The 144,179-nt window shown below is 32.8% G+C and overlaps 6 protein-coding genes across 8 annotated transcripts in view; 3 read left to right on the plus strand and 3 right to left on the minus strand.

Moving 5' to 3' along the window:
* Nucleotides 1–422: 422 nt before the first annotated feature.
* LOC110994441 (CTP synthase) lies at nucleotides 423–6,136 on the minus strand. The gene is made up of 10 exons (XM_022261068.2): nucleotides 5,782–6,136; nucleotides 5,524–5,694; nucleotides 5,203–5,420; nucleotides 4,759–4,923; nucleotides 4,463–4,584; nucleotides 3,742–3,996; nucleotides 3,266–3,558; nucleotides 2,930–3,158; nucleotides 2,240–2,328; nucleotides 423–1,935 (listed from the first exon to the last, which is right to left on the minus strand). Exons 1-10 carry the CDS (start codon nucleotides 5,954–5,956, stop codon nucleotides 1,838–1,840), a joined length of 1,815 nt encoding a protein of 604 aa, XP_022116760.1. The 5' UTR covers nucleotides 5,957–6,136; the 3' UTR covers nucleotides 423–1,837.
* A 740-nt stretch (nucleotides 6,137–6,876) lies between these two features.
* LOC110994583 (U1 small nuclear ribonucleoprotein C) lies at nucleotides 6,877–7,695 on the plus strand. Its single transcript, XM_022261315.2, has one exon. It carries the CDS (start codon nucleotides 7,038–7,040, stop codon nucleotides 7,533–7,535), a length of 498 nt encoding a protein of 165 aa, XP_022117007.1. The 5' UTR covers nucleotides 6,877–7,037; the 3' UTR covers nucleotides 7,536–7,695.
* A 1,741-nt stretch (nucleotides 7,696–9,436) lies between these two features.
* LOC110994465 lies at nucleotides 9,437–90,379 on the minus strand. The gene is made up of 7 exons (XM_045628845.1): nucleotides 89,774–90,379; nucleotides 19,190–19,280; nucleotides 18,335–18,509; nucleotides 17,683–17,885; nucleotides 16,843–17,046; nucleotides 13,808–16,383; nucleotides 9,437–11,299 (listed from the first exon to the last, which is right to left on the minus strand). Exons 1-7 carry the CDS (start codon nucleotides 90,060–90,062, stop codon nucleotides 9,798–9,800), a joined length of 5,040 nt encoding a protein of 1,679 aa, XP_045484801.1. The 5' UTR covers nucleotides 90,063–90,379; the 3' UTR covers nucleotides 9,437–9,797.
* Nucleotides 90,380–93,095: 2,716 nt separating this feature from the next.
* On the plus strand, nucleotides 93,096–110,810 carry LOC110999821 (uncharacterized transporter YutK). Of its 3 annotated transcripts, none has more exons than XM_045628865.1 (16): nucleotides 93,096–93,230; nucleotides 98,296–98,397; nucleotides 100,656–100,718; nucleotides 100,870–101,056; nucleotides 101,506–101,677; nucleotides 102,301–102,425; nucleotides 103,014–103,150; nucleotides 103,786–103,875; nucleotides 104,233–104,394; nucleotides 104,586–104,679; nucleotides 105,134–105,293; nucleotides 107,338–107,549; nucleotides 108,048–108,163; nucleotides 108,385–108,504; nucleotides 110,462–110,522; nucleotides 110,682–110,810. In XM_045628865.1, the coding sequence occupies exons 2-16, from the start codon at nucleotides 98,359–98,361 to the stop codon at nucleotides 110,711–110,713; spliced, it is 1,770 nt and encodes a 589-aa protein (XP_045484821.1). In that variant the 5' UTR covers nucleotides 93,096–93,230; nucleotides 98,296–98,358; the 3' UTR covers nucleotides 110,714–110,810. The 3 variants fall into 3 exon arrangements, with proteins under 3 accessions (XP_045484821.1, XP_045484820.1, XP_045484819.1); XM_045628864.1 differs by lacking the exon at nucleotides 93,096–93,230 and adding an exon at nucleotides 94,816–94,954; XM_045628863.1 differs by lacking the exon at nucleotides 93,096–93,230 and adding an exon at nucleotides 94,833–95,065.
* Nucleotides 110,811–113,340: 2,530 nt separating this feature from the next.
* On the plus strand, nucleotides 113,341–116,425 carry LOC111004153. The gene is made up of 4 exons (XM_022275030.2): nucleotides 113,341–114,209; nucleotides 114,572–114,737; nucleotides 115,199–115,528; nucleotides 116,086–116,425. The coding sequence occupies exons 1-4, from the start codon at nucleotides 113,444–113,446 to the stop codon at nucleotides 116,396–116,398; spliced, it is 1,575 nt and encodes a 524-aa protein (XP_022130722.2). The 5' UTR covers nucleotides 113,341–113,443; the 3' UTR covers nucleotides 116,399–116,425.
* Nucleotides 116,426–121,292: 4,867 nt separating this feature from the next.
* LOC111004173 overlaps nucleotides 121,293–144,179 on the minus strand; it is a 37,740-nt gene continuing 14,853 nt past the window's right edge. The window contains exons 2-6 of the mRNA XM_045629006.1: nucleotides 138,316–138,390; nucleotides 137,703–137,884; nucleotides 123,840–124,038; nucleotides 121,956–122,062; nucleotides 121,293–121,565 (exon numbers count right to left, since the gene is read on the minus strand). Coding sequence (XP_045484962.1) covers nucleotides 121,443–121,565; nucleotides 121,956–122,062; nucleotides 123,840–124,038; nucleotides 137,703–137,884; nucleotides 138,316–138,390 — 686 coding nt within the window. The 3' untranslated portion in view covers nucleotides 121,293–121,442. The remainder of the gene's footprint in view (nucleotides 121,566–121,955; nucleotides 122,063–123,839; nucleotides 124,039–137,702; nucleotides 137,885–138,315; nucleotides 138,391–144,179) is intronic.

Here is a 144,179-nt window from a genome sequence, read left to right on the forward strand (position 1 = left end):
ATACAATATTTCAAAAGTATTATGCTTATTACAACAGATAAGACAAAATATGTCCAGAACATTAGTAGTGGTAGTATTTTCAAATTTAATACCCAACATTTTAAACCATTATATATATCGATACATATTGTTATAGGAAACTAAACAAACATAGACATCGTAATAATAATATACTAGATGTAAAGGCTTAAGGGTTTAGTGTCCTTTACAATTAAAAATCCTTTGAAATAATCCATAAATTGGTTCTTGCGCGGACGACCGCGACGTTTTGGAATTACTACATTACATGTAAACGGTTCAGAGAGGAATAAGATTATAAAACGATTATGCGCATCCAATTTTGATTAGTGAAGAGTCAATACTCGTTGACACATGACATATAGCCTCGCATCTATCTACGATGTTAATAGTCATTTAATATGCAGTTTCAAACAGAGCAGGCAATGTATTAAGAGTTTGAAAGTGTTGTTACTATTATAGGCACGTAAGTCTAGCGCTGGCCGATACGTGGAGGTGATTACTTCCCATGTGTACTGTGGTGCGGGGGCCGGAATGCGACTGAAGATCCAATCGACGCTCTTCATTCCACTAGCCCCCCTCAAGTACCTTATTTTTTTCTTCTGCGCAATAACGGTCAGCGCTAGAGTTTCGTGCCGCTACTTGTACCACTATTAAGTATAAGATTTAATAATTACAAAAAGTAGCAATCATACTACTTTAATTATTAGTATAGATTTTTAAAGGTTACATACTATAACTCAATCACATTGAAGTCCTCAAAACTCCGATTAATAGGCATTTTAGTGTCGCGGGAGTTTTGAAGTTCAGATAAAAACTATATGTTGTTAGTATGTGTGTATTATTTTTATTCATGAAGTCTTGCGGATCCGCTAGAAGATTATATAATTTCTAGTAATCATTACGATTTATATGGATGTCTAGACGGATAATACATTTGAAAATACACCATTTAAGTTTTAAATGTGTTTATAAAAATACAATTAAATGTCAAAAAAAATTATTATTGGCAATACCGAATAGGAGATTCTGATAATTTTGTATAATGGTATGAATTATCATATCACTTTATCTTACAAACTACAGATGATAAAATAATTTTCACTAACCAATCCCATGGTATAACATCAATTATATTTATATACATAAATATAGTTTTCAAAAACTTTTGACATATATCGTCTATATGTTAATAATTCCAATATTATAGTTCAAATTCCATGTTTTACATGTTATTTTGCCTTTCGCCAACAATGGTGCTCTTTACTGAAAGCATTCTATATACGTTTACGAGCACTGCGGTGGGTATATGTAGAACAGTAAAACGCCCGATTCTCGGATTCGAATAGTATTTGTGTAGATATTTACGTGAAATGTATGAAAATCGTTCACCGCTTAATTCATGCTATTAACTAGCATAAGCATATTGTGTGCTATACAAAAACTTGACATAAAGGATGAATTCTTTTAATCATTACATAAGTTTGATAACCACATTAATATTACTTAGCAATAATAAAAAAACAGAATCACAATATTTGTGTTTTGAGTTTGTTTTGACAAACCTGAAATTGAACTGAAAAAAAATACTCATCAAATTGATAATCCACTAAGTCGGTGAAAATATCACTGGTATGTTACATTTGCACTGTTTTATTACAATTCAAGGAATTACTATATTAATATAGAACTGGTATGTTGAAAAGAGAGAAGAACTATAATATTTTTTTATATAATTTTAGGTATTTCAGCAATTAAGGTCAGAAATAATCTTATTATATGCACATAAGCAAGTTAATATTTGAACTTAAAATTATACTTAATGTATACCATTCACCTCCGGCTCAATAATCCCATTTTTGTGGTTACTAATGTTTAGTGTACCAAACGATATTTCTTCATCTAAGTCGCCTTCATCTGAAAAAAGAAACTTGTTATTAAAATCAAAATATATCATAATAACGGGTAACTTAATTATACTTATGAACATCAGTCAAAAAAATAATGCTTCTTAGTAACATTTACTGCCAGTTCTAAATAGAGGCGGTAGAACAGATGAGTCTCTTGACAAAATACAAAATAATAATAATCATATGTCTGACAGGAATACTCTCTTATTAAACAAATACAATTATGAACATTTGAGCACAGGTCATAGAAAATAATCACTTGTAAATAATCAAATTTAGATATTTGTTTATAACCATATTCAAGAACTTACCAGAACTAACATCAGATTGACTTCTTGGGCTAAATCTACATCCTTTTGATAAGTAGCTCTTTAGTTTACCCGTTGCTGCTAAGATGAGTCTGAAATTTCAAACAAAATTAATTAATAAAAAATTTCTATTATTTGTTAACATTTAAAGGGCATGACAGATTTGAAATAAATAATATATATAAGGTTAGGAAATATTACAATCAAAATTAACTTTAACACATACTTATGAACCTAAATTAACTGTATTTTATTGTTGATATTAAATTTGGATAGATGATATAAAAATTAATATCTAAAGATTCTACTGCCAAACTTAAAGAATTTGTGATAAATCTATTGTACAATGTTTGGACATTTCTCTCAATGGTTACAGTGGTTGCTTGATGTCAAGATCCTAACTCTTTTAAAAAATTGAGGATTTAATAAAGTTAAATTAATTTGTCTGTGATATCGTTGGAGGTACGAGTCTTTTAAAACGTCCTTTCTATTTCTTATGTGTATAAACAAATTTATTAGGGGAGCAAGTCAAATTGTAATATTGGTTTTGCGTTCCTTAAAGGAACAGCATAGTTGTATCAAAAATGCTTTTTTAGTATTTGAGGCAGGTTGATGCAATTCTGTACCTGGGCAAGCAATATAACAGGAATATAAAATTACTTGAATTTTTCTAATTTACTCCTACATACATACCCTAAGAAAGGTGGGCTGGGTGACAATGGCCTTGAGAGGTATTCAGGGTGGAACTGCACAGTTACATAGAATGGGTGTGTTTCTACTATAGCCACTTCCATACGAGTCTTGGTCTCATCTTTGCCAACAAACCGCAGACCAGCTGCCTCCAACCTATCTATATATTCCGGGTTCACTTCGTATCTGTGTCTGTGACGCTCTTCTATTTCATCCTTCTTGTACAATGAAGCTAACAAAAATTTCAGTTAAATTAATAGTAATTAAGGTACTATTGGAAACCAAGAGTCCTATTTGTAATTTAAATATGATTTTGATTTTATAATTAAAATAACTAACCTACAATACTCGGTTCCAAAATAGTTTTCCTTTTCCCCAATCTCATGGTGCCACCCAGTTTTCCTGGATGATGTTCTGGCATGTCTATAACTAATTTATCTGCACAGTTTGGGTCAACTTCTGTACTATTTGCTCCAGAAAGTCCTAATACATTCCTCGAAAATTCTATAACCGCTGCCTGTAGACCTAAACAAATACCAAGCATTGGCTTTTGTGTTTCTCTACACCAATTACAAGCTTCAATCTTTCCTTCCAGTCCTCTTTGCCCAAAACCTCCTGGTACTATAACACCACTGAAAAATTAAGAAAAACTATAAACGACTAATTAATTAGAGAAAATATAATCATAATAACGGATAAACTTGAAAGGACTTAAGTAAATGAAGATGAGAATTTATACAAATCTTAAGATATAATATCTTCCGATATCAGTTTGATACGTTTAAACATTCATAACTAGTGAAATCTATACTCACTCACTCTTACAAAGATCCTGCCATGCTTTATGATAGCCAACAGGATCATCAATTTTACTCTGTTTTTCAAGATTTACTGCCTCAATGTATGTCAAATTGAGTTTACAGCCAGCTGTTATACAAGCGTGCTGTAATGCCTTAGTAACACTTGCATAGCTGTCTTCCAATTTTGTGTATTTACCAACCAGAGAAATATTCACTTCTCTACGAAGGTTTTCTACTCGTTTGGCTAAATTGCGCCATTTTTTCATAAAACTGAAAATTTTAATTTTATATTTGTATATAAACAAACAATAATAAATCTTATATTTGTTTTCATCTATGACAAATTTTGTATATAAAAGTAAGTTTATACAAAGAGATGTATAATTTTTATGTTGTATACAAATAAATTTTTTTAATAATTTAACATATACAATAGTAATGTCCTTGATCTATATATTTACTTCCTATTAATAGTGATAAAAAATTAAGTTGATTATTCACGGTTATCTAATGGAATATAAAATAGGAAGTAGATTGAGATTAGTAATACGAAATAAGAACTTCAATGCATTACATATAAAATGTTTAACACATTTTATAAGTTATGTCTTACATTAACTATAATGTGTTCTTTCTTATTAATGTAATGGAGAAAATATTCCTATGAAAATATTAAAATTTTTTTTTTATTATAATTGCTTGTTGCTGATATAAGCCAACAAATTGTATTACATACCTGCCTGGGCGGGGCATAGATATATTTAATTGAAGTCTCTCATTTAAATATTGTACTACTCCTTGAGCTTCCATCAACATGGGTACATGATATACGGAGCTTAAGTCATGAATACATATAACCTGTAAATTTATTTTAATATTAATAACAAATATTAAAATAAAGCTATTTTAATAAATTAATTCAATACAATGTAGAAAAACATAAACATCAAAACAAAAAATATTATATATAATATAGTATTTAAATTTGCATTTATAAGTGTAAGTCTTTTTTTTTGTTAATATTATACATACTTGTTCTGGAGCTACATGGCAGAAGTTTGAAATCTTTTCTTTTACATTGTGGTTAATAGGTTTCTCAGAGCGGCACAGTATTAAATCGGGTGAGAGCCCAAGACCACGCAATTCTCTAACTGATGACTGTGTAGGCTTTGTCTTAGGTTCACCTGTAGCTTTTGGCTGAAAAAAATTATATTATTGATTTTGAATCATTTTTCTACAAATATTTGCCGATTTTATTAAGTTTCAACTTTCTTTAAATATCATGCTATATATGCTTAAATAGAATTATTATGAAATTCTTTATTTATATCTATAATTTAAAAACAAGATATCAAATTTCTGGTATTTCAGCATTTTATACATTAGCTTGCGACACAATTTTTCATACTAAATAAGCACTATATTTTCCTGTTCTTTTCTTTATAAGACAATGTAAAACTATGAGCTCTATCTTACCATTGGAACTAATGACACATGAGCACAGCAAAAATTTTCTCTTTTAACTCTAAATTGAAACTGTCGGAATGCTTCTACAAAGGACATGCCTTCAATGTCACCAATAGTTCCACCCAACTCTACTATGCATACTCTTGGTGGTGTGTTGTCAGCAGTCACTGGTATGCGAGCAACTCTCTGAACCCATTCCTGTACAGCATCAGTTATGTGTGGGATAACTAAAATAACACATGAAATATTTAATTTTATAAAAAAACTATGCAAAAGATGTGATATGATTGTATAGGAAATGCGATTAAAGACTAAAAATGAAATCACTACCTTGGACAGTTTTACCAAGATAGTCACCCCGACGTTCACGTTCAATCACTTGCTGATATATTTTACCAGTTGTTATATTATTATCTCTATGCAGAGTTATATCCAAGAAGCGCTCATAGTTTCCAAGATCAAGGTCAACTTCCCCGCCGTCGTCAAGAACGTAAACTTCGCCTAGAAAAGAAATAAAAATAGAATCACAGCGTAGTATTAACACAGCCCTTATTGAATAAGAAGCATAATTATTCCGGATTAACATACCATGTTCGTATGGAGAGAAAGTTCCAGCATCAATATTTATGTAGGGATCGATTTTTATTGATGTAACATCAATACCACAGCTTTTTAGAATCGTGCCAAAAGAACTAGCAATGACACCTTTTCCCACGCCACTGATCACACCTCCAGTCACTAAAATATATTTCATGTCTGGCATCTTGAAATAATTTATATTTTAATTCATAATATAAAGTAATCAATATATAATATATTCTATCTAAATAGAAAATTAAACTTTAACAAATATCAATTTATGTCGAATCTCAAAACGACATATTTGCAGTTTGCACGTGTTTTTAGATAATACCAACACAGTACTCCGTAGTAAAATAATGTCCATGTGCAACTGCAAATCCCAAAATTCTATCAACTTATGACATTTGACAGTCACATATTAGTCTGACATATTTGGTCAAATGTTAACATACAAATCGTAGATGGACTATGGTATAGACCAGGCATCAGCGTACAGCGTGTGGGAGTAATCCAACTATTTACAAAGGACACGAAGTGTGGCAACTACCTGACGTTGGTAACATGATTCGCAATTTACTCGGTTTGCACTGAAAAATATGTTTGGAACCACCAAGCTGACCAAGGGCTCGGTGGTAAACAAATAAAACCCGATATGCAAATAGAGACAGAAAAACTGATACTCTGTTTCGCTTGCACTTAAGTATTTCATGTTAATGTCTTCTCTCTTTAGTTATTATTGTTATTTTAGAAGCTTATCTAGTTCTATACTCTATCTACGATACAAATAGACTGTGAACCGCGTCGATCGAGCTGAAAGAATATTAAGAATACTTTTTCTTTCAGTGCCTCTCCATTACTTGAGTGTATGGCATACACTGTATGCCGTGAGATTTTTGAAGAGCGTCTTGTCCAGTGCCAGATGCTGCAACTCACTGCTTCTGCTCAAGCAAAACTCATCCAACATTTAGCACACAATGTACTACCCTATACTATATAGTCTGTGGACTGTGGTCGACGTTCTGGTACATTGTTAAATGTTTATCTGTGGGCATTGTTTAAACTTTATAGTTTTAATTTTGAGTTGAGTTTTGAGTCTCTTGTCTCGTGGTGTTATTACTTATTAGTTAAATTGTTTAATACTTTATTGTATTTTTCAGTTTACTTAATACTACTCAAAGCAGAAGTGCAAGTAATCCCTGTTTATTGAAAAACGAATATATCAATACAGCTTAAATAATACAGTAGTCTTATTATTTCCTAAGATGCCGAAGTATTATTGCGATTATTGTGATACATATTTGACACACGACTCCCCTAGCGTCCGAAAAACACATTGTACTGGGCGAAAGCATAAAGATAATGTTAAATTTTTCTATCAAAAGTGGATGGAGGAGCAAGCCCAACATCTGATTGATGCTACTACGGCTGCTTTTAAGGCAGGTAAAATTGCGCAAAATCCCTTTGGTGGTAAAGGTGCAGCTATTCCACCACCATGGGATCCTTCAGTAATGGGCCCTGGCGGACCAAGACAACCAGTACCAGCCCCGGGAGGACCACCTGGTATGATTCCACCACCTTCCATGGGCCCGGGTGGTCCAATGGCGCCTCCAATGATGATGGGCCCACATGGACCAATGCCACCTATGATGGGTATGAGACCTCCAATGATGGGGCCTATCATGGGCCACATGGGGCCTATGGGACCTATGGGTCAAATGAGACCTCCATTAATGAATGGACCTCCTGGTATGAACAAGTAGTGACTATTTACAAAAAATCAGGACAGACTGTTTAAGTGATGTATAATATTGTGTTGCTTTTAAATATATCTCAATAGATTTCTACATCTAATCTATTTGATACTTTTTTAATATTAGTTTATTGAAAATTGTGTAAATAAATATTACATAGTTTAATTTAGATGGTGGTTTTAATTCTTCTTAGTTTTGTTTTGTATTTGAAGCAGTGTAATTGAAAATAGGATTCTTCTTATAATTTGGTAGCGAAACACCCAAATGGAGTAGGTTAGGTTACAAATGTGAATGCCAACTTCACTTCCTAACTAAGCTAACTAAGCCATGGAGTCAACAGTAAAAATAAGTGCTATGTAGTAAAATAAAAGAACTAATTTCTTAACTGTGCCTTTGTAATTCAATATGAGACATTGGTCTAGAACTTAAGGAAGGTGAAGGCATTATTTCATTCCTGCTTGATAATGTAACAACTGTCAAATCAACAATAAGCAGCACTGTATTTATCATTGGCAGAACTCCATTCAATGCTAAGGCAGGATGCTTGTTTGCCATTTCCGAAGTTCTCAGTGCCTTAAAGACAGTAAATGATAATGTTGTCTGGACAATACAGCAAGTAACAAGGGTGTACACATGAAGAAACCATGAAGGATACTGTTGTTTAAGTGAGCCAATAATGAAAATAGTGACAACAATGTAGGTAACAACAATAGCAGTTGGTGCAATTAATGCATGTGACATGCCTAATGTTGGTGTGGCTCTCTCATTGATCATGTTTCCAGTATTGACAACCAATGTTAGAATTCTTAATTTCAAGGAGCAACCTTCAACGCTCATGGAAAATTCTGAGGAGGTGCTTCTATTACTCTTCATGAGTCACAGTTTTTTCATGTACATGAAGTTATAAAATATTTAGGTATGTGGCAGAAATTAAGGTATATTAATAACATCAGACAAGTTATGTCAGATATATTTATACTATAGTCTAAATAGTTTCTGCTTTTAGTATGCACAGATTCTATAAATTAGTTATCTATACTCTTGTAGTTTTCTAAACACTTCCAGGTTAACTGTTTTATAAATTAATTACATATTGTTTAAAGTTAAAAGTTCTAAAATTGTCACTTCTATCATTTCCAAGATGCGTTTAGGACATGTATGGAAACTCATCATTTAGTAAGGCTTCATATTGTTAATAGTAATATTTGTGAGAATGGAGAAGATATTGGTGACCTCAATAATATTTTCTTTTCTTGATCCTTTATTATATTATCTTCTTTCATAATCAATAAATACATTACGATTTAATGTTTTTGTAAATATTTTGTTTTATCTATCTTATCTATTTCCTTTTGAAACGTTTGATTATTTTTTCTCGCGTCTAGTTTGGCTACATTTTACTTGAAACTGGCATAAAGTTAAAACTATTGCCATAAAAGACGGACTTTGTCCTGCATGATATTTCAAGCAATTACGATATTAAACAACCAGTTGTTTAGTTGCAGTATATTAAATTAAAAATAAATAACCTAGATACAGACAGCAGCACCATCTGCCAAACTGATTTGTGAATTTAAACCACCCAAACGTGTACAAAGAAATCATTTGAATCGGTCCAGCCGTTTAAGAGAAGGCGTCCGTGATAGACACGTACAGTAGAACTATATATTTAAAGCATAAATTTGTTATCGTAACAAAAGCCAGGATTACTTAATATGATATTAACCATTACATATATGTTATACTAATCTTCAATTTTTGAATTTTCCGCGCAATTTTTTTTTCTTTCATAAACTTCTGACGATAACAAACGCAAAAAAGAAGTAGTGAAATCAGATCAGACGTTTATACGCGACCAAGGGAAATAGGGATCCATTTTTATATATTAAAACATATTTATTATTCAACACATTTAATTAAAATTGTCTTCCAAATAACTTAAAAACTGTTTAAAAGTTCAAAACATTACATCTTTCAATAAATACTTAAAAACTAATTTGTTACTAGGTATGGAATTTTTACAATATTACTAAGAATTAAAATTGGCCCCATAAGAGTGGCAATAAATTACAGGGAATATTTAAATCGTGCAGAGACGAATTGAACACTGGACTACATTACTACTGCTCATGCCGATATGAATGGCACTTTTAGCGAGAAAAGACTAGATAAAGCTTCTATGAATTTCCTTTTGCCATATTTACATATTATTTAAAGTTTATAAAAGACGCTTTAAGCACCGTTTTTAAAATTATCTTGTTTTATTTATTATCATAAAGCTGTTTCTAAAGTAGAAGGCGATGTATTGCCTCTTTCTGGAGAAGCTTTGCTTCTTGTTGCTTGTGTTGGTTTCTTAAATGAAGACAATGCTGGTTGAGACAATTCTGGAGGTGAATTGAAAAATTCTGCTCGCTTTGCTTGCAATATTTCAGTTCTAGAGAGACCTTGTGAAGGAGAGTATTCACTGTTAAGTGGAAAGACACCTTGATGAATAGTAATGTGTGCTTCTGGATCTGTGTTTTCTCTTATGGGGATGAGATTTCTTCGTGCACCAAAATGTTGATTAGTAACAATAGGAACTGTTTTCGACGGTGGGCTCACAGGAGAAACATCACGTTTTTCACCTGAACTATTAGAAGTTTCTTCATTTGCTTCTGGTATCGGCGTTGACAAGACGTCAGATCTTGGACTGGAGAAGCGCCACTGGGATTTTGGTGAAAGTAATATCTTTGGTGCGTTTTTATGATCTTTCAACAAAGCATTGGCTCTTCCGGGTGATGAGGGATGGTTGCCAATTTTTATAACTTTCCTCTGGTTGTATATTTTAGGTGATGAACTAAGATCAAGAATATTTATCTTGGATCTATTTCCTGGCGGTGTCATTGGGGCTTGAACTTTTTCCTTTGATATCTTTAGCTGCTCTACTGCTGATAGTTTATTGGATTTTTGTTGAGGTAGTGTATTTAATTTAACGCTGTGTTGTAGTAATAACTTTTTGAAATCTAGTCTTGAGGTTTGTTGTATAGGGCCATGACGGTCTGCGCAGGTGGTATCTTGCTTTTGCGCTCCATAATACCCAGCTGTTGGGGAGCCAGTAACTTTATCAGCAGGTGACCAAGACATTCTACTTCTAGGATCCCCCAAGTATCCTGTCTCTGGATGGCGTTGAGTACCTTTTCCATATAAACATGTCTCAGAACTAACAGGCGATAAACTAATTGTAGACAAAGCTGGAGACTCTGCTCTCTCCGGCATTTCTTTAATATTTAATTTCTTTTTGCTTTTATGTATCACTGCATATAGTTCCTCATTAGTCATTGTAGATTTTACTGGGGACAAAAGTTTGGAGGTAAGATCTACTACATTATCTTTACTAGTGGGAGTAGATGATTTAAATGATGTAGAAGTTCTGGGATCGATTGGGGATATTCTTATTGAGTCTTCGTGCTGAGTCGGCAATTGCCTCTGATATTCCGTTTTTTTCTGGTTATCTGTGACCCTTGGATAATTCTGACTTCTCTGATTATTAAAATTGGTATGGATGTCTTGTTGGTTTGTGCGTTTTGGTAGCGTCCAAAATTTCGGTGGTTGTTTTTCTATTCCACGTGGTACATTATTATAGTTTATGACACCATGTTTACCGCTATGTTGACCTACATTATTAGGTCGTAGAGTTGAAGAAAGAGTATTTAAATCGGCGGTAGGTCCATTATGCCTCGGTACTGTCTGCGTTCCGTTGAGCAGTGGTTTGTCAGCATTGGAATGTAGATATTCTGTAAGAGTAAAAAATATGAGGTTTTTACATTAATTTTGTTTGTCTTATTTGTAATAAAAAATATCTACTCATCTTGTAATGCGTAATACATGTAAAATAATATACGCTAAATGCCAAGCTTGCTCCACAGTACGGTGCATAATACAAAAATAACAAAAACTTTTATAGTTTCATAGATAGTATTTTATTGGTATTGTCATTTAAATGATGATTTTAACTACGAAGAACTTAATATAGATGAAGAATTTTAACTACAAATTGACGATGATTTTTTGATTCTAGTACTTTTTGTATTTATTAATATTCAAATTAACACGAAATTCAGCATCATCTGAAGTGCAGCCAGTTCGTTTACAAGAAATATTTAAAATTTCTTTACAAATCGGCATCAACATGTCATTTAAAAGTTTTTGTTATTTAATAATTTACTAAGGTACACTTTTAATATTAGAATTATAAAGTGTAGTAGAATTACTTAAACTCCCAAAGCTATTTTATATTCAAATATTAAAAAAAACATTAATTAAAATTAGAAACTTTTCTGACTGAGTTTGACACAAGTGCATGGTATTTTATTCTATATATATCAATAAAAAAAATTATACTAATTATTAGGAAATTTGTTAGAGTTTGAGTTATGATAATCGTATTAGTCATAAGCCGCAGCTTATAACAGAAAGTTAGTCCTGAACCCATGTTAAATCGTGCAATTTATTAAATGGCATGCCAAAAAGCAACAAAATTTTACCTTTGAAGTACTCGTAATATTCGTAATCATTTGAAGCGGTCTCGCTCACTGTGCAAAAGCGATATCAAAAATTTATAAAATCGGATCATTTCCCATCTCAAGGATTTGTTCAACTGTTAATTCACAATTAGTGGTGTTATGTTAATATTGAATTCGATTTTATATTCGCATTGTGTTATTTACAATCTCATTAGTCACATTTGAAAATGTATTTTCAATTCCGAAGTTATAGCGTGTAGATCAATTTTGTAGTGAAGTTCTATTAATTAATATACCTTTATCATCTTATATTAAAATGGTTTTGTAAAACCCCTATTGATAAAAATTAAATCAACTCCATATATTAACATTCTTTTTCTCAAATTGTGTTTGTATTCAGATGAAGAGATGATTATGTGTACTTTATTTGAGACGGTACAATCACACTGATTTACTTTTATGAATTATGGGCACACTTTTCCTATAATGATAAAGTATATCATAATAAAACTTCTCAAGATTTGTGCATTATGATAAATGAGGTGGGGTGAAGGAGTGAAAAATCAATGAAATGTGCAAAAATATTATATTTTCTTTTAAAACGTTATTTACAAAAACACAAAAAGATACAGAATATCACACCATGCACTTACAAATATATTGACACTTTAAAGCTGTGCACATTGCGACAAAAGTCCGCATGCAATATTTAAATATTCTATAAAAATGGCAAAATAAAATCTTTCACAAATTACCAACTTTAATTGACAAATATATTATAACTATGCAACATAATAATCACAGAACAAAGAAATACGCAGGCAAGGAAGACGGCTTAATTTTTAGTTTAACTACGGACGGAAAATATTATGAATATATTTTTACACTACTGTGTAACCTATTTACATATCAGTTCATTATTTACCTATAACTAACTTCTATCCAACCTTTAATTGAGGTTATATTACGGAAGAGCGTACTAAGAAGTAGGTAATTTACGATATTACTACCAAATTTCAGTGCCATAATCAGTCTCTGAAAGCGATAATATTCGTGCCCTATGTAAAGTTGAGTCGGTAGGTAGGGTGACTTTACTCGGTGAACGAGGACAGGTAGGAGGGGAATGTAGAACACAAATATTGTCAGGATCAGATTCTAATATAGCTGTTAGCATATCTAATGCCTTGTCTCTAGTATCAGGTACTAAAGCAACAGAATGCCTCTTAGCTAAGGGAGTAGTTAGCGGGCTAAAGGTCATTGCCGACAATTCAGTCTCAAAATTATTATTTTCGTACAACTTCGATATTTGTCTATGATTGGGTTTAGGGGACACCGTTGTTGGATAATTTATCTGTTCCCGAAGCAAATCGGCTGTAATTTCTGCCTGAATCATTTCAAAAGAGTTGACCTTTTTAGCACCATTACTGAAACTGTCTAGTTTGAATAATCTTTTGAGTGGCATTAAGGGGGAATTCGCTAATTTGTAACTATCACTGCGTTTTATTTTTGTAATTGATTTACAGGTATCATCAAGATCACTTTTATTCATAAGGTTATTGCTTTCATCGTGTGTTTTGTTAGTAAACAATCTCATAACTTCGGCTACTTTATTACTACCTAACCTTGGTAAATCGTGACCGCATTTAGCTCTAAGGATATTAGGTGTTTGAAAGTTGGGAACAAACGGTGTAATATCTTCATCTATACTGGGAGAACGTTCGTTGTATTCTAAATCAAGGCAAACAATGTTGTTTGATAAATCAAATTTATGATTCTTACCTGGATTATCATCTTTCGTCGGCGATAAGCTGACACCATCTGCATCGTGAATATTTACATAGGCTCCCGTTCTAGTTAATGCTTCGACAATTCGGGGAAGATCTGCATTCTTATTAGTGATGGTCGCGGAAGGGGTATTGGCGAGATTGGGTGTTTCTGTTACGGGTGTAGCGGTTATGATAGTGTTTGGTTTAGGCGGAGGTAATGTAACAAATTCTTTAGTGACAAGCCCATGAGGTTCTAATGGTGCTTTGATGATCATTTTCCCTAGTTGTGGAGATGTAGGTTTACTTGATGGTAATAATTGATCATATCCAAAGTCAGTTTCATCTGTTACAGTTATTATATCAGCTTTCTCTCGTTGAATAACTGCAGTAGTTGGGGATATTTCTTGTACAAATGGTCCAGGCTCAAATGTAGTATGGGCGCCTTTTCTTCTTTTTAGAGTATCAGATGAGTAAATTACTTGGCCATGGGAATCTAAAGTGACCTTCGCCCCCTTTTTCTTCATTTCCTCTAACGTTTCTAATGGTTTTTCTTCAAGACTATGGTCTAAATAATCCTTGCTGGTAGTTAAACAGTTGGGCAGTTCATTTAACGATACGTATTCAGTTTCAGGTTTTCCGGACAATACTGATTGCAAATTTTTGCCGATTACATCGTTATTAACATAATTACCCCTATTAAAGCTCATTTTTTTATTATTATTTTTTACGTCAGCTATAGTGACATAATCCCCAGTATCAAAAAAGTCCTCAATGTTTTCAGTTCCTTTCGCTATAGGTGACTTTTTATTGGATAATTTATTTGGGAGAACACCTTTAAGTTTACACATTAAATTATTAAATGGTTGCAAAGATGATTTTAATTGATAAGTTTTATTTGTTTTCCCAATATCGATATTTTTAGGATCTTTTAATTTTTCATCAGAGGGTATGTCCAATTTAGGTCTACTTTGAGACTTAACCATAATATTCTCATTGTGACGTTCTGTGTGTTGCTTTTTGACCGGAGCTGATTCGTTACGATTTGGTTCACCTTCATCGTCAGAATTAGTAGGAGTTATCACACACATAGATGGGATACGCGAGCTATTAATTGTAGTTTTGTATCGAATTCTCTCTATTCTATCTGTACCTTCAAGGTCTGAAGACTCAGAGTAATCTTGTTCAGAAAGGCTATTTTTACCGTGAGCACTCGAAACGGAATCCTCGATTGGAGAACTAGAAGTATTGTGACCAGAATCAGGTGAACTGGTTCCTGTGCTTTTCTTCGCGTATTCTATATCTGTTTCAGTATGTACTTCGGCTACTGCGGTAATTTCTCTATTATTACCTATACCTCTCGTTATTGTAACAGTAGAATTTGGCACATTATTAATTTCAGGCGTTGATTGGTTGTAAATATGTTTATCAGTGTATGACCTCATTGCATTGTAACGTAAACTGCTGAAAGGTGATTTAGTAAATGAGTTTGAACTCCGGTCTAAGCTTGCATTTGCACTGTGAACATTATTGCTTCTATTCCTATTCATCTTTGTTAAAGAACTTTTTCTTTCCGGCACAGTAGGCCCAACGGCCAAGGATCTATCACTCCCAGCTGCCATTAGAGTGGTACAAACAGTGCCAGCTGAGCTAGTAGTTGTACTTGTAGAGCCTTTACCAAATAATTCATATTCATTCTCGGCAGTTAAGTTTTGGCTAGTTGAAGAATTAGAGGATAAAGCGGTTGAGGTATGTAGGGGCGTGCTAGGAGATGTTTCTTCCTCTTTAAGAGTTTTAAGACCAGAATCCATATGAAAAGAAGTATAATAACCTTCTGTGTCACAGGAAAATTCAGAGCTTGTTTCCAAATCTTCATGTAAATCATGTATAATATCGGGAGTGAGAGTGCCTTCACTGGTAACGCTTCCAGAACCAGAAGTATTAAGAAATCTTCTTCTGCTGATAATGGAGCTTGGAGGACCATGGTGGCAGTTAAGTGAATTGTTGGAAGTCCCAGCCGACGTGGTACTTTTAGGCGGGACGGTTGTTGTCGTTATTTCCGAGCCAATACTCGTTCTGCCAGACTCGGAACTAGCAGACCAATTTCCACTAGATGAATGTGGTTCTTCTTTTCCCGTACCAGATCGTCTTAACCTTCTTTGGGTAGACGTTCCTCTTAATTTCACACCACAATTAATTGTCGCTGTCGTTGGAGCACTAGAGGGTACACCAATACTCTTTTCGGATGAAGAATAGGAAGCACATCTCTGGTGAGTGCGGCGGTCGTCATCTCCTGCTCGTTTTTTCCGTAGAGTAACAGTTGATTCTTTACTTGGTACTTCTTCCTGCGCAACTGGCGACATAGATTCTCTGCTTCTATCAGTTTTTGAGCTATCTTTAAAACTATCTCGACTGGCACTTGGTGATCGACCAATCATTTTTAGTCTATTTCTTCCCCACTGTTTTAGGCTATTAAAATGTCCCTTCTTAATAACTGGGTCAATTGGGCTCTTCTTAAGTAAATCACTTGATCGCGACCGCATGACAATGCTATCTTCAACTTCTTCAGAAGCCACGGCATTTGATGTATCGCTATGATAAAACAAACCAAGCAAAGCATTAGTCACACGCTAAAGGCAGTATAGTAATAAGGACTTTAAAGCACTCGGCTTGGTCTCGTAACAGCTGAATTCTTTAAAGATGTAATTAATTATGAAGCTAATGAATTTAGCACTATCCGTGTTACAGTGTATCATTGAGATATTATTAAACTTTCAAATTAAGGAGTGAACAATGACAACATTAAAAAATTATGTATTCACAAAAGCACAAATATATTATTAACAGGTTAAGGTGCTCACAATTGAAATTAATATTAAGCTCTCACACAATACTGTGCTTTAATGACAATTTTTATTAGATTTCATTGCGATTATAATATCTGGTTTTTATGAGTACTAAGTAACTGTATTAAAAGTATTACCCATCTATATGGGTAATAACTTAATAGATATTATAATCGTTAATGTTCTGTGCAAACTAAAAGCTTACCCAGCAATAGCCTCTCTAAGCTCTTTCTGATCAGTGCCGGAAATGGTGTTGCGTCTTTTACCCCGAGGTTTTCTGGTGCGAGTCCGTCTTTTCACGGTGTCCGTTTCACCGGTACCCAATTCAACGTGTAGAGATTTCCGTGAAGTGCACATTCTGTCGAAAAATCTCCCTGAGGTATCTATCGGCACCAGCTCTGGAGAGAATCTGAAATAGTTAGCATGAAACATTTAAGTACACAATTAAAATGTGTAATTTGTTTAACGTAGCTCATGTGCTTCTCTGCTACGATAAATGTGAAAGGTTATATTTATACTAAATTAATTTCATTTTCTTGAAAATCAAGTATAAAACTAAACTTCATATAATATATAGTTGAGAAATAGATTCCCTTATAGGTTTACGGCGACGACATTTATGGCTCCTGACAGTTTTTTCTTATATAGCCTACCTTTTGTGCCCTTTTCTGAGTAAAAAAAAAGCATATGAAGTGAAATATGCCAGTAATTATTTATTCTTAAGTTGAACCTATTTGACAGAACCAATAGAGAGGCTGGAAAAAAATACGTGAACATTCACGCTGTAAAGCACGCAAAACGTAGGAAAAAATAATTATAAATTTATAATTATTTTTATAAAGTTATGTAAACTAATTATAAATTTATAATACATAGCTTCAATCTGTTGAAAAAGTGTTGTCTTTACAAAGGACAGCTATATTATTAATTAATTGTACCTTTTCATTAAATTATGATTATAGTTTGGTATTAAAGGTATACTGTAGTTTTTTTTAAAACAGCTGAAAATCTGTTAAATGTCTCAAATCTAATAATGAAGACTTACTTAGACGCAATGATTCGTAGTTGCTCCTCCGGGCTCGGGAGTCGATGGTCAATGGGTTCATCGTCACCAGAACCACATTCTGACAGCTCATCCGGCGTCAACGTGACGCTGCTGATTATTCTCATTGAAGCATCCGGTAGAGCCGTCACGTCGCCTATCGCTTCGCGTGACGTCCATTTCCGAAGCTGTTCTACGACTGACGGCTGAAAGCATTGTGACGTCGGATATAGTTATCAATAATTAATATTAAAAAAAATTACGCCGGCTTTTTCTCTCGGCCGACACCCTCTGTCTTCTTTGACGATGAGAAGGGATGCTCATTCAAATTTAATGACGTAAAATAAGTGATACCTGTATCTTATATTCCAAAATAAACATATTTTATTTTTATCTTTATAATTAAAACTATCTTACTATTATCGAAATATGCACTTTGCAATTTTTTTTAACGCAATAGCCTAGACGAAGCCTACAAGCTAGTATTAGTAGATAAAACCAACTAGGCATATCAAGAACATGACAATTTTCAGTCAGAGGCAAGCACATCGTCAGCCTTCTGTACCTCAACTGCAGACAATTATTGTTTTCAGTACAAAGCTGTAACTACCAAATTTAACCAGATATACACATATTAAAATAGCAGAATACTCACAATACGCGTTTCGATATCATCAATCCTATGATTGTCACGCCTTCTCTTAGTACTAAGCACAGGAGTGCAAAGTAAAAAGGGCGAGTGCTGGGAGTCTTTTCGGAGCTGGTCAAGTATGGAAGCTGAGATGCGGTCGGTGGTTGCCTTCTCGTACAACTTGCGTAAGTTTGTAGGCCTGAGAATTTAAAGCAAATGCTAGTCTAAGCTCATAGGGGACTGGGTTTTCTAAAGCCAATAACGCATGGCATGTTATATCTTAGAGTTTCAAAAACATAGCGAGAACCATGTCTCCTGTAGGTCAAAAGCCAATAATTTTTTTACGGGAATTGAACTTAGCGCTGTTCGCACGTGTCGTTACTGAATCATTTTATGTACTAAACTAAGTGATGTTTAAGTAATCCAAAAGTATCTCCTTCGATTGAATAGCGTACGTCATACAGCAAAGTGGATTTCATACATTTGAGTATTGTTATAGTTTAGGAGCATTTAGATTACATTTATATAAAGCCTCCGAAATCTAACAAACATATTCGTTCTGTAACAGAGTTTTGGATTGCATAAACGATTTTATTACACGAGTTTTAAATCTAACAATAAAACTGGGAATCAGGTTATCATGATTTGTTACAGTGTAACGCAATACAACTACTTTCTCACAAGAAATACCACATTAGTTATGTTAGTTCTAGCCAGTTATTAGAAGTAGTCATTTATATTATAAGGTTCTGGAATCATTTATAATATTTGGTATATTTAATTATACAGGACCTGAAAACTTCCATAAACATAGAAGTTTTATCGAAAATCGATAAATAAAACTCCAACTATTTCTAAGATAGATAATAGGTTAAATACCTTGAATCCACTGTGAAGAGCTCTTTCTTGAGAGGGTTCTGCGCCGTGTAGTGAACTTTGCGTAACGCAAAATCTGACAGGCTTCCCTCGGCTGAAACAAACCAGAAAGTAATTAATTTATTTATTAACACTTCAATGAATAAGGTTTAAAAATTAATTATGTCGTAACATATTATATATCAAAACTTTGAAACGATATTTTGCTGTCCTTTGATAATAATTTAAAAATCGAATAGCATTTTTTTTGAACGAAGTGTGTTCAGCAAATTAGCCATAGACAACATACGAATATATTAATAGTCTGTGGTAGACAAAGGCGCTTTCAATAAAAACAATCGATCCTGTCATTAACAAAGTAGCTGAACGGCGGATTAGTAGTGCACGGCAAGTTGATACTGACAAATAATACGCTGTTATTCAACGCCAGCTTATCCACGTTTTCTACATTTAATACCAATTAAAAATAAAATAGGTTATTGATAGGGCATTCCGATGTGAATTAAACTATCCCTAGGCAAAATAAAATCAACTGAGATAAATTATACATATAAATCATAATTTAATTTAAAATCTTTTTTTTTAAATTTAAAACTGCTTATGTTTCACATTTGTCTCCCCGTCATCATGTAAATGTGTAATCGGCAAGTCTTTGAAAAATACTATCACTGGTTTTTTACTTACGTATTACCTTTTCACTATTATCTTTATGACTCATTTCGCAGTAGTCTGTTATATTAGCAATATTTAGATGTCTTGTTTATGACTATGCGATAAACGGGAAGTTAAAGAAGCTCGTCTACTACTAAAAATACGTAATAATTTAAATATATTATTATTGTATATAAAAGTGATAGATGTCTTACAGTATGCCCTAAAACAGAATTGGCAATAGGTGGGGCATATAGCAAGATACATAGATTAAAGATGGACTTTAAAGATAACTGTATGGAAAGGACCAAGACCAGGTGAATAAGAAGAAGAGGGCGCCCCAAGAAAAGGTGGATAGAAGAAATAGGATATAGATAATAGAAAGAAGCGGTAACAGGAAGCGAAAGGAGAAAGAAAGCCTTGGACAGAGTCAGTAGGAAAAGCTGGAGGAGGCCTTTACACGCGAAGGGGTATTCAGATCGACGGTACTAAATTTAGCTAAGGGATATATACCAAGATAAATAAAATAATGTATACAATGTAAAAAAATATAAGCTGTATATTATCTTTTTTGTCACGATTGGAAAAAACCGGCTTTTATTTTTGTATTATTATTAACATACGTAGAATAAAAAATTTAAGTCCTCATTAGATTAAATGATACGTACCCAAATTGGAAATAAGCTTTGATGTGGAAAATCGTGTTCAGAGATACCATTTCGTGACGGAATGTTCAAATTTGACACAGAGATCCAATTTAGGATTATTGAGACGGATGATATCAAAGGATATTTTTAACATCTCACATCAACTAATCGTTCATAAGTTAATAAATTATCCTGAGTCGTAACGGGTTGTGCGACGTAATGCTTATGTCGTAGACAGATAGTAGAATTGATCATTTCATGAATTGATTGCCGTCTCTAGCACCGTACATTTTTGCAACAATGAACAATTTCGACTGATGATGACGATATATATCTCGATATTATATATATTTCAAGATAAAATAGTTACATTAATCTCCGTTAAAGGCGCTGATACTGTTTCGATATACTGTCGCATATGTATACAAAACTCATATTTTTTGTTATAAATATTACAACTGAATTAGTCAATTTAAAAATATATTAGCTTTACATAAACGGAAGAACTAAACTTCGATTGAAGTAACGTTAATTTATGATTATACAATATGGCCAATTTTAACTGGCTATTTCATGATGCCACGAAACTTATAATATTGGTGCAGTATTTCGAGAACACTAATGACCAAGGTTGCGTCTAAATTTAAAATTCCGGGAAATGATTTATCGTTCCGTTTATGTACTGTTTCAACTCTTTATCTTAAGTGAGGAAATTCGAGGATAATCTTTTAAATCTTTGACTGGCGCCTGTCCTATAGTGTCCAATGTTGACGATGTATGAGTCGTAGATTCCCTGGTTACCATGACTGATAGATGACAATTAAATTAAAAGTCTTCTCTTTCGACGTAATACATATACAATTTTCTTTTTATTTTGTATTTCAACAAATTGAATGATGATTGATGTGTTATTTTATTTTAGATTAAGTTTGGTAACTTTATATCTTTTCAGTCTAATTATAATTTAATTTTTGTTAATTTAACTATCATTTTTTACTATTGCCTGAAATAGATTGCTTGTAAGCGATAAGGTCTTTTGCGTCCCTAATATTTTTTTTACTTATGTTACCTTTTTTTCTGTAATGTAACGAAGTAAATATAAAGGTTTTTAGAATAATGGTTCCCGGTCGTACTTCTACCTTAATATGGAATTTTTAAATAATTTCGCACATCAGTATTGAATAATATTTTTTTAACGGTTACATATCAGGTTAAACTAGTATTCAAATAACATTATGGACTGGTAAGGCAAGTGTTACACTACCGGCATTCCAAAGCACACAGACATGCATAAATTTACTTCGGTAACGTTTGTGTCGACTAACTTGGACTTGAAATAACTTCCGATACTGCTAGTTTGCTGTTGTAATTATTTTATTTGTGGAACTATTTATTTTGCGATTTTATTGTGAAATATAAAGTATAACAATCCACATGTCTTTAACAAGAATCAGGCACAGATAAAACATACCAAAATCTATCAAAGTTTATATACAGTAATACCCCGGACTTACGCGATAGGTGGGACTGAGCGCTATCCGCGTAAGTCGAATTCGCGTAAGTCGGGGTACAAATTTGCATATAAAGACATACAAAGTATGTTTAATTGGGACTGGAGACTAAATAAAACAATAGTTTAGGAAATAATTAGTATCTCATTCTAGATAATATGACAAACTATATTAATAGAGTGTATAAACGCAATCCGAAGTTAGTTTGATGTAGAAGGTTTGATAAATTGTAATTACAAAGTCGTTTTCCTCTCCCGTATATCTCCTCGAAGCATCCTACTAATTTTTTAATCCATGTTTTGTAACAAAAATGCGCTCTTAATTGGAGTCTATGCTTTCCAAAATTGTTAACCCTTTTTCAATCGAACTGAGGGCTTCTGTCAAGTTTCCAACTGTCATTTGATCTTCCAATTGATTCTCTTCAATCCAAAGAATCATGATTATCAATTTCTTTCTCTTGTTCACGCATTGATATGAGCTCATCATTTGTGACCTCCTCATTGTGTGAATCCACAAGCTCTTGAACATCATCACTATCTTACACAGTTTACATCACTACACGTCTGTGCTTGTTGTAAACTGAACGAATATCAATGCGGGCGGGGGGAGTCAGACACAAACGCCGCCGCTTGACTTTAACTGCGCGGCGTTCAAACAAAAAACGAATAGACGAGAAAATCGCGTAACTCCGAATTCGCGTAAGTCGAGGTAGCGTAAGTCGGGGTATTACTGTAATTAAGTACTGTAAATTTCCGAGTATTAACTTATCTCTATTTGTCAGTGTCTAGGTCTTCGTCAACCACTGTCTTCACCGTATTCTGGGTATCTACTAGCCATAGAAGATCGCCAACAAGCAACTTGGGATGACAAGAAATCGTAAGTCCCTAGCAGATCAAACGACCCAAGTGGAAATACTTAGGCCACAGACTCCGAAGGCGCTTGATGAAGACTTGCAGCAGATGAAATACGAGGCCGAACGCGAAAGGCTCATCATTGTGGACGCCCTCAGTCAGGATTAAAATATCATTTATATATACTTCGAGAACAAAATCTCGTGCCTTTTCTATTTGTAAACAATGAGATATTGAATTCTGGATGGCATGAATGCGGTCTCAGCCAGTTATATTGAGATCACAATAAGAAGGCATTGTAAGGTATTGGAGATTCAACGCGGGAGGCATACCTGCATCATTTATTAAACAGATCGAATGCGCGAGATTCTTCATGCTTAGCATTTCCAATCGTTATGCGGCTTGTGATATTAATCGTTTGATTAATGCATGGTTAAAGATGTCGCTTATGAAGGCAAAAATTGTGTTGTTTTTGATTCCTGTATATATTTGAGTTTATTTTTAGTTCTAACAAGACAAAGCCATCATATTATATTCCCCAGCCAAGAACAGTTTTAATTGGAAAATTCAAGTGTCTTTTCTATTATTTTTTTATTTATTAAAAATAATAAAATAAAATAAAAATTAAACCTTCCCTGGACTTCCACACTTTAAGATAATAATAATTCAATTCTCTCTTTTCTAGTTTTAGTAAATAAACGAACATCTATTTCTTTATTTACACGTAAGAAAACATTTTTATTATTTATATCTGTAATAATTCAATTGTCTTAAGAACGCATTCTTAGCGTTATATTAAAAATAACTAGGGTGTTAAAACAAAGGCTTACGATTAAAAATTATTTTGAATAGGTGACAATTGAAAATGTAGGTCGGATTTACATTGCTTTTGTCTTATTAATTACGTAGGGGTGTTCTATAAAACAAGATATTGATCGCTTTATAAATGTTGGGAATAGGGAATTCACTGAATCACGACTTTAAGGGCCTCGCAAGGACACATCAGAACTAGTTTCACAGGTTTGGGATTCCTAATAGGAATGCGTATTATGAAACGAAGCTCACGTTTCGATAAACGATTATGATTTGTTTTTTAATTTACCCCCTCAACCATTTAAAAAAGATGCATGTCATTTTTCTATAGAGGAAAGTAGATGAGCGTCTATGATCTGTACACGTAGTATGAGTCATTACTCTGTAATTACCACAATAATAAGTTTTTATTTATTTCGTAATCCTACAGCTAACATAATTTATATAAAAGAAAAACAACACAGATGGATTACATGATGTATATACAAAAAGGTTAACGAACAACATTTACGCAAGGAAAAACCTAAAAATTCAAAATGATTAAAAATATTTTACTCAGTATTACATAATTTAGCTGTGATCGTGTGAAAGGCTGATGTAGTTCTACTTTCGGTATGTACCTGTACATCCTCAGTATATATGTGAGGTTTTTCTTCCTAAGGTTGGGTTATTAATAGAAATACATCAGACTTGCATATCAAAACGTCGGAAATGATATATCTACGTATATAGGCTTACCGTTTTTCTCCAGATATTTTTAATTTATACATAAATAGTTATATACGATGTTCAAATCGCTGATAATTTTTAATACTAATGCTTGTAATTGTAATATAATTTTAAATTTGCGTGCTTCGAAAAATTTATCGTGAACATTGAGAAATATGATATATCCTGAACAATTCACTAGTGAGAGAGAAATAACGATAATTTTAAACCATTTAGAGCCTGCCAAGATTGCAGCCGCATTACGGTAGTAATCTCGATGGCTTCTTAAGGAGCTTTAGGTCCTTTAGTAACGGTACTTAAAGTTACATATATTGCTTACTATATCCGGTTTCAAGGATAAATGAATTCAGGCATATTTATTTAATCTGACAGCTGAAAGTTTGGCATCTATTTCCAAGGTTTTCAATATTTAAAAACCACTTTTTCATTGTATATTTCTGTGTCTGCTACATTAAATATTTTGAGGATATTTATTTATTTAATTATAAGTAATCTAACAGCTTATACTTAAACATATTATAATACCAAACACTAAGATAATACAGAAAACCAAAACAGATTACATAGATAAACAATTTATGTATATAGAAAAGAAAATGTATATAAACAACAAAGTGCATTAATAGATAAAGTAACATTAAAAAAAAAACAAAAAAATAAATACAACCAAGTAAACTAAAATTTAACATTTAAAACAACAAATAAAATACAGCTAATAATATTTGCAAGTATTCTCCCTGGGAACTTGAATAAACGCCTTGGACAAATATGCTAAGTACTATAACATTGTAGGACCTGACATGAATGCACGCGTTCATGAGTCATTCCTTAGTATATTTCGGGATCGTCTGCGCGTAAGTGTCTATGGAACGAGAACATTCAATTGAGTGGATTTCTTTAGATAGGGCAAATGGTGTACTGTTGGGATAATATATATAGAAGTCGTAATATTTTAGTTCGCTGCCTGTTGCCAACGAACAAAAAAGCTAAGCACTAGCATTTTCGCTAGTTGGCAGCACTTTAAGTAAAGAAGGTAAAGTATTTGATTTGTACGTAAATGAAATAGCATTGTAAATAAGTTTTATATTAGTTTGAGTAACTGCCATGCTTGATCTCTTTCCGAAGTATTCAATTCAAAACTGAACAGTGGTTTAAGGATTTTATCTCCGGAACTATTGGTTCGAAGACAAGACAAACGCAACTGAAACAGCGGGACGTAACATTAATCATTAAAACAGCCTAAATTGCGTAATACTTTGTAGATTTTTAATCTAAGTTACCATAATTCTTTTCCTGTTTTCAGAGTAAGACCGGCCAAAGTGAGGCTTCACAGGAAAGATAAAGCCATCCGTGTGCCAAGCTCAAACACAGCCTGTTAATTAAAACCGCATCTTTACACTTCATTTTGCAGATACTCGCAATGTTCCCTGCATTTATAATGTTTGAAAAGCTTCCAGCATATTGTGTATTTAAAAGATTTTAATCAAAGCTATTAGCTATTGTATTGTATAATAATTACGTGAAAAAAGTTGTATGATATTCTACGTTTTTCTTAAGGAACTAAATATTACACAGATTTTTGCTGGGTTACATTTTCGTCAGCTTGATAAAGGCCAGTGCAAATTATTGGCTAAAGGGTCGTTGGGTTTTGAACGGTTATATGCGGTCACATATGTGATATGTGTGAGACTTATCACTATTGCCTTTGGGTTAAAGTAATGGCAGTCCTTTCGATCAACGTTACCATAACCCATAAGCCCCTTTCGTTTTCATAATTTATTCTTGGTTACATTCAAAACAGATATATGATAGCTTGAAACTGGAACATGCATTTATTTACTCGTATAAGTAAAACAACATGTATGCAAGAAAGTATGTAAAATTTTAAATATGTACATAAATAATATTATTCATAAATAGTTTATTATAAATAATATAATTATATAATTTAAAAAAATCAAATTAGCAAGGAAAAACCCAAGCAAACAGTAAAAACTAAAACTAATATATAAGCTTAAAGTTCATTAAGAGATTGTTTTTAAATATAAATATTAGTAGTTAAATTGTAAGAGCGAGATATATTATAGAGTCTATTCACTGGTGCATAAATTATAGGTAAATAAATCAAAAGTTTACGGTCTGTGGTTTATCGATAAATTAATAAATATGTATATAGATTGAACTCACAACACTTGGACGTCAAGGCAGTATACAAAATACCATCCGTATCGTTGCTATTTTTCCACAACTGAGCGTTTCTTCATTAAGACACAGATTGGAAAAATCATAACACAAAAACCTCATTAGGTTTTAGCCGCGCACCATCACTATGAGTAATATGCTGAAGTATTTCCTAACCAATTCGACTTAGGGTGATTCAAGAAAAGAATGTGCCAGTTCTTAAGACGCAAACGCAACGCACTTGCGAGCCTTCTGGCAATGTGAGTGTCCATGGGCGACGGTATCGCTTAACATCAGATGAGCCTCTTGCACGTTTGCCTCCTTTTACATAAAAAAACACGAATTATAAATATTAAATTCACATAATTACGGAATTGTCTAGTTCTGAGGGGTTTTATATGTTTTATAAATCATCCTTGACGGACTTGATCAGTGTTTCTCAACGTGGGGCCCACGCCCCACAGGGGGGCGACTTGATTGTTATCAGGTCTTTGGTCTAATTTTTTAAAATTTACATACAGCGCTTCGTTAACAATTTTTTAATAATTTCTTCCGAGAACTTATTTAACAATTACTTTCAGAATTTGTTATAACATAGTCCACTCATATTTGGTCGTAAAACCGATAGAATTCAGCCGGGACCTTTAATTTTGGTCAATACAACCGGTATGTTTTTCTAAACGATTACACTTCATAGGTAACGAAAACGTTAATGCGTTGGATAGGTAAGTTACATATAAAAAGGTACACACATATACGCATAAAATAAAACATTCATTATTTTATCGGAAGTGGTGTGTGGTATTAAATTTTAACTTTAAATAACCAGTAAAAGCTTTTATGGCCCATGAGGTCCTCTTTTTAATCTTTGTCTTTTGTAACATATTGTCCACTTTGGCATGACCTACTGCGCTTGATCGATTCTTTGACTGTTTCGTAAGTACCATAAATTTGCTTTCCAAGCAATAAACTTAAAATCACTTTACGTTCGTCAGTTCCCATTGCCAATAGTCCTACAGGATTAAATAGTAATTCTTGAGAGGAAAAGACCCTTTTATTGCCATCTTAAATCTCTACAAAGAAAAAATATTTACGGAATTAGGATATTTGATTTGTATAACTGGAATTCTTCCTGTTTTCCTATCTATACTTTTTACACGTAGTTTTGAGTCTGACTCTCTTAATTGGGTATAAGGCAAAACATTTTAGCGTGTGTTTCAATAATTACATGTTATCTTTACAAGTAGGTAATCAACCCTCTATGCCATTCGAATAAAATTACGTCGGTAATCACATCCATTACCTACAGGTATAGGGCGGCATCTATTACGAGTAATATTACTATGTATAAAAGAGCTTTCCACGTAAAGATATGCCGCTATAAAGAAAAACATAACTTGTCCTAGTTAAACATAAGGAAACAGTGTCCTACATCTGTCCGCAGGTATTTCACAGCTACGCAAGCCTTGCTAATTGACAATTTTAAATTTAGAACAACAAAACTAAAATATACTTTTAAAAATTATTAACAATCTACGGCTTCGACGTGAGTGATGCGACTTACAATCTACATTTCTCTTTGTACATTTACCCCTATTTATAAAAGTGCTCTTATCTATGGTTCAATATAGTTAAGTTGATTATATGATATAACCCTGAACTTATTACGACCCTATAATAACGCAGAAACTCAAGATTTACGCAGCAACTTTCCCAATCAAATGAGATTAATACACAGGAAGATAATAATCTTAATTGCTGGTAATGCTAACATTTGAGCCTGTTTTCGTATCGCAAGGTGTTCCATACAATATATGTTTTAATTATTGGATGCTGGTGAGGCTAGTAAATAAACGGCGGCACGTTTAAAGTATTTACGATACGGCAGAGGGCAATAATTGCGCAAGCCGCCAATTTTCAATGGAAATTCTATGTTCTTCTAAACAGCAAAGATTAAAAGTTATACTAAGGTTACACTTAGTAGTGCAGAACTTAGCTCTACTCAGACTTCTTTGCTTACATTTTTTTAAATATGATATATGGGCGGGGGAAAATCGATAGATCAGAAAAACACACACGTACTATTGAATTGAAATATCTAGAAATAGTGGGCGAGTTTGTAAACCTTGGGTTGGTGACGGGTCTTACCATCACCCAGGCGGTGATGGTATCACCAAGACTAGGTTGTGTGGCACCACAGAAAAGAGAGTGCGACTGAATAAGAAATAGATGGGACTTTGCCGGCCTATGGAGGAGTCTGTTAAGTAGTAGAATCCTTGATTAATTTTTTTAATGTTTTTTGAACGGCTTTTAGTGAAATACAATTCGTAGTATAATTTTTATGTAAGGTTAGGTAATTATATAGTTTGCAAAATATCATATAAATATTGTATTTGCATAAGAAAAGAATACAATATACTTGAAAATCACTGAAATATAAATCAAAAGCGCTCCCTTCCTGATCCTTGAATTCTGTATGAGCTGCTTTGTGAATGAAGCTATAATTCATACAATATTGTACTATTGCTTTCATGTATAATGAATAAAAATATAGTGTTTTTTTTTACAAATACATACGTAATTTAGAATATCTAAAATATATCTAATGTGTTAGACCCAAAAAGTCGACGACGTGTGTCAGGCACTGGAGGCTGATCACCTACTTCTACGTCTATTAGATTTAAAAATTGATCATGAAACAGATTCGGAAATCTGAGGCCAGACCTAAAGAGGTTGTAGTGCCACTGATTTATTTTAAAATATAAGTAAAATACGTTTTTATTTATAGAGTACATAGTACATAGTCTGCGAGGCCGACATCAAGTGGGGCTGTTAACTGACTTCAAGAATACTTTCCATCCTTTACTATATTTCTTATCTATTTCGGCCAGGTTCGCCTGAGTGAGTCACCAATGTAAATTGTAAAAGCAGTAAAGTCTTCAAGCCGCATGTAATTAGCACATAAATAGAGGTTTTTTTCTTATCTAAACGTAAAATAATCTTCGCATATTGTACAAGTTCATTGACCATAGTCAAGGCAATAGCGATTAGCTTCTTACGGCCTCATTCATGAGGCGTCATAAAAAGTTGAATCAAGAAAATTGTCCGTATCAAACACCGTTTAGGTCCATTTAAGGATCAGCAGGAAGCATACCGGTTCTAGTTCGCTCGTCTCACGGCAAAAATGTATCTAAAAACCATATGCCCTCCAATTAACTGGACTCTCCTATAAGGGATGGTGCACCTAATACAGCATAGCAAATCCGCTATCTTCGCAACTGTAAAATTTAAAACATCGGAACGATAACATTGTTACACCCGTATAAATGTGACAGCTATAACTTGGAGACAAAGATATGCTGGAATAACGTGAAATAAAATTTGCGGTCACAATTCAACGAATAGCAGATTTATTCAAGATAAAGTATTAACAGGAAATAACTTAAAACCACGGTATTTATAAAACGTTGTTGCGTATTTCCGGTGACATGACGAAACGCAACTTAATAATTGTTGATTTCTTTATTATGTTATGGAGAATTTTTAAGTTTATTAAACTGTTTGGGTTTGGATTTGTGTGATTTTAACAGCACGTGCTGTAAATAATTTACATAAGTAACATATCTGTAAACAGATATGTAGTAGATAGTACACATTTTGTTATGTAATACATACAGTGAAATGTAGGTAAAATGTATGCAGAGACGACAATGACCGGTAGGTAACATAAGTCATTGCGGTATTGCTCTCACTGAGTTGTAATTGAAAATATATTTTATCTACAAATTCAAGGAAATACGCCAATTCACAATTGTACTACTAAGACAAACATTAGCAAGATTTTTAGAAGGAAAGTTAAGTAGGAAAATGGGTATATGGATGGTTCTGCTCCCTGAAAGTAGAAGCGATTGTGAGTCACAACGCATTACAGAGGCTCCAGGATTCTACCAGGGCCTCCACAGCATAACTGTTACCTCGAAACCTCCGGTGCAGTATTACACCACGTAGGAGGTAGGAGATGGGCATACATTGTCCTATTTACTATTCTTCTCCTATGTCCTAGAGCGTTCTCCTAATAGAGTAAAGTAAATCTAAATTACAGTTCCGAAACTTTCGACAGATTTGATCTTGTCCTTGGCTGATATTACTTATTACATGTTTTTACTACAGTAATTACGTTTAATATAATTGCCGTTAGATAAACGTACTCATGCAATCATCAAAGAGAATTTTAATGTTCATAAAATTATTTACGGATAGTAGGTTATATTATGAGTTCAATGTCCGTGAAAATAATGCACACTGTGTTCTGTCGATTGGGTAATGTTAAAAGAGAACAATATTTATCTTGCCCTTTCTTTTATATAGAACGCTAAAAAGACCTAAAAAAAAACTCAACAATGAGCCCTACTAAACGCATCACATTCATTTATATAACTGAATCTTCTTATAAATATATTCTTATATATACTAATTCTTCTTACATTACTAGCGGACCCAAGAGTCTTCGTTCTGTCAAAAAGATTTGGAATGCGGCAGTTTTTTGTTCCAACTTATTTTATAGACGGCGTCAAAATTCTCCTGGACAGAACCGGCTCCTTGATGACGTACGAGGGCGGTGTGTGAGGTTCAGCTCTCAAAGTATCTTCACTTCTAGTTTCTGTGACCCACTAAAAATCCCCGACTGGGGTAAAAGGCTACAAACTAAGAGGCGAACTTAGGGTTCAAACCTGATCGGAAAATAATCTAACCTAAAGGTGACAAATATTTAAAAATTTTATGCCTCAATGACATAACATAGAGGTAGACGGGTTGGGTTATTAACCGACATGATAATTTTATATGAACTTTATTGAATATTTCTATTCAAGTTAAAATTTAAATTGACTCTACATTTCAGTTAAAAACGTTTGTATGGAAAAAAGAAAAGGCTGTTTTGAGGGTTTTACCGGAAATTATTCGAATTTTTCTCGTAAAACACCACCCATTAAAATAATTGGTAAAATTGGTCCAGGCGTTGTTGAGTTAAATGCGCTCACCAACACATTTTACGACACATTTTTATATTATAGATTAAACGTAACATTTTTTTGTCGAAATTTTAATATTCTAAAACATTTTACGTTTAAAATACAGACAGCCTAACACCATCATACGAGCTTACTGTATTTATACTTAAAGTATTGCGGAAATTCTTTAAAGCCAAATGTTGTGAAGGCCGATTTTCCAATTATAAAGATTTCCCTTCACGTACGAACATTATTAGCAGCCGCGTTCCGACAGGTGCAGGATTAATAAAATTTTACATCAATCGTTATTTACAGGGTGCTCTACCATTAATTACACATCTGAACCTTAGGTATAAAATACTCTATTGCCCTGTGAATAAAATTCCTTGCGTCTTTTAGAATGCCTCGAAGTAGAAATTTATCGATAATCCTGTCGGAAGATTATACTTTATAGGCCCTTTTAGTGAAAACATCCTGTATAAAGGTAATGAATTATGATTACGAGCCCTCCTGTCGTCCTAATGACTTTGCCAACATTAGGCTAACAATTTGCAAAGAAGGCGGTAAACAGGTATTTACAATTACGCGAATTGGTAAATTAGGGAAAATGGATTTTTCTGGTGGCTCATTAACGTCAGAATATTTCATTTTTATTGTTCTAAAGATAACACAGTATTAAAGACAAAATAGGAGAATTTTTAGTATTTTCAAAAGTTCTGGCAGTCAAAAGGTGTATAAGTATAATGTGTATACATTGAGCGAGGTAATGCGTATAAAACCTGTTATTTTGTGTACATCTTTATAGCTTATACTTTTTTGTGACTTGTGGTTAAACTTCGTCCATCAAGTTTTCATTTATTCAAATTTTGCATTCAAGAGAGAGAAGAGAAGTTTTGAAAACTACGTTTCATCAAGATAGATAGTTTTATCTATGTTTTATTGTCCGTTAGATATATAAGAGCGACATGTGTATAATTGTGTCTACTCCGACTGCATATTTAAAAGTTTTGTTAATTCTTAGTGATTCAAATCTTTGTTACGGGTATCGAATTTAAGTATGTACTTCTTGTTCTATATTGTTAGTTATAAGATTTAGACGTATAAGTTTAATTTTTAATGTTTTTATGTAGGATAATTGGTGTAGGAATTATTTTGGAGTTCTATCGAATTAGTAGTAACTGTTAAGATAGAAAAATGTAGTGGATTAATAAATAAATAAATTGTTAATGTACTTTAATAAGGATTTAAAAATTCAATGGTATTCCAAGATACATACAAACAAGTATAATTTTTTTTTGCGATCGATGTCAGACGTACAATACTGAAAGATATACTGAACGCAAATTATTAATTCAACAAACCTAGAAAATAAATCTCCTTCAACCTACAGGTTGATGCATTACAATGTAGACCATTGAAACTGTTAATTATATTATTGCAGACAGACAGTAGCTTCGCTGATCTTATCTGTGCCTCGTTAGAGCTGACTTAAATTTAAGACAATGGCGAGGTCTCTGCTGTTGTAATTGTGCTTACCAATACCATTAACTGTTTTTAACTTTGCAGTTTCTCAATGTCAATATATCATTAAATTGGACGCCATTTTGTCGACAATGACCTGAATAAGCGCGTTAACTGCGGTACCTAATTAGTATTTAATTTAGTGTAATGAAACCTATTTCCGTTGATAAGTTTAAATTGCTAATGTAACCTTTATATTTAAAGCTGTGCTGGCCTAGTTCCTTGAGCCTCTCAACCCTTAGCCTTAGTCTTAGAATCATCGCTATGCAACAATGTGATGTAACCTATACCCATTGAAAAAAAAAATCTATAATAAAATCGGAAACAAAGTCGAGGAAAATATGTTAACTTTTAACATTTAAAGATTATCGTATTTGAAAAATTTCGTTTATATAGTTTTGATTTACGGGATCCAGTATGTATTGTTCAGACAATACATGACCTATACGTGAGTAATGATACAAATTTATGGTTTCCTATAAAAAAGAAGAAGAGTCAATATGTGGATGACATTTGGATAGCGGCCGAGAAAGACGCAAAACCAAAAAAGATAGGCAGGCGCTGTAGGAGGCCTATGCAGTTGCTGACCGTCTCATTTTTTTCGTAAGTTTGTTAGCAATGGATTCTGCGATTTTTTGGCTGTAAAACAAAAAATTAGAATAACTGACGACTTAGCGAAACTGGCGACTGTAGAACTTAGACCTCGCTGGACCGATCGAATAAAGACTCCTACATGCGCATAGGATTTCCGAAGACAGAGAAAAGTGGAGGACTTTGTAGTGTCATTAATACGACGGTAAATGAAGAGAACGACTGAAACAAAAGAAGATTTTCTTATTATTATAATGGTTACCTTAGACAGTATAATCACTTCAATCAAAGATGAGCTTAGCTGATATTTTATGGAAATTATACCATGTTCATTTATATACACAGTTCATAATACAACGCAGTACGACAGCTTTGCCCTGGTTGCGGTGAGGTATTGAATTCGCCCTTATTTTACGTTACATTCACGGCAATGTGGACATCAATGGAATTCCATTGCGTATTTTCAATTATCTACGCCGTGGGAATGAATTGTGAACACAATGAGATGAAAAGGTTGTATATCATACAGACGAACAGGGAACAATTATGGAATATACAGGAAATGCGTCGATCTGCGTGTCGACCTAATAGATAAACATTTTACGGGGGCAGTTACAATGAAATTTTGACACCAGTCTGTAAAAGTTATTTGGTGAAAATAAAACGATTTTAAATTGTTGTTGTGAACCTTATTTACCTCTTTTATAACAACAACGAGCAACGGGCAGGAGGCTCACCTGTGAAATGGTACCGCCACCCATGGACACAGACATTGCCAGAAGGCTCGCAAGTGCGTTGCCGGCTCTATATTATCACGTTTCCCTTTCGCATAATTGCATGGATATCTTAAAAAGTACCAAACCGATTTTGCCAGTTTTATCTTAGTTATTACTTAGTTTTACGAGTCATATGTGACTCAACAGTTCCAACAATATCACACACTCACGGTCAAGCTATTTTATGAGAAATAGTTTAATGTTCCTAGTTAAATACCAAAATATATGAAAAAATATAATCATAACACATATTATGAAATTCAATTGTGACAAAATTGGGATTGAGATTACTGTGAAGATAGAATAAAAAAATAACTAAGTATAATAACTTATTTTCTGTGTGATATATGCGATATTAAATACCAGATCAATTATACCAGATTATCTTGAAACCAAAGCAGATAAATCATACGTTTGGCATCTGCTCAGGAAACACGGCAGGGTAAGCACTAAGCAATGCTAACATCCCACGAGGTGCAATGACCTTTCATCCTAGGTGATCTAGCTTAAAATTAAGTGGACGCATTTTGTCAGTTTAATTGAAATCGTCTTAATAACGGGATTATTGTGAATTGTTCTAGAATTTGTCATTATAAATTAGAATGTATTTAATACTTTTTTCTGTATTAACACTTTTCTGTTTATCGCGCGTTTAAATAAATTCAGCTCTTATTATTAAAATAATAATATGTATTTAACCCGATTACAAACAATTATCGGGAGTAAACAATGTTGTACAATTCTTAAAAAGCTGGTAACGTACTCGCGAGCCCTCTGGCATCGGGTGTCCATGGGCGCCGGTATCACTTAACATCAGATGAGCCTCCTGCCCGTTTGCCCCCCCCCCTGTTCTATAAAAAAATATAAGAGAAATATCTATAAAAAAAAAAGAAGTAGCCAATACGAATCAAAAAAATATTTAATATTTTAGGCAACTGCGAGTCAGTTACGAAAAGCAAACTTTATTCCTGGCACGCTAACTGGCTATAAATTCATCAATATGACATATCGTATTCAATATCGAGAGCTTTCAGGGTTGAAATCCCAGAGGGCCAGTAGAGTTTAGAAATAGATAAATCAGTATACGTTATTGAAGATTGATAACGTTTATGTGAGATTTACTATACGTGGAATAATGATGTGCGTGCGTTCTTATGTGATTCTTAAGTGCGACTTCAAAGATTTTAAAAAAATCAGTGGCGCTACAACCTATTTAAGTCTTGGCCTCAGATTTCTGAATCTGTTTCATGATCATTTTTTAATCATTAAATTGATATTTTCTACCACAAGAAGAGAGATGTGAAGAAGTGCCTGGAGAAGCGGGAAGACTCCGATTGTTTTAAGTAGTAGTTTTTTTTAAAGTAGTAAGTAGATATTAATAAATTCTTAGTATTATTTGTTGCTTTTTTTTAATTTTGCAGTTTTTAATTTTATTCTTTTGTTTTTCTTTTAAATGACACTTTGTCTTTTAATGCTTGTTTTCTGTTTTTTATTTAATCTGTGTTATCTGTTTTGGCTTTGTGTATTGTATTTGTGTTTTGTATATAATAATGTGTGTTAAGTAGCTGTTGATTACTTATTATTAAATAAAATAAAATAATCTAATAGGCAAGTAGGTGATCAGCCGTAGCCGTGTCTGATACTCGTCGTCGACTTTTTGGGTATACGACATGTCGGTTACCTCACGATTTTGAAGGATCTAACGTAGGTTGTTTTTTTTAATGGAGGCAAACGATTCGGAGGTTCATTTGATGTTTAGTGATACCGCCGCCCAGGAACACTGACATTGCTAGAAGGCTCGCAAGCGCGCTGACGGTTTTTTAATAATTGGTATGCTCATTTCTTGAAGGACCCTAAGTCTTTATTGGATAAGAAAAGCTAGTAAAAAGAGTTCTGTACACGCGTTAGAAGTTATACTTCTTTGGCGATAAATATTAAAATTAATCAAAACGATTTTATTTAAATAGATAAATTAGTAGTAAATACTATCACCGTCGTATATGAAATTGTTTTCAAAATTTTATTAAAAAATTAAAATTCACTCTCATCATTTTTCACCATCGCGCCAAAAGAAGTATTACTTCAAAAAGCGCGGCACATCTAAAGTGTTATCAAATCCACTAGATTGAATACGAACCAAAGCAAAACATCGCGTTCTAAAATGTCACAAGGAAACAGTATTGTGCAGTATGTTTATCTTTTTAAGTAAATACGGGTTGAAAGAAAACCACGCATTTACGGTACCTAATGTTTGAACGCTTTGAAGTGCCGATGTTAGAACCAAACAATGCTTTCAAATACGTAGTCAACACCTCGCCTTTTTAACGTCTTCGCAGTCTGTTCAATGTTCTTTGGACAGCTCACTTTTGCTTGGAATGTTTTTAAATGGTTGCGTTCTAGGTATATTTTATAAGATTTTTTCTTAATAGAATACTGGTTGTAGTTAAAGAAAACACCTTTAACGGATTGAAGCTGTGTATTATTATAAACTTATAGTTATTTCTCCCGACGATTATTATAAACTTATAAAAAAAATTCCCGCCGTTTCGCGAGCTTTACAGCGTGCGTGGTCACGGTGACTGAAGACAAAAGGTGTTGAATGTCAAAAAGCATCACAGCTGTAGAAAAACTTATATTATCTGTATTTATTTCCCCGGAGTTGATATCGGGGAAAAAATATCGGGAATAATACAAAGCTTCAATCCGTTAAAAAAAGTGTTTTCTTTACATACATCATATGATCATATCATATCTTTATATACATCTACATACATTGTGTTACCTAAATTAATTATGTTTAGAAAACTTGGTTGTATTATTAATTATTTCAAAGATATATTTCGCCCTGTGTACTGTACCTTTCAACATATCATTTATCTTTCAATTTCGAAACGTTACATTTTATTAAACGGTTTAAGAAGTATTTTAAATTTTTAGACATACATATATGAAAAATATTGAAAACGGGCTAATTATCTTCGTCAGTCATATTATAAGAGGAATGATTTTTCGAATTTCTAATGGAATAAATGGAACGTTGACAAACATTTTTCATGCAATCTGTCATAAGTTGAAGTTATCGAGTGTCCTAGTTGAAAAATGAGGGTTTTCTTAAATCTAATAAATATTAAAAAGCACATATTCCATTTTCAAAATGATGAAAATATTTATATCCTCATTTTCCGCTGAAATATTAAAAAGATGTACAAGTGGCTCACATAAATATTTCTCATAACATGAGTATTAAAAAAACTGGGTTAAACTGCAATTAGTGGAATTTTTTAATCCGCTTAAATCAACACCTGGATCCTGGATTACTGGTATGTACGCTAGTGATATCAATGTGATAAATTATCATGGCAATTTTATATGAATTAAAATCTTTTCTATATATTTTTTTTATAGGACAGTACAAAAACAGTAATAACAGGTATATCGCAAAGGTATTGCTTCACATACATAGATATTTTAAGCTTCTATTGTGTATAATATACAAGTAAGCCGTAAGCAGTATAATATAAATTGTTTGACCCAATCACGTCAAAATCGTTTACGTTAGATAATTAAAAAGGTTTCGCGGCTAAATTTAGTGAGCACGTGCGTACATAAATATTATTCAACAGTATATTTCTGTAAGCTACTGAAATTTTAATAAGCACGCAATGAGTCATATATACTAGTAATTTGCATGGTATTTTACAAGTTCGCCGGAGATTACTAGTGATAAACGACATCTCAGAACGTAATCAAAATTATTTATTTACTATGTCATTATTCTCAGTCCTGTTAGCATTAGATGTTAAACTTAATATCAATTTAAGATTAATATGCAATAAAGCATTTGATTTTATTTACTTAATATAATTTTTTGTAACACACAGACTCGACAATATACTGATAAAAAGATTTTTATAAACGAAATGTATATTATTTATGTTTATAATAAACAGAAAAAAAGAGTAGTGTTAACCTAGCGGTTTCAACGTGGAATTCTTATCCCTGGGTTTTTAGGTTCGATCCCCGGCTGTGAACCAATGGGATTCGGTCTATGTGCACATTTAACACTTGCTCATGAGGTGAAAGAAAATATCGTGAGGAAACCGGCATTCCTTACTTATTCCCAAGTAGTCATAGTCAAAGACCCAAAAGTCAAGTCGATGGCAAAGAAAGTTGATCACCTACTTGCCTATTAGAAGTGATGACGGAACACAGAGAAATCTAAGCCTAAACCAAAGGTTGTAGTGCTATTGGTACATTGGACTGAAGGACCTGTATCATATATTTTTACTTTATATTAGGCACACTACAGTGAAGTACCTTATTTCAAAGTCTATTTACCGAGAAAAGCTTTAAGCGATAAAACAAAAACCACATAAGCACAGCTACTATGCTATATTACGAAACAGCATCTATTCTTATGTAATAAATTCTGCGTTTGTCTATGCAAATTTCGGACGCGGGTATCAAATGATGCCATCGCAAATAAAATAAACTTCAGTACAACATTGTTAAAATTGCAACAATCGCCGGCAAAATTACAATCCGCTGCGGATATGAATCAAGGTTGTTAACCCTTTCACGTCATGATGTGTTCTGATACAATCAGTTTGTCTGGTTGTCGTGTAATTAGAACTTATTTTTACTTTGTTAATTTTCTACCTGTTCAGTCGTGGTTCCATTATGAGTCATTTTTAACAGTTTTAAGAGTATCAAAAAACAAATCAAGGTATAAGAGTATAAACAAGAGGTGTAGAGAAAACTGTATTTTAGGCGCCTGTGATGAGTGACACACACACATACACATACACCATGTGGTTTCCTTATAATTAATATAATTGTCTATTCTTTACATATAATCATTTTGTCGATCCGAAGTGGTGGAGGCCTGATCACCTGTAACACAGGTGCACAACCTTTAACAGGCATCAGTCTCACTTAAGCAATAGCAGTTGCTCCAAAGAAGAATGACAATTATTGTATATGTTTTTGTGAGAAATAAAATAAATATATTATTATATTATATATTATATTGAAAACTATAAAATATTTTGTATTAAGTTGTTGGTAGTTGGCAGTAGAGATGACCCCAGGGCTGGTGCTTCCCTCACTCAACTAATAAGTATCACAATACAGCGACCTGCTGCCAGCGTTAAAGGTACACTGATACAGGGGGCATAACAGTTCAAATCTGTTTTAATATTCTTTACATTAATTTTTAATCATTTATATTAGGTACTATGTAGGTTAAGAAATTTAATTTAAGAAAATACTGTGATTGTTATGGGAAACGTTTAAAATTGGTATGGTTATGTAATTAAAATTAATTATTATGTCACAAATTGCAGAAGATTTTCCACTACGTAGAAGTGAAGAGTTTGTTTCGCCGTTCTCTGGAATTGACTCGAATTGAATAATTATATTGCCAACGGTGCCCGCATGTAACCTGGAAGGGCCCTAGTAATAGCAGATCTTAGGAGATAAGGAAATTTATTTTTTATTTGTGAAACTAGTGATAGTTATATGTAATATATATAAAATAATGCTAACAAATACAAAGCTTTATTTCCTAGAAATTCACTACCAATTCGTCAACGAGGTGTCAATTCGGGACGCGTGATAAAATCAATACAGTTAATTGGAAAATGAAGCCAAAACAATCGACTAAAATTCCACTTGGTTCCATTCCACACGCTATCACGTGTCTAAGTATTCGACAGTTCAAACGTGTCGCTTGTTAGAGTTTGTCAAAAATCTAATTGTGCGTCAAATATAAACATGGAGGGTGGTACGATCTCTTATAAAAAAACCTAAAATACTAGTTTCCCCTTCGTATGAACACTTATCAATTGCCAAAACCTTACTAACTAATCGAATTTAATTATAAAATTTTTTGAGACTCTTGTAAATTATAAGACAAGAATATCTATGCACTATGGCACAAGAGTTATAGGAATTTATTCAAATATCGAAACATGGAACGGTTTTAAATTTGCATCTCACGACCAGACGATTTATAGTACCAGAAGCCATGTTAAATAATTCACTATCAAGAAATAGGCGTTGTACCAATACAAGATGTAGACTATTTATTTCTATGAATGACTCCGACATAACAGCCTCCACGCATGTACCATAAACAAAATAATATAGACATGGCTTTGTAAATCTGCTATCGTGTAATACTGGAACCATTTTTACGTAATCTATATGGCATACTGTATTTTGGGTTTAGTGGCAGGAGCAAACTGTCAAGCACGCAAAACGTTGAGATAGTTTTATAATTATTTTTTTAATACTCACGTTTAATGAACAGTACAACTCGACAGTAAAGTACCTTCTAATGCTTGGTTCCCAATCTTAACTTTGCTTCCAATTGGATTAAATCGGTCGTATACTCATTAAAGAAAATTATGTGATTAATTAAGTAAAATAATTATTATGACCGACGGTACAGTTAATATATATATAAATGTATTAAAAACACACCTTGAACTGCATACAATATAATCTTTTACAGGTGTAAGACCAAGTAAAATATAGAATGCGAGGTAAATTGGCTATTGGCGCTCGTTCAACGGTTAATTAACTTCATATGCAGCTTAATTTCAACATAAATCGTGCATACGGTCCGTTTAACGTGTGTCCCGTAACTGTAATTACGGACGGGTATGCTGAGGAATAGTCTTATAGAAAATTCTAAGACCGTGTATCTTTTTAATAAAACATTTACATAAATGTTTCGAGCGCTGTACACCGGTCGTTTTCGCTGCAAAATTATTAAGCCTGTTAAATAATTGTAGAATTAGTTGAAAAAGTAATATTTAATTATGTAGTACTCACAAAAAAATTGCATTGAAATTTCTAATCAGAAAAGATCCATTTGAAATGTGGAGAGAGATAGAACAAAACATGTAAACATTTATTAGTTGAAGCCTACGATAAGAATGGACTAGGGGAGGCCCATGTCAGAAGACAACCTTATAAAACTAGTTGCAAAAAAATTATTAATAGTTTTTCTTACGAATTATTTGTTATTTTCTATGTAACGATCAGATATTTTTTAAAAAGATTGTTGCGTAGTATGTGTTATCGCAACTAATTCATGTATTACTTAAAGTCGTTAATGTTCCTCTTTTATCAGCCTCAAAACAATTATTGATCATCAGATCGAACCCTGGGCCGCCTGCACGGTAACCCCTGAGAGATGGAGGCACAAAAATATGAGTATTAAATACACGTTAGCATACAACATTGATTGTGGTATTACATAAAAATATTTTTGAATAACATTCAAGTTAAAATCTTAACGCCGTTCAAGGTTTGTTACTTGGATTTTGCCATCTGCACAATAAAATATTCTCACGCATTTCGACTGTAAAAATCTTAAAAGCATGACTTCATAAATTTTATCTCTTAAATCTAAAACAAAAACATGTTTTATACAATACCTTAAATGTATAATCAAAACACTTTATCCGTATAATAAATCGAGTACACAAAGCTTAACATATAAAATGGAAGACAGTATATATATATGTCAGTGAAGTTTAAAACTTTATTAATAGTATTATCTATGTTTGCTATTAATACTGAGATTTAAAACCGTTTTTAATTAAATCACGTATATGTCAGGTTTTATTAATTTTTACCATAGACTATGACAGTGATTGAGATAACACTATGAATATTTAGGAACTTCAAATACAAGGCGGGTGATGAATAAAGCCTCGTGAAGTGATTGACAGCTATTCATGTTAAAAAAGGGCGTTGACGTTCAAACTAAAACAATGGATATTCGAGTTGTAGGGTTTTAATATCGTCGTGTCATGTTTTATTATAGAATATGCGTATTAATGGAACGTTTAAACCACATCCATATATTTAAGAAAGATTTATTTTTTCATGTTATTACTAATAAATTAAAAAATTTAATAGACGGTTTTCTTTAATTCTATCATCAATAGCTATTTTATCCATAATTTATTTATCTAATATAAAAAAGTACAGCGAAGTTGGCACTATCTTAAACATCTTCTAGTTTGCTTTGCTTTTATGAATAAATAAATTTTATTTATGAATTAAAAATAACGAATAAAGGAGACAATTTCATTACTCGTATTTTAAAAGTATAGCTAATCTATGCCTTTTATTAGATAAGGAAAAAGATATATTTTTAAACCTGGTCAAAGTAGGTATCTATTTATTAATAAAACTTCAAGAGTTTAAATAAAGAATTCACTATGAAAACTGATTTGTACCGAGCTCCTTCGATCTATAGATGCCGGCGTATTTAGTCTGATTTATTCCTAGCTGTCACGATAGGCACGCGCGGTGTCAATTCCTGGCAAGACCGAGAGGAGGTGGTGCTCTTCCGGCATCTAATGCAGCTGGGGCTTAGCTATGTTCATTATCTATCGCATAACTTGCCTTGATTCTCGTAATTCAATAGTATTGCAAGCGCCTAAGATAATTGTACAAATTGACCAGTTAGTATGACACAGTCTAATTCTATATTATGTCTAACCTGGCCAAAGAAAATGGTTTATAGAATAGACCAACTTTTTTTGCGCTGAAAATTAAGTTCGATCCAACGGCTTGAGTCAGCACGTATGGCTGAGATAAACAATAATGAGCCTTAGTAGAGTATAATAATGATCAAATTTATAAATCCTTGTTAGTTAAATGAGAGACAAAGTTTAAGCAAAATTCGTTTTATTATATGACTACTATGTATTGCAACGACAATTTGAATGTTGGATTCGACATTTAAAAATTATTTTAAATTAAAAAAGAAAACCTTAAACAAGATCAAGCGATGTAAGTGGAATTAGATACTCTCCGAAGATACCCAGTCATAGACAGGTGCATAAATTGAACAACAAACAAACAAACCTGGCGAAGTAATTGGAGCGGACTTATATATTTAATAAAGGACTTATATATTTATTAAATTTAATAAATTGTATACTCAATAAAGGCCCTCTGTGAATAGCCCAGAGACTACATAAAGTCAAGTATGTTCCTAAAACCTTCGAGAACCATCATCAGTGGTACAGTAAACTATTTACAAGAATAAGAGCGTACCTAAACGACTTTACTAATACTAGGCAATAATATTTAGCAGCATTATATCATCATGGTTTTATAATGCCGATTACCGGATTCTACCATCAGACTGAAACCATATAAAACCCAGACTAAATCCCAGATTATAATACTAACAAGAACACTTATGTGTGCAGTTGTATCGAATTATAGATAAGAAATACACATAAAATTATCCAGAGACAAGAATTTGTGTTACCTGTGTGGTCTGTGACTTGGCTTGTAGTGTTCTATGGAGTAAGATTAGATAATAATAGGACAACATACTGTGTTTTCTCTATTAAAGTTCAATATCATTAAGGAGTTTAATAAAGTTTTAAAGGTATAGGATATTAAAGAAATACATCGAAATTGCATACAAAATCATCGGTATTTTAAGTTACAGAATGTTTATACACGGTTTAAACCATAGACTTAGTATATACGCCAGTATATACTAAGTCTATGTTTCGACTATGAAACGACTTCAGAAAAAAGTTATCAGTTTTTAAATTTGATAACATTTCAGTGTGATGTTTTAGACTTATATATCCCAAATTAATATTTAAATATTGTATGATTGTGCACTAATGTGTGGGCAACTATAAGTCTTAAGCTGGTTTTAGCTTAGGTCATGGCGAAACGTATAAAAATCGTTCGCATTTCTGGTGAAAAAAATATAACATAACCTAATAAACTGTGCTTTATGTTTATGTTTGAATGTGTATTCCGTTAAAAATAAATAACTTAAGTATACAGTTAATAGAGACGAATGCCAGTAAATATAATTAATGTAAAAGCCAGTAATCTGTTCAGACAAATTCTGTAGATTTGCGATAGTTTCTTCAAACTGCCTCAGTACTTGTGTAAATTTAATTAATCCGAGTTCCTAATGGGGACTAAGCATGAAATATCCTTGCTATATATTTGTTTGTTGTCTCGGAATTTATTGTTTGAAAAGTTAACTAAGAGAACTATTTCGGGGGCTATCCCAAGTATAAAGTTTTTATAGCAATAAAGGGGTAAAATCCTCCCTATATAGTAGTAAAAAGTATAAGGTATCCTTAAGTAGGGAAGTCTATTTGTGTGGGTAATCACCGTGACAATAAAAAAAACGAAATCACATAAACAAGTAGAAAGGGAGGAAGAACAAAAATAGAATCGTAAAGAGGAAATTGAATGACGTCAATCATAGTTAACTGTATTGAACTAATTTAAGTACTTCACAATTTTATTACTATTTTCTTAGTGTGAAAACGATTACGCACTTAAAGTTTCTTTTATCCCGTTTCTTAACAAAAGCTTTTCCATGTCAAAAGCACGTCGATAGAAAAGCTTCTTTGTTCCTAGATGGACGATCACAAAGGAACTTTCGTAAAGCACCTAGCTTTCCAAGTCATAGGTGTTCTAAGAGTTTGAAATTGGTATTTACATTAAATGGTGTTATCGTCTTGGTCCTTTGAGGTTCAGTCTTTACTTAGTGGCGTCATCTCATTAATATATTGACAGCGATTTAAGATTACAGACATCTCTAAATATCGTTCGAATTCTTTGTCTAAAACAAAAGAATGTAATTAAAGTGTCAAAACGTCAAACACAAAATAAACAAAACAGTATCGCTACTGATCTCTGGGCGTAATTCAAAGTGACAATCCCATTTCAGATAGAGCACAAGTAAGGAAAATATTAAAATTGTATGGCAGAATTAGATAGTGAAACGAGATTGTAGAACAGATTGAATTGTGAATTGCAAAAGTGTGGAATCTCCACAGCAATCTATGGTGTAATGTACGGATGAATTGCGCAAATATTATAATGCACTGTAATATTTGTATCTATTGAACAAGCTCATTTGCCTAAGATTGCTACTAGCGAGATTGTATCTTGTTTACTTATTTGGCATTTTACGAATTTGAATAATTTAAAATATTGTTCCGATATCTAGGTCTATCGCAAGCCGTTTAAAAGCACCATCGTGTTGTGATATCGGCCATTTATGAATTCTTAATTTCTGTTGTCTATTACAACTGTTGATTATTGTCTCAGAAGCAACGTATGTATTGAATTCGGTATAAATTTTTACGTTATATAAATTATTTAGTCAACTGTGATTATCTTGTTGATAATAAATATTGATATGTTGACGTTGAAGTGTTTACTTTTTTTTTAAAGATCAACAACTTTCGCTTTGGTAATTCAACTCTTAAGATACAGTAAAATAAATAAAATAATAAATCTTTTGTACTTGATTACTTTGATAGATTATTTCGAGGTTGGATCATTGAATTATGTTATTTCAATAAGTCAAGGTAATACTTGTGGCTTCTAAACTAGTTTTAATGTAAATGCGAATTCAAGTTTCTCATAGAGCAAAATCTAGCTTTAAATTCCAAGGATTTCTGTTCGCTTTGGACAAGCTCGTGTGATGCTTTACAAACTACGGCTACAGTTTTATCACTAAGATTTCCAATAATTATATAATTTAAAATGCGATAAAGTTAATGTTATATTAAAATTCAATATGATAAGTATAATATGAATAATAAATATGAACTCTTTATTCTGTTACATACTGTTTTAAGTTATTTTTCGTCCCTTGCTGTTACTCCTGGACACATGCTGATGAAAAGAAAAGGTATTCAAAAGAACCAAGCTTCAAAAGAATTGAGTCGACGTTTACTATGTGCAAAGTTACTAATAACTTATATATATGTCCACCAAAACCATACCGCTGATATTTAATTGTTATTCTACGGAAGTAGAACTGTGGCTGAATCGACCCAATTACGTAACTGACTTAATTTCCTGAGCAAACAATTATCTCCTTGACATTTGACCGCTTTCTTTATGAAACAATCTACTGTCTTGCATAACATCCTTGTTAGATTATCTGCATTCGAATAAGTGATTATTTGAATGTAAGGAACGTGAAACTTCGTATTATGTACAAATTAGAGAGAACTAATTTTTAATCAAACATTTATTTATAACTGAGTCGAAGATATTTGTATGACAACGAACGGCTGTTAAAAACGCTCGGAAATTCGTATTTTGGTTAAATCCTACGGTAAAAGTATTAAGTTGGCATGATTTGTGGAAAGTATTGAGATTCACAATTATTTTATTTATATATATATACATTCAGGCCTTATTGCTGAAGTGGCAGACTGGCTATGATTCTACTACTTGCAGCATCAATCGTATCGTATCGTGACATTCACCTATGCAGCATGCATGCAGTCAAATGCTATTAAATGTTTTATCCGTATCACTTTACTAGTAAATTACAAATAAATATCTTAAAATTCACACGTACAAAACATTAATGGCTAAAACTAGAACAGGAAATATTATTCACCCAAGTTAAATAATTATGGAGTTTTAAAATATATATATTATGTATGTTTCGCAATTCACGCCTGTAGATTTTGATCTTAATTTAAACTTGATTCTACCGGATACTCTATCAAGTATATTAATTAATCTCTCTAACAGGAAGTTTCTCCATCGTAAAGGTGAAGCTATAACATTTAGCGGGTGTAACGTCTTGCCTAACAAAGTGCACTTTAACGTTTTAAATGAAGAACAAACATTATAGGGTATTGAAAGTATAAAGAAATAATAGGGGAATCGTGTATGTAGTTTAAGATAGCTAATATGACAACAAAATTCGATACGTTTCTGACATACGGGATATACTTAGCGTTAAGTCCCTATTTACACAGAACTGGGCAGACGTTTGGCCGCAATTCCAATAAATAAGTGAGAGATGCGGCCTATTAGGGGGCACGCCTCTTGAATAAAGTTTTACTTAGGAAATCTTGAAAGGGGCAAGGAGTTTAAATCGCTAATATCTCATGAAATGAAGTCTCCAAATCATGAAGGCACTTCGAAATCGATTATCAATAGAAACCAAATTATGTACAGACAATGTTATTCTATTACAAATCTGAAGATAAATGCTGTATGCTTCTTTATTCAGTCGTTATCTATGCGTATAGAAATTGATTTGTGCCATTTTTTAGATATTTACGTATATAAATCTAGAAAAACAAGAATGTCTATGTACATTGTACATAGACAACTAAGAAACTATTAACTAAATTTGTAAGACAAAGATAAATTTATAAAATGAGGAAGTTTATCAAGACAGCAGATTATCCATTATTTGATGAGACTTAAGTTGTAGTCTGACAATCTTATTGATAAAGTTTGAGGACGTCTTGTTCCATAGTTTAATGTAGAGTTTAATGAATTTTGAAACGTGTTCATAGACGCCTAGACGTGTACAGAGATTACACTGAAATAACGTGGGTAATCTCTATGGTTCACAGATTATGTAATTATCTTTTACAAGATTAAAACGTCAAGATTATAAATTTGTACAATAGTTATGAAAGCTTTATGATTTCAAAATTTGAAATTTTTTACGAAATAAACTTTAATATGGATAATCCGTTTTTACGTGTACCAATCAATGTAAACAGAATATAAGGGTAAAATCTCTGAGATATATAATTCTTCTTGCGAATGGAATGACAATTTGTTTCAATAATGCAATACATTATACGATACAGAACTAGTAGCCAAGTCATAACAAATACATATTATACTTGTCTAAATTTAACAGTACTCACGTTTTGTAAATAAATCAAAATTAAAGGCTTGTTACGCTATTTCAATTGAATATAATTCAACTTATTTGGCTTCGAGTGCCATTTAGCATAAAGGTGTGGCGCCATTTACTATAATATCTCACGAAAGTAAGGAATTTTCATATTGTAAATTGTTTCCCGTCGATTTAAACACTACCTTATCGGATCGTATGGAGAGACAACTTTCCCCACATTTTTAAATACAACTTTTTGTGCGAAACACAACGAAGTTCGAAAACGAAACGTATCCCTGTCAGCATTCTATTTTTAAATACGTTTCGCGGTCTTTTTTGGACTGACTTATGCCTTGAATGTCTATGGTACTCATAAACTAAGTTTTTATAAGCTCTGGTTCAATAATTCGTTTATCGAATTTGGTTAAAATATACTGAATTCCTTTCTGGCAATAATTTCTTTCACCGTTCGATCAAATGTTAAATGCACATAACTCATTGATACACAGCCGGGGATGAAACCTACTGCTCTATAATATTATTATAAATTCAATATTATATTATAATATAATATTAGCAATAATAATTTTGTAGGCTAGATTTCAAGTCTTGTGAAGTTACACTCTATGTTTTGTGAATTATTTGTATATTATTGTGTTGATAAAAATATGTATATTGTTTATGCTTAGTTTCATGTAGACATGTGGCGTGACTACAATAATCTTTACCAAGGCCACAAATAATTTGGTAAAGCTACAAGGTCAACCGCCATAAACTAGAATTGTCTATCGTTGCTGTGAATTTATGTTACTCCTATTAAGGCGGCCATAAATCATTGAAAGTATTTTGTAGGCACTTTAAAGAATACTAAAAGATACTATTAATTATAATGATCTATCTATTTGAATATAAATTGTTCGAGATTTTCGTTAAGATATCATTAATAAAGGAAAATAGATCGTAAATTGCCTATAAACAAGCACGGCTATTTTTTATTTCTATGAATTTAAACATGATAATGTCTTAGGGCCAGTCTTCATACTAGGGATATGTAGTTGACCAAATACTCTTCCGTGGTTCACATATATGTACTTTTACATTACATAGTAGTAAACTACGTTGTATTTTATGCTTATGATCAAGGGAATTTAGTGCTATGGTTAGTAATTAATACTTCTTTTAAGCATATTCCAGATAGCTTATACATTTCAAGGCTTAAATAGTGGTCGTTGTATGCCCGAACTGCGCGATACAAAACTGAGGTTTTTGTATAGTTGAGCGTTTTTAATCTTAAGTCTTAAATCTATTGAAATTAGATTATATAAAAAGTGATCCAGGGTATCTATTTGAGATATACTAGTAGCGAGAACGCAACGCAAAATCGTTCCGAAAGATTGTATCGTGAGGCTATTCTGAAAAGCTAATTTATGGATCAAATGAATGATGTAATTTGCATAATGGTTTCGGACAAATGGTTCACGCAGAGCATTAACAAGGCGTTACTCGTGATTTGTGACAATAATTTTGGCTGAACCCAGCCCTCAAACAGTTCGTCTAATGCAGATATAGTACGACATAGAAATAAAAACTGAATACTGTACTGAATTGTTAATGGAATTGTTGCCACTTGGTAAAAATTAGAAATGAGTATTTGTATCCTGAATTAGATTTGGGTATAGAAGAAAAGAAGTGTAAGTATATTAGTGTTATTGTTTTTTTTTTCAATTAAATGTAAAAATTTTAAAAAACACTGTTTCGTGATAATAAAAATACAAGGGAAGAGGGCCTGGCTTATCTTCTGTGCCTGACACACGCTGCCTATAATTCTAAGACTAGCCATTTTCCATATGTTTTTCTTCTCAGCACCTTAACTAATAGTGCCTTTGCCGCCATGATTCAAACACACCATATCACGAGTCGTATTAAGCAAGCCGGTCAAGCCGCAATAAGCCAGTACTGCTAAAAAAATTGTTTAGCTTACTGCTCAAGTACAATATATAACTTTGGCTTCAACCCAGAAAGCAAAGCTCATGGAGATAATCAAAATTTTACTACCACAATTAAACAATGACTAGCGGTGAATTACGTGTCTAAATAAATATAAATTTCAGAGACATTTCAAAACGAACAATCGTACGATAAATCTGACTCGTTAGAGAGTTCCTATTTATTACATCAATTAGAATTAAACTGTGAAGTAGTTATTGTGTGACCCAAAGGCCAGATAATCGGAATATCGAAAATGATTTATTATACTACTTCTGAAGGAATGAAAGAAAAAGATACAGCGTTGTGTATATATTACCTATGTTAGATATAAAATATATAAACATCGTATAACAATTCTGCTTCTTTTTAATTATATAATATAAGCACGAAACTTCGGGACAGTAATAATTGGAAGTTTGTAAATATAACAATTAGTAATTCAAATCGTATGTAATTATGTTTTGGTAATATATTAATTATATTCAATTTCAAAGATTAAAAGCTGGGATTTTCTAATAATTATTCAAAACGGAGGATTACCGATTAAAACAAACTGAAATCATCTCTTATCATTACTCTTTAACAAAAGCCGGGATAACGATGTCTAATTAATTCAACAACGGCTTTGGGATTAGAAAATAATTCAATTAAACTTCGAAAATCGAAAGGGAAATTCTTTATGGAAATTTGAAATTGGAACATTCAAATTCCAAATTCAATTGTATGATGTACGGCGTACACCACAGCGTAGGAAATGGATGAAAGGACAATGCGAGAATGTCAACGCGTTGTGAATCGATGTGTGTTCAATTTTAGTAATTTACTAGCTGACCTGGCGAACTTTGTTCCGCCTTAATGGCAATAAATAAGCAGTTTGGGTTTTTTTATTGGAAAAAATACAAAAAAATTAAATACCTACATTAATCATTCATTATTATTTCTGTATTTTAGTACATAGGTTGCTCTTCCCTTAAGTACCTTGTGATACACATTTTTTCATTTTTTGTTTTATTATCAGGCGCAAAAACAAACAACGCTGATGGTCTTCCGACCCGTGAACATGCCACGTATAATTGACCATGGGAAAAACATGAATGTTCTAGATTTAAACCACAAACTTTTAAGGATTGGCCTTGTGATTTGTTGATGGTCATGGCAAATGCAAGACGTATCGGAAATTGAAGTCTTTTAAATTTTCCTATCATTGTCGTAGCGTAAATTACATTGTTCTTCAATTTTCTAACCACCAAACGCATACCATTATGTAGTTCAGGTCATCTACATCTTTATTCTTTTTCTTCTTTTTTATCAGTAAGCAATGTAACTCTCATGTTTGTTGTCAGCTGCAGTTTCGTCACATAGCGCCATAGATTTGACGATTTGAGGCAAGCGTTTATTTCGTCGACAGCCGTAGATCTTGGAATTACTGGCAGTATTTGGCGGAAATCGCCAGACAGTAAAATCATTGCTCCTCCAAAACATCTCGATTCATTGCGTAAATCTTTTAATGTTCGGTTAAGTGCTTCCAATGCACGTTTATGCGCCATTGTGCATTCGTCCCAGATGATGATTTTCGATGCCGCTAAAACTTTGGCCATTGCTGAGTGTTTTGCAATATTACACGTTGGTTCTCCAATAGTTTGAAGATTTAACGGTAATTTTAATTCTGAATGAGCCGTACGGCAACCTTCTAACAATGTGGCTGCTATTTCAGAAGAAGCAACTGCAACCGCTATGTTGGATCTCGCCCGAACAGTTGCTAAAACTAATGACATGAGGAATGTCTTGCCAGTTCCACCAAGGGCATCTAGGAAATATAAACCACCATTTTCTTCATCGTTTGCCTTCATTAAAGTATCATAAACTTCCTTTTGTTGGTATTTCAACAGGGGTACATTCGTTTGAACTACTAAATCTAATTCCTGGTGATCATATTCACGTTCCCGTTCCAATACTCGATTAAATGCGTCATTCGACAACAACAACAAATAGAAACATTCATCATTCTTTGGATGAACTGTATACATACGACAATACCGAGTTTTATAGTTCTCTTCACTGTTTATACGAATGGGCAATAGCACTATCATTATAATTAAATTGTAAATTGTAAAAATAATTAAACGTATTTATTTAATAGAAATATTTTGAACATTGATTTCTTACAAATATCAAATTGTCATATATACGTCATTACATAGCTGTCATTATACGTCAATTACATAGCTATCATTTGCGTTTTATTATTCCAAGTCTGATTCTTATTTGTTATACCACTTTTTATAGTGACAGACGTTTCATGTCAAGTCCCACGGGAACGCTGTCGAACGGGATAAAAAGTATCCTATGTCCGTCTCCTGGCTCTAAGCTACCTCCATACCAATTTTCACTCAAATCTGTTCTTTCGTTCTTGAGTTATAAGTGGTGTAACTAACACGACTTTCTTTTATATATATAGATGATTATATTGATATTTTTTTACCACCTGAAGTGATATCGCCGCCCATAGACACTCACATTACCAGAGGGGTTCGCAAGTGCGTTGCCCACCTTTTAAAAATTGGAACGCTTTTTTTCCGCTGCCTTAGTCAATTGGTTGGAAATAGATACGATGGGAAGATTGCACATCGTAGTAATGCGGGGCAAAAATAAAGTCTTAAAGCCGCCATTTTGACTGCACAGAGTCAGTGTCTGTCATGAACCTTTATCCAAGATAAATACTTTCTAACTTCCCTTTAGTGTTCCTCTTGCCATGTGCACCGCCCATTTCCCCTTCAGTTTATTTATTTTTATTGAGACATTTGCTATTATCTTCATTAGATTTTCTTTATTCTGTCTATTCTTTTACTCCCGTTCCATCGATCTTTGACACACCTATAGTTTAGTATGGCCAATTTTAATACCAACTATAAGTATGCTCAAATAACGGAAAGGAAGTGTTCTCAAATAATTGACACGTTGAGGAAGTGTAACACAACGCCTAGGGTTGTCAATATTTTTACATATTATTAATTGGACACAAAATAATTAAATTTGCCATTTTTTTAAAGATCTATATGTGTTGAACGTAAGTAGTTATTTTAGAACTTGCTTTAATTCCAAAAGTCCTCTGTTCTATATATCAACGAAATTTAAACCGCGGGAGTGTTTAAAAACATTTAAACATAATATGTAATATATGTATGTTCACGTGTCGCAATTGTGGAAAAGAATGACTACCATACTATCCCTTAATAAATTTTTATTAATTATTTAATTAAAAATTTCGTGCGTAGCAACATAAATAAAAGCTAGTTATTAAATTAATTAAACTAAAAATGAGTTCTTATGTAATAAATTTAATTTGACTTTGAGTTTTCCATTGTTTTCGTTAAAAAAATATTTCTAGAAAATCAGTAAGAAATCATAAAGACAACAATATTCGTATGTCAATTAGCATTAACTTCGGTAGATGTTATAAAATATTTATTTTCAAAGTAGATATAGTCAACCCTTTACAAGGAGGAAGTGACGTTGACTGACAGCGGTTTTGACAGAGAGCGCCAGTCTGGTAACAATAAGTGATTACGTCATCGAATACGAGCTTTTGATGAGGTCTTAAACTTTTATATTTATGACATCATCAAATCTTATCCAGACATGTGTAAGGTGCTTCATTTTTATTGCAAAGACCAAAGCTAACGTTATTTGTAAGTATCTCTCCAGATAATCATAAACATTTTTATAGGTGGATTACTACTAAAATAGTGGTATTTTTATTATAGGTCAACTTATGATTTTACATTCCGTAGATAAGTCTATGAAATGTCAGAACATTTCATAGAATTTTCTCTTAAATAGTGTTGCTACTAAAAAAATCCCTACCGAAATTGGGACAATTTTTACCCATTTGAGGGCAATAAAAATAAAGTGCTACGTATTTTTTATGTTTTACCTAAAAAAGGCAAATACGTCTGTATCACGAACAATATATCAAATTAACTTTAATTACTTTGCTGGCATACTAATTCCAGGTTACGTAAACCTTTGTAAAAATATGTTATCTTTACTTATGCGTTTCATTGTTTGTGATGAAAAGGGACGTAATTATCACTTGCCGTAAAACCACTTTTAATGTGGAGCACCGCACTTAATAAAATGGATACATTCACTAACAAATAAAATATATATATATTCCCAGATTGTCAGACTCGTATTTAAATTGAAAAATATTTGACCAAAAGGTCATCTCTGACATGTCAAAAATTTCAGCTGATAGAATTCTAAGGAACTAAAAATTATAGTATAGATTGTTTTATTATATTAAGTAATAGTTATAATTTATAAACACGAAGAATGGTTCGTTAATTAAAATTTAGTACCAAAATTGTTAGGTCACCTAGTTCGCAAACGAACTTTGCAACGGTTTTCTAATCAAAATTTCAGAATAAACGGATCGATAATAACGTTATATGGGTACTCTATTATTAATATTAGATTTGGTTTTAAATACAACTTCTTTAATATAGCGATATTTTTTCGAGGGCTTTTTATACCTAAGTATTAAGTATTAAGGATTGCGACTGTGGCCTGTCTTACATAGGGCAAACTAAACGCAATATGTCCAGCAGACTCAAGGAACACATCGCGGACATAAGACATAGACGACACAAAAAAATTAGCAGTCTGTGAACACACATTAGATAGGCCTAATCACTACATACGCTTTGACCAACCGAAAGTACTTGCGAAAGAAAAAAGATTCTTCCCAAGATTGGTACGCGAAGCCATTGAAATCAAAAAACACGCCAATTTCAATAGAGAGGACGGCCTAAAATTATCAAACACCTGGGATCCAATAATATCCAAATTAAAATCTCAAAATAAACAATCCGCGAAAATGGAGGACAACGTGAGCAATTTCTGCAAAAACCCTACATCTTTTAGTATATACCAACTCCGGGGAAATAAATACAGATAACACAACATTTTCTGCAGCTGTAATACTTTTTGACATTTAACACCTTTGTCTTCAGTCACCGTGACCACGCACGCTGTAAAGCACGCGAAACGTCGGTTTAAATTTAAAATTATGTACAAATAATTATAAGTTTAAATACAATAATACATAACTATAATCCGTTAAAAACTATTTTTCTTTAAATGTGTAAAAGTTATGTTAATAAAAGACAATACTAACTTAAAACAAGTTAAAACAAAAAAATCATCGTATATATCTAAATACATACCTTTCGTTTCTCATTAAACAAATCATTAGAACCGATATAGGACGTTTATGCTTATCGTCAAGAATATTAATTGGTGGCGATTACCACCACTTTCGCTGGCAAGTCAACTGCAAGCAACACTAATGAGGGAGTACTCAAGGAGAAAGTCCCGTTTAATCGTAATTTAATATTAAACCTAAGAAATGTCAAGGCAGTTTGAATTTGGTGTCCTGATATATTTTTTATAGATTTTGTTTATTTATCATGAATATATAATGTCATACAAATATACATTACAAATATTTATTTAATGGTCCAGACATTTCACATAAAACAATTCGTTATTTAGAAAAGAGATAATATTTATACAATATCCCTAATTTGCATTTGAAATACTTGGATAAAATTCAAAGTATAATGATATTTCATACATTCAATATTTTTGTAATCCAAGGACTATTTTATATTAGATTACATCCCCTGCAGTAGGCTCTGATTTCCGTTATTTTCTTAGACAGCTTATATTTAAAGACTTTAATTACTTTGAAGGCTTTATCGTGAGAAATGAGTGAGCAATAATGCAATCTGTAGCGGTGAATTGCTTGTTTATGTAGCATTAATATACAAACAGACAAACGGACGCTTCCTACGTGGCCTTTAAGTCACGCCGACAGTCGTGACTAAGCCCGATGCGCTTAAGATAAGCCTAGTATTTAAAGAAACAGGTTCCAATCCGGCAAAAGGTTTGATATGATTGACATGTTTTAATAACAAGTATATACTTTAAAATATCGATTCAGTTCCGACTTGCATTACGAATTTTATAATCGATTTGGAGCTGTATTCTTAAATATTAAAGGACAAATATTTATGTTCAAGTAATAATAACATGTAACTTTTATTAACATTTTTATCGCAGTGAAAATTAATGTTAATACATTTTTTATTTTACATCAGTAAGCTTTGTCATTCAATTTGCGAATATAATTGTCATTTGAAGAATCAAAATCAAATAAGGGTATATTTTATTCAAATATGCCTTTAAAACGGTCTTGTATAATGCCCCTTCCTCTTTGAAACTAAGCAAACATCGGAATTATTTGTGATACAAAGCGTCACTCAATATTCGAAGGATACGGAAACGAAATAATCATTTGAAAGCATTTTATTCTGGCAGTCAAGGAGCAATTTGTTTCGCAATGGGGTCGTCAAGCTCCATCGACACAAATGAAGGGTCAGCATAGACCTTAATTAAACTCGACAAATTCGTTATCTTGTCAAACTTTTGCCCTCTTAAGGGTCTTGAGAATTTTAGTTAAATCTATTATAAATCTTACGTGCGTAGATCATTCAGCAGGAAACTACTATGGTACTTACCTGAAAAAGATAAAAATAAATTTTATTATGATACTCTTACAATTCACATAAAATATACACAGCGTCTTCATTACTACACTATAAAAAAAAATCTGAAGAAGATAAAAAGAAAACACGAATCACACAAAAACCAAGATATAACAAGTATAACGGTAAATTTTACGGGTATAACATTAAAATAGCATGGAAAATTGTGTACAAAACTGAGGGTAGCTACTTTTTGCTTGGCGCCAAACACATAAATAGTCTAATTAAAATTGGAATCCAATTTATGTTATTAAACTCCAAACTGCAGGGCGCAAGTAGTTCAATAGGTTCATTGTATTTGAAATAAGTTCAAGTGCTAATAAAAGTTAACCCTCAACATAATATGAAATCTTTTGACTGCGCCCAAAAGGCCAATACGAATTGTGGTCAATAATAATGGCCTGCTAAACCATGCGAGAGCTTCGTGCGATTTACGACGACAGGGCATGGTTAAAACGCCATTTGCAGCTCATATACGCGAACATAAATATATTTTGTGTCACGGCCCTTTAGTGGGAATACATATATGTATGCTTGTTTTAAGGAACAGTTGTCAAAATATAAAATTTTATATATTATCCAGTTTTAATGAAAATAATACTAGCAGGATTTGTTTTGGAGTTACTTCTTTTGGCGCGTTAGGGAAAAATTATGACAGTATATTTTGTCGTTTTTTCTACAAAGGTAAAATTAGGCGAAAAATAAATATAATGGAAAAGTTGTTTATCTTGTTACGTCAAAGAAGTATAACTTCTAACGCGTGCATATACATAATAATAACATACTTATGTAAGCTGTAATGATGGAAAATAAGTTTTTCATTTACATTATTAAACTTTGCGGCTAATTTCTTTAGATGTGTTCTTGTGTCGTTCGAAAGAAGCAAGCTAATTACTATTACTCACAGCATTGACTTCTATCTTGATGACAAAACATCCTTATACTCGTTATATAAGTCTAGATCTTCCGGTTCTCGATTACTTTATATAGTCAAGAAAATTAAACCTACTTTCTAAAGCTCGCACAATACGACCTATGTTCTAATCACCGATCATGGGTTCATTGTGGCGACGGCGCGCGCGCATTCTAGCGTGAAAATGTAAACCGATAGCAATTGGAATGCAATGATAATAGGCTCTAATTAAAGTGGGGGTCGATTTCGAGTCATGAGGGTTTTTCAAAAGATAGGACAGATGTTTTATCACATGTTTGGAGCAGCTGTTTGTAAATTTGCTTACGTGATTCGCGTTTTTGTCATAATTTCGGACACCTGCTATTAATATTTTAACTCGATTATATGAATAGTCAAGCAGACGGATGACAGTTTTTTTCTGACACCTGTCAGGTTCAGACATATATTTATTTTTATTTTTTGTACTCATAATTAGTTATACATTTGAATTCAGTAAATTAAAAAAAAACTATAGATTAAGAGAATCGGTTTACTGGCATCCTCACTGTAGAAAGGTTTTACTTAATTAGATTACATATTTAAATGTTTCATATATAGAGCTGTATTTACAGTAAATGTTACGAGCTATATGAAAAAATTAAAATAAGTAAAAAATGATCCCGTTTTACATTTTACTAGTATTTTTTTAACAGCGTATTAGGTATCCGATATACTTAACTTGTTTTTTTAAATGGATAAGTCCAAATAATACAATACAATATAACAATTAAATAATGTTGCATTAATTGTTATATTGTATTGTATTATTACTTGAAAAAAAATTGCATTGCAAATTTGAAAATAGAACACAAATGTCACGTGATTCCATAACATCTGGCGTGTCACGTGTCTCACGTGTCTAATCCAAAATGATAACTGATAAGCGTGACAATGCACATGGTTTAATGCACCGCCCCACACGTTAAATAACAAAGTCATTAATCTCAGATTATGTCCTTTATTGGGGGCCGAATACGATTATTACATTTAAAACAACTTTGCGGCCGTGGCACGTGTACGAGTATCATTAACATTTAATTATGCTGTTACTTATAAAATGGGCTCAATTAATCGTGACTACAGAAAAGCAGTGTTAATTCCATTGACACTAAGACATTTGATTTAACGTCAATGTCCCTAAAATATCGAAAATTCTTGCTTATGCTTTGTCATACAATGTAATGCCAGGAGAATCGCTCTGAGGTGAATTTGCTTAGACCAAATTTCATGCGAATTTTAGCGACCCACCTTCATGATACGATGGGAACAACTTCCGAACTAAATTATATGAGCAACACGTGCACAAGACAGGTAAGTGGCAGAAACATTAACACTAAAAATATTACTTATTTTAAATAACTACTTAATTTAACACAATATAAACTTTGTGAAACCAGCGGTTTTATAGTACATAACCAGGTAAAAAAATTATAAGTTTTTAATTTAAAGAAGAATCTGCGAGTCTATTGAAATTGATTTCTGCAAAAATGTAGCGGAGAATCTTCAAAGGAAAGTTGGATGATTGGCCATTGACTTGAGTTCACATATATTAAGTCTAATGAAAGAACAAATTATCTCTCTAATGGCTTTAATGGCGTGGATTATTCGGTCAAGTTCTTGGTTTATTCAATAAGCTAACATTCTTGTATCCTGGTTTCCGGTGAGAATTTCTTAGGATTGGAATGCAAAGGCCTATGTGTTTATATATTATTAGTGAAACGTAGAACTGAGTAGTGCCCTTGGCAAATAAGGTTGGTGGACTCAATTTCCGCACTTATACTATAATTGGCAAATAGGGAAAAAAGACATTTAGCGATATGTGTGAATACCGTACCGAATACAGATGCGATGAGAACTGATCGTGGTTGGTAACTGACATTTGGCGACTGACATGTAGGTATATATATATATATATATATATATATGTATTACCTTTATAAGATCTCTTTCTTTTCGTTTTAGAAAATGCTGTGATTAATGTTCTATCTTACTACAGATATACTTGTAACTTGCCAGAATGCATAATAATTAAGCAAAAGATTGTACAGGAAACACGCGAAGTGACGGCTAACGCGTTTACATCCGTTGAAAATACCCACACGAATAAACATTCATTATGTTCCCGAAAACATTATTAATCACATTAGTTCCGAGTCGGCCGATTAACTAATTACTAATGTATTTAAAACGGGCTGTTAAATACCTAATTAATTTAAACGGGGTTATTTATTTTGAATGTTAAGCGTGCTCCTTCCAGCTGTGACCGCGGTGCATACAAATGCGCCCAATACGCATACTATTCATGCAATCACATTCAATCGACTATTATTTGCTTTCTAAAGAGAACATTGTCTGGTTGGTGCCATGTGGTGATGACACGCCCATTGTACTCTGATTCAACTGTCGATGGTTTTAAAATTATTATTTTCGAAGTATATATTTTATCAACACATTTAAATTTATTTTTATTTTTAATGTCTGTCCATACCTTTGTGCCTATTTTAATCTTTGTCATTTGCCTATAAAATTTTAAAGCTATTAAAGTTTCACTCGGAATGGGTGTTTTTATTTTTTATTAAAATAATATTAAGATTAATTTTCAATTAAACACACACTGTTTTTTAGTAGTAAAATTGTCTTCCTCAATATGACGTAAGACCACAAGAATAATGCACATGTCGAGTTCTTAACAAATCCTGTCTAGAGTCCTTGTGTCTAAGTGGCTTTAAACAATAGTGGTATGGAGGAAACTTGTCCTTTCGATATATCGGTTACACGGGCCTTAAATAATATTTCAAATCCTATGCAGTTAGAAGCCGTACTCTGAGTCGTTCGTTCCTTTTTAATCATTTAATCTCAATCCTGATCATATGGTCATACACATATTTCATTAGCCGATCATGCGTTCTCCCTGACTATTTCCCTATTTTGAGGAGAAGTAGAATACAGAAAGAAAGATTGCCAGGTGGCTAGCTACTGTTATGTAGACCTTTTAAAATATGTTTTTTTCTTGAATGACCCTTAGTACTTAGAATATTCTTCAATAGGCAGCTGGTTCTATATAATGGTGATGCGTCTTAGTTATACAAATATATAAAGCTTTCCGAAAAGTCTTTACAATAAGGAACATTTGAGATAAACCTCTGCAGGAATAATTATAGTAAAAAACAAATAACATACTACATATAAAAAATATATGTATATTATAGTAAAATATACAAAGATATACAAACATCAATGAAGACATTATTTAGTACGTGCAAATAATTGGTGCGTCTAATAAATAAGAGATAAATTGGCGCAATGAACTAATAATCGAGTGACCTAGTCACAATCAAATGTTTTTATCGATCTAATAAATAAGCAGAGGGGCCGAAAATAGGCATTTATAAAGCATATGCGTGGATGAATGAATGTGGCATGTGGTAGATTATTTTGTTTGGTAATAAAAAGCATCTGCCATTTTTGTGATTGAGTGGTAGTTATTTTTAATTATTAGATAAGTTGATAAGAGTCTATTCATAAATATCCATTATAAACGTTTAATTGATAGTGTCCCAACATTTGTTTAAAACCTCGTCAAGTCCTGTGCATATTTCCGTACTAATGTAACTCAGAAATATTTGAATCGTGCTAATTTAAAAGCCGACAACGCACTTGCGCTTGGAAAAGAGTTATTAAACATTAGAGAAGCAGCCTACATCCCTGTAGTATAATAACAAATTCTAAGATTCTAATCAAATTAATTGTAAGACAGTAGTTTCACGGGAAATAAGAAATACAAGAAATATTGCTTTGACGAAAAATAAAACACTTATCGATTTTTTAAATTTAATAGTAGGTAGGTTGTATACAGTGAATTCGGGACACTTGGCAGCCTGAGGCAGTCAATCTGTTCGTTGTCGGTCCTTAAACCCAACTTAATTCGTAGCGGCATTTTCCATTTAGTTCCACAGAGCATGAAATTTATCAATAAATACTAAAAAGATTTTATATGAGGTCAGTGACCTCTATCGGGTTAGTTTACTGTTGCTTGCCTGTAAGGTCTGTCACTGTTCAGAATCGACTGGCGGGCTTCTTTATGATAATAGAGTTCTTCTAAATGGTACTTAGTTTTATGTATCAAACTAAGTACCATTTAGAAGAACTCTATTATCATAAAGAAGTCGGGGCACGCTCAAAGCTCGATATGAAATGTCGTTTCAGCTTTATGCGTACGATTAACGGTGGGCAGATCATAAACAGCATCGTTTTGCTGGTGAACAACATATAAATTAAGTTAAGAAGACACATCAAGCGAGATTTATATAACATAGCCGCTTTAACGATTCAAGGGATGGTGATGATCTGAGAAGCACGTCAGGCATGAACACATTATATATTTAAATAGTACATTTGTATATCTTATGCTATATAGTTTGTGGTGAATTAAAACCTCCTCGATCGTAATGAATTGATTTGAAATAAGAACGTAATATTTTAAGGTAAAAAATAACGATTTATTGTTACTAAGTCACTATCAAGTACGAAAATAAAGGTTGATAAAATTGATAATTACCAAAATTATGTATTTACCTTTCATTGAAATTGTTAAGTCTTCTATGCGTAGGTACATTTTATATTTGTTGCACTCAACGAAAATTTATAATTGTATTTATTTATCATAATATCATAATATGGATACATATATTGTTTTCTCATGAATTAATGGAACAAGTTATTAATAGAAATTCGTTTTATCTTGCAGTAAAAATTCCTGGACCTGGTAAAACACATTATTTAAATGGCAAATATAATTATATTTAATTAATTTTCAACCATATATAATAGTGCTTTAAAACTTAACCTAGTAAAACACATAATTTATATATCCAAGTAAACGTGATTAAATAATATTAATACTTATGATTGATTTTCCAAATGTATAATAAAATGTCGAGTCGGTGATCTTATTCACCTAAAGCTCATTTTAATATTTAACTAAGCTGTAATACTTTAAGTCAACATTAGTAGCAATAACTCATATAGGAAGTGCGGAAGATGGTTATTCTAGGATTCGCGAGGTCACTAACCGTATGCAAATAGATATGCAACTTCAAAGTCGCACAATTAGTCTATTTTAATTGACGACAATAAAGCTTTCGCATAATAAATTACCGTTCACTATGGGCCCAATGGATAGGAGAAATTATTTAGGAGCGCTCAAAATAGTTATCATCTAACCAGCGATGTAAGCCAAATAAGCCAATCCACCAATTCCGACACTGACACATCATACCATGACCTTCAATGAGCTAGTCACCTAGCTTCGGTTAAGATGTGTCGATATACAAACAGGCCGTGCACGATGAAATCCATCTGGGGAACCTAGCGTAGACCAGCCTAAATAAGAAATCCTTAAAAAATATATCTAAAGATATAAAATTTACAGAAACAAATGACTTAATTACCTAATTGTTTAAGAATATTGTATATGAATAAACTTCGACGAGGAAACGAAAACGTAACACGAAAAAATACATTTGCAGACGTAAAGCCCAAAATGTATACATATTTTCGTACAAGTTGTATTAAATGATGCGTGCCTACCCCATAATCCTCAAGCGCGAATAACAAGCTTAGGGGTTGATGGTAAACAAGGTACGTTCGCTCATCATTCCTTATTAATGCAATACACTGACAAATTGCCTTGAGGAAAACTTCCCACCAAAATTATCGCAAATCATCGTTCATCGAGTTGGTAGGATACTTATCATTACGGCTTCCAAATTTATACCATACATTTCGTATATATATTTTACAAAAAGCGTAAAATTAATTAGCATTTTAAAACGGTACGATGCGTTATTGTTAATATTATTTTCGATTTTCCGATACTTTACACCACATAAATGGCAACTTTTAGGTTTAATAAAGTCACTGGGTAACGTTGTACTATTGGGAACAAAAAAACGTTACGTCGCGTTACATGGGGGGGGGGGGGGGCAAAAATCTCCAAAAAATGCGTGACGTAATAACTATTTGAACGCTCCCTAAGCAGAGACCACAGATATCCACTTGACATGGCTTGACATTTACCAACATGCTCGTCGGTTTTAGGTATTTTTACCTGCTGGTCCAATTACCCGCTACAAAAACCGATTTCACCATCCACGGTTCCCTTGTATATCTTACTGGTTAACGGCTTCTCATTAATTCGTTCTACATGACCAAACCACCAAGCATTCCGATTCCTATCCTTGTCAGTACGTACTCCGTTAACCCCCACGAATATTTAGATGTATTCTTAGTAAATTCAGTAGCTGGTTTGCGTACTTCAAAGACAACGTTTTCAAACATATCAAGTGTCACTTAGGAAAAATACTGTTGTATTTACGTACTGGTATTAATTTTACTAAAAGCAATTACTAAGGGCAATCTGTGGTCTCAAGTTCTCTTTTAAGATATGATCTGTGTTTGCTTTGTTCCGACGTGAGAGCCGCAGGCGCCGGTGGCTGTTTTAATGCCATTACTAAGGTTAATAAATATTTACCTATTCATGTACATAACGTAAGGAAGTCCTGGGTTTAATTCCGACACAATTAGTTTCGAATCGAGTCGGCATTAGGAGCTGGTTTCGTTTCTCAATTGTTTTTATTAGTTACGTATTCATTTTAAAGCATTCTTTACATACATTAGATACAATTGTATACAGAAAAGACGCACCCTAAATTAAAATTACCCTTCCTGTAGTTGCTATGGCATCCACAAATACAACTTTAAAGGTTAAAACACGGCTCATCTACTTGACTAGCATAAACATATATCTGCAAAGAACTTGGCAACAAAGTGTACCCTTGACTAAGACCATACAATCTAATTAACTTCAAACGACGGAAAGTATTTATAGGCCCTTAATCAATAAATATCCTAAAATATTAATAGTGCTATGGGCTTCATTAAATGGCAGGAAGAATCTAAATTTAAACTTGGTCTCTTTGTTGCAGAGGGCAAACCTTGTTGCTTATATAAAAGTGCCAAGCTATAGATTACGCTATTTTTTCGCACTTAATAATTTTATTACAAACTTATCCTATGCAGTAAAAAGTATTCAATACGATAGGGAGACTGTGACAGTGCGAAAGTATAATACTATACGTGAAAAAATTAAATTGGTGCTAGTAATAGGGATAATTTTAGTCTCTAGTAGCCATATAAAATCAATTTGACATTTCGTGATACAGAACACGATAGGTAACAATTTGTACAGTCAGCTAAGTAAATTACATTGTTCGTGCGCATCACTCACGAACTACAAAATCACAACTTTCGTGTTTTTGGAAAACAGGAATCAACACGTTTCAAATTTCGTTTGTATGTGATAATAAGGTAGTAAATTTTAAGTGTGAATTTTTTTATTAAGAACATATCGTTTTATGAATGTTTTGTGTATTCACACATTGACGAACAATGTAATAAACCGTCCGCGTCGGTGCTTTCTTAGTAAACAAGCATATATGGTAGCATTATCTTAATGATTTACATCTTTTTGTTTATGTGTGTGTAACGCCTTATCTATCTAACACTACTTAAATTTGCTTTTTCAATCTGACACAAATATAAATGTTACCATTATTGATATTTCATCAGACATCAAGGCAGAAAGAAAAACTCCAACCTTCATGACGCCTTTTTGAGGATCTTTCTGCCGCGCTCCATCCCTTTGTGGAACCAGCGGCTAATAGAGGTATTTCCAAGGTATACGATTAAGTGGAAAGAAAACAGTATACTCTGAAAGGATGGCTACACAACCGCTAACCCCCGGCGTTGCAGGCAGTTACAACTTTTAAAGAAAACACTTTTTTACCGGATTGAAGCTATGTATTATTATAAACGTATAATTTATTTAACTTAATTTAAAAATTTCCCCGACGTTTCGCGTGCTTTACAGCGTGTGTGGTCACGGTGACTGAAAACAAAAGGTATTGAATGTCAAAAAAGTATCACAGCTGAAGAAAATTTTGTATTATCTGTATTTATTTCCCCGGAGTTGGTATCGACAAGATGAAGGGTGTCTGCAGAAATTGCTCACGGTGTCCTCCATTGTCGCGGATTATTATAACTTTTTTCAAAGTGACATATGTATGTTTTTCCTGTCCCAAAAAATAAAAATTACAAATCAAAGATTGATACTTATGTGCTATTATAATTTTCTTTTGAGTACGGTCAACTGATTTATATACGAAATGTAATCGCACGCGAAAGAAGCGACCAAATGTATTGGATAGGCCTTGTATGTAATAGGCCGACAAATTAAACCCAATAAGAAGTTCATAACATTTCTAAGGAGTGTTAAAACACAAATATAGAATTACCGTGTATGTTTACGTTAACACTCACATTAGGGACTTTTTTACAAATAAACGAAGTCAAACAGATAGGTTTATTTATTTAGTCGTCTACAGTGTGTGTCAAGTCATGTTTAAGACAGATCATTAGGTGTATATACTAAAAATAAAATAAGGGTGGTACCGCGTAGCCTCAGTTCGCACCTAGCAAACTATTTTCGTTGTGTGAAAACAATTTGTTTAAAATCAAACACCCCTATCTCTCGTCGATGAAATATTAACACATATGTATTCCTGATATACCATATATCTATATGAAATGCTGACAACGCACTTACATCAGGTGAATATAAAAAAATTCGAACGGTCTTTATGGAATAGCATAACAAAATATTTCATATAAAAATCACTTTATTGAAACTTCTTTTCAGGGCTTACTCTAATCCGGCTATGTTGGTCTGAGATTACATAATAATTAGGTGGTTCAATAGGGAGCTTTATTCGCGACAGTATTAGCATACAATCACAGGAAGATACTAAACATTCCTTAGTAGTCCGTGTCTAAAAGAGTGTGTTAAAAGAGTACCGAGAGTTTTTTACGGCGACTTTTTCTCTCGGCCTACACCCTCTGTGTTCTTTGCCTATGAATAGGAATGCCAACTGGTGCGAATTTAATGACGTCGAATAAGTGATACCATGTTGATCGTATGTTCCAAAATATATGTATTTTTTCAATTGTTTTTTTTAAACACAAAACTGACTCTGCAAAAGAAGTCTGCAGTATTAACCTATGTACAATTTTTATTTATTTACTGACCGCCTCAGGGACATCACTAACTTACGAGGCGGAGGTTCTCAATTCCTATTGTTTATTTAATTTATTTCGCAGGCTGACGAACTAGCCTAAAACATTAAAATAACAGTTATGGGATAGAAAGTCTTTATTAAAAATACTAGACTGCGCAGTAAAAGAACTGGCGTGTCATCTATGCAAATGTCACTTCATTTATTCACAAAATATTTTTTTTTCTTGAAGTGAAACTTCTAATGCGACTTCCAACAAGGTTGAGTTATACGTTTAACGCTACCATGCAGGGGGTATGTAAGCACTGTTGCGTTAAAAGTTAAAAAAATTGAACTCAGCATAGACAGACTTACTATACATACTCCCATTGTAAATTTTATAGATTTGGATATTTCCCCACTCGAAATTAATTAAAAGATGCGAGCAATTATGAATTATAAGCAATGTTAATAAAGTTTGTCTCGAAGCAACAATATGATTCATGAATTGAATGTTGAAATGAATTTCAACCCCTCTTTGCTATATTTACGAATTACCAAGTTTGTCTTCCGCGCGGAGGAACTCCTTACTCCACGCACTATTTTTCGTATCATGATGATTAATAAAAACAATAATAGATAACTCAAATTCTCCAAAAGGTTCTCTAGGGTAATTGATTAGGAGGTGTAATTACAATTCAAAAAACTTTTGATCAAATATAAACATTGATTAAGCGTTACCTAAAATGTTTCCCCGTTTTAACAAGTTTAGAGAATGAAGAGTTTCAGGTTGATAGGAACTTGGTTATAATCTTGTTTCTTGAAAAGAAGTTGGAAACTTTATAACGAAGGCACAAGGGTAATGTACCGAGAAGAACAGTTACTATAAAACTTACCGGAATTTATTATGGGGCAAAGCTTCATTGGTTTAAAAAAAGAACCTTATTTTAAACTTCTCTATGTTTTTTTTGATATTAATATTGTTTTCATAATATATTTTATACATAGAAAAACTTTGTTTTCAGAACCGATTTTATTTCTCTTTTTCATCTGTCTTTTGCTTTATAAGCAATACAATATTACATAGAGACTACTATCGTGGTTTTTGGCGATTATCTTTCTTTACATATCGACTAGAAACAACTGGCCACCAAATTAAATTCACTTCAAAGACAACAATTAGTCGTACTGATTGCATATACTCTACTATAATCTCTATACCTAGTACAGTGTAGGTGTTGTGAGAACAAATTACAGAATGATATAATGTCTTAGTAGACAATACGTAGGTGTCCCTTACGTCTGGGTAGAAGTGGCGCCGACCTCTGGGGTCAATTATATCTTAATATGCAATGTCCTATTTTTAAGATATATTTTTGTAATTCTCCAAAATTATATCTTCCGAAATATAAATTATGATTAAAAAGACTCCCGGTCTTCCGTGAGAGATACGACCCCCAACTACGCAAGCTACTAGAGGAGTGCTATATACTATGAGGGACATAGTCCGGCAACATACTCACTATAGGTGTCCATAGGCGTAGACACGTAGGCTAGTTTGCCTAGCTAGAGTGCTTATGCTAGACTATCCTAAAGGAAGTTCTCGATCTAATACAAGTAAACCATGTTTGAATTCACATTACTTTGGTGTGAAAAAATATAAAAAGCATCGTTTAAAAAAAATCTCTACAATACTCTTCGTCTGTAAAGTCGGATTCTAAGAACTATGATGCCTTCTAAAGAAATTTAATAATTATTTCAATACCAGTAGTGTTAATTTGTATTAAAAAGATCAAGAACCGTAGAATAGAAATTGCTATTAACGCTGTAACTTAATCTAATGAGTATGTATGCTGTAAGATGAATGAATAACCGTTTAACTAATCAATTATAACAGTAACGAAAGCATAGTAGTTACGCAACACATCCAAATAAGGTTTTAAGCATAGAAGGTTGCGTAGGAGTATTGGTGAATGGGCCATAGGTCGCCCACACTATAACTGTACACCATCAAGAATGAAACCTTATCATCATTAAGTAACATTTTAGAACTGGTTTGTTTGTATTCAATTAAAGTTTAAGAAGGGATTTACAAATGTGAAATACGAGAGGTTAGTTTTTCATAATATTAGGCATTTGTTTAATCAGAACTTTTAATTATTAAATAGTTTAGTTTAGTCTTTAGTTAGGTATATTTTCATTCGTTAGTATACAATACATTTCATTTTAAAAAGTACCTACGTTTAAAAGTAAAACTGTTTTTTTTAGTAATTTTAGTGTCCTATTTGAAAATAAATCAAACGAAACTAAACGTAGAATATAAAAGGCGCTAATTAAATTATCTACCGAATTTTAACTACTTCAATCAACATGCCAAAGTCAATTTTATCTGACTTATACGGAGACAGGCTCATTAAAAACATGAATTTAAGATCGTACTGTATTTGGATAAAGACGTCTCGGGGGAACATTTTTCAACCGGCACAACTTGCAATTAACGAGTAATATTTCGCGATACCAAACTGGTTCAAAATCACCCCATTCGTTAGCTTATTATGACTTGTAATTATGAGGTAACAGCACGTTTTTCACAAATGTATCATTAAACGTCGGGATGCATTTTAATTTGGAAATTTTATGGTATAACTAATAAAAAGTAATGTTTACTGGTTCAGGCATTGTGAACATGGCCTTAATACATAAACCTATGGTGCTAATAGAGTGCATCAATCGACTAAATAACTCCAAGAAGACAATTGATTTTACATATGAGCAGGGCTTAAAAAAACTGTGGGCAGAAATTTAGTCCTTGTATGTGCGTCTTACAAATATGTCAAAAATGTATTAATCTAATCATCTTCGTTTAATCAACTCTCTCGTTATCAGATAATGTTACTAATAACATTATCTGCTAACGAGAGGACCTGAGTACGATTTCAAAGCTAGCAAAGACAAAGAAGTCCTGTGTAAGTCTGGATACAGGACTTGTGATGAAGAAAGGATAAAAAGTAGTGACATAAAATAATTTAAAATATCAAAAATTTGCTTCTCAATTACAACATGTCAAATACCAGTTTTAATAATAGAGCATGTAACCCAAAGACACAAATCTCTTACGAAAAAGTTACGGCGTTTAGAATAAAAAACCCTGTATTGCCATGTAAATTACATGAAATTTTATTACTTTTTAGCGATTAGTGGGATATAAAAGAAAGGAAAAGTGTTACATCGTTGAGTCATATCCTTATGTTAAGTTTACGATTAGCTGTTATCGCTTATGGTTAAGTATTTAATGATTATGTGCACTGAATTTTATTAGTATTTGTGGAAATAAATCTTTGATGAGAATGTATTAAGTACATTTATCGATACAAATCGAAATATGTTATTCCAGAGGTCTAAAATATATGTTATAGCCAAAAACAATGGGATACTCAATATTTACCTACTCGCCTATTAGATTAACAAATGATCATGGAACAGATACAAAAACCTGAGGCCCAGAACTAAAAATGTTGTAGCGCCACTGATTTATTTCATTTTTAAAAGGTAAATCGACAGTAATATATTTGTTAAGGTGAAGTTTTAATAAGTACTGGAAATTCAACCTTATACCAACATTCTTGAAAACAAAATTAATTTACTGTCAACAAAGAATCTCTATCAGTTCATAATTATCTAATCGTGTGAGCCATGTGCACATTCTTAGATTAGATAGACTTGTCCTCGCCTACTTTAAAGTGGAACATTGGTCAAATAAACTTTATTGACAATAAAATCAGCCGTTTCACCAAGAAATTGCAACACTCAGCGATGGTAAAACACAACTTTCTGCAGGAAATGATTAAATGTTTTCATTAGTATACACTACACTTGTTAATATTTCTATGTTTGTTTTGTGTATGTGAATTGGCATTTAAAATTTTACTTGCAGAGACCAATCGACGCCGATTAAAACAAATCAAGTCAATCGAACATGGTTATTATTTTTATAAGCATCACAGTTTTAATAAAACTAACTAAACGCAGTGAGCGTACACTCAAAAATTGCTTCTATTATATGTTCAGTTGGTCTAAACACAATATTATACAGAAACTTTAACTTTTTAGAAGTTTAAGATGTTTAAAGGATAAGATCTCTTGTACTTTAAACATACATTTCCGCAATCATGATGGTTTGTATGTGAACCAACATAACTGAACCAGAAATCATACATACATAGAAATATAATTCCGCCCTGGAAATGACTAGCGATCACTGAATCCAGGCCTTGAATGCAGTGTGAGTTCAATCAAATCATCGAAGTGTTGTTGAACTTGGCCATGATGCAGCCAAGACGTAGCAATTTATTATTCATGTTAATATTGATTCAACCTTAAGGGAAACTGTCAATATTTGACAAGCGTTTAACGCTTCAAGCCAAATAGCAACGAATGTTTAGCCAAATAGAAACCATAAGATTTGTACAGTTACGAGTCATGGATTATTTGTTGAGAAAAATGTTTTTACTTTGACAACCTTTCTGTTAATAAATGTTCGAAGGATGTTACTAAATAAAAGCTTAGTTGAATGATATAAAATAACTAGGTATATTTATTACAATAAATCTAAAGAGAACAATTGACGATTACGCTGTATTAAAAAGTAGCTACAAATCGTATTTAGAATATACCGGGCGTTAACCGCTCCGATAAGCCAATTTAAAGTGGCGTTATTTTAAACAAAAAACAGTGCCAGTTGAGAGGATCTTATCACCATTGATTGATATATGCTACAGCGCCACAATAAGTACAAGATTGTTCCATTGTGAGGTTGAAATAAGTTCTTTAATAAGTCCTTTCAACATCGCCATGGGTCGTCTATTGAATCTTATTGTGCAAGACGAAGAATGTAGTTTGACTTTTGAAACTTTAATGTGCTAGGTACCTCAACGCGAATTTCATTACAAGGCCTGTGATATTAGCGAACTTTAATACATAGCAATACGTTGACTTTTCAAAACTCTTATTAAACTGAACAATGTTACTGAACTGGAATATGTATGTATAAACGGGAAGATGATATTAAAAAGGTGGCAGGAGCCACATGGATGAGGAAGCAAGAGATCTCTTTGTGGAGATTACTTGGGGAGGCCTATGCTGAAAAGCATGACAATCAAAAAACGGTGTCTAATAGGAAATAATATGATAATATTTACATTTATCTTAACTAAATTGCGTTAATAAGTATAAGTAGTATATAGAGTAGAAATAAGATAAAATGTAACTTACAAGATTGTCAATAAAGACTATATTTATTTATTTAATACGTTGACTTTATCCTAAACATTCATTTTCAAACAGCTAAAAAACATGAAAATATTCTCACTTCATTCAGAGAAGCGCGTATATAAATCAAGTTTTGTGAAGGCCAAGGTGTCATGTGTCGGTACTAACAAAGCATTATGTGGAACGCTGACTGTTTGCTTTCACTGTCCATACTCTGTAGTACGAATGCTCGAAACTCTACACCCACGTTGTGGCCGGGATAAACACGATGAATTAGGTCGATTACACACGCTTCGAGCGCTTGCTTAAGTGGTTATTAAATCTTCTAGATGTCCGTTGATTTTTTAGCTGTCTTTCGTATTTCGACAGGAGATTGTTCGATACTAAAAGGCGATATTTAATATGAAACAGATTATATAAACGTCAAATTTTTATTGAAATTTTATACCGTTGTTGCGTATTACCTTTTACGGTTTTGTTCCGTTACTTCCTGTAGAATATATCGCTACGGAAGGTATGCGATTATAGGCATTTTGTTCACGGTATACGGTTATCTAAAAATTCATTAATATTTTTAGCTTTACCGACTTAGGAATCACATGTTCTCACATAGTTGTTTATTGTTTGACACTTCCGAAGTTGACGGTAATAAAATGCTTATCAAGATAATTTTTACATCGTAAACAATTGTGTTTTGATCTCGATATAATATAGTATCTTTTAAGACCGTGTGTGGCATAAGGGGGGATGTTTACATACCTACCCTTCCCACATCTTCTGTACGTGATCAAATCGTATTTACGACACAAAAGCTTTGGCACAGCGCCATGAAGTTTACGTAAAACGCATTTCGATCGTTGAAGAAAAATTGCTATTCGATTCATCTGAATTTTGCAAATTAATAACCGTCAAATGTATTTGATATTTAGAAAGAAATAAAAACGTTTGCTACATTGTGTGCCCACACATAAAATATAACTAACATTATTTCAGGAAATCAGAACGGTTTTCAATTAATTTATGAACGAAAAGGGAAGTAAAAATTGCGAGAGCTTGTATCGCAGTTGATTGGTTCCTATCAAAACAGTTTTGGTAATTTATGACCCAATTGTTCGGGTCAACAATTTAACAAAGTATTTTTAAATTATACCATATTTGAGGACGTGAGCGATTCCAGTTCCTGTCGGTCATGGGTTCAATATCTAGAGAATTGCTTTTGAAAATATGATTACCGAGTGTTTTTTATCTTGTCCTTTACCGTCTTTCTGAGGATGGTGATAAGTTAGACATACTGCAGATATGATAAATCTTGTTAAGTATATAAAAAATAAAATGTTTCCGAAAACTGGACTGCAAGATTTGCTTTCAGTTTTGTTATTTAATGCAAGTAAAGAGCGATTGTATCTCCCTCCTTTCTGGTTTCTTCTATCTGTGTTTGCCATCGTAATTTTATAATATGATGATTTGATATTTTAAAAGAGTATCGAGAGTTTTTTCGCCGGCTGTTTCTCCCGGCCTACATCCTCTGTCTTCTTTGCCGATGAGTAGGTATGTCTAGCGATACATATTTAATGACGTAAGTTAAATAATTTATACCTAAATCTTATATTACATAATATGTTTTTTACTTTAAAATGAAAAAAAAAATCCATATAAATTTTTATACTCATTTATACACATTTCTTTACGCATAGCTGCTCTGCCAGTTTTTTGGATTTACTGTCTGTCTGTAACAATTCTGTTTTCAATAATCCGAAAATACCGCGGAAGATTGATAACCTGAGGTCGTAATCCATCACAATGATTCCTTTTGCTAAATTACGAACATACGGAACGAATCATTATAACTGAGTTTAGAATTATGAACCTAATGATCAAGCATATTAACCTAGTCAATACTATTATACTCTCTCTAACTCCAATAAACAGGCTTTAAATCATGAGAAGCAATTACAGTTCGCTATAAGATAAATATTGCATTTGCAATTCGAATGCGCAAAGATTAATGAGTAACTCGTAATATACCAAATAGGATACTTAAATGAACTTTGTACTTTGGTAAAATTAACAAAGTAATGCGTTTTTGTGCGTAAACACACAAATGTAATACTTAATAAAAAACGTTGATAAGCAAATATTTTAATGTAATCTTACAATAAACGATCAAGACAGATTAAAAGAAAAATATCCGAGAGAACTACTTATTAATAATTATTAAAACAGTAATTTATTATTATTTATACCTTCACTTATAGTTTGCCTATAACATACACGAAGAGATAAAAAAAATATATAAAAACTAAGCGTAAATTTCCAACAACTTCTGTAACTATGGATATCCAGTAATATGGAATTAGCTTATGTCAAAAGTAGATTCAAAGAATTGGGTTGACTGTATATATTGCATCAATGGTAATTTGACTCTTCGATAAAAATTGTATCATCTTGCATAACATGATATTGATAACTAGGGTGAATATGTTTTATTCAATTTACGTTATTTTATTACCATAATTTTGTTTCAACAGCTTAAATTGGCTCGTTTATGCCACCTTCACAAAGGCTTCCTCGTTTTTAGGATCTTCTCTATATCTATATATGTATATAAAAATGAATTTCCGTTCGTTGAAAACATAAATAATAAGGAAAGAAGAATAGTAAACTGTTAATAGCTGGTAAAGTTGATGTCTTTTGTCTTTCAGAAATATAAAATGGTTACTTGGCTGTCTATTATTATTATAGATTTAGCCTTTGGTAAAATTGTGTTACTTGGGTTTATTTAAAAAGCTTGTATTAGGTTTGACGTATGAAGTATATGTAAGTGATTCGAAGTTCACCGGTTAATCTAGTCTAGAAAAAAAAATACGCAAAAAGAAACGTTGCGTTCTATTATTGATGGTCAAGCGGACGTTATTGTACGACACAGCATATCGTCATGTCGTCACTAGAGATGTTTTTGACCAATCAGAATAGAAAGGACTTCGTTTACAAGACTTTTCGAGTTATCAACATACCTACTTAGTATGTGCAAGAACGAACTGTGCTTTGAGAACAGGCCAAGAAAATCGGACGGGTAATTTTTATAATTTTTTTGAACTTTGATAATTTTTGCACGTTGTGTTTTTTTCTCATTTCTGTTCCGCTGATGTTTAGCGTTTGTTACTGTTATTATTATTACATTTATCATACCAACCATACGGTAGCGTGGCGTTCTTGCAGTTCAGTTCTTCTCGTCTGCTTTTCATTTGGTAACTAGCAGTAGAAGTAAATTTAGCTTTAAGCTTTTTTCTAATATTTCCCTTCATACGCTTACATAATTAACAAAATGAAGAGATATCTAATGGGTTTAAATTTTAAATATTTAATTTTATTTGCTATTTCTTTCGATATTATCGTATTGGTTTAGTAAGTATAATATATGTATCTATGTATGTTAGTAAGTAAATGGTGCCAAACATTCCCAAACGAAGCACTTCATTCATACGTTAGCCTTAAAACAAGTCTTTCAACGTAATTTGCGTTTACATATGTATGAACAAAAAGATAATAAATTTACAATGTAGGTAGAGAAAATCTTTTCGCTACATTTATCCTTCGATCGGGTAAAGTAGCTCGCAGCTTAGCTGGCGTTTTTTACTCGCTTCAAGACTGCATAAAAGCATTTTTACATGCACAAGTGCAACGTAGCGTGCAATTGTTGCTTTATTCCGTAAGATTTTCGTGTAGGAAGCGCACAGTTCAACGTTTTCATTTTGTAGAAACAATAAAACATTTGCAGAAGTGAATTTGAGGTATTCGTACATTGTTTCTATTGCTTAACTGCTTTTTGGTATGGTATTAGAAATATAGCTTAGATTTTTTTGACGTGACAGCGTCTTATAATTCGATTGAGCCGGGTGCACGTGCACGCACGAAAAACCATGACGCATGCGGCGTTACCTCGCTCTGAGGAGTTCAAGTTAAGGCTTGAAGCACAAGCGAGAGCGCGGAACGAGCGACAAAGAGGCACAATCGGCCTTCGCGTTGGGCAGCGTTCATTTGTTTGTAACTTAATCAATTCAATTGTGATTTCCATTTACCTCCTTCTATATCCATACAAAATATTTATCAAACAAATAAAATAGATTTTTTTTCTTGAAAAATGCAACCATTCCATCAGTATTTACTTATGACGTCACGTTCAACTATCCTCAGCAAACCGACTTACCAGACAACCGATTTTTTTATTGCTTATGTATACAAAACAATACAATGTAATAACTAAAATTATAAACAGTGCGAAGGTCTCCCTTCACACTACTTTAATACATGAAAAATATTATTATAATACAAAACCAAAGCAAGATAAGTGAGAGATACACTAAAAACGAAACCACATCATAAATGCCTCGTTCTCACTGTAATCTACGTATAAAAAAGGATTTAATAGAATCCCGTTTTGATAATATGTAAGCCTTCGAGCTAAAGTTAGTAGATTTAGATACTTCAAAATCCCGTAGAAAAGCCAGACAGAAGATATAGAAGTTATGTTACCACAAAGTGGGTCATTATTCTTACAGGCAAGAAGATATGAGAATACGGGCCAAGATCGGGCGGAGAAGGAGGCTTACCTGAGCCGGCCTTAGTGGTTGGATCGACAGAGTGGAAGGCTGCTGCGGCTGAAAGCCAGCATTTGTTGGCATAGAAGAGGGCTGTCAGATTTCAGAGACCAAAACTTTTTGGGTCACAAAGGCAGTGGAGTGAGTGAATGAGTGAACACAAGACCACCGGATTGAAAAAAAGGTTTTTTTTGTCTATGACAATAGTCTTTTAATAAAAATGTTATCATGGCAATAGATTCGAAATGTTTTATTACGCTTCGCAAGTAATGCACACCCGGTGGTCAGATGTATCACATGTCGCAATACGATCGAAGCACAAATCGATACGGTATCATAGGGCTGGCTGTCTTATATTTATATTTAAAGGGTTCTATGAATACTGGATCCATACACTGTAATACCTGTCCTACTTTTATAATCCCAAAGGACTCTTCGTGTCCATTCCACGGGTTTTTATGAATATGGTAAAGTAAAATATATCACGGGGAATCTGGAATTTTCTGGAAACAACTTAGGTTGTGGCAATCCAGAATCCTCGTGATATTCCTATATATGATATTATATTTCTATGATATTTCTCGATAAGCTAGAGATAAGTGTCACACGTTGAAGCCACGGCTAACACTGCTCTTAATCAAAACTATACTTCACAATAATATATTTTGCCGTTAAACTTTGAAACTGATAACCCTATATTATCCGTTATTTGAATTACGATAAAATACAATCTCTGGGTCGCGGTGACCATGCATTCGCACGTACTAATGTTTAATTAAATTATCAATATTACACAACTTACACTCAATATATTGACTTTAGAAATGTGTACTTTTTATAAGGCAATTCGGTTTCCGGCTTCTATTGATTAGATAACGCATCGAATTCCAACAGAAAATTAATTTGACGTAATTGATCACTTTAGGAGCAAGGAGGATGTTCTTTAGGAACGTCAGTATTTCTCGTCGGCGAATATTTTTCTTTGACATCCCTGGAGAATGTAAAAATTACTTCATTTAAATATAAACTGAATGGAACGAAGAAAAACTTTACTTTTCTGTTAAATATAATCAATAAGTAAAAAAACAGTAGCACTACAAACTTTTTAGATCTGGGTGTCAAAGCCTGTTTTCAATTTAGGTGATCAATCTGCTGATACACGCCGTCGTCGATCTAAACTCTAAAGCAAGCTGGTTTGTAAGCTGCTAAAGCAAGCGAATGTTAAATACTAACATAGACAGATAGGCTATGCCGGGGATCGAACTTACGACCTCAGGCAAGAGTCAGATGCTAAATTCAATAGGCCAACATTGCATAGCCTAGTAATAATATTAAAAATTAAACAACTGTTTGTAACATTTATATGGACCTAAACATAATACATATCATATCAACGGATAGATATAGATAAATTAGTTTTTGCGAAGCACGCGTCTGGTGAGCATATGTCTGTCGCGTTCAGTTCATTGGGCGCGGGCAGGTGGGTAACGGTAGCTCAGAATAGTGGGGACATTGTCAGGGGACGCAATAACCTGCCTTCACCTTTAACGGTCACACCTCTAAGGGTTAAATACGTTATAATTTAAATTCTTGAACTTTCTGCACAGCTGCGCATTCCGACGAATTGCATAATACGTAAATTTCGATCAGTGGTTCTGCCTTTTTACAAAATGGCGCGTCATGACCGCAATGCTCGTTCTATAAGATTAAGATCAAATCACGAAAAAACCTGAAGAGAACCCGAGCACTTTACCGGTTTACGTTTACACTTCAATTAACCCTAAGCTTAAAGACTTGATAATTTTAAAAATCAAAATCTGATATATACCTGAAATTATGTTACAATTCGATAAAGATAGTATGGATAAACTGTCACGCAAGGTAGAGTTTTAAAACACGAACCATACCATGGCTCACCCTAATGTGAGCTCGTTTTATGTTTTTTAATAATTTGGTCTAAAGCTGCAGTGATTGTTGGCTCGAAGGGCGCAGCTGTTCCCTTACGGATTAACGGTAATAACTCACTTTTTTAAAGCGTATATCAAAACATCGATGTTTCTATGATTTAACGAAAAATATTCGAAATTTGAAAATACACGATACAACGACGAATCCATGGCGGGCTTTATTTGTGAATGAATGCAGTTATGTCCATTTATGGTCAATATAATATGCGAGCGCATTTAAAATCGTCTGCCGAAACCAGAAACGAGTGAGTGCGCACTGACAGGGTCGTTCACCGGCGTAGCTGACCACAGCCGCGAATAAATCATTGTATGGGCTTTGGTACGGTGACAACAGTACAATGCAGTCTAAACCAACTATTAACTATAGAATAATGAGTTTAAGTTTAATGTACAGGAGTATACAGTATAAGTACTTTGACTTTCAAAGGAACTTTTGAAAGAAATCCAGCGCGATTTCGTTACAAATTGCCTTTTAAGAATTCATCTGTTATTTAATTCAGTAGCCATCTTGATTTTATAAATTCATTTCACGATTCATTTAATGCGCATTTAAAAAACCTTCGCGGAGTAATGGGGTGGGGTTCGATTTGAGTTTAATAATTGAACCACGAAAAGGCAGGTGTACAATGTAGAAAACTCGCCTGTGAATGCTAAGTCGTTTATAAATATCCATTACACTAACGGGTTTCTAAAATGCCGGTTATTTCATCCCTTAAAGAGTACTTTAAGGTACGACCACGAGCTGTTAATAATCAGAATTTATTAAGTACTTACCACTCGGTAATGTATGTTATTGTTATGGAACACATGTTACGCTTATTTTAGGATAGGATTATTTCGAAGAAGGTTTAGACATTAGTTTTCAATAGAGACAGTGACGTTCTCTATTCTTGGAGAATAAGGCTCACTTTGGATTGCCAGCGAAGAAAAGTACCTATACGAAAACAATACTGCAGCTTGTCTACCTTTTATTATATAATCAGAAATTCAAACAAGATAATATTGATAGGTAATCTTTAGATAATAACTCTAATACTAACTAGTAAAAATACATGTGAATCACATCGCACTTGCGAGCTTCTAGCTTCCTGCTTTATTACCCTGTTATATAAAAAAACATGCTGTAGATTTGATGTTAATTGCCACATTAGCAATACGCTATTTAGGACAATAACAATTTTCAGCTTTTAAAACCAATAAAGGTACATTCATCGTACAAGTCTCGTGACAAACACAAAATATTATCACGAAACGACACGCCATATGAATATAAAATTCATGTTAAATTAGATATGGTATGGATAACGAAAATACGGCATAGATTATATCAGTCAGAGATTCTAGACTAAACGTTATGAAAAACTTTTTTGTAGCATTAAAAATATACGTAATGTATTAGTTCTAGGGTATGTATGTATGACTCTACCGTTTCAAACGAAAGCTAAATTATAGTTCAGAATTGAATTACTATATATGTAATGCAAGGTGAACCAAGGTCAAGGATATCATATATAATTATGAAGCAAGTCACGCTACATAATTACATAATACAATTTACATAGATGATCCGCATGATTCTAATTTCAATACAAAAAATTCAATTGATCGAATAAGAAAAACGTGGGAACGTTTCAAACGATTTTAACCTTCAATTGCAAATAAGACGTATTGTGTTGCTTCGTTGAACAATAATTAGATACTTCGTATATTTGTAATTTTAAACGTAAGTGACATTAAAATTCTACATAATTGATGTATGCTAGCTATGGATTTTTTTACTTATATATGTATGTATATACCGAGTATAACCCATCGATTATTTCAGGATCTTTTTTTATATATTATTCCTTAATATATTATATAGAAAGTAAAAGTACTAACAACAAAAATACACCAAGGGGTTTAACCTTGGCGCCTGAAGAGCTACAACACAGTACGACATTTAAATTCCCTATAAACTAGAAAAAATTAAATTTAATACAAAACACGAAACGAAAACATTACAACAGAGAGAAAATCGTTATTCGTTAAATAAAAATCTACTTAGTTTTCAACTAGGTAAGGGCTTAGATTCTAGATTATTTTAAGTACTTATCATTATATAAACACTTTTCTAATATATGTATCTTAATTCAAGAGATAATTTTTAATATTCAAGCTTATTAATCAGGTAAAGACAGCCGATGATGTGTTTATATATATGGTAGGTACAGTAGAAGTGGCGGAGAGTTTATTGCCAGTTCTTTTCTTCCATTCTTAGACCTTGATTCGAGAACTGGCAGTAAATGTAAAATTAGAAGCATTTCATAAATATTTTTGACGCTGATAAATGTACATTCTGTTACCTCTAAATGATTTAATATTTTTTCATTTTTACATAAAATTCATAGCAAGCTACTTAAGATAGAACCACCCTAGAACCAATACATTTGTATTGTCGGTACCGATATAGAATCATGGTAACATATAAAGAAAGTTAATAATAAACAAAAGTATATCAAAAGAATTCTAAAAATATTACTTCAATAGAAAGTCTTGTGATATCTTGAGAGCAACGTTATCTATAAAGTGTGGTTAATCTTTCAATGTCTGTGATTAATTTCCTGCTGTCGGCTCTGTTTCAACTTCATTCCCATGTCCAATGTCATCTTTCTACGGCCTATTTATTACAATAATGATTACTATTCTTCAAAGCTCTTTGTTATGACGTCTTTCGATTTCGGAGCTTGATATATTTTGTATCAAGCATTTGTGGTTAAAAGAGAAATTTTATTTATTTTCTTAATTAGAAACTATAAATACTTTATTATTAAGAAGGCATAAGCATTTTATTATAGGTAGTTATCCACATTGATTCACGTTCAAAAGCCCAATTACTCTTCCAACAAAACGTACCTGAAAACGGAAAATAAATCTAGTCTCTGCTATAGTTTCTATAGCAAAGTATGATTTGATTTATGATTTGCAAGTTTGGTATTGTTGTCTATCCAGACTTAGCATTCCTCGATACATACAGATAGGTAAAGAAAGTCAATCTTTATTACCACGTATACGTCGGAAACATAAGAGGATGGACAGGAAGCGATCTATACGTCACAAAGCGTGGTGTTCCAGAACCTACATAAAAGCAAATTTTCAAAATTCAACAACAAAAGCAAACTTTTGAATAAAACTCCGTATCTTGAACAATCACACGCTGTGCGTGCGCCGTTGCGCATTGTCCCCAAATACATTGAATAATAACCGCCTTTCCGTTTAAATAAAAAGTACGAATTTTATAAAGAACAATGGCGGATTCCCGATCATAAAACATGCCACGAAGATAAATGCAAATGAGTTTTTGTATACTATTATTGACTATTGATTAATGTAGGTGATCACCCCACTTCCTCTGACGGTGTGGTTATAAGTGGAACAAAGGAAGGGACTTCCGATCAGCTGCCAAACACCCTCACTTTTTGTGGCTTCGTCTAAGTTAGTCATACGTTGCATTATAACATAATGAACTCATACGAAAAATTCATAATCTAGTTAGTTGCTAAGAACGAAGCTTTGATTTGATTGGACGAGTTATTGAATTACAACATTTAATCCATGGTGAAATTCGTTTAATCGATAATTATATTACCTTTACTGATTGAACAATGAGGCTTTACGAAATAAGCTATACATCTTAAACACAGAACCTTTCTCCTAAATAGATACTATATTAAAAACATGTTAAAGTTTATTTATAAGTTAAAATTTAGTTATTGCAATGATTTCATAATATTAAACAAAATTAAGTTTTATGGCTCATTATTTAATTTTATGAATTATTAAAAACATATTTAACCATAAACTTCTGTAAATTAAATCTAACACGACGTGTCCATAACCATTGAACGTTTCATAAATACATAAAACAAATTCTCCAAACACATAAACGTCTTATAAGAATGGCTTCGGTATGTTGATCTACACCAGGAACAAGTCTGGCAGTCGTCTCCGAAGACGTGTGGGTATAATTAGCGTGGGCTTCCAAAGGTCATTGTCACCGCATAGACTAGTCCAAATTAAAATAAACCTATTGTTCTTGAGGGCTCTGATTAAGTACAAAACAGAAACTAGCTTTTGTATACAAATTAAGTTGTTGAATGTGGTTCTAAGGTAGAGGCTTAACTGTGTACATGGGCTATGTTAATTCATTGCGGATTTAAGTCTACAGACCTACGCAATGTCTGCTGATTTGTCAGATAAGACGACAATATTCTGTGCTGTGTTTATCATTCAACTTTTTATAATTATAACAACCTATTTATAATTACATAAAAAATACAGTTCAAAAACAAATGAAACGAAATTTAGTGAAGTGAAATTTTGTGTCTCCAAAGTACTGAACATTTTCCAAATAAGTTATGACTTAAAGGTCTAACCTACCGTCCAGGTCTAACGTACCAGGTCATCAAATTTAAAAAAAAAACAACTTTTATAAGATGTCAAGACATTCAGCTTTTGTATTTATGTGTTTTCTTGGGAGCTATTATGGAAATAGATATTTTAAACCTGTTTAATTTTAGTCTCTTGTCAACTTACCTGTATGCTTCGTTTACGAGTGTAGAGAATTCCTTTCGTCGTAAATTTTAAGCAAACCGCCAATGAATAGTGACGCGTACATACATTATGATATCCAATACTCGTGAGAAAAATATTTATTAAAATAGCTGAGTCAAACCTTGTCAGACTTATTCTTTTGTTATCTTTTTTAATATGCTTAAAACATAAAATACTTCCTTACTGCGTATAATGTTACAATTTCGCATTTATATGATAATGTATATGATAGGTATACCATTCTTCATACGATGTGTAAAGATATGGTAATTTTCATTTTGGATATTTTAGCACTATTATTTTTACTTATTAGGACATTGAATGTTATTTAAAGTGAGCAATTCTACTTGCTTTTGGAAGACGAATAGCGAAACTTTTATTTTATCCCCAGCATCGCACCCAATAACACCGGGTACAGCGAGCAATAAGAATTGAAGGCGAAATATACATAGATGTTAACAATAAGTGCAAAATAATAAAACTAAAATTTACCCATGCATATTACGTAATGGAAATTGTTAAAAGAGCCCCGACAATCATAAATTTAAATATAATTGTGCCATCATTGTATTAAACTTACTATAATAACAATAAATCATGCATTGATGTGAAATGAGCAATTAGTCTGCTCGATAAGTGCTATAATTACTCACCAAGCTTAATTAGTACAATTACCGTTTATACGTCTTTTGTTAAGCCCTTTCAAGCGATAGTCATTTTTTATCGAAATAAAAAATCAATGTATGACTTTACTCCAAGTACTTAAAATGAAAACAAAAACAAATATTTAGATTGACGGAAGCGCTTGTTAGAAAATTTATTCACTACTCTGCAAATAAATACATATTGCAAGCCTAATTTAGAATTATACTTGTTTTGATAGTGGGACCACAAAAACCTTAAAATAAATTCATTCATATACAACGGAATATTCGTAAATCGTAATACGTGCACGCATTGATATCCATTAAACAAGCAACTTTAGCAATAAGCATGTCATTAATATGAAGCCACAGTTTTGCAAATGTCAAAAGCCCACTCGGCCAGGGTCGGCTACCTGAAGGGTTTCTTTCGGAGAATTAAAAAAAATACAACAGCCCTGTCGTTCCCACAGTTGAGACAGGGGTAAGTCTTCAAGTACGCTTTTTGTTTAATGCTTCTCGAGGACGGTAATAAATAACAAGTGGTGTCTTTTGAAGTACATATATTTTACACACAAACGACTATTGAGTTATGAATGTCGCGATTTAATAGTTCATGTACACTTGTAGAACTTATTTCATTTTGGTAAAAATAGTTAAATGTTTCTCGTTATGGTCGCATTCGTAAATGTACTACAGGTTTGCTGCGATCAACTCAAAAATTATCACACAAGAAAATACAGTCGACTCTCGATATTTTGAAACTCATAGATATATTTCAAATAACGACGAGGGAGGGGGACTCAAGTAAATAAGAAATTAATTTCGTGATTTGTATATTTGTATTGTTCTTGTGTATAAAGAATTTAATACAATTAGTTACATTTTTTTATTTCAAATAGAAGTCTGTATTCTCTACTAAGATACTGTTACTTATACTTAAAATTATCGAGAGATTTTTCCAATTTATGGAATATTTTTCTAGCCATCGGAAATATTACAAATTATCGAGATGCAACCAAGTATACAGGATGACTAGAAGGTACGGTCATAGCAACCCATTTTAGTAGGTGCTTGTCGGTCTCTGTATAGCTACAGAGTGGATAATAAACCTCAAAGAGTGTAAAATTATGGAGAGTCCATTACTTATAGGAGATTTATATTTATGGAGTATTTGGCATTATATTAAGGTAAATTTTGGTAAGATCAGTGACAAATTCGCTAGTAAGCATTTTGCAACCCCTGAATGCAATTTTAAAGTTTCAGGGTATCATTTTCACGTCGCCCATGCGTGACAAGTTAAGCAAATTTAAAGCCGTTAGATTTAAGCCAGGTTTCAAATTACAAACGAGTACTTGCTTAATACGCAGCGACTGGAGACATTCTATAGCTTGCAAAATGATCTGAGGAAAGGTATTATTGGGGACGAAAGCCGACACCGCCTTGTGGCTACCAATAGTCTTTTTTATTATAAGCATAATTAGCAACACATGACATTTTCGCGTGCATCGATATTGGTGAATATTAATTACAGTATAAATAGAGTGTTTATATATTAAACTGTCTGCCAGACTGCCTAACTATGCATGACTTAATGTTTGTTTGAGGCTAAAAGCCTTCTAGCTCGTATGTATGATTGGGTAGTAGACACATAACCAAATAGACTTCTTATTGTCAGTTTAAAAATAAATTATTAAGACTTAAATCTGATGAGGTAAGGAAACCTATATAAGAAAGACTAATTGACTACATTACAATTTACGAGTTGATCTATTTTTTTTACCTTTTCGTGTTTCTTATGTTTAATCATAAGTACTTCTACATTAAATTTTGGTTTTTAAAGTAACAATGTACCATTTTTGGCAAGTTGGTTTAAAAAAAACTAAATCAAAACATATTCGAGCATCGGTAATTTGAACTACAAAAATCAAATTTACATTTACCTAAGTACTACCTTTAAAATGTCATATAAGGCATAAATGCAATAATTATTTAAATTGTCACAAGCAAATCTTACAAGGATAATTGGCGTCGAAAAATGAAAAAAAATGTTTCATTTCCTACTGCATGTATAAAGGTGGAACACATTTGCATTAAAATCGTCAAAAGAACTAGGTCTTTGGGTTTGATGAACCAAAGCTTAATACGTTAATTATGAAAACTCACAAATACTTTAATCAAAATATATTCATGTTCTTGCAACTGGGGAATACTATGAATAGAAGTTTAATGGTAGGTACTAAATAGAATTACGTATTTTACATGAATGTCATGAAATTTATGCTTCGCCTACTCTCGTAAATAGACGATATATTCTGGTTCGTGTTAGAAAACAAAAATCCCCGAAGAAGGTAACTATTCGACGTCAATTTTTGTTAATTCAACACAAAACGTTCATTTTTTAATAAACTAGTCTTAAATCTGCATTATAGGGTCTTCATTTAAATTTAAGTAATCTAAAATCCATTTGATTTGAAATACTTTGTACTAAAATCTGTATTGAGAAATCTTTTCAGTTTCAGTACTAAGAAATTTCCAATGAGAGATTTGAAATGAAAACAACAGTTATCATCTGTATATTTTTTTATAATTCTATGGAATCTGTTTTGGCTTTGGACGTTGTTTTCTTTTAAATAATATGTATATTTCTAGCTGTATACTAATAAATATAACGACACTTTTGTACAGCAGTACACATAAATTCAAATAAATCTTTTAAGGGTAACCCGCCCGTATACATTAACCAATTACCTAATTATGATAGACGACATCCACAAGGACAAGATTTATAGAATAATTCGATTATTACTAAGTGACATATTCTTGCTACAATCATGTCTTTAAAAGATTTGCGTGTTTAGTTCACTAGATATTATATGGATTAATTAAATGTTTCGGTGTAAATGGAGACCTAGTCACAGATTTATTATATTAAAATCATATATTTTGTTGTCAATGGTATTTTTGTCTATGGTCACTAAATACTCGCTCGTAGTTTACTAAAACTTCGTGAAGAAACCGCTACGCAATAGCCCGAAACGTCGAAAGCTATTATAAACAACAAAACTGATCACGACACAGATACAGACATTTGATGCCCAGACCTAATATGTTATATCGCCACTCTTCATATATTTAAGACTCCAAATAAAATTTTATGTTCACTATACAACCAGTAAAATCTTAAATTGTCCCAAGTATCGCATGTCAACGGCTTTTGGCAAATACTCCAAAACGAACGAATTCAAATCGAATAATATTTATATACAGAAATATAAACATTGTGAAGAATTATGAAGCTTTAAAGTATTCGTTGAAATATGAAATATTCATAAACTGGGGCACAACGACTTTCGCTGTCAGGTCTCACACCTAGCCTCCCAAGTCGGACTAATTTACCTGTCAGCTTCTATAATTTATGTAGCTTATAAGGCTTTTTCCTATGTATATAACAGGTCATTGATGTAAAAACCTAATGCAAATATGTATCTTGTATCTTTGAATATTGCAATACGCCGACGCATCACTTCAAATCATACCTTTCGTTTTATTCTATCGAATTTTGTAAAAAAAATCAGCGCTACGATCTTTTTAGGTCTGGGCCTCACTTTTCTGTACCTGCTTTATGATCATTTTACTAGACTTTCTGGTTCTAAGCCAGTTACCTCACGAAGTTTTCTTTCACCGTTCTAGCGAATGTTAAATGCATATTGAAAGAAAGTCCATCGGTACCTAAACGGGGATCGAATCTACGACGAGAACTGAATTTGTTTGAAGTCAATATGGCAGAAACATTCATACAATCTGTATCATGATTACTCTATCATACTTTATTCAAGTCTTTCTGAGGTGGACCAGTACGTTTCACCGTACATGGAATTTTTTTAATCATACGTCAGCTTCGTCACGGTTTCGAACCTTCACAGACCTTCACAAAGCCAAGTCTGATAGACAAATTCTATTCATTCTGTCCGATACTATGTTTACGCGAGAGTCTAATTACAGCTAAAATTATACTTCGCCGATTATCTGAAATTGTTACTTTAAAGATGACCTCTTAATTCTTATCGTACGTAATAATTATCCGCAAACGTCTTGTCTTTTTTTAATTACGATATCTTTATCGGTCAATAAACTTAATGTCTACAAGTTGGCTGTTAACATATTAATATTAACAAAACATTTATTTTACATACTAATATCCCTGTCGACTAAAGCAAACTTTCTACATCTTTACCCAGGAATGTCAAGGGTCAACTAATTAAAGACTATCGTATGTGATATATCAGGCACACCTGGACAAAGATAACAGGCCATTTAATACCTGCTAATAGTAAATGAACAGGACAGCATAATGTGACAAGCAACAAGTCACAACTGTAAGGCTATCAGGTGAAAGGTTGCGTAATGAATCGTGGTGTTTACATTCCCAAGACAGTCGCTTGAATATTTCTTTTAACTGAACCATCTGTTATATCTCAATCCCTCTCCAAGTATACGTACTTGTATGTAAGACTCTTGAGTATATACCATTGAATCTAAATATAAATTGAGATGTTTCCTCGTGGCTAAGAAAGTGGAATGCTTTAATTAAATTTTTAAAGAATACCTAAGATTGTTACTTAAATTCGCACGTAACATTTCAGCACAACATTACAGCTCAATCAGTAGGTCTGATTGCCTATAAAAATAAGAATTTCTAATAGCTTTTAAGTGTAAGATACGTAGACAGCGCGCCGGGACCGCATTATTGGATGTTCTTGAAATTATCTCGAGTCGAGACGTTTTTATGGTCCACATTGGAATCTGGATATTTTTTCCCATTGCGGGCCGTTCGAACGCCCAAACAGGTTTTTAGATAGCGCTCAGTAATGCATCAACTTGGTACGTTTTTGTATGGCGGCACGCTCAAGGAGTAATGAGTAACGTACATTTTATCCGAGGAACATTAGATGAGTTTTATGTAGGTATAATTTAATACCGCCGCTGTGAGGTGGGCCGTAACAAGTAACACTCGCTTACAGAAGGCAATATATAAGCTGTTTTAATATCCTCTTACGAATGTTATCGGATTGAGACCTACGTAAACCCATACATTGTGTTTTGACCATACTTTTGATAGCCCCGAAAAAATGTTTTGATGCAACCGTGTACCACATAGGTATTTGGGGCTCGGAACTTTAGACTTCAGTTGACTGAAATAATTTAGGTAAATGAAAGTTAATTGACTAACCAGTTGCTTTGCCAGGAACATGGTTAAATAAAATATGCTTAACGTCTCGGTAAAAAATATTAATCAACGTGCAATTTTTTTAAATAATATAAACTTTTTACACTCCAAAACTATCGCATATGTGTATAGGCGAATCAATAGTCACGTAATATCAGTTACAGCGTAAGTATAAGAAAACTTTTACTTTAGCTTGCCAAATCCACCCTAGACTAGACGGTTGCGGTCTCCGCAGAAGCCTTAAATAAAAAGACAGAAAGCCTACAACGGCTCATGTATTTACACTGCTACAACTGGTATATTTCATTCAAAAACGTGGCGTAAATGAAATGTTAGGGTGAAATTGAGACTTGGCGCGAATTATTTCTCCCGTATGTTCACACAGTTTTTTGGAGTCAATTTTTGCATTGTCGTTTTTCTGATCTCAACCTTGGAAAGTAAACGGTGTTTCTCACCTCATAAAGTGAGTTATGTAAAACATATTCCAAACAAGTGAGTGCATAATGTCTAAATCTACTTAACTTACTTTTTATACTTCGTATGTAATGAGCATTGAGGTCACTACGAGGTGTAACGATACCAATGTTTACGAAGCAAACACTTAGCTTAACAGTTCTTTTAACACTAACAAGTTGCAATTTAAACAGATACTTACGGACTGGCACTTTCTTCGGATCATATTTCTCGACTAGCTCATTTATTGTCACGATTTTTGCTTGGGCAGCTTTTGATCGCTCTTTAATGGCCTCCAGTTGTCCTGTCAGCTCACTGAATATGTCCTCGGCTAGAAGCACGAGGGACGCGAGTTGACGGAGAGCATTACTCAGAGTACAGTTAGTCACAGCCTGGAGTTCCTCATCCGTGACTTTCTGTTTCCCGTTTTCGTCCCGTAAACTAGTCCTCGAAAGAAACTTCGGTTCTACTACTCGCTCCACGAAAGGCATTTCGGTAGAAATATACTAACAAATCCATCCACTTATTTACCCATTCCCGCGCCGTGAATTAAACTTAATTCCGCCATCCATTCAACACACTTCACAAAAAACATCAGGTAACCGCCACTTTAAATTAACCGACATCCTGACCGGTGGGCTTTCACTTTAAAGACATATTATGAATTGTACACAGTTTTAGTAAGAATTGTAATTAGTGTGAACTTATTTAATTTCATTAGCAGAATTTGTAAAGTTTGTCTAAAACTTTTCATATTGTCGAAATCCCGCCATCGCGAGCGACACGCAATACGCAACTACGTACAACGACTGCACGAAGCAGAATGAAAAAATTCAAGCCGAAAGCGTTAAGCGCTTAGCACTAGGGGAGTGCCACTTAGCGTTAGCCGCTTATGCCTAGCACCTTGGTCATGCCTGTTGGTTTAATAGTTCATTCAAACTTAGTATTGTTAATATATCGCATTGAAGCAGCTCCATCTAAATGAACTGTTCGGCAAGTGGGGATTTCAGAGTGTTCATTATCGACAGTTTTTTTAAAGCAAGCACCTGCTACTTAGTACCCTATGAATTATTTAACTAGCTCAGAAAGCTCTGTATCGGGAACCGAACCCGAAACATCGTCGATGCTTGTTAACCATTCATCCAGGGAGTCGGTATTTCTTTATCCATTGCTACGTTAGGCCATTTTTATTAAATTTTATAAACATTATGGATAATATAATATAACATTATGGATGGAAAGCAGATATTAAAAATTGTTCAAAAATTCTGTGTTCTGATATGACGCTAGATGTCAGATTAAAAACTATATAGTTACATCGATGAGTTAACATCCACTAGATGACGCTGTTATCATTACACGTCACAATCATAGACAAAGAAGCGTACTTTACATTAGAAATCTGAAAATAAATAACTCTGAGGAAAATAAAATATGTGAAACCTTAAATAATAATGAAATGTTACACTTTATTTACATTAATATTTCAAAAAACATAAGAGAAGAAAATAATTGTTTTTTTTTTCTAATTTAATTTGTGAGAAGCATTTATACGACTAAATATAAAACTTGCAGGAAAAATATTAATTTATTGCGGCTAACCCAGAAGATATACAGTTTTTCAATATGCCAAATACTCATAAGTCATAACCTGTGGTCATAATGTCAAGTTAACACTTGACATTATAACCACCATTTGAGCGATAAGCAGTGTTGCCGTTCTAGAGACTTTGTCGCTAGATCTAGCGGAATTCACGTGTGGTTAGCGGCAAAAAAATATTTAGAGACTTCTAACGGATTTTGAGCCGTCGCATATGCGACTTTTTTTTGAAAAAAAAATGGAAAATAATGTGTTTTTTAAGACCACCAATACACCTGAACAACCTTAAACATCCGTTCTGGCATAAAATATCTTCAAATAGCCTATAAATTATGTAATTGTTAGTATACGTAACAGTTTCAGAACATTTGTTGTGATTTTTTGAATAAATATTTTGGATTTGTTTTTTTGTTTGCGAAAAATGAAAATATTTGCCAAAATTGGACGATCGGCCCCCTCTAAAACCCCAAGTTATAAGGCGCGGACTTCAAAAATAGACTTGAGCGTGTGCGATACGATTTAGCGACTTCTAGCGGATTTAAAAAAAATATATTTACCAATATCTAGCGGATTTTTTCATATTACTAGGGACTTTTAATTTGGTAGAACGGCAACACTGGCGATAAGAGAGCTGAGACTTGAGAGACATTGCTTGATGCTTCAAGCTTGAACTTGTATTTTGTGTTTATATACTATTTTATTAATTTTTAAATAAAAAGCGATACTCTAGATTTAATTCTATTCGCTATTCCGATCCACAATTGATTGAGTAACAATATGTGAATACTGATTAAAAACGATTAATTATAACTTTAATCGTCGTTAGTTGTTAATTACATACAGTTCTAAAATATAACTAGAAAAAAGCTTAAAACACCCAAATCGCTTCATGCTATTGAAAAGCTAAGTCAATATCATAATGCTAATAGCAAATTGTTGGCCACGACTTTGGTATACAAGATATAAGCTGTTTATATCTTGTACACCGAAGTCAAAGCTGGGGCTCCGATCCTAGTAAAACAATGATTTATAAATGGCACGCCCTTCTCAAACAAGGGTGGGACTCCATTGAAGACAACCCCCAACCAGAATGTATGATTGAAGCTACCATACCAGAAAAAGTTGAAAAACTTGTATTGGAAGATGTCAGGTTGAAGAAAATACAGCTTGCAGCGTTAGTTGGAGTAACTTAAACAACCATTTTGAACATTCTACATCAATATCTTGGCATGACTAAAGTCTGTGCAAGATGGGCCTCAATAATGATAAAAACGCTAATAGGTAGAAAGTTGTCATGAGTTTTTGGATTGATGTGGATAGCAAAGGAGGAAGTTATAGCCTGAATTTTTAATAGTCATGAAACTTTGGTTCACCATTGTATACCTGACTGAAGAGTCCATGCAGTGGCAAAAAACTGTACACCTCACCAAACACATGTACAAGGTGTCTCAATCGGCCGGGTGGTATCTGCACAAGTTTTTCTTCACCAGATGTGGTGAATCAAGTGATTGCAACAAACATGGTGAAATCTCTGTTACACTTATCTTACAAAGATATTTTACAATATTTGATGGTGGCTAAAATATATTGGTAACTAATTTTATAAATAAAAGCTTCTTGATACTCCAATGACATAGTTAATATTATAATTCAAATGTGAGTCTTACTAATATGCAGAATGTTTAATAGTCATTACTTTAGCATATTTAAAAAGAATAAAAACCTTTCAAATACAATTTGGAGTAGTAAGAACTGTTTCTGTTAAAATACACTACAGCATATAATTTTTATTAGATAACTAATAAACAAAGTTGAATATTTTTGTTCATCAATGGCAATTAGCTTTGGTACAAATTATAACTAAAATTAAGAATTACAATTAATACCTATATTTCAGAGTATCAAAATGTAAAAAAGTAATGGAAAGTTTAAGAAATGAAGCTTTAAACTTTTATTAATATAGGCTGGTAGGTGCTTATTTACCCAAAGTACACTTAAGAATTACAAGACAGATTTTTAGTGCTTTGCATATGCAGCCTTTATACTACTGGAACAAATGGTAAGTAATTGTTTCATGTATATCATTTTCACCATTAATAGCTTTGGAAATTAATAAAAAAAATTAACTTGTAATGTATTTTCTTAACGCATGGTTAAGTGCCTTCACAGCTCAATAAGTTTCTGTAGGTAAACTATGAAGGTGAACTAGTGTTGTTATATTTAGAAGCAGAAAACTGATGGTCTATATTGTTAAATGAAATACTACAGTATTTAAAAAAAACAAAGAACTGTGAAATTCAATATTGTATCACAAGTTTTGGTCTAAACTATAAACAGTAATGGACCAAAGTTATTATTTTCTCATCTAAAATATATAAATCTCAAACATCTTTACAATGTTAGATTACGCAACTGATCAATTTGTACATGGTTTTGTGCAAATACATTTTTTTTGTGTTTACTTAAAAGTAAAGAGAAGTGAAAACAATTAACTTTAAGTATTGTTTCAATTATTTACTATTTGTATTAGTGAATACTATTAAAAGTAAACACTATTATACTCTGTGGGTTTCCATACATTATTTACATTAACAGTATTGTATACAAGCTCTTGTGACCTTAGTTCACTATGTTGACTCTTGAGCGTCGAGCCATCGCAGGTGTTCAGTACGTTTAATTTGTGCACATTGCGCTGTGGAATTCGTTGAGGTTGTATTATTTTATAGCGCTTTCAAAATATTTTTGTTTTTATGATTTAATATTTTAATTACATATATTACCTCGATATAACTTTGAGCCACCTGTGTGTTACAAACGTAGAATTTGATGGAGTCATGTTTGTCTCGACTATGAAGCCGTGGAATATGAGGACAAACATACAATTACGAGCCTAGGTTAGATTAGGTTGGTGAAACTTTGTCTTCACTAAGACTGTTACTAGGTGTGTTTTGCGTGGAGTCCTGGCTGACTAAGCCAGGCTAGATCCTGCCAGAATAACTGAAGTCTTCTGTGCATTGAGGTCGCGCACTTAGAACAAAAGATATTTATCAAGGAGAGAATGATCCGTATTTGCTCTTATCATTGTTTTGAGATTAGTTCTGTTACGTTTGGAAGTCGGTTGGAAGCGGGTTAACTGCTGGCAGAAGCATTTTGCACTTTCTGCAGTCCGCGCTTCGCGTTCGTTGATGCTGGAGTTCTGATTGACCTGCGTACATCATTTCGGAGGCTCAATTATGAGTCGTATATAGTTTTTTTGAGAGTTAGTCGTATAGTTGATTTAAGAACTGGAAGTAAATGTAAAATTAGAATCATTGAATGTATATTTCTTTTTTTGACGTTCATAAGTGTACATTATGTAAACTAATGAATAAATGATTTTTTATTTTGATTTTTTTAAAATTAATATTGTGACATGAGAATTTTATATATATAGAGGTATTCCAATAATGTCACATTTTAGGTCAAACTAATAACCGTATATTTTGAAGTCGGCTGTAAACGCGGCAGTTTTGTTATTCGAAAATAAAATATGGTTTAACAAAAATAAATATTGGATAATCTAGAAACACAACCTCTAATGTTAATCTAAATTGTCTTATCATTACTATATTTTATCTGAAAGATTCAACTAAATATCAAGACAGTACTAATATAATGTAATTTTCATACATCTGCAGTTTACTTTGACAACGGTCGAGGAAAGACGTCTGTTGCGTAAATTACGTTTCGGCCTATAAAATTATAATTATGAAATATTTTTCTTGTTGGATTTTAAAGCAAATTGTAAGTGTATAGTATTATTCACTAACTAGTGATCGTATTTTACACATTTAGTGAGGACTTTCTAAATGAAAGTATATAAAGGATTGTTTAAAAGAAAGTTGTTGAAGCCTGGTAAGATTTTTAATTTAATTAATTATATTTATGAAGGGATTTTCATAGGATGTTCTGTGCACAAACGGCGTTCAGTAAAAATATTTATCTATTTAAAAAGTAAATCACAAATATCATTATGCAAGTATATATATAATTTGGTTATATTTAGGTTTTTAGTTCCCTATCTCCATACATAGCAATGTATATAAAAAATGCGTATTTATCTATTCGAAATCTCGTCTCATAAATGATAAAATGTTAATCTATTTTAACCTTAAATAATAAAAATTGATATAGAACTTAGATCGTAAAATTATTACTTAATCAAAAACGTTTTCCTTATTAATTTTCTTGAAGTTCGTTATTACAAACGCCTATATGCCTATATAGGCGTTTGTAGAGAATTTCAGTGTGGTAATGTGATTTAGCAGAAGCCAAATTTATAGTTTTTTTATTATATTACTATTTTTAATAAAATAGATACTGTTACATGAAATATTAAAATTTTTATATTCGAGTTTTTTTCCTGTCTTGATTATTTCTGAGTTTTCCTCAAGCCTTACCAAATACCAAGCCGTTCGTAAAATTCAAACCAAGGAATTTGTAATTTCGTACAGTTATTATAAGAATATGTTGTTTTTGCCTTTAATGTTTAAATAATTAATATGATGGTTGAGTAACAATAGTTTAGCTACTTTCCTAATAAAATAATATATTATCAAGCTCGTTATCACGTTGATTTCTTATTACATAATTCCTGCGTTGTATAACGTTTCTTTTTTCATTTCGTAAATGTTTAGAAATTTTTATCTATGCATTCGTACCGTGGCCCGCTATTATATCTGAGTTATTATTTGAAGTTAGATTGCTCGATGTAATCCATATAAAACTATCAACTTAAGTGCGATGCTCAAAACCACTACGGCTGCGTACGTAAAAATATGGTGAAAATTTTTCGATTTTGATTTACTTACAAAAGCAATGAAACCGTCAGTTTCTTTATGCCAAGAGAACCATTATTTTAATTTATATTATATATAGATAAATTAACAGATTATGTATAACATTAATGTATCTACTATCGTTAATCGAAATTCCTACTGTATTGAGTACATTTTATCATATATTAATAATATACGTAGATTATATGAATCTGTCTAGGGCGACCTGCGAATGCTAGAGAGATATGGTGTTAAATTAATATATTACTGAAAACATGAAATCTGTCCTTATGGATTTCTACTACCAGGACGCAAAGCTCCGAAGAAACTTTGAATCGTATTAGCTATAGTATTCGCCAAAAAAGATAAATAAGGTTGTAAAGATTTTAGTGGAATTGAGCACTTGAATGCACGTAGTCTAATAAAAACAAGCTTTATACTTGCGAACACGGTGCTATATATCCGTGACCTAACGTCTCTATCTCTGTTAGCCTAGATTGGGACCTACATTTTGTCAATGATCATTGATCATGATCATGAATGATATAATTCATAGTTAACTTCATTCTGTGTCATGAAGCAACGATATTAGTTGATTACCTTCACTCTTATGCGCGTGTGTGGTTCCGACAGAAAGTATAAACTACTACTACTAAGGGTATGTGTCGTTTATAAAAGCGTCTATATACGCCACCATCACGATTGTCCCGATATCGCCTCTGATTTTAGGGTCGCGTTGACGCTTTAAAACTCACTCTAAGAGAAAGATATAAAAAATCATATGCTACCGCAAGCTCTATAGCTTTTTTACGTTTGAATGGCTATATTTTAACGAAAAGCACATTCTCTATGCTCAAATTTAAGCTATTATAATATTATTTAATTATAATATAATTAATAATATATAATTAATTATAATATTAAATGCATGGCATTATGGTAAATAAATTGTATAAATAATATGTAAAATCTAAAATTTAAAATCTGTGTAATAAGTGCAGCTATAAGTTCTGTTACAAATGAAAATTATTTTAATGAAATAATGTAATATTTATTATGTATTTATGACACATGTTTAATTATTTAACAATGCGAGTTTCATACATCGCTGATTATCACAATACTTTGTACTTTTGAATAAGCATTCAAATGCATCTTAAACGTTACATATAAAACAAAAATTTCACAGTTAATTTGAAACAAAACCACGACACGGCTTGTAAATATTAACATGATTCGATAAGGATTTTCGTATCGGTGGATTATTTTGATATTTTTTATCGGGCTATCGCTAAAGAGAAGGACACGTGCCAAGAAAATATATATCTGCAAGACTAACATGATTTTTAATGATATGAGTAAATAGTTAAGTGTCCAATCAATATGCGGAAGTAGGCTTCGAATTCTAATATTGTGTCATATTTTAGTGTAAAATATTAAAAAAATACTGTAACAAAACGAACGAATTCGTTTTATTTCATTGATATGCTCATACCATCAGGTTTCCTTAAAGCAATCGAATCATAATCAGGCAATGAATACTTGCCATATTCAAGCCATATTCATATACCTAATAGAAATATGGGACACAGAATGCGAAAACTAAATTTCTAGCATACAAGCACTACAAAATAAATTAATAAAAACACTATTTAGATACAATTTCTTTACACTGACTATTAAAATCTATTAAGAAACCAAAATTTTGACGATTAAACCACTATATGATTATAGCACCTGTTTCTTAATTTAAAAAAAATTAAATGGCTCTCCATACAAGCCTATCATTAAAAAAAAACACACCACTACACGCAATACTCGTCGAGCGAGTTTGCTTTTCTTGAAAAAGCCGCGTACAAATTATTTGAAGAAGTCTACATATTAAATTTAAGGGTGTGCAATTATTGAAACCGTCTAAAATTCGTAATATTAGCGCGTTTAACCAATTCAAAAGGGCATTAAAGATACATATCAGAATTAGCCTAGTAGACTTAATTAGGACGGCTGATGGCGACGTGTATTTCGTTCGTATATATGTATATTAAGTTTCTCATGTAAATAAGAATACATTTTTGTAATAAGAAATATAGAATTCAAACATCATACGAAAGCTTTTAAACTCAGCTTTCACATGAGCTTTAGCTTTGTTTTTGTGCCAATAGCGATAGCGATACTAGTCCCGACGTTTGCAATTTAGTCATAGTTGTCTCAATACCCGTAGCACAATGTTGGGATCGAGTTGAAAAAATACACAACATTGTATTTTAATTAAAAATCTTTAAGTACCACAAATTTTGTATGTTTCAGATGGAAAGACGAAGTAAAACTGAATCTTTTTCGATTTTACGACACTAACTTGAGAAAGGCAAAATGGAGGAATCCTCAACGGAGACGCGCAAGAGAAGCGTTGTAAGTATACAAACAATGTACTAACTAAAGTGAAAATTTTGTAGTTATGTGGAATTAATCTTTACATTGTATAGATTCCTAGGCAGAGAAACTAGTTAAGTAATTTTGAATGTTTTAACGAATTTACTTGGCTCGTCATAACTAGGTATGGTATTTTCAAAATTTTGTACGGATCAGAGTCCTAGTCGTGAGTATGTATAATGAATGTGTTTATTTTTTCAATGTAGTTATTTTTTACAATACAATGTGTGTATGTATATTCTGTATTAGTTTTTCCTTGGCGGTCTGACTAGTAACTTTTCTCTTTCAACAAAAAAATGTGTAGGTTATAAATAATTGTATAATGAATATATTTATTCCTTCTATATTATACTACCTACACAAAGAAAAATAAGAAGACACAGAATCTGTAATATCTTGTATGCAATTTCTTGATACCTCTTAGCGCTGATGTCATAAAATATTACAATTGTATTAAAATTTTCTAAACATTACTACAGTAGCGAGTTGTTTCTCATGAGTCATAAAACGTGTTAACCAACTGAAAACATCACGTACAAACAATGCTTATCATGACTACTGCTATGTTAAACAAATATGAAAATAATGGAATATCTAGACTTCATGAATATTGTGCATTTATCGTTTGAACGCACGCGCTATTTGCTCAAACGTACGATTTGACGATTAGATTTCTGACGAGATTTTTTTTTGGTCAACGTCTAAAAGAAGCATCAGTAAGAAACGGCGAAATCGTGTCTTTGACTTTCTTGTTCTTGCGAAACTCTAGACATGTTCTTAAATTACGAAGAATTGTTAATACATAGAGGATAAGCGGATGAAAACGGAAAAATATATGAAACCTTTTTATAATGTAAAATTATTAACACTGACGTAAATTTGTTGGGGAATAGAATCTTAAATCTAATAATAAGGCCAAGTTGGTGTGAATGTAAGACGATGTTTTCGATTTGATGGCAACAAAACAGATTTGCAGCAGACCCCGTGTTGGACCAAATCTGCTGAAACTAAAGATTGCTGACCAATTAATTTTCAAATTATTTTCATATGTTGGTATTATATCAATTATTGGTATCTGTTTATTTTAGTGTTTCATTTAAAATTTCTCATATGTGAAGCGATTTAAACACTAATTATAACTTGTATTTTAAAAATAATATTTGTGTTGTTTATGTTATGTTTCTTGAATTTATACAATCATTCCATCATACGTCTTACATTCTCCATTTAGAATCCAAACGAAACAGTCTCTCTGGAAATCAATTTCATAGTAAAACAGTTCTATAGTCTCTGGATTATTGATCAAGTGAGTTTCAAAGGAACGCTTTTTCGTTATTAATATTATCATTGTTTATTTGCCTTCACTTTATTGGACTAAGAATCTGACGTTTACAGATTGCATAATTGTATAACCTCTTTTACGAACAGTCAGTAAACATTGATTAGCCAAATTGTCACTTACATTGTTTGTTAAACATGTCAACTGTATAATATATTAAATAATACATAGTACTGAGACTTTATAAATTGAATTTTAATTACAATTTTTAATTCCAAATAATTTGAATTAATTTTCTCCCTTCACAACCAAATTGCCCCTCTTGGGAAACACGAAGCTTTTGGTATAACCTAATAAAAAGTCTTTGGATTGGACCTTTGATTATACTCCTCAATCATTGACGATTCTTTCGAAATGAGCGAAATCTCTAAGAATTCGTACAAAATTTTCTTATAATACTTACTTTGTTAAATATCACTCATTAAAGATAACGAGCATCGTTTAAAGCAAAATCGTAATTATATAATTGGGTATTTAACAATTTTCAACAGTAATTACTCGTTTACTAAAGTTGGTATTTATAGGAATGTCGTTCATTTTAATTCTACGTCAGTAGAAATTTAAAAGTTACGTAAATTTGTAATCTTTATTGATTTTTTACTGCCGATAAAAGTTTATAAGGACTCTTAAAACAAAGTAAAATTTAATTTGTTTATGATTTTGATATTAAAATATTTATTATGATGTCACCTGGATTGTTTACTCAAATTCTAGTGTGTGTAATCCTTTGTTTATTAGTGCATAAATGTAATAAGTAAAGTATGTAGCTTATTATTAGTGAAATGCTTTTTCGGCAAGTCTAAAATTTGCGATAATTTAAAGTATATGAAATATTATTTAAGTTTAAGCTTCCCGACTTGGTTGAATTAAACTAATAATACACCTCTTTATTTTTCAGAAGAGTGAAGTTTCTCTAGAGTTATCAGATATCCAAAAGAAAAATGGAAACACAAATGGGCAGGTATGGTATAATCAGAAGTTAGTCAGACGCAACAAAATTTATGTTTATAAGACAGAGAAATAGGAATTAATTACCTTGCCTATATCTATCTATTTTATATATATTTAGGTAACTTGTAAAAGTTTTAAACATTGTTTTTCATGTTTTATAGGTAGTCCATGAACTTTTAGATTACGAACCAAACGGCTGGTTTGAGCAAACTATGCTAAAGATGAGCACCAGTACTGAAGACTTCGTCAAGAAAAATAGCTCAGCGATGAAAATCATATTTATTTTCCTCATCAATGGCTTGGTAATCGGCTTCTTCTTCGGCTGTTTATATTATTGGCTTAATATTAGTGAGTATTTTATCGACTTTGGTATCTATTTTCTCGATCTATACACTACTTATAGATAAATGTATATTGTTCACTTGAGTGCAGTACTATATAAAATAACATAACAAATCATCGGGGTAGAATAAAAGTAGCTAATGAACACAAACTTTGCCATATCAATAATTGTAATTGTTACATTTAAATCAGACTTGATGGCGCCTTTACAGTTAACTGAAAGCAGTAAGAAATTGTACCTCAATTGACAGCAAATAGTGGTGGTGCGCCTTAAATCTGTTTACGCTTTTAATTATTTACTCAAATATAACTTAACTAATATAACATTACATAGCTTGGTATTTACGACTGAGTCACGTGACTTTACTTACTTTATTTTTAGTGTTTATTCTATTTAATTTGCTCTAGGTTGCGGAGTAAGTACTTCTAATATATATTAGCATTTTTATTAACAGATAAACAACCATTGGAACTCTGTCACGGGTTTGGGAGTCTAATAGCATTACTTAGTATAATATACTTCTTTGTAATATATTTTCAAATAGTCAAGAGATTCTTTGGTAAATGGTTCGAAGAGACAATATGGAGAAGGATAGAGTCGTCGATGGAACCGCTTCTGAAAAAGGTGTAAGTAATGCATTTAATAAAAATAGTTTATTTTGGTTATGTTGGCATACATCTGTGACTCTCATTACTAAGGTCTTAGTTAAAAACTCATCTTTGTACAGTGTACAGTGAAAAATATCGTAAGGAAGCGAATGTATTTTATCAGTACAATTAATTAGATTGTACTGATACGAATACGATACGAAATATGAGCTTATAACTACCATAAAGTTAGGGTTAGGGGTTGCGACGCTAATAAAAACTAACTTGGCTTGTCTAAGGGTTCACAAATTTAAATGACACTTATGTTATTGGACATTATCGGGAACGAGAATGCTAAAATACACTTAATAAATATGATGATTGTTTACGTTTTGTTTATTCTTCTAATAATTAACTAAATCATTTATATGTAACTTAACTAAAGGTAAAAAAGTCGGTAATGATTTTTTTGTTTGTAAGCACTCCATAAAATAAATAAATAAATATGTATTTATCTATTTTAGTTCGTTTTGGTTTAAATAGTATTATAGTATAGTTATAGTAATACTTGGGTTAAAATTAAGAATGCGGAACATGAAGTATTATTCGTATGGGGAAATGAAAAATGTTGTAAAACACTTTCTCATACGTTTATATTTCAGCTGGTTTCCCTGGCTCGCTGCAGCAGTAGTACTGGCAGCGGTTTCAGTGTTTCTCTATTTCGACACTAGAGGCGCCACTGACAGACTGACTCCGCTAATAGCAATTGCTTTCTTATTATTTGTGGGTAAGTTGGCGGTTTTAATAAGTCCTCATTTTTATATGTAGGCTAAAAAAAGGTGCACTGCATAACATTTTTCTAATCTATTTCGGTATGTTGTAAGGATTCGTAATATACGCACTTATTATAACGAATTGTTTTTCAATAGTATACGTTGCCTCTGTTTTACGTACATTTTGCTATGCTTCTGTCATACATGTTTAATTTCTATATAACATTTCATGAAAGAAACTCGCGTTCTAAGCATAAAAAAATAAAAAATATATATGTAATTGTATTTTGTAGAAAACTAAATAAAACTAAACTAACTTGCGATCTTATTTTATTCTTTTGTTTTTTTTGTAATTAGTAGACAAATAAAACAAAAAAAATATTCCAACTCCCAATTCGACTTAGTGTCCTACAAGAAATTCTTAAAATCTCCCTATCTCACTCTCTCATTCGATCACAATCGCTTTCTCCCTTTTCTTCGACAAAAACGCTGCACATCTTCGTGACATTTTATCCGTAAAAAAATTACCCACATGCGCCTAAAGAATTAAAAAAAATTAGAACCTATAGCATAGATTTTACATTCGATAAATGCTTTTACAGGATTTGTGTTTTCGGCTCATCCGGGGAGGGTGAATTTTCGCACAGTGTCAGTGGGATTGTTAATACAATTTGTATTTGGTGTCATCTTTATAAGATGGGATACTGGAAGAATGGCATTACAATGTTTTTCAGATAAGGTATTTATTATACATATTTTTAAAACAATTTATAAAACGAGGGTATTAAATGATTTGTAATAAGCTACACAGATCACTATCAGAATAAAATACACAGATCTTTCAAAATAAAAATATTTCAATTAACAATTGTGGCCTGGTGTCTAAATTGTGCGACTCTTATCCTTGAGGTCCTGGGTTCGAACCCCTGTGCACGAATGCACTTTATATGTGCACATTAACACTCGCTCGTACGCTAAAGAAAACATCTTGAAGAAACCGGCATGCTAGACCCAAAATGATGGCTTATGTCAGGCACAGAATTCTAATCCTACCGAATAAAAAATATATTTTGAAACAGAAACATATATCGCAGGTTAAAAGTTATGCTTTAAGTATGCTTTTTATTAAAAATAATAAATTTATATTTTTTAATAGGCAAATTCGCTTCTGTTCCTAATATCCTATGTAGGGTATTAAGATTATTTATAACCTAATTTAATATAAAAAACAGAAAAAAAATGAACATACCAATTGTTTGATGTACAACCGGGTTTTGAACGCACATTTGGGTTTACCTCAACCGTTAGGCCAATTCTTTGTAGATTAATATTGCATCAGCGATAGAGTAATTTTGTCTATGGGCCTTTTTATAGGTTGCCACTTTCCTGACATATGGAGTGGACGGTGCTGCCTTTGTTTTTGGAGATCTTCTCGTGAGAACTGAAGGAGTGTTTGCATTTAGTGTAAGTATAGTTAAGAAGAATTAAAAAAAAATTCTATTATTTATTCCTCTATTAGAGGTAGGTGGCCTTTAATCATGTCTCTGGTTCTATCTACTTTTAGCCAAAAAAAGTCGACAACGGACTTGCGAGCCTTCTGGCCACTTACCATAATATGAGCCTCCTGCCCGTTTACTTCTGACATAAAAAAGCCGAAACTTTCAGTAAGGTTTTTTAACATTAATTAGCATGCTAATTAAAAATACTATAAAATGTCGGCAACGCATTCGCGAATCTCCTGGCGAACATCAGATCTATTTCATTATACAAAATGGTAGAATTTCTGTATTTACATTTTCAGTTTTTTGTATTTGTTTGCAGACCCTACCAGTAATATTCTTCTTCAGTATGCTAGTGGAAGTGCTATTCTTCTGGGGAGCCTTGCAGTGGTTTTGTTTGAAGCTTGGCCACTTGTTACGAGGCGCCACCAATACAACTGTTTGCGAGAGCGTCATCTGTGTTGGGAATATATTTCTTGGCATGGTAATATTTATTTTAAAAAAAAATTAAGAATAACATAGCATTTAGATACAAAATATTTTGATTTGGATCTATTTATTTTATGAAATTCAGTTTTGCCGTTGAGTTTTTCGTTTCGTTCCAATTTCGCAAAAAAATCTCAATTATATTACTTAAATAAAATAAAAAATAAATAAATAAATATTTTTTTTCAGTCTGAATCAGTTCTTCTGGTGAAACCTTATTTGGCTCTTCTCACGCCTTCAGAATTGCACGTCATACTGTCATCCGGTTTTGCAACGGTTTCCGGTTAGTAAGTATATTAAATATTGTGTGTATTTATATTTCAATTGATCTTCTTATACAAATAATAACATACATTTTAAAATAAATCATAATTACATAAAAATATTGGTTTATGACGCGGTTTATTATATGGTTGGCCAATTATTATGTTTATTCATATAATTAATAATAATTTAATTTTTTTTGTAATAATTATATTCTATAATCAAGCGAAACATTTAGGTAATTTTATATTTTAAAGACTAGTAACACTGTAATTATACATATATGTTTATTTCATCTTATGTTTTTTTTTAAATTTGCTTTTAATAATGATTTTAAAAATTGGGAGTTGGGAACGTGGTTGATCATCAGTTCGGATAATCTCCTAAAAAAAATTAGCACCACAGATATTTTGCTATAAAAAAACAAGAGCCTATTAATATATTAAAAATATTATACATACAATAATTTTCAGGTACAATCCTGGCAGCGTACATAGGGTTCGGGGCAGAGCCAGCTCACTTGGTGACAGCCAGCGTGATGTCGGCTCCGGCTGCCATCTGCTACTCCAAGCTGCTGATGCCGGAGACTCGAAGATCCCTTACCAGGGTCGATAATATACAGAGTGTGGAAAAGTATGGCTCTGACTTTAAACTTTTAGCTTTTGCGTAATGCGGTAAATATATAAATTAATTATATATTAGGAGAGTGGGTGATCAGCCTCCAGTGCCTGACACACGTCGTCGACTTTTTGGGTCTAAGGCATGTCGGTTCGAGTAAATGTTAAATGCGCACATAGAAAGAAACTCCATTGGTGCACAGTCGGGGCTCGAACCTACATAGTTTCACGTTTAAGCCACTAAGCCAACACTGTTATACTTTACTCTTTTACCTTTACTCTTTTTGTTATTTGTGAATGACTTGCTTAGCAAAATAAGCAGTGAATGTTTGGCATATGCAGATGACATTAAAGTCTTCAGACGTATATCCGATGAAAGAGATTGTGAGACCTTACAATTGGATATTAATACTATCTCTGCTTGGTGCGATGAAAACTTTATGGTTCTGAATATTGAGAAGTGCCGAGTTATAACGTTTACAAAAAGTAGGAACCCTATCCAGTATAAATATAATGTTAAGGGTATTCTAGTTGATAGAGTTGAGGTGATTCGTGACTTGGGAGTGCTATTTGACTCTGCTATGTCTTTTAGACCTCATTACAATGATATATGTAGTAGAGCTAACCGGATGCTATCGTTTATCCTTAGAACTGCTAAACCATTCAGGCGAGCCGACTCCTTGATTATCTTATACAGCTCTCTCGTGAGAACCATAGTTGAGTATTGTTCGGCGGTATGGACCCCGATATACCAAACTCATATAGATAGATTGGAGGCTATACAAAGGCGGTTTGTCAGAGCATTGTGCTATAAGTATGGTCTTAGGCGAAAAATAAACCAATATGACCAGCGTCTTGCCCACTTTCAAATGGTTAGTCTTGAAAGGAGGAGGTGGGTGAGCGACCTATGCACTTTGCATAAAATAGCAAATGGCTCATCTGACACCTGCCTTTTGGAGAGGCTGGAGATCAAGGTGCCGACGCGTTCTGTGCGCATCCAGGAATTATTTGTTATACCTATGACTGATAACAATGTTTCCCAGAATGCTCCGCTCGTAAGAATGTGCAAATATTATAATGCTGTGTGTGCTGAGGTTGATATTTTTCACAATAATATTTGTAAATTTAAAAAGATAGTTCATAGTAAATACTTGTAACCTTAATTACTAATTTAATTGATTAATGTATATGTATATACATATGTGTGTGTGTATGTATATATATATTTTTTCCTTTATTTTTTATTTTTTTGTCATTCGGTTTGATATGTGTATGTTGTTTAGTTGATATTTAGTGTAAATGCTGTGTACAGATATAACTGGAAGTCAGATTTTTAAATGTTGTTTAGTATGTAATAATTTTATGTATGTAGTCAGTCTGTTTTCTGTTTTTGTACCTTAATGTGAAAATAAAAAATAAAATAAATAAATATTATACTAGCTGACCCGACAAACGTTGTTTTGCCATGTTTTTGTGCCAAAAAATTAAAGTTTATAATTAACAAAAAAACATAAGAGATAATTGTAGAGGGGTGAAAATTTAGGGTTGCATGTATTTATGGTGTATCGTAAAAAAATAAAAACGAAAAATTTTGTCTAAAAAATAAATAAAAAAAATTTAGGGGTGGACCGGACCACCCTTAACATTTAGGGGGATGAAAAATAGATGTTGTTCGATTATCAGACCTACCCAATACGCACACAAAATTTCATGAGAATCGGTCGAGCAGTTTCGGAGGAGTTCGGTTACTAACCCCGTGACACAAGAATTTTATATATTAGATGATATTATATATATATACATATATATATATATATATAATTGAACATGCCTATGGAGATAAGTGATACAGTTTAATGTAATACGATTATTTGCATTGTCATTTACGTATTTTTGACCATGCTAATAAACCGGAGCAATTGTAACTTGATGGTTGGCATGGTCATGCAAGTGTACTTGACTATGACATAAATGATCCCGTTGGATGTAAAACGATTATTTACATTGTCATATAAATGTTGTTGACCATGCGCGTGATAATTCATACGTATACGTTTCAGACAAGACCAATCCGCTTTATCAGCGGCCACTCGTGGGGCCACAAATGGGATAGCCCTGGTTCTGAACATCATAGCCAACTTGGTGGCTTTTGTCGCAGCAGTGGCGTTTGTCAATGGCCTTTTGGGATACTGCGGTGGTCTTTTGGGCAATCCAGACTTAAATCTCGAGTGGATCTTGGGGAAGGTGTTCATACCGCTGTGCTGGATGATGGGTGAGATTTTTCTCTTTATTATTAGTTTTACTTACTGTTATATGTTTGTTTTCTTGTGTGTGCAGAATTAACCAATTTGTGGTAGTGTAGTATTATCTTTTCTCTGTGAAGAATGACGTATTTGACAGTGCTGTAGAAACAGGGGGCAAATGGGCAGGAGGCTCACCTGATGTTAACTGATACCGCCGCCCATGGACACTCTCAATGCCAGAGGGCTCGCGAGTGCGTTGCCGGCGTTTTAATAATTTTTACGCGCTTTTCTTGAAGGACCCTAAGTCGAATTGGTTTGGAAATACTTCAGTGGGCTTTGGTTCCGCAAAGTGGTGGTGCGCAGCAAAAACTACATTGAAAAACGCTTAGACCATTTATTTGTAAGAAATAAATTTCCAAAATGTGTACTTTAATAATAAATAAACACATTTATGATACACGACTTACTTTTATTTTTTTTAATTTTTTATTGGGACACCTTGTATATAACAAATATTTGTTCACCAGGTGTTCCATGGGAAGAGTGTGAATTGGTTGGATCTCTTATTGGTCTGAAGACTGTAGTCAATGAATTCGTGGCATATCAGCGCATGGGAGAGATGAAGAGAGACGGACTTTTGTCTGTAAGTAAACACATTTTAAAAGGAAAATGTAATTTCTAGAATTTTCTCTCGGCTTAGCTGCTGTTGTTTAAAAATGATTATTTATTTAAGGTGTATGTATTGTCTGTAAGTAAAATGGAATAACATTTTGAAAGGAAAATGTAATTTCTAGAATTTTCTCTCGGCTTAGCTGCTGTTGTTTAAAAATGATTATTTATTTGAGGTGTATTTTTGTTATATAGGGTCGATCGGAGTTAATAGCCACATACGCGTTATGTGGCTTCACCAATCCTTCATCAGCTGGAATCATGATCGGAGCTATAGCAGCCATCGCTCCTCAACAGCGAGAGACCCTGTCTTCGGTAAAATGCTTTATTTTATTCATAAAACAAAAAAAAATTTCATCTTTTCTTTTATAAGAAGTAAATGATTAGTTTTTAGAACAGTGTTGGCCTAGTGGCTCCAGCGTGCGACTCTCATGCCTAAGTTGTGCATCAATAATAATAATTATTATTATCTTTATTTCTTCTCTCACATATACATACAAGGTTACAATGATTAAAGCTAAGATGATAACATTTGAAAGTGTATGTATGTATCAATGAACTTTCTTTCTATGTGAGCATTTAACATTTGCTCGAACGGTGAAGGAAAACATCGTGAGGAAACCGACATGTCTTAGACCCAAAAAGTCGACGACGTGTGTCAAGCACTGAAGGCTGATCACCTACTTGCCTATTAGATTTAAAAATTGATCATAAAACAGATTTAAAAAATCTGAGGCCAAGACCTAAAGAGGTGGTAGCGCCACTGGTTTATTTATTATTTCAATGATTAAGTTGAGTTTATTGTATATTTCATTATTTTATAATATAATTGCTTAATTTTCTCGTAACTGTATTAAAAAGAAGTAGTTCAGTACACTCGCGGAACCGTCATTGCAACTTGTTCCGACTGTCAAATCAAATTAAGTTATAAATAATTTTTTAATACAGTTGCTCAAAAAGTGGCATATTGCAGGGAGGTATAGCGTTCGGAAAGTGGGCTATTACACACTCGTGCTTTTTCTTTGCCATTCCCGCACTCGTGCGTTTTCTTTGCCAACTGTCAAAACAATGTGTATTAAAAAGAAAAAACCAACCACGAAGGTTTTATTAAAAAGATTCATAGAAGTTTATATGATATATGATTTCTAAATATTATAATAATTGGATTCAATAAGTTCGGTTTCTTTTCTTTTCATTTCATATCAATTAAAAAAATATTAAAAAGAATTTTATAATATATGCAAATACGTATTTTTAAAAAGTTTACTAATAATTTTATTCAATAAGTTAGGTTAGGTTTATTTTATATCAATAAAAAAAATATTAAAAAGAAAAAACTAACCATGAAGTTTTTACTAAAAAAAATCACAGAAGCTTTTATGATTCATGTAAATATTTTTAAAAGAAGCTACTATTTGTTTCAATATCAGATTTAATGATTGGATTCAATGAGTTAGATTTGGTTTTCTTTCAATAAAAATAGTCTACTGAAGAATTGGCTGTATGGGCCAAGTTCCCTTTGCCTACCCAGAATGGGTGAAGAAAAGAAAAAACAAGCTTTGCTCATATTCTTTGCGGTTGGCGCCATTTTCCAAAAATGTTCTTTCGAGTTGAGTTATTTGTTGCACAAAATGAGTAATTTCGACGATATTTTATTTGATTGAATACCACCCGAACTCAGTATAATTGCACAAAATGCTTCGGAGAACAATTTACCGGAAACATATAAGTCGCTACATATCTACGTGCAACGAATTTATTCTGTAGAGAGAATAGAAAAAAAGCAAATAGTTTAATTAAATTGCTTTATTTTTTCGCAACTGTATTAAAAATAGTCGTTCAGTACACGTGCGGAACCGTCATTGCAACTTGTCCCGACTGTCTACCCTCACCTTCGGCTGCGCCTCGGCTCGGGTAGACATTCGTCGGAACTCGTTGCAATGACAGGCTTTCCGCACTTGTAATGAAATATACTATATTCATGTAGGTAACATAATGTACACTTATGAACGTCAAAATAAAGAAATTTAATGTATTTAAATGCTTCTAATTTCACATTTACTGCCAGAACTCAAATCAGTGGCGTAAAACGAAAGAGAAGAACTGGCAATAAACTCTCCGACAACCTGTAGACATTTGTGGGAACTGTTTGCAATGAGTCTTTCCGCACTCGCAATGAAATATACTACATACTGTTACCATATACATATGTATGTGTGTTAGCAAAGTTATTTCTTTTACATTTGTACTTTAATATATTTCTTTATTGCAGTTGGCTCTGCGCGCGTTTTTCGCTGGTTGTGGTATTTGCTTCTTAAACGCGTCCGTTGCAGGTAATTATATATTATCCGGACGTAAAAAGTAAACGGCGTGTGTCAGACACAGATGGCTGATCGTTCACTTGGCTTATGTAAATTAATGACCCGAACTACACATACATTAAGGGTTGTTTTTAATCCGATAATGAAACAAAAAACAATTTTATTTTTCAGCTCTTCTTATGCCGGAGGGATCTTTTGGATAACGATGCCAGTTACTTTTATTCATATTAAGACACATTCCGAATTGTATTAGAAGCCATGTAAATATATTTAATATAATAAAGTTTTTTTTAAGACTAATAATTTTTTTATTGAACCTGTTTAATTATCTCTGTAATAAATGGTGACCAGTAAGTATACTATATTTGTATGTAAATAATATCCCGTAGCTCTGAATTAAACAAAATATACACTCAATCGAACAATGTATTCGAATCTTTATATACATATATTTAAATGTTCTTTGCGTCTGTTTGTAATTCAACTCCTCCGAAACGGCTAAACCGATATTTTATTTCTTTGTGTATTTGAGAATAATTTAGATTTATCTACAAGTAGATAATTTTTATAGTTTAATGTTTTCGTATTTAAGACGCGTATATAGGCTACGTCTATCAGTTCCGTAAAATGTAATGTCCTGAAAAATGTATGTAAAAAAACATCTATCGACTGGGTAGAACTGCTACTGCAATAAGTTGTGCAATAGGAAGCTAAAGGGTATTAATTAAAGGCAAAATATATTTTTTTTAATTTAATGTTTCTTAACTACAAGAAGTGCCTTAGAGTTTGCATTTTCGACTTGGTCATCACAAACACAAATATAAACTTTATTTAACCATAACGCATAATAATTAAACTAGCCTTTTATTTTGTTTTATTGGAGTTTATGGGAATGTTCTATATTTATAAATCACAACCCATTTTTATCTTTGTTAAATTGATATATTTCTTCACAAACAACGGTAATAGTAGGGGAGCCCAAGAGGGGATTTCGGGATTTACTCAAGCGCGGCAGATTAATATACAGGGGGATACCTTGTACCCGGTTAAGTACCTCCACCAAATATGAGGCCCATATATAAGGCCGCCCGTGAAGGATACAGGATCAGATTAGTAAAAAAAAATTGATCATCAGACATTCTCGAGCGCGTCAGATTAAGGTAGTGTGAGTTAATCACATCCTAAAAAGTGTATATTCCACTAATCTGACAATTTGAGAGTGACGTAAAGAGAGGGGAGGGCAGCAAAGTTGTAAAAAAAAACGTCATCTTGACATTCTCGAGCGTAGCTAATTTTTTTTTTATTTTGAATGAAATAATTCAAGAATATTGAAAAATATATAATCTGACGATTTCCGCAAGCCGAAATAACAAAATTTCGTCGATAAAGTTCGTGCGATAAACGCGTGCAGCTGCGGGATGCCTACATTTCCTTCTCCGCGTTTCCCTCAAAATTAGATTTCATGTGAATTTGAACCGATGGGGACCGATAGATTTTGAGAAATTTTGAAAAATCTAAAAAAATAACAATTTGTTTTTTTGAAAGTGTTTTTTTGCAATAACTTTTTAACGGCTTTATCCATCAACTTCAAAAAACTAATCCATCTTTAAGCTTAAAAAACGACGTCGATCGTCACCAAACTGGTCAAAATCGGTTGATTCGTTCGAGAGATATCGTGAACGAAAGAAAACCGAAAAAAGTGTTTCTATCACATAACTTCGACATTTCATATCGGATTATCGTTTTTGATGAAATTAAATAATTAGAGCTTAAAAAATGCGTCGATCGCCGTCAACCGCGGGAAAATTGCTTGATCCATTCAAAAGTTATTGGGGTTTGAAAATTTCATAAATAGTGTTCTATGAAACTTCTATCAGACTTTCGAGCTGCGAGAACTCAAACGCATAGAAATATTATTTCTTTGAACTCAGCGAGCTCATAAGTACAATTTTAAGCGCCCAGGAATGGAATTGCAGGCATAGCCTTTAGGGTGAACCGTTTTTCTAATATTTTTTTTGTCAGATCAGGCAAATCCCTCTAGGTAATCGTCAGATTATGAGACAGTACGTTTAGAATATAAATCTGAACCATATATATCTTAATCTGACGCGCTCGAGTATTTCAAAATGGCGATTTTTTTTTGCACATTATAATAATGGCTGCGACTTTGCGTCAGATCGAAATCGTCAGATTATTGAATGAGAGCTTTTTTTTTGGTGCACTTAACACCCCCTTAGAAAACCTGACGCGCTCGATTAAATTTTTTTTTTTTTCATTTTTAACCCTTACGTACAACCACCCCCATCATGCAAATGATCAGATTAACATACGTACATTATTAAAAATACGTAGGACATTGATGCTATCAATATCTGACGCGCTCGAGTATGTCCATGCAACAGTTTTTTTTTACATATTTAAACATCTATAGCCGCTCTCCCCACCGATGAAAAGGTATATATCATATAACATTTTTTCTTCTTATCATCTAAGCTTTGCAACCCAATAGGTCTCCACGACGCTCGAGTAAATCCCCATTTAGCATCGTGGGCTCCCCTACCATAATTAATTTATATTCTTATAGAAAGGCTCATAGAAAAAAAATACATGCTCACTCGTCTTAAAAGTCTATTCTGAGTGACGTCTGTTTTCTTCTTTTCTTAGTGTCCTGTATTTATATTGACACATATATCAAAATCGTATAGAAAATACTACACCAAACAGTATGTACATTTTTAGTGCGTATCTACGATACGCTACAAGTTGACATAAAGTCTATTTCTAAAATATCTTTAAAACTAAATAAATTGACGCGAAATTCTGTCAAAATTTCAGTTTTGGAAAATTGCAAGCAAAAAATGTTGTATCATTATGCACTCTAAAATAAATATTATCTCGCGTAAAATTAAAAACAACTGCCTGACGTACCCGTTATGATACCGTTTCTAAATTACGAAGTATATCTGTCCTTTCTCATATACGTAATTACGAAAACCTTGTGCTCGATCGTCGACAAATATCGGGTCATGCACAAGCAAGAAGTGTGCGTCGAAGAAAAAGTTGAAGATGACGTCAAATGGGTGCCTAAGAAAAAGCACGAAGTCCTTAAAGCGAAATACAAGTGCTTGAAAAAGCTCTTCCAAATCTACGATGCTAGTGTTATAGGAATTCTTCCAGAAAATTACATGCAACCATATCCCGAAAAAAGACGCAAAAAGCGATCGAAGCGTACGAAAACTGATGCCATAGTTGGTACCGCTGAACTGTCAAACGACGACACCGATTCGGGCAGTTCTGCGCCCGTAGTTCCGTCCACATTCAAAAAGGACGGATTCACCCAGGATTGTAAAGAAAATGTCTCAGTTCAAAGCGAGATAAAGCAATCTGTTGTCAATGTACCGTACAGGGAAATGCGAAAACCGACGCGATTCCAGTGCTTTTTGCAGCGAATTTTTGGGTTAAATCCTGATAGATTAAAAAGGGGATATGCTAGTGATAATGATATTATATGTTATGATAGACGCCGGCGTGGTATAAGGCTTAGAAGACGTCGAACGAAGCAGGCAAGGTCTGAAATGGTTTTGAACGATGTGAAAAGTCCAGTTATTTTGTCGTATGTTCAGAGTGTTCAGAGAAGTTGTTTGATGGAGTCTACACCACGCCAGTGTCCTATTACTGGGTGTAAAATGATGTGTTATGGTAGGTTAATAAGAACTATTTTGAAGACAATTCCACTGCAATCTTACGTACCCTGGTTCATATTGCAATTTTAAATAATGGGGCAAAGTTCAGTCTACAGATATTGGTTTTATTACTAACAGCTGCTTTACTTTGAACTTTGATTCGAAAAAAAGTTGAAAACAATTATAATTGTATAACTAATAATTATTAGTTCTTTTTAGTATAAAAACAATTTATTTTACGCTTTTCTCTGAAATATTGATACGATTTGAATATCAAACATTACAGGTAATAATTATTTACTACCTATCCTATCCATCTGTAGCCTGAAGGTAGTTACAAAAAATCCATTTCTTATTAATTATTAATTATGATTTAAGGAATAATAAACTACAACGACCACTTAAACCTCTGCCACTTTCCTGAACGTCAATATGTCTGTCACTACTGTCATGAAGGCTTCACCAGCGAGTGTGATAAATTGCAGCATGAGAACGAGCATCTAGGGATATCGAGAATTAATACTAGTGATGTTTCCAGTGGATGGTAAGTGTTGTATACCGCTTTTACAGTATATAATAACTTAGTTAAGTAGAAATACAAATTTAACATTTTAATTGTAAACAATGAATGCATAATAGTTTCAAAAGAAAAACAAACGCTAAATCTTCCTCCTTACGCCCAAACCAATAACCTATCTCAATCCCTTGTTGACTATCTGAGATTTATATTTTTATCCAAATATTGATAAAGTGTGTGCCAAAGATGCATTGTCTTCGTAGGGTTTGGTTATTGGAATGCAGATACGAGTTCGATCGACTCAAAGTCTGATCTTAGATTTTGCATTAATTATTAGGTTCGGGCGCTAGTGATGAGAAACGCACACTGAATCCTCTTGGTCAATATTCATAATCATATTTGAATAGATATGCAAAAGTGCAATAATATCATCGATTTGTTTATTTTTCGCATTAAATACTTGTACTTATATATTAAATTAATTTCAGGCAATCCAGAAAGATTGCCAGTGTGACTCAAACTGATCCCGAAATCCAAGTACCCGAGGATAAATTAAAGAAAATCGTGTCATTCTTCGACAAAATCACTAACCCTGACGACCTTATAAATGAATTTAAGAAAAATCGATTCTCCGAGTCGAATTTACAAACTATACCTGCAACTACAGTTTCGGAGCTCAGTAAATCAGAAACATTGAATCTGCAGAAGAAATCTGAAAAATCGTCGTTGGCTGACGAATCGAATCACACTGAAATATCACAGTGTACTTCCACACCAGCAATAAGATGTCAGCTGTGTGGAGAATTGTTTGATAACAGGTACTGTAGTGTGGATAACTTAATACAGTTTTTTTCTTGAGGTAAGATAAAAACTTATACCTATAGTTAAGGTTAGACGAATTATCTACATTCCATATTCAAATTAACGCCGTTTAATAAACAACCAGATTCTCATAGAAAACCTAAAGATACCAACAGTTTGTGGCAACTATTAATTAATTAATTTATTGGATTTATGGTAATCAGAAAAAAGTTTCGGAAAATTATAACCCGTCAAAGGTTTTTATGGCGGATTACTATTTTCAATTCTAACTTTGTCGCTATTTGTAACAAACGTATGAATTGTTTTGGGCTGTGACCATTTTAGAGGCGCGATTTCAAGACTGCGCTCCGTATAGCGTCTTTAGGTGAATCAGAAGTTACGATGTAGAGTTATCTTTATGTTATGTTGTTTTTTGTAATCTTTCATGTTATGTTGTTTTTCACCAACCATGGCGGTACTATCAGAATGTGTCTTATATTACCGCTAATACTTTGGGCACACTTCGCCAGTGTCCCGCAATAAATATTCCTAATTTTGATCACTTTTCCTTCAGGCGCCAATTAAGCGTACACATTGATGTCCAACACCGTACCAATGAGAAATTCACGAAATTCCACAGCTGCGCTGGAATTATTAACGCTCACCCCAAAACTTCCTATCAACCATCTGAAATCAGTAATTACTCTAAAACGAACACATTGCAAACTAAACTTTCATCCATAAGTGGTGATCCGTCAACCAATGTTGTGTATTATACGTCTTTAGAATCATTAAGCAAGAAATCTGTTGTTAATTCGTTGGTCCAAAAGGTGCGTAGTGGTTTTTGTTATAAGTGGGAGCCTGGTACTAAAATTATTCGTGTGTAATTTTTTGAATAAATTATATTAAATGTTTCTATTTTTTTTATTGTATTTAAATTCGTAGTTCCTACAACAGTTCATCTACTGACTCCTACGGCTGAATTCCATTATCGGATTTCGAGGCAGATTGCAAAATTCCACCTCGGCACCTGGCGTTCTATAACAAGGCGTTATAGGGCACTTTCTGGGGCGTGCTAGCTCTTTCTGAAACCTAGTTGTAGAATTATTTTTAAATAGATACGTCATAGTAGCATTTAGAGAGCATTTAAGAAAATAGCGTAACATTCGTAGTTGAAAGATCTGTAACAAAGTCGCTAGCCCCCAGCACTGCTGCTTGCTGGTTTGCCTTTGTCCCATTAAAAATCTTATACATACGAACATTTAACGAATTTAAAAAAAAGTAAACATATAATTTATAATAAATTTTATGTTTAGAAATATATTTATTTATGAATTTTCGAAACCTATTTAGGGAAATATCGTAAATACTTTTTATTGGCGTGCCTAATCAACAGTACGACAAAGACATACTTGGATAATTATTTTATTTTGACGTTTCTTTCTAATAGCTTATAGTAGTAAGGTATTTATTCACGACTTGAGATAAACACCCAATTGGGGAGTTTGTATTAAGTTCTCCGATGCAGGATTTTAATGGTAAAATAAAACAATGGATTGCAGAAATAATTTTATATAACAAAGCTCACTTTTATGTTTGCGATAGCCTTAACTTGGCTACATATACTAGCTACATGATTAGCAAATATAACATTTGTTAGCTTTAATATTTGACCTTATTACGTATAGATTTCCCCTATTTATAAAAAATAAATCAGTCGGCACCTTTTCTAACAAATTGTGAAATCGCTGTCATAAAAATGATGATTAAATAAGTTCAATTTGACTGACTTATTTTTTATAATTAATTCATTTATTGGTAAAGTTTTTCGCAAAGCTTTATGCATTATTGCCGGTTAAATTTGTTTTTATACAAATATAATTAACTAGTAAATAATTTAAAGTAACCCGAGAGTTTCATAGTTAGCTGATGTCCGTGACTGGCGTGGAGACAAAGGCCGGCAACGCACCCACTAAATATGAGTGTCCTTGGGGTGCGATGACTACCTTTTTTGGGCGTCCCTTAGGCTTCTTTGCCCTCCTATTATATAAAACAAGACTTCATGAATGTACAGTTATAAAAAAATATAGTACTTTTGTGGCTTCAAAACCACACCCTTAAAATTAATGTGGCTTTTAATGCGAAATTGAGATTTTAATTACGCGAAATCTTGACTGATAAGATAATGTAGAAATCTGCCACATGGAGTACCGAGAGTTCAAACAACAGTTTCATTAAGCCCTCTTTGGTGGAAAATAAAGAGGAAACAAATTTCGGAGGTTTGTTTGAGGACCTTTGTTTAAGGGAGTATTTATAACTCGGAGCACGATGAGTGTGGCATATTAAGATTTATGTGACAGATATAAATCAATTGTTCGCTGATTTTTAAGTCGAAAATACTAGAATCATTATATTGAGGAAGTATTGGTATCGTACAATGCACGAAACAATTAACTGTTGTTCCGCGTATGATCGAATAGGCTATATAATAATATTCAATGGCTAAAATAAGTCTTTACTCCAACTTCGTTTGTTTTGGTCCCTTGTGAGACCCGAGAGACTCTTGGGCCGTGGGGTTCAAGGGTCAAGATTAAAGTTGGCACCTGGTATGTAGTACAGGTAACCCCCGGCTTTCTTCGCTCAATGAATAAGTATCGCAATACAGCGAGAAAATACTGCAAGCGTTAAAGATACACTCCCACAGGGACCAAACTTTTTAAATTTGATTTAATAAGCTTTTTATTAATTTGTAATTGTATTTATGATGACTATTTAGGTTATGAATATTGTATATACTTTAAATTTGATTGTTATAATTACTAATGAACTGTAATAATTTTCATTTTTTATGCTATGCATGCTTTATGCAAACGGGCAGGAGGATCAACTGATACCGCCGCCCATGGACACTCTTGCAAGTGCGTTACCGGCTTTTGGTAAAAAGTATATAGACATCATCTTTGTAAATCATACCCAGTCACGAATATCACCTATTAAAACTAACCATTACTCATAAACGTAGTTTATAAGTTGTAAATTTTCTATCCCTAATCATATCCCGGCATAAATAAATATTTAAAAGAGAAACTCTTGTACTATGAAAGGTTTATGAAAATCTTAAAAAATTGCAACTACCCATTTTACTATAATTGTGGAAGCCTCAAATCGCAAAGCTTAATACAATATCTATTATTATCAATTATTGCATATAATATAGTGATTAAATTTAAACACTTAAACTAATGGCAGTGTTTACAATAGCCATATTTTTAGATCGAAAAAACGCCTGTACTAACATATTAAGCACTAACCTGCCGTAACAAACTCATTACCATTTTGTATGAAACTTACAGTACTTGGGGATATGTATTGTAAGTACATATTTACACAGCCGTAATGACGTACGTATAGTCCTATAAACTTCTCTATACGATTGAGGGTATAGTGACTTGAGACAAAATCACTTTTCAAATTTGTATGTGACATTACCATACGTTTTTGGATTACGACTGTCGAACAGGATGCTGCATGTGTATCGAGAGACCCAAGACAAAGCGTTCTATCGTTTTTGGTCATTTGGACTAAACCACAAGGTCTGTTGACCAATCAAAATTACATTTCACAGCGATAAGTGCGGTATATATGTTGTAATTGATAAATATAGTTTTTCAACCAATCGTATATTATTACTTTAGTTTCTATTATAGAAGATTTTTGATCAACGCTCCTTACAGACAAATGTCACTTTCACCACAGCACAAAAGTTATTTAGTTATTACTGTAGTCTATTGCTTTAATCTGATATAATTTTATTTATGAAACTTGAACCTGACAGACAGGTTCACTACGTGTTTGACAAAAAATAAAACACTAATTATATGAAAAGATTACGGATGCACAATATTGAGATATTATACAAAATTGGGCAGTTGTGTAAACTTGTCTACTACACTTAAAGTTAGGCGACATTTATAAATAAGGAGCAAAATGGATTTGAACATCGTACAACTATGGATATCTATATTAACCTCACCATTTTCTTTCATGTTTATATAACTACATATTTCAATAATATTACTATTTTTATAAATTTCTGGCAAAATATACAATAAAATATTAATCCCTTATAAGCTATATTGCGTATATTACCGGTTGACTAAAAACCACAAAAACTATGTTAATGTTTTGCGGATATGTTTCCAATGTCATTTTCAAGATATGTTCAAAGTGATACGTTTATTTTGTATTTAATTTATGGCTTTCATTAATGAAAACCGCTTTATACGTCTAATAGACAAATTTAGAGGTTCATGATCTGATGTTACTAGCGACTTAGTACAACTCAGTTATCTTATCAACTGTAGTTAGGCGTGCAATCGACAAGATGGCGATACTGTATAGTTAGCAATTGCCCGGTTAAAAGTAAACATCGTAAGGGAACTTCTATGGTTATGAGATCTACATGCCTATACAGAAAGATTGTATAACAGATATGCAGAACTGTCAGGCCAATAACATTACAATGGTACATATTTTTTCAAAGCTAGACGGTAATACAATAACTACAGACAAAGCTAGGTTATAGACAGTTAATACACAATAGTGTTTACATAGAAATTCTACATTTAAATTGTTATAAACATATTTGCAATTGATAAATATCGATTAACTTTTTTCATTCCTAACAAAATCGGTTCTACATAATCATGACAATGAAACTAAACAGAAACATTTGTTTAGACTTGACACTTTTTAAATTATTTCTAGATTCAGATTTATATATTAATAAGGCGCAATAATCTTTATAATTAGATACGCAAATTATAAGTTAAATCTTTAACTAGTAGCTAAGTGAATATCACGAAATTCTTACAAATAAATTGCCACAGAAGTTAGAACTTTCTCTTACTACTTATTCTTATGGAAAAAAAGTTAAGAAGAAAGGACGAGTACGAACACTGAACATCAATAACCCTAAATCTAAATAAGCGCAAAATAAACGAGTACCCGTCTCACTACATACCGATATTTCGAATAAAATTCTACTAAAATAATATTCGACTTTGCCAGACGTTCGCGCTTAGCACGTATACCGCCTAGATGTAAGAAGGTTTACCTGCGATAATGGTACACTCACACGATTTAAACTTCATATGGAGCCTCATTTACTGCTTGAAAAACAATAAAAAATCTGAACTATGTATGTTAATTCGGTGGTAATAAAGGCTGTCATAATAAACGGACTATCGATCATTTTTTGAAACAATTTTATAAATCAAATCCGTAATTTTGTAGACTATCGAAAAACCATCATTGAAATTATTTGGTAAACATATTATGGTTTTATTTATTTAATTTCGCAATAAACGTATTTCGATTTTGTTATCTGGAAATGTTGCATGAACGCGCCCTACACTGAGAACTGTGATATTTTCTTTATTGAAACTCTGGCTTCGCCTCTAGGGAATTCAGTTCCGAACTGTTTCTAGTGAATATGAAAGCCAATATGTATTTTATATCAAGAATACAAATACTTAAAATCATATCGAGCAACCTATTTAAACATACAATTTATGTAGAATGTCCATTATATTAAATCTAAAACAACAACGTGTTATTTAAAACATTAAAAAGTCGATTAATAACATGATATTTTACCCCGACTTCATAATTTTGCTTTATAAAAAAAATTGTATTCATTGGTTGAGGTCAGTCACCAATATCTTTAAATATAGGTTTTTAAATTTAATTTAGATCTCGCTTTTAAAATCGCACAAAAAATATATTTACATAATAATTGAATGATTCCTAAACTGGTATATTAACGTCATACGCATTTCGTAGTAAACCTCCTTGGATTGTCATCTAGTGGCGGCGCCTGGACCTTGATCGGTCAGTGAAAGAAGCCCTCATCTATTTGCGCACGCCACGCTAAGGGTCCACCTCATGGCAGACTTCCATATAGTCGGGATCATGCATGATGTCCTTTATCATGTCTTTCAGCATTGTGTAACGTGGTACCATTGGGTAGACCTTGGAGCTGACGTAGTCTTTCTGAAAACGACTTGGTTTAGGCATTTTACTGCTATACTGTTATGACTATTGTAAACTTATTAAATAAATTGGGAAGTTATATTTTATTAACAGTCTGTTCTGGCTTTGCCCAAAGTTTTTCTTAGTAAATATTTTGGAAATAAATGTAGCCTGTGTTACTCATGGATTATGATTAATGGTAAGAATTCTTAAAATTGATCCAGTAGTTTTTGGGTAACGCGCTTTATTTGTAACAAAGTAACCAAATCTCAGTACACTAAATTAACGCTGCCGTAAGTAGAATTTAAACAAATATTTAAATGTTTCGTAAAGAAAAATAGTATTTACGTATAAAACGAAAATTAACATAACTTTGGATTTTTTCGTGTAATTTTGTTTAACTTCTCTCACCTTCAGTTCTCTAATGAGATTCCTCAACCCCGTATATTTCTTCAGCAGTCGATACAAATCATTAGTCATTTGCGTATTTTCAGTCTCTATTTGCGAAGTCGTCATGTCTGAAATACAAAAATTACCGTACATTATGTTACCTATATGAATAAATGAATTTTGACTTTGACTGTACATTTTACATGAAAAGTTTACTTTTCTATAATAGAATAAAGTAGCCTATTACGATACGATATGTAACCACTCTTTACACTGGCCGGGCAAGTATTTCTCGGGCAGATGTCGATGATTACCGGAACAAACTTGTGTCTGAAGTAGAAACCCTACTACGTGGAGTCTCTGACTGGGGCAGACTAAACCTAGTCCAATTTAACCCCAAAAAGACACAAGTTTGCGCGTTTTCCGCTAAAAAAACACCCTTTGTCGCTACTCCTCTTTTCGAAAACACTCTCCTTAAAGCCACAGCTAGTATTGGAATACTTGGCGTTGACATATCGAAAGACGTTCAGTTTCGCGGTCACTTGGAGGGAAAGGCAAAATTAGCCTCCTAAAAGCTCGGTGTGCTCAGCAGGGCGAGACGGTACTTCACTCCGGGCCACCGCTTGCAACTATATAAAGCGCAAATTCGGCCCCACATGGAGTACTGTTCCCACCTTTGGGCGGGTGCTCCCCAGTACCAGCTTCTTCCACTTGACCGTATTCAACGAAGAGCGGTTCGAATCGTTGACGACCAAAATCTCTCCAAGCGGCTTGATCCTTTGGCGTTGCGTAGAGATGTGGGGTCTCTCTGCATCTTTTACCGCATTTACCATGGAGAGTGTTCAGAGGAGTTGTTCGGATTAATACCTGCAGCTGAGTTTCATCATCGGACGTCGAGGCAGAATACGAAATTACACCCGTATCACCTCGACGTCCGCCGTTCCACAACTGCGCGTTTTTCCAGGCAGTTTTTGCCGCGCACCACCACTCTGTGGAACCAGCTGCCAACTGAAGTATTTCCGAACCAATTCGACTTAGGGTCCTTCAAGAAAAGAGCGTACCAATTCTTAAAAGGCCGGCAACGCACTCGCGAGCCCTCTGGCATTGAGGGTGTCCATGGGCGGCGGTATCACTTAACATCAGGTGAGCCTCCTGCCCGTTTGCCCCCTGTTCTATATAAAAAAAAAAAAACCAGTGTAGTTACTTTTGTACAGTGTACTATACTTTTCCATACTAAAAATAATTTATATTAAGACAATCTTCGTACTTCAGTTGCTGAAATCAAATTAATACAGTTGGGAAATTCATGGCTGGCTGGCTTTTTCCTTAGTCAACAATAGACCCAACTTACACTAAGCCAATTTCACGGGTACAGTAATTAAATATGAAAGGTAACAATGTATTTTCCCCAAGAAGAGCTTAATTTCACCACAATATTACTCAATTGCGTTAATATCGAGTTTCGAAGAATATATACATATTTGTATTAAAAATAGTTCTTTTATGGAATTAAAAAAAAAATAAACAGGAATAATTTGAAAGATCGCATTTTTTTTCTTTATTTACTTTCATTGTAGTCTCTAATTGTCAGTACATTTTGAAGTCAGAGACTTTGTTGCTTAAAAGAAAATGCGAAGATTCGAGTTTTTATACCAGAGGGAACAATAGTTGTTTAGGGATGATATCAAGGCTGATATCATATTTTCCTTAAAACAATACTTTCAAAAGAAAGAAATGTGTTACCTTTCAACAAATCTAAGTTCACAAAATTCCCCTGTTGGTGTCTGACGAATACCCAATAAAATCATCACCCATATGAACTAAACTCTAACAATACTTAAATAAATAAATTAAATAAAAATAATTTTGTGTTTATCACTTAACATTTAAGAATTAAATTAGTACCATTAAGTCTTTCCAGGCGATCCCGTTTTTCGGCAGCTTCTTCGGCCAATTTAGCAGAAGTCTTAACCCCTTCTCCAGACTTTTGTGTCTTCTCCATGATGGCACACGCCCGAAGTACAAATGCTGGAACCGTTTCCGCCTTTTCTTGTTTTGGGATCTCTACGAGGGACCAGTATTGAGTTTCTAGACGAATAACATCCTGAAATTTAGTCAAAATAATTATTGATATTTTTTAAGCCCTAAAATTTTGTATAGGAGACGAAAACAACTACATAATGTATACAGAAACAAAAATAAGGAGGAAGCACAAGCTGGCTACAGATATAAATAACGTCACGGAATCAAAAAATTATTTGATATTAGGTAGATTAGAAATGCCAAAATTATACTCGTCCTATTCTTCATTAGACCATATTCTTTGCTCATAGCTTTGTTTCAAACAAACATAAACGGGAAACATTATTAGAACAGTTAAAGTTTGTTGATAGTAATGAAACGCTAGATTTAACTAAATTCGAACAAAGTGCTATCATCGAACTAAGTGCAATCGTGTTTAAACTGCATAAGTTTGTGTTGGAAACCGTCCAATTTCAGCCGATAAAGACTCTCGCTTCCAAAATTTATTTTATACGAGAAAATAGATGTTAACTTTAATGCATGTAACTTACTCACATGTGAGCCTAAATGTATATTATACTTAATTTATAACGAGTAATTTAATTTGGCAAATGTTGTTTTCGTTTCTGGTGAGGTCTTAGGTTTTCCTGTAATTTATACTAATAGTCTTATTTAAGAACATATCAAGTTAAATTAGTTATACGGTGGCAATGCTTTTAAACAAAAAATAATAATTCAGAATTTCCGTGATGATAACAAACTAACAGTTTAATGTTCGTCGTTCGACGTAATCGTAAATAGACAGAACGTGAAAGGTTTTTAATACATAGATCTATATAGATGCACCGTACATATGAAGCAGCACATCACGCGGAATAGGATTATTAAATCAGAGATATGTTGGATTTCTATCCACTACTTGTGTCTGTATAAGACATTGTATGATTTTTTTAATTCTATTCGCGCTGTAAGACTAAGTTTTGTAGTATCGAAAGTATACATTACAAATTCTATAACATTTTTCCACTTTGTACAAACTTCTTTAAAAGAATATTAAAGACATCAGTAATGTCGGCGTCTATTTCATTTCTATATGTCGGATTTCTGAATTTCCCAGATATTAAATATATATTAAAAACTAACAACTTGATATGTTAAGTAGGTCTCTACCTTAATGTGAACGCACTACACTTAATCTTAATGAGTTTTTCTTCTCTTCGTTTCATAACGTAAAAACGGAAAAGAGAAAACTCGTAATACAGCATTTCTATTTAGCTCTGTTTTATTTATTTCAAAAGTTTTTAACAAGAAACGGAGCATTTGTTTTGGTAATTGTAGGAATAAACAATATTTCTGTCATAACGGCTTTTTAGACAGCCGTGATGCCCCAGGGAACACTGCTGCAATAAACTTTCTATAGATGTTTTAGAGTATTTTCTTTGACAAAATTGTAAAATCTTAATTTTATACAGTTTTCATACAACCTGTATGATAACTGTACTGTCTATTTGTATTGATTCATATGCACCATCCTATGTCAATTTTTCGTATGTTTATTAATAAAATACAGTGGCTTGCTTGCTATTGTTAACACTAGGAAAACATAGTAAAACAAACAATTTTACTGATATATCTTGTAAAACGAATCATCACATCCGGCGACCGCCTAACTTCACGGTAACCAACCTTATGAAAATAATAATGATAAAAAATGTATACAAGATAGGTTTTTACGGAAAAATACAAAATAATAAACTATAATAAATATTTTAGAATTGAACATGTTACATAGTTAATTGTTTCGTTTACTATTCAAAAAGCTCACAGCCCTTTTGAAAATTGTCTAGAAAATTTCACGTTCAAACCGATTTAACAAAGGAATTACGTTTCACATTGAACTGACAGTGCACCGAGCTAGGATAACGAAATTGTAAGCCGGAGAGTGTACGCTACACTTTTTAATTCAATACAAAATTGTGTAGATTCTTGTAGATTATATTCTACTAGATGGGTCAAAAACAGAACATTTTAAAAACAATGCAATGTATCCGCCATATATATATCTAATCGTGAAAATACAATTTATAGTATTTTAAGTAGAAGAAATAGTAAGAATATTAAAGGTGTAAGAACACCTTGTTTAATTGTTTAAATCAATATTTGTTCTATATATATTATACTTGTTTTATATTATAAATATTGATATTCATACGCCTTAAACGTAGTTCAGTTTAATATAGCTTTATTTCTAAGTCAGAACCAAAGAGACAGCTTAATATAAGTTCAGACTGATTCTTACCTACAAACATTGAGTTGAATAAATAAAAATGCATCACCTATTTTCTGAAATGGTAGCAAAATGTTAAGGTCTTTTTAGATATTGTTTTAAAGAGATTATTATAATCTACTTATGAATAACATTTTAACTTTGATGTTTTTATCATATTGACATTCACGCACATTATAAAGTTTAAATTATAATCGTATCCTTGATATTATACAGTGTTATTGATAAATAAACTTAGTCAATGATTAAAAAAGTAAAGTCAACACGAAAAGGTTTTATACATTAACAAATTATATTGTTTACATTCAAATTAATAAAAAGACACGTGTCACAAACTGTACAACGGTGTTTTTTATGAAACTAATAAGTATATTATATATGAGAACTCCTTACCAGATAATGATCTGTGCATTAAGAAGGCACATATCAGAAACTAATAAATTCCAGGAAATTGCTGAGATGAATGCATGTTAAATTTCACAAAGTCAAAGCTGAGGAATACCGCAACGGTTTCCTGCCAGCCTTCTGAAAACCCTAAAATTCACTGAGTTTCGAGCTAAGCTTACCTTACGAATTTCAGTTACCGATCCGTATTAAAGCACCACGTTACTCTTAGTAGAGTGGGTATAACGAAAATGATTTAAATTGTTTTATTTGTTTTTTTTGAATTGTTAGTAAATGTATATTTCATGAGAATGCTGTTGTATAATTGAAGATCTGCTTAAAGTTTGGAGCTGATGTACATACATGTCTGAAAGGATAATAAATGTATTTATGTAAAGAAATAAATAAATAAAATATAAGATGACATTTGCATGCCTATTTATATGTGGCGGATTTTTGTAATTTATGTAACTAATTGTAAGACTATTCTAGCAAATAAACGATTTGATTTGATTTGATGGATTGGATTACATATAACAAAGAATTTTTTTTATTTTATTCCTATACCTTCAGATTTACTAACTACTATAATGTACCATATAGGCACCACTCTCGTACGGGATTCTATTACTCTCAGTGAAATAAAATAAATGAGTGACCTTATTAGGTCCGGGCCTCAGATTTCAGTATCAGTTTCATGTGCAATTGTCAACCTAATAGGCAAGTAGGTTCAGAGTTCTGTTAATTTTGGGTCTAAGGTATGCCGATTTCCTCGCTATATTTTCCTTTTACGTACGAGTAATTCTGTCTATGTAATGGCAAACATGCATGGACAACACGCAACTCAGGGCTTCTTACTTCTTTCTCGAAGTTTCTTATAATCGTTTTTATATAAGGTAATACATACATGAACTTTAATACGCAACGTCACTGTTTTGAAGATGAATGCTATTAATATGAATTGTGGTGCGGGTGTTAATCCCGCTGCACATTTCTAAATCTTTTTCAGTACCTTTTTAAAAGTCCAGTTTATTTTTTGTATGAAATGTGTTAGTACGTAATTTAGTAGATCTACTCATCCTTATTACATCCAGTACAAGGTTTTGCCTGCGAGGCTCCATAAAGCAATATTAAATTAATTCCATTAAGTACGGAGCTGAGAAATTAACAATGTTATAAGCTGATGTAAGCAAATTACAGCAAATGTCGCGTTGGCCGTAGCATTTGAATATAAACTCAATTTTGCATATACATTGTTATCTCTTATGTGAATACATAATCTTACTTTATATGTACGTGAATAATATGTAGATTTTAAGTTTATTTCCTGTCTAGATTTTCTATATCGCTATTTTTTAGAGATTTTTTTTATATGTGAGATTTTGCCAATACTGAAGAGTCTCAGTATATCTGACATCTCAGTGATAACCACACAAGTAATTGTGCCTATTTGTGCATGCATCAAGTTAATACCAAAATGTAGTATTGTTAAGCTCTTTCAATGTTAGTTAGTAGTTCCATGAATCGACAATATCTCTCAATCAATACAAATAAAATAAGTTTATTCAGTTTAGATGCGTCTGACCGCATGCTTATGGATGTCAAAAACGTTTACAAAATTCGCGAAAGAACAAGACTACGCTATTCGTTCGCAAAACTACCAGGAGGCCTTGTTCTGAGAAGAATGGGCAAGACTCTAATAACAGCACTAATATTACAAGAATAAAGAAATAAAAGAATTCTTGTATTGTTAATATGTTAAGTTGTGTTGGATAGTAGCTTATAAAAGAGTACGCGTGTCAGTAAACAATGGTACAGCGTGAAAATCAGTTTCGATAAAGTAAATATTGGATACTCAATACAAAATTGAAAAGTTTCTTTACTCTGTAGCTGGTTGTGAATTTGCATTGAAAATCGGAAATAAAAGTTGGAAGCGTAGCATTGTCAGCCAAGTTCGATTATTTTATCGCGCCGAACCAACTATGACGTGAAGCTTTCAGACCTCTAAGGTACAAAAGGAATAAAACGAATTAATCTTCCTGTCTTCGAAATCATTAATTCATTTTATACTTCAGAGTTCACTTAATTAATTTTGTATTAAATTATTTTAATTCGACTAAGGGTCCTCCAAGAAAGGAGCGTACCAATTCTTAAAAGGCCGGCAACGCACTCGCGAGCCCTCTGGCATTGAGAGTATCCATTAACATCAAGTGAGCCTCCTGCCCGTTTGCCCCCTATTCTATAAAAAAACTTAATTTTCGGGGCTATAAAATCTGTATTTATATATTTCTAGATGTCAGGCGAATGAAATCTGAAATCCGTTTGAAAATGCGAATAGAGACGCATAAATAGTTTTTCTATATGTTCGCTGTTGCAATGGCGATATGGAAACATCGTGAGAAACCAGAAATCGTCACACTCAAAAATCGACTGTGTATCTTAGTAATACAAAAGCTAGTCTTAGATGTACAACATAAGAGTATAGCTGAATATAGCATTAAATCCATTGTTATTACCAGAAAGCTCTTTCTGTCTACCTTCTTCCTATTATCGCCTTTCTAACCCGGTACTCCATTTCCCGTATGCTTTAGGATATTGCTCGGGATGAAATTATAATTAGGATATCACGTTCCTTATATTTTCTATAAATACACTAGTTATACCTTAGCTAAGCTGCTTTCAAAACTTCATAGCATCAAAAAGGCATTATTTACAATTTTGATAATACTCATAAATATTTAAAATTACTATAAATGACTAAGTTTAAATATTAATAGATAATAAGTTGGACCACGGCAAATTGTCAAGGATAATAATGAAAACGAAACGAAAAGAACCGAGGGTAGGCTATACCCACCTAGTCTTGAAATGCCCGAATATGCTATATTACATGATTACAATATTATAATGAACAACAATATTACATTTTGATAAAATGGTGCTTGTACAAATTTTTGTTTGTTGTTTGGTGTTTAGCTAGTGTTAAATAAAACCTCGTGTTGCTAGGATTATTATCTGCAAGAAATTCAAATATCAGCCACAAAAACAGAAATTGTTTCATATACCACAGGTAATGTTGAAACGTACTGATTTATAACGTGTTAGGAAATTGGATGAAAGAAACGTACGATGTAAACAATTTATCTTTTTCCTCCTTAATTTGGTATGTCACGTTTTGACGCATTGCTTAGTAAATAAAATATAACAAATAAGAATAATAAAAGTTTATCACGAATAGGATTGGGATATACGAACATTTTTTCTGTGTGCATTTAACATTTACTCTTACGATGGTGACAAATATTGATATAAACATAAGAAAATAGATACATAAGTCTGACACTAAGACAAAGGGTTGTTACGCCATTGGGTTTTTTGGGATAATAAAATATGTTAACTGGAAGTAATCAACCCTATACATGGTAGGTATATGTTTTAGAAATATAATATTCAAAATTCACGTACAAGGTAAAAGCAAAAATGAGAATTAAAGAATCAGGCTTATAATTAAGTAAAAGTACAAGGTATACAGTTTGTAGGTAGAAATAAAATTGCTGAAACTTAAAAAGTTTTAAAGCCAAATTGTTCTAACCCAGTGAAAACTCATTATGTCTAATAATATTGTTTTAATAGAGAAGTCCTACATATTCTATCTCGCTTATATATCTGAAGCGAAACGAGAGTGATAAGGACCAACTTACCAAATCTATTTGACATCTATAACGACCAATGTATTTAGTGTGCGCCAAGAACCGCGGTGGCTCTGTTGTTCAAAGTTGAAACGCCAATAAACCAATTAATACGCCCAGACGTCCATACAAATTGCTAATTGGAACACAAGCTATAACAAGCGATTACACTATAATATTAAATTGTATTCAGGATTGCTGAAAATGTTAAGCAACAAATTTTAATGGACTTAAAGAGTTTGTATATTTTGCAATGTTCAACAAAGGATGTTTATAATTTTCAATACGAAAGTAATTCAAAAACGGTTGTTCTTTAGTTTTTGTTATATTTCATCTTTCTTCGTTATATTTATAATTGACTGTCTATTTATTTTGTAATGTATATATCGTATATAAACATAATTAGGAAAAACATAATATATTGAATTCCCAAAACACAAGAGATTGTTTTTCCGTCGGAATTTGATACCTGAGGTCGTTAAGATGTACCCTGGAGCCAGCTACCTAACTGTACATAACTTGTTATGCTTACAAACTCATCAAATAGGCAGTTTTTAATGTAACTAACGCCCAAACCCAATAACCTATCTCAATCCAATCCAAGCAATCAACGGATTGTAATAGCCATCTGTCTATACAAGCTATCCATGGTAAGACGGATCGGTGTACGTGGATAGACCTTTGTAGGAAAATAACAGTTCAACTGTGCCAATATCTTAAGATTTTAACTTACACCAGTTTTTAAAATAAAGTTATTTGATATGTTTTAAACATAGACATAGATGTATATTTTAATATTATTTGTACGGCTTTATATTATATACTTTATTTGGTTATATTGATTATGAAATATGAGTGTAAAGAGAGAAGAGATTGCATTCTATTCTTCGCCAAAAATTGTTTACGTAGGGTTTGGTTATTGCGAAGCAGATAGGAGATCGATGGACTGTCACGGTCTGATTTAATAAAGATTGTTTTAAATCTGAGATTGGGTTCGTGCGTAATAGGTTAAAAAGCGCCGATCGACAAACTCGAAGCTTAGAGAATCGTTTGTTTAAAAAGCTTTTTATGTTAATAAGATACCTTTTGAAAATTCCAATATAATTTTGTTTTGTGTAAATGTCAATCTTCGTGTACATGATTGCACGTTTGTGATTGATTCGTTCGTGATCACGAATTCGTCGTGGCGAAGATTGCATCTGCATTAATGCGTTTTGACTTATGTTTACACAATACATTGGTTTTATCAACTTGGCTTTTAAAATGGTCATGGATTTTATATTAATGAGTATTGTTTGATGTAAAAAAGTATGTTGCTAAAACAATAAGACGTAGTTTTGATGAAGAAATAAAAATAGTATTAAATATGAATATTTTTCTAGTTTTTTATTTTCGCTAGATTTGCCAAATTTTATTTTTTGGGTTTTTTTAACCAAGCAACTGAATCTGTACTAGTTTTTGTCAAATAATTCAAAGCGGTAGGTACTTTAACAGTTCTATGAAACGTAACACTGAAAATGTTTGGAACTGGCCAGTTAGAAACATTGTTGAAAACTTTTTGAATTTCAATTTTAGAACTCTATGGTAACCTAATGTAGTATGTTGCACGCGCACCACGACAATGCTTCAGCAGCAAAATGGACTGTTGAATATATGGTAGATGTATATGGCAGATGTCGAGATAATGAGTCATCCGCCATATAGTTTGACCTGGCACCCTAGCTTTCATTTATGCCCAAGAACATAACATAAAATTCGAGGTTCGCTTTACGAGCCCTGAACATGCTTTGAAAGCGTTTGAAAATTCTATAGAAGAGACCCCTAAGGAAGAATGGTCCCACTGCTTTTCTCAGTGGTTACATGGAATGCGAGGAACAGAGATTACTTCGAAATACAATAAAAGTATTGAAAACTTTCTACACTAAGCCGTTTTTCATTTTCTAAACATTTTCAGTGTTTATTGGCTTGCAGGTCTTAAAGAAAACCAAGTACGTTCATATCTGAGACCACAACTTATGACATGTTGTAACTACTTTTGCAATTTTTATCACTGGCGTAAGTTTTAATTAAAAAGAATATAAACGGCAGCGTTGCGAAGCAGAAAATTAAAACTTGCTCATCTTCTTTATAAGTACTTTTAATTTTATCGATAAGGCTGTTGAGAATTTATGTTTCATCTTATTCTTGTCTAACGTTTCATATGTATATTGGTTGTTTCAGCATAATACAAAAGGTGTATGTTTCGTATTAAAACTAAGTTTAACGTAAAAAAAAATACACAAAAGTGTCAGCATTCTACAACCGGGTTAAAAATTAGGTTACAAATTAAGTATAATTATGATCAAATTTACTTAGTTAAATTTTTGGGAAATTACATATCAAAATTGTCGACTTGTAATTATTATTATAATTAATTGTTTTATAAACTTCAGTCGGAGACGATGTTTTAATATATATCCTTAATAACTTTTCCATTAATAAAACGAGAACTATATAGGCATCACCTCTGAAACCTTTATAATGCTTATATATTATATAATAGTTAATTCATATTTATTTGATCGTTATTAATTACACACTACTACATTCTTCAATTATATATTTTGAATTTTTAAATTCCATGTATGTCTATAAAAAAATTATGAAGCACTTTAATAATTGAAAATTACTCATTCTATTTAAAAGACAAACTATTAATTTATTATGAGAAACACTAATTCTAATATTACTTACGTATAAATGCTGTACTTTTATATTATTAAGTGGATTGACATTTTTGTTTTTTTTACAGCATCCTATTACAATCCTGCTGCTTAATTAATTAATGCCCATGACGTATTTATTAATTTTATACAGTCATACCTTTTAAGTAGAATAGGGATTATTCATATTTAATATCACGAAAATCGTGCAAATACAATCTCAGCTGATAATACTCGATGGTATTGAATTCCTTGAATTAATACTAACGTAAAGGTATGTGATAGGAAACTGTGAGGGTTCTTACTCATTGAGTAAATATGCATTTATTTATCGACATTGTATATTGAAAGATAAAATGACAACGCAGTAATAAAATACTTTTATGTTGTCTTCGTTAGTTTATTTTTGAATAAAATGTATAATAATGGATGGGGCGAAGACGATGTTTAATAATTTTGAGTACCCAGAGTTAGCATAGTATATTCAAATTCTACTGATCTGGAAGTGATTCCTTAGTATTGATTAGGCCACCTATTTAACTTCATAATCTTGATATGTTTGTAAATACTGTTTTATATTTATCAAAATGCAAAAAGCTCCATCAACATCCCATCATTTAGGGTTTATATACAACATTTTATATAGGACATAATAATTGTAGCAACCCTTTGAAAATGTACCAAGCCCTATTGAACATGATGTTTTGTAATTTTTTTCGTACAAAAGCTTGTATTGAAATTCAAAGTTCCATCAAAAACACACTTTCAGCGCTTTACCAGTACAGGAGCATTTTTAGTCATTTTTCTATACGTTAACTTGATCGAACCTTTTAGTTTGGTTCACTGGCATAGACATAAGAGTCTTTTATCTGGTTTAGCGTTGGTGATGATAATGATGATGGATTTGTACCTTAAAGGTATAGATATTTAGATCTCCTTAGCTAATAAGTTATATGTTTCCACTGTGGTTTAGTCAGACGTTTGTGTATGCGGTGTGCATACCGCTAGTCTATACTATAGTCATAGTCTGGTACTAATGAGCTACCGATATAATTATTAATAGAACAGATACAGACCTTTGTAAGTCCTATGCTCCTTTACTAACTGGAGTATGAAATAGCAAAATATTTTTTTATTTTACTAGTGTACGTACATTTTGTGATGAAAAATAGTTTAAATAGAAACAATGCTTGACAAGAATCGCGAGTAAAATAAATAACGTTAGAAAAAATTGTGTGCAGGCGCATATCTTTGATTACATAAGCCTAGCTCAAAGAGGTAGATAACATTAACTATTTTAACGTCTCAAGAGATATATTCAAATACATTAGGTATAAAAATAAAAATAAATCAGTGGCGCTACAACTTATTTAGATCTTGGCCTCAGATTTCTGAATCTATTTCATGATCATTTTTTAAATCTAATATGCAAGTAGGTGATCAGCCGCCAGTGCCTGACACACGTCGTTAACATTTTGTGTTTAAAACATGTTGGTTTCCTCACGATGTTTTCCTTCACCGTTAGAGAAAATGTTTAATGCCCACATAGAAATAATAATAATAATAATAATAATAATTTATTCATTGCACGAATATGGTACAAAATGTCAAGGTGGTACAATTGTCAGTCGTTCGCATATTCTGCCACACACAGTGGCGCGCAAATTTATCCTAGTTTAGATTTTACATTATTAGTCAGATTCATATTAATTAAGTCAATTATCATACATAATTAAATTTGTATAAATTACCATGTCTCACACAAATAATCGTTTATTGAGTAGTACGTTTTTTCTAAAAGTAATGCACTAAGTCGCTTTTTAAAGATTCTTGTCGGAAGATCTTTAAGTTCTTTCGGTAATCTATTGTAAATTTTAATTGCCAGAAGGCGTTTTTCCGAAATAATTCTAAATTTATTTTTGGCACAGCCAATTTCTCCCCATGTCTACTACTTACTACATTCGATTTAAAAATATGTATATTTCTGTGTACGAACAGAGACATTTCTAATATATAAATACATGGAAGAGATAAGTCTCACTTTGAGTCTCTTAAATAGAGGCACGCAACTATCAATGCAATTTGCTCCACAAATTGCTCTAATACATTTTTTTTGGGCCTTAAATACCCTATTCACTTCGACTGAATTTCCCCAAATTATAATTCCATATCTAATTATAGATGCAATATATGCATGATAAGCAGCTAATACCGCAGCATGGTTAACAGTTTCTCTTAGTCGTTTTAACACAAAAACAAAACGGTCTATTTTGTTCTGTAATTTTCCAATATGTGATTTCCAATTACAAAATTTATCTATCGTTATACCTAAAAATACACACTCGTTCGTTATGTCCAGTTTATTGTGTTTATATTGTACGTCTATTAGTGTTTTAGAGTTATATGTCTGAAAATGAATTATGTTAGTTTTGGTTATGTTTATTTGTAGGTTATTTGAATTCATCCAGTTGATGGCGTCGTCTAGAGATTTAATTAAGTTGTTTTTTAAATCTTGGTCGTTTTTGCCTTTTATTATAAGTGTAGTGTCATCAGCAAATAGTATACAGTTCTGGTGTATAGCATCTGGGAGGTCATTTATGTATGTTAGAAAAAGTAGTGGGGCCAAAATACTGCCCTGAGGTGTTCCGTACTCATTTTTCTTATAGTTGGATCTATAGGTTTTTTGTTTTAGTTTACAAATCTTTGTTATTTCCACATATTGCATTCTATTTTCAAGGTAACTTTTCCATTTTCGGTAAAGTCCATTGGTGAACAGCCCGGGTTCGAACCTACGACCTCAGGGATGAGAGTCGCACGCTGAAGCCACTTGGCCAACACTGCTCTACATTAGGTATCAAGTACATAATAAACCCTTCTAACGATCTGGGTCAGCCCAGTGATTGTCTTAACAACCTAAACAATATTGAGATCTGATTAGATCGCCCTTTTCAAAATTCAACAGAGGCTGCAAATCGATTCTAACAGGATCTCCTGTTGCCATTTAATTAAACGAAACGTGACTTTACATTTTTGTTGCCTTTTTACGAACCATTTCCAATTTAAATTTTTCCAACAAATTGTGGATAAACTTAATTAATTAGAACACAGATTTTTATCGTGTATCCAGTGCCCTTTGCAGGAATGGTTAATCCAGGATTGTTAGGCGACTTTACTAGTGTTTTATTTAATTCAATTACATAGTTCTAAATTCTTTCTTTTATAATTATTTCAAAGCGGAGTAAATTGATAACTTTTTAATTTATCAGCGGTTAATTGAATAACGCATGGCTTGCTGGATGTCTTACTGTAAATTTATTCATACTCTATATAATACATATATATTACAGAATCTACTTGTTTATTTTTTCTTGTTTTTTTCTTGTTTCCGGCATTGAGTCAAGTTGTATTTTAAACAATAAGTTAATCTATCACTTAGGTTATTAGGAAATTCGTTACGATAGAAGTCGTTAACTTCCGCTACAAGAACTTTATTAATTGCGCATTGTTCATAAGTTCTTAGGAACTGAGACGAACTATAACTTAATTATTGTTACATGACAGTGCTCAGTACCGTCATACGCTGTAGGAGGTACTTATAAATAAATCGTTTTTTTTAAAATATTGTTTAAAGAAGTTAATAGTCGGCTCAAAAGCATTTATTCCTATTATCATTTTTAAACCTAAATATTTGTGCTAATGTGAAACCCAAGTTATATGTATATAAATAACTAATGAGTCTGTTTGGCACACTAAGCCGCATTCTTTTTAGATTTATGTAGGTATGTAGAATGGATTATGAATGAAGGATTGTTTTAGATGGAGTCGGAAGCATAGCTTGTTTTTTTTATAGAACGGGGCAAACGGGCAGGAGGCTCACCTGATGTTAAGTGATACCGCCGCCCATGGACACTCTCAATGCCAGAGCGCTCGCGAGTACGTTGCCGGCCTATTAAGAATTTGTACGCTCTTATAATAGCAGGTACCCGTCAGAATATAAATATATTTTCTAACATAGCGGAATATGTAAAATGTAAATTGGAATTTGATTATAATTTATCTAGTTACCCACAAGACAGAATAGACCCACAGACTCCCTAATGTGGGGACTAGCGATATTTAATTTGTTACAACCTCTTTGTTCATGACATATGATAAAGTGTTTATTATAATATATTTTTAGACGAGTGTAATAACAATATTATTTCATAGATGACGTCCATATTTTACTTCATAAAACCTAGGGAGTAATGGGTTTTGTAACCGCAATTTATCAGATTTTTAATTATCGTGAGTTATGAGTTATCGGTTTTTATCTAAACCATCAAGGTCTTTTATAATTTTAAAGTGCTATACGACCGGAAGGATACAATTCCTTATGAGGTCATTTTTAGCAACAAAATAGAATAGGCTATGAAATATTTTTAATTGTTGTTTTTACACAAGAGGAGAGCGTACAAATTCTTAAAAGGCCGGAAACGCACTCGCGAGCCCTCTAGCATCGAGAGTGTCCATGGGCGGCGGTATCACTTAACATCAGGTGAGCCTCCTGCCCGTTTGCCCCCTGTTCTATAAAAAAAACCACAGGTCACCGACAAAAAATTTAAAACATGCTCGATTTTTTATTACATGAGTTCTTTTGTTTGAATCATACCTTAAGAGTATGTACCATGCAGTGCAAGATTACCTTAATCATAGCCTTGAGCAGTGCGTATCTCGTGAAGACGTTTCTCTGCGCCTTGGACTCGCTGTACCTCGCCATTAGCGTTATGAGAGCCTTTTTTGCTGTGTCATAGTTCTCATCTAGACGTATCCGGACCGCGCGTAGGCGTTCATTTGTTTCTATGACCTCTTCTTTCGTCTGCCCGCCTGGTACAATGAATACAGAATTACTATGATAAAGTTTATAAATGTGCAATTTCTAGCACCCGTTTTGCGCGTTTAGCTCAATTTTTTTTTTTGTATAGAACAGGGGGCAAACGGGTAGGAGGCATTTTTACATTACAATGTAAAAAACGTTCTTTATATTTTTGGATAACTTGCTACTTACAAAGCCTTTTTTGGGTATTTGTATAGTAGTTTTGAGAAACGTTACATAAATAAAGTGGAAATAAAATCCCGTGAGGTTTTACCTTTAGAGTTAAACTAAAGAGGTAAACTAAATTGATTTTAGTTGTTACAAAGCGCCTTTTCGCTTGAATCTTTTATGTTCCCTTTGATCATTGAAAATAGTCAAATACGATATAAACTTCTAAAAAAGGGATGCACAAAGAAAATTTATTTTGCGTATCGATACTCACTTGAGGCGCCCTCATCTTTAACGTCCTGAACTATACGGCGTACGCTTTGAGTAAATTTTCCAACTAAATTGGTTGCTGAAACAAAGAAAACAATAATTTTATAACGTGAAGTAAAAATTTAAACTTGGAAAATTATACATGCAATAACGATGATATGAAATTCGTATATATCGGAAGTTTATTGGGTGTCGTCTGTAGTATGCCTCTTTTATAAGAAAAGCGAAAAACTTCTCTTCCAAGAAGAAATTATTATTCTCAAGGAATCGTGTCCATGATTCATTGATTGATTAGCTTACAGTAGGGTTGTCATATTTGTATATTGACATTGCATCGCAGGTAAAGCGATTATAAATAAGACATTGTAAGTATTATTTTACAATTAAAAAACGTTTACTCCTAGTTTCGTAAGTAAAGTCGATTAGTAGTAGTAACGTTATTTTCGTCGCATACAAATTTACTGGCGAAAGGACCTTTGGTGATATTAATTACGCTTGTCTAATTAATATCGCCTTACCAATTAAATAAGGAACATTATTCCTGCATAAAAATTCCAACCTTAGTTACGCATCTAATGCTACAAAGCTTGTCGATTGTTCTATAGTCTATGTGTCTGTCGTTTGCCGATAGATTCCACAATGCGGGTTTGCAACATGGATGTGCACTTACCATCAAAATCTAAGCTGGGTATGGAGTTGCACCCTGAATACTAAAGCATTCTAAACGAATTCTTAGGTAATATTCAAAGTATTAGATTAGCATATTTTAAAAGCAATTCAAAGATGTTTATTACTAGAAAATATCTTTTTCACTATTACCCGCTATTATTAACACTATATTACTATAATATATAATATAATATTGGAAGAAATGTGTCTGTCAGATTTGGATGTGACTTTATAAAACAATAGTAATTTAATGTTGATTTTAAATATATTAGTGACTTAAATAAGTATTGCTAGGGGGACAAGTAGGGGGCTTTCCCCCCCAGATAATAGAAAAAATCGTTTTCATTGATTAAGTCGTCAAAATTTACCAAGACCACATGGTACATACCTTTCTCTAAGTACCTACCAGATGGTGACGCCAATATATAATAAAAAAACATTTCACGCTAATATCTGTGAAAATCGATGTTGTTTATGATAAATTATATTCTGTACTATTTCGTTCTTAGTCAATTGTACTAATACGTTACATAATCTCAGATTCCATTAACTCCAATATTGTTTTGTGTGAAGTATTTGTTGAGGTTTACCCTTAATATGTATAAGTTTATATTTACTGTCGATTTAGGCTGGGCCTTTGAATAATCCCCATGTATATGAACGTTATGTACGACTCGTATACATACACGAGTCGTATATAACATTCGATGTGCGAATTTACGATACGATTTATTCACAGGCATTAAGGCTATTTTGGGTTAAGAGTGCCATTTGGATTTACTGTTCTCAAGAGGTGAGGTGTTTTATTGGTTTTATACGATCTTTACCTAAGAAGAGTAAATGTTTATGACTGCAGACGTAACTAGTAGTGCTTAATTAATTTATCCTTGTGGTTAATCCGTGTAAGGCCGTTTCAATAGCTTTGCGGTTTATATTTGTTAGTGCGCACGCGACTGCGGTTTATTTATTTTAACTGTTCATCCTTTTACCATTACGCTGAACAACCACTACTATTTCCGGTTCTTGTGTCAAAGTCAAGACAGTTCTTTGACTGTAGTGACAGTTTAGGGCTAAAACAAAACAGCAAACGCAAACAGCCCTATTAATTATGCTTGTATGGAAAACCACGTGATCATGTTCTAGACCCAATAGCACAGATGGCCGATTACCCACCTAAATAAATATAAGGTTTCACTGGCGGTAGAGGAATGTCTTGCAAATCTAGTAAGAATAATGAATAGTTATCTCCAGGACAGGAGCATCATCCTAAATTACGCAGCTGTTTGAGTACAGATCGCAGCTAGAAAGATTCTGCGTCAAGATTGTCAAATTTGTAACAAAAATAGCACGAGAGGTAATGCGGGTAGCGCCTGGCAACTGGCCCCTACTCGCCCCTAAATATTATAACGATATTTCTAGGGTAGTTGTCGCCCGGGCCGGGCGTGAGACGCCAACACTTTAAATTAATAATGTCCCTTTTTAAGAAAGGGGAGATCTTGACAATTACCTGCTGCTTAGCCACTCGGTCATATATCTGCCTGATTGCGTGCCTGATAAGCTAGGATTGCTGCTTATAAAAAAGAAAAAAATATGATGAAAAATGATCAATATGAAGAAATCTATTGCCAGTAATGTAGCTCCGCTAAATATTAAAACACGAAAATTTAATATTTGCAGTGGCAAAACTAACTAGCTAGTATGTATAAATCATAAAAAATTATCGTATTTTGGTTAAAAAGTCAAAAGTCTGGTTTTTCGAGTTAGTATTAGTAGTATTCATTATAACGTTCATTCGATCGAATTAATATTAGTAGTTACATTGTAACATTCTAGTTTTAGTTGCGAATACTAAGAAACTACTAAACTTTTGTTATTTATTTATTTATTCATACTTTGTTGCAAAGAAACGCAAATAACACAATACATAAAAATTACAAGGGTTGCAACGGGCGGCCTTATCGATCTCTTCCAGGCAACCCTAAACATTATACATTTGTATAGTATCTATCGACTAAATGCTTGAAAATTCACGCCTTCAAATGACCTCGAAGATTCTTTTAACCTTTGACCAAACGTTGCCAATGTGATTAAGGTGACATTTAACGTTTCGTCAATTTATATTATTGAATTTGAGTATCATAATTCTCGCGTATTTGAAATGCCAATGTTATAATTGCGTTATTAAGGTTTAGATGACCGCGACCCGCCAAAAGTAGCCAGAGAGTTGGTAAAATATATAAAGGACTCAATTGTGACCAGTTGGAGGGGTGTAGAGGGGGGGTCAGGAGGTGAATTTATCTAAATATAATTCCCGTATTCACTGCTATTTTAATTTAGCTAAAGTGTTGCCTTGACATGTAATAGATCTAATAGAAACCACGAAGTTCTCATGTCTAGACCCAAAAAAAAATATTTTTTATATAATTTATACAAATTTTCTTCATAGAGCTATGCTCTTCTGAGTGAAAGAGAAGAGTCTGGCCTGGTCTTTAATTGTTTTGCTTAGATATGTGATTGTTTTAATATAAACCCTGGAGTTCACATGTCTGTACAATGGTTTTTTTTTTAATTTAGTAAAACGTTACAAATATGCTCATTAATTATTTGTGTTATTGAGACCTTATTTATCGAAATCGATAAGAAATGCTCTTATGTGATGGTGAAACTGGCAGAGCACTCTACGATTTTTAAAAACATATTTTCTGTACGTAAGCGTCCTGAACTCTTTCACAAACCTATATAGTGCTGCTACAACTATTGAAAGAGAAGAGTTTACATATCGACAAAATGTACATTATATGTTTAACAGTAACGAAACCCATGAATTTTTGGATACTTAATTAATTATTTTAATTTAAGTTAATTTTCCAATGTTTTTATTTATACATTAATATTCATAAACAGTAAGTATAATTTTGAGTATAATTCGTAAATCTACGTGTCCTAGTATTTATAGATATACACATGTAATCATGTTAATTACTCACAAATATGCAAATCAACGCTGCATAAATGTATGAATGATATACGTCATATGTTTTTGCTTATCATGTAATGTAATTCACGATTCATGACTGATATAGGTTTTTCCGGCCCACCCACTTGAGTCGATTCTAATTCATTGATTCATTCTTTAGGACTTCATAAATGACTGTATAATATGAGGAAAAATTTGCTTCTACTGTATAACTATGTGAATTGGTTAGCCACGTGCCATTTATCCAAATTACGCTAAATTAACCGCGATACGCCTATTAAATTTGTTAAAACCACGAACATCTGGCTTTGGTTCTGCTGAGAATCAAAGGACGCTTGCGTTAAAAAGTACGTCTTTAGTATGATAGAGTTGTAGTCTTAGCTTGTTAAAAATATAATAATAATATTTAAATGTAGAAATTATAATTCATTGCATACTTTAGTGCTTGTCAACACGAAACAATAACCTATACAGAGAAGAATCCTTTAGCGTATTCACATTTAAAGTTTTCAAATAATTAACGTGTATCTTGAGATACAAGAAAATAGATTTGAGGTATCCGATATAAAAGCTATTGTATGAAGACATAAATGTATTGAAAATAGTATATAAATACGCATTGAATACGTTTCCATTCCAATGATATTGTGAGCAACTAGCAATAAAGGGAATTCTAATAATGGAGTCTTTATCAGAAATTCAGCAGACTGGATGATCCCTTCAAACTCTATCTTATCCATTCATGAGATTGACAAAGAATTTTCATATCTTAGAAAGTTATAGTATAAGTTATAATGCTATATTATTAATAAATAATTGAATTTATTAGATTAAATATTTGTTAACTAAAGGTTCAACTTTCTTTATAATAATTAATAACTGGTACTTTTATAGCTATTATGATATAACTAACTTGGTTTTGTGATTGCCGACGTTAGTTGACATTTTTTTAAAGAATTGGTACGATCTTTTCTTGAAGGATCCTGAGTCGAATTGGTTCGGAAATAATTCAGAGGGCAGCTGGTTCCACATAGCGGTGGTGCGCGGCAGAAATTGCCTTAAGAAAATCTCAGTTATATAACGAATATCATATTAAATAATATAATATATAGAATATCGTATTGAAATATCTACAGGCTGCGAGAGCACAGTAGTGTTGGCCCACTGGCTTGAGCGTGCACTGAGGCCGCAGTCTAGAATCCTGGTTGTCAGCCATTCGATATATAACACTGGCTCTTACAGTGAAGGAGAAAATCGTGAAGAAATCAATATGCCTTAGCCACAGCGCTGACTTGCCTATTAACCTTAATAAAAAAAATTGAGTAAGCAGTCGCTCTGCAACATTTTTTAGGTTTGGGCCTCAGATTTCTGATCATTTGTTACTCTAATTGGAAAGTAGGTGATCAACCTCCTGTGCTTGAGACGCCGTCGATTTTTTGGCTTTTTAAACAGGTTTACTCACGATATTTTCCTATTGAAAATATCGTGCGTGAAAGTATCGTCAATTGGTGCAAATACGGGTATCAATCCTACGACATCAGGCATGAGAGACGCACGCTGAAGGCACTAGGAAACACTGCTTCATATAGCACCTTACCGGGTATCATACGTCTCAATTAAGGAAGAATTATTTTAAGTTATCTCGACTTATACTTTTTATTCACGCTGTCGACACATCAATTAATTACATATTATATAATAGTCTGAATTGTCGTAAAAGTCTTGAATGAGGTCGTAAAGTTGATATCTTTCATGTGACGATCCTTTCATTAAATGATCTATTTTAGCTCTTAGCGAGAATTGGTCACGCCAAATCAACGAATCAACACACGATAATAAACTGTATACATGATGATTTCATGGGCAATTAGTAATTTAATCATAACTGTTACATTATTCGAGTTTGGAATCGTCTAGAACAATTTCATGAAACTCTCAATTGAAGGATATAAAGCGAAGTCCTTCACCGCCTGTTTGTCTCGAAAAAAATATTAAATATATATAGATAAACGATCGGTAGTTACAGATATCTATCTATACAAAGTAAGCTTTTGTTTTATGGATGTAATGACTTTAAAATAACATCGTTCTGGTGTCTAATACAGGTTTAGACTATACGACTCTCTTGCGGCTTTTAAAGGATGACTCTAATGGCAGAACTAGAAGCAATTTAGGCTTAGATCTAATTAAACTTACGCTTTATATACTATGTGAACAACAAA

The sequence above is a fragment of the Pieris rapae genome, chromosome 7 (assembly GCF_905147795.1).
Source record: "Pieris rapae chromosome 7, ilPieRapa1.1, whole genome shotgun sequence".
In the NCBI taxonomy this organism is placed as follows: Eukaryota; Metazoa; Arthropoda; class Insecta; order Lepidoptera; family Pieridae; genus Pieris; species Pieris rapae.

Bases quoted from the DNA above. Each gene is read 5' to 3' on its own strand.
- LOC110994441 (XM_022261068.2), bottom strand. From the start codon at position 5,956: ATGCCAGACATGAAATATATTTTAGTGACTGGAGGTGTGATCAGTGGC. The intron at 4,924-5,202 runs GTAAGATAGAGC...AATTTTTTTCAG, and splicing joins ATGTGTCATTAGTTCCAATG to CCAAAAGCTACAGGTGAACC. The intron at 2,329-2,929 runs GTATGTATGTAG...TTGAAATTTCAG, and splicing joins CCCAGCCCACCTTTCTTAGG to ACTCATCTTAGCAGCAACGG.
- LOC110994583 (XM_022261315.2), top strand. From the start codon at position 7,038: ATGCCGAAGTATTATTGCGATTATTGTGATACATATTTGACACACGAC.
- LOC110994465 (XM_045628845.1), bottom strand. From the start codon at position 90,062: ATGCCTTTCGTGGAGCGAGTAGTAGAACCGAAGTTTCTTTCGAGGACT. The intron at 17,886-18,334 runs GTGAGTATTCTG...CAATGCTTTCAG, and splicing joins ATGATATCGAAACGCGTATT to CCGTCAGTCGTAGAACAGCT. The intron at 11,300-13,807 runs GTAAGAATCATA...TTACTCTTACAG, and splicing joins GACGAAAGATGATAATCCAG to AATATCTACATTCCAATGCT.
- LOC110999821 (XM_045628865.1), top strand. From the start codon at position 98,359: ATGGAGGAATCCTCAACGGAGACGCGCAAGAGAAGCGTT. The intron at 100,719-100,869 runs GTATGGTATAAT...CATGTTTTATAG, and splicing joins ATGGAAACACAAATGGGCAG to GTAGTCCATGAACTTTTAGA. The intron at 104,395-104,585 runs GTAATATTTATT...ATTTTTTTTCAG, and splicing joins GGAATATATTTCTTGGCATG to TCTGAATCAGTTCTTCTGGT.
- LOC111004153 (XM_022275030.2), top strand. From the start codon at position 113,444: ATGATACCGTTTCTAAATTACGAAGTATATCTGTCCTTTCTCATATAC. The intron at 114,210-114,571 runs GTAGGTTAATAA...TTATGATTTAAG, and splicing joins GTGTAAAATGATGTGTTATG to GAATAATAAACTACAACGAC. The intron at 114,738-115,198 runs GTAAGTGTTGTA...AATTAATTTCAG, and splicing joins AGTGATGTTTCCAGTGGATG to GCAATCCAGAAAGATTGCCA.